This window comes from Lolium rigidum, chromosome 3 (genome assembly GCF_022539505.1).
Source record: "Lolium rigidum isolate FL_2022 chromosome 3, APGP_CSIRO_Lrig_0.1, whole genome shotgun sequence".
Classification (NCBI taxonomy): domain Eukaryota; kingdom Viridiplantae; phylum Streptophyta; class Magnoliopsida; order Poales; family Poaceae; genus Lolium; species Lolium rigidum.
In genome coordinates, this window is record NC_061510.1 from 141,590,375 (window position 1) to 141,722,261 (window position 131,887).

Consider the following 131,887-nt stretch of genomic DNA (forward strand, 5'->3'; position numbering starts at 1 on the left):
AACGGTTGCCGTTGGCTTTCATTTACATGGTAGCTGGTGGATAGAAATGCCTTGGTATCAATCTCGGAACTATGGCCACTGTATTAATCAATCAACAGACGAAGTCCTACACTTTCGGTGTAATCCTGGTATCACCTATTTTACCACCATAAGATCGAGGTGGATACACGGTTCCTAAAAGTGCTAACCTCCATAAAACTTGTAAATTAACTATATATTTACCGGATGATAGGTATCTGTCAACAAATTTAGAATGGAGGAGCCACACCAATATCTACAGGGAAAATCGACTTATCAACCCTGATCATCTTTTGGACTTTGCTCAGTCCCATGTTTATGCTCTTGCAATAGATGAAAATGGCAAAGTTATTCTCTTGCTATGGAGATGTTATGTGAGAGTTACTTTCGATTTTTTTAGAGCACAATGTGCGTAAACGAGAATCAAATGGCTGCAAGAATGCATATTAGTTTCATATTATTAATCTGAAACATTATTCTCCATGTGATTTTTTATTTTTCATATCATTCACTCACTCACTAAGGTCTTATGTTGAATGATACACAAAGTATTCACCTCGAGATAGGGGAATCATAGATATATGTAACAATTGCTTAGTGCCATCCACCCATCACCATTTTCCTTTGTATGTATTTATGTTACGGAGCCTAAGGTTCTAGAGCACATAATGCTGCTACGATATTACAAATGAAGAGAATTTGCCTGGTTGTTCTGGTGTTGTACGAGTTTGTCTAATTTTACCTGCCAAATAATTTGCGGATATTCTGTTGCAACCGGGCCAAAAAATTATCTTTGGGATGTACGGATTCGTATGGAAATCTTTCTTCATGTTGAAGTGACAAGAAGGTGCGAAGAACCAACATTGTGTACTATTGTGAGTAGTAGCAGTTGTGTTACTTTTGCTTAACCTCAATTTTTCTACTTCCGTATCGATAGATCGCCAGCTTCAAAAAGGTTGTTTGGCAATTGCTAGAGAAGGGCACCACAAGGTTTATGGATGATTGTTAAGATCGCTGAGAAATTGGCTAAAACTGTGTTCTAAAAAAATTGCCGGGATGAATGTACGTGCCTTGGATCAGAACCCATGCCTCCATGAGATCATTTGACAAGTATTGGCGGTGTAGTCTTAGCTGAACACAATGACTAGATTTTCCTTCGCTGCCTCGTTTGTGTACGACCATGTTTTGGTTTCAAGTAAATTTCAGTAGAAAAAGAGGGTGGGCACCATCGGTGTTAAGATGAAGAGAAGTTGAATTACAAGGGAAAAAAAAGAAAGTAGTAGGATCTGGTAGGAGGTTTACGAGAGTAGACGAAACAAGTCATGTGTTGGAGGTTGATGATGGAACATCTTTGTAATAGTTTTGTCGATGTTTGCTCGAATTGTTTTGCGAGTTAATGGCACTGGGAGTCACACAACTTGTTCCGCATGTGCAGATAAGTCACTGAAGTTGTGAAACGTACGAACCAGTCATATAACTTTACCGTCGTGTGCACGTGAGGTCACAAAACGGTTTGCCGCCCGGTTCATACCAAAAATCGGACATGTGTGTTGCACGTGAGTTGGAGAGAGACAGAAAATTTGCAACAACCCCCTCGCCAACTCTACTCTGCTCCAAATCGATTCAGGCACAGGTTAAAAAAGAAAACGTGGATTCAGTCTGAACATCTATCCGTGCGTATGCTTGCTCAGTTCAGAGTTCATGGCGACGGAAACGAACGCGGCCTCAGCGGCCGCCGCGAGTTCGTCGCCGGCACCGCCGCCGGCTGCAGAGAAGACGCCGGCCGATGATGCTCCTCATCTCAGGCTCGATTGGCAGGAGACCCCGGTCCACGGTAAGTTCAATTTCATCCCCCATTAGCTAGGGTTTGTGCATCCGCCGATTCTGATTGTGGCCGATTCCCTCGATTCTGCTGTTAGTAGATGTAGGGTATTGTTAAGGGAGTATATGCACGGGATTTTCCTAGTTCAAAGATCTAATTTTTCTCTGATTTGAGCCGAATTTTTGTCAAGTTCATCACGGGAGTAGATGCAGGCCGGGGACTGTTTTGCTGACTGGTGATATTGACTTCCCTGTGATTAGGACTGTGAGTATTCTTCATGTTTTGCCATTTTTATTTATTTATATTATCCTCAAAGCAATACTTGACATATTTCTTATTAAAATGAATAGCACATTCATAAACAAGTAAGGGCAGATCTACATCTGAAAGATTCCATGGTTGACATTCTGTCACGTGAGGTACATTTCACTATCCAAATTCTTTCACATGTGTTAAATAAATATTGATGACATTATATGTGTGTCTAAATAGGGGCCTGCACAAGCAATGCCTGTAATTGTAGAGGAAATGCCAGAAGAAAGTTACTTTGTTGCAGAACATAGAGCCAATATACCTTCAAGAAGAGGTCCACTTGTGAACACATCTGGGAGAGCACTAGGATCAAGAGGAACTAGAGGGGCAAGAGGAGCAAAAGCAGTTTAAGTTATCTATATATGGTAGTTTAATTGTGATGACAATGTCTTAATACTGCTCACTTTTGATGTTATAATAGACCATGAATACAATTATATTATGTACACTGGCTGTGACAAGTATTGATGCCATTTTGCTGTAAAATATGATGTTGATTTTCTTTTAGGGAAAACATGATGTTGAATTTGTGTCAATAGATGCTGTCAAAAATCTGGACGGAAATGCTGTAAAAAATCTGGCCGGAAATGCTGTCAAAAACATGTTATTTTGCTGTCAAAACTAAATATGCTGGATATTCCAGTCCTAAAATAACTGCAGCAGGGGTGAAGTGCAATAAAACAGCCCCTCTCCATCTCACGTGCAACACACGTGTCCGGTTTTTGGCATGAACCGGGCAGCAGACCGTTTTGTGACCTCGCTTGCACACGAGAGTAAAGTTATGTGACTGGTTTGCTCGTTTCGCAACTTCCGTGACTTATCTGCACATGCGGGACAAGTTGTGTGACCTCCAGTGCCATTAACTCTTGTTTTGCTTTCAAGTTGTCGTTAGATTCCTGTAGGGTGTTCCACTCGCTTGAGCCCACGGTGCTATACGGCACAACTAACGGGCCGGTATGGGCCAGCGAACCGAGCTAGAAAATACAAGGCCCAGGAAGGGCCCGGACGAAACCCTAGGCTGCCGAGCTATATAAGCCGCTCGCGCCGCTCCTAGCGCAAACCCTTGCACCCCTGCGCCTCCACCACAGCCACACACCACACAGGTAGGGAGGGGAGGAGAGAAGAAGAAGCCGAGCGGCGGCGGCGGCGGCGGCGATGGTGTCCCTCAAGCTGCAGAAGCGGCTCGCCTCGAGCGTCCTCAAGTGCGGCAAGGGCAAGGTCTGGCTCGACCCCAATGAGGTCAACGAGATCTCAATGGCGAATTCTCGTGAGAACCCCCCATTCCTCCTTTCCTGCCTCGTCTTATTTGTGCCTCGTATCCGGGTGTCCCGTGTGTGGTGCCTTCAGATCTGACGCTCTGTTGCTGATCTGTGCGGTACTGACGTTCCGAACTTGTTCATATGCCGATTCTAGAGATTAGGTTCTTTGTTAGGTTAGCGAGATGGGTTTCTTATCAATTAGTAGGCTGGTGACAGATGATTTAGCTGTGTTTGTGTGCGTTTCGTCGAGCTGTGGAGCCTGTTGAGTTGGCTCGAATTAGTTAGGCTCGAACCTAGGATTCTTTTGCGGTGCGCGATGTCAGACCTGTACTAGTTAGTCTCTGATGGAGATGTTCTGCATGCTATCAATTGCCGTTATTGGAACAATAATTTCTATCAGGGTAATATGACGTGTTGAGCAATCCTGCGCGTGCTGCTGTAGCATTTTGTTGATTAGTTGTTGTATCCCCTGCATGTATTGTTTCTTGTAGTTGATCGGCATGAAGCTGTGTTAGATTTTCGTAGCACTACTGGTGTTTGTGGTCATTTAGATTAGGTGACATCAGTGCTATAGCCCATGCCTAAATGATTATCTGAAGTTGAACTGATGAACTACTCGAAGCTAGTATTCTTATGTTGCATTCGAAGCACTCTTATCTGTACAACCACATTTATATGGCAATTAATCAGTCTTGGCTTACTTCAATGATTTATTTGTTCAACTTAAGATGTATGTTTGGTTGTCTCCATGGAGGTAGTGTAATTTAGTGCTTTCTGATTTTCGTTCTCTTTGTAATCCAAACACAGTTTTTAGTGTGCTGCATTCTGGGGCTATGTATATGTTCCATATCCTTGATAGTATTGTCTGTCTGTGGTCTGCGTGTATCTAGGACAACATGGAAGTTATGTAATGCTTTCCCTTGTGCAGGCCAAAATATCCGCAAGTTGGTCAAGGATGGCTTCATCATCAGGAAGCCCCAGAAGATCCACTCCAGGTCACGTGCACGCAGGGCCCATGAGGCGAAGCAGAAGGGACGTCACTCTGGATATGGTATGCCAGTGCAAACTTGATTCACACTGTATCATTGCATTACTTATGAACTGTATATTTATCTTACCTGTTCCTTTTCAGGTAAGCGTAGGGGTACCAGGGAGGCCAGGCTTCCAACCAAGATTCTGTGGATGAGGAGGATGCGTGTGCTCAGGCGTCTGCTCCGCAAGTACCGCGAGGCAAAGAAGATTGACAAGCACATGTACCATGACATGTACCTCAAGGTCAAGGGTAACATGTTCAAGAACAAGCGTGTGCTTATGGAGAACATTCACAAGTCAAAGGCTGAGAAGGCTAGGGAGAAGACGCTTGCTGACCAGTTCGAGGCTAAGCGTGCCAAGAGCAAGGCAAGCCGTGTAAGGAAGATTGCCAGGAGGGATGAAAGGCTCGCTCAGGTAAGATTATGTGCTTTGGTTTCTAACTATCTATCATGTTTCTACTACTTTGCATCTTGTGTTTGTTTCTCATGAAACATGATTACCAACTCTTCCATGACTAGATCAATATATGCATATTAAGTACTTTGCCTTCTTGATCCTGTATTGTGACCTTATAGTTTATGATAGTAACGTTGTTCGGATGATTTAATGATCTTTCATTTGTTGAAACAGGGCCCAGTTGACCACTCAGCACCCGCACCTGCAGCAGCAGCTCCTGCTCAACCTGCAGCGTAAGCATTCCTTCACACTTTCTTACCCATTTCTTCGCAGATGAAAAATCATTTTTAGCTTGGCTGATGTTCTGCTTGTTCCTAATGTCACAGGGCACCAAAGAAGGCAAAGAAGTGAAGATCTGACGTTTAAAAGTGTTCTGTTTACTGAGTGAAATCTGTTTCGTCTTAGCTAAATTTTGAAGTATGAACCGTTTTGTTCAGTATTTAAGTATCTTTGTCCCAGATACCCTGGATACTATGTTTCATGCTACTGGATGTAGTATTAGATGCTTATGCAAAGTATCGTTCTTGAACCTGCTGTTTAAGTTTCGTGCCTTCCCTTTGTGTTTACTTAATCCTTCCTATATGCGTTAGCTAGATTTATTCATATGTTTTATGAAGTGCAGAATGAGCCTTGGGCACCTTCTATAGGTTGGATCGAATTTGCTGGTTAGCATGTTTGACCAATGGCGTACTGTATTTGTGTAGAGCCTATGTCTTGTCTTCGTTTGTGTTGAGATGAGTATATGCATATTAAGTACTTCGCCTTCATGATCCTATTTGACAGACGTTCTGGAAATTCTTTGTTTTTTTCTATAGTTCAATACATCATGTTGACAAGGTAGTTCACATGTTTTCTTCAAACCTGGATATGCTCTCGGTCAGTACAATGCTAGGAAACTTTTTTGGTCAGTAAATAGCTAGGAAACTTAGTTCAGGATACAGTGCTGTGCGGCTCTATAGGTCCTTGCCAAGAAATAAATTGAAGAGTCGATTCCTCCAATGCCTGCATATCAGATCGAAAAAGGTGCTGATGAAAAAATTTCCAAGCTGGAGTCGATCTGGAATCGGCCCTAATTGTCAAGCCTTCATTCCTAGCGCCTTTCGCCCTCCTCGTAGCGCAATTGTGTCTGCAATTCAGCAATGCTCACCGTGGATTGGGCTTGGCCTGGTGGTGGTTGCACATGGGCTTGGCCTAGCTAGTCAATGCTTTGCAGCAGGAGATATAGGCATGAGAATGAAGAATGAAGAACTGAAACTTTCTCTCGGATGCTTGCTATGCCCTCCTCCTAGCCTTGTCTGCTTCCTCAGGTTTGGGTGTTATCCACAGTTCAGAACTTCAGATCGATGGTCGCAACGGGTTGTGATGTCGAGGCGGGCCTCCAGTGGAATCCTTTGGAGGTGAAAATACATAGTGTTGTCATTGGTCCAGGAATGCATGCAGATGTGTAGTTAACAGAAGAAGCTACGTTTTTTACAATCTTAAGACCTACTCGTATTTTTGTCAGCCTGTAGTTGGAGTTGCTGGTGTGTATACACAAGTGTCAGCATTTCTGTACATTGGCTATTTCAGCGAACATACTGCATTATTGGGATCCTGACTCATCAGTGTGTACCATATTAGTCGAGATCACTGCAGCTGGGTCAAGAGATGCAGGTGATGGTGCTTCTTTCATGCAAAGAGGACATTGCAGAATTGGGAGCTCCATCGCGTTGAGACTGGCGATATGATTGTAAAAACGTAGCTTCTTCTGTTAACTACACATCTTGGGGATAGGCAATGTTTTGCTGGCGCGGTAGTGTAACACACCGTGGATTGAGCTTAGACTGGTGTTGGTTGTACGTGGGCTTGGCTTAGCAAGTCAATGCTTTGCAGCAGGAGATATAGGGCTCGAGAGGACACAGAAGAGGACATGAACAGAATAAGAACTGAAACTTGTAGGCCTACTCATCTTGGTAGCTTGGGGATTTTACACCTTGAGAAATTTGCGTCCTAGTTTGCAGTGGCTATGGTTCCAATGGCGTGACCCCATTTGGGACTCTCCTTGGCTCAACGGTATGATGCCCAAGGATATTGCCCCTCTTTTTTTCCGTAGCATCTACAAGAAAGAAATGGAGTGTCAAACAATCCTTGCACAACAACGCATGGATTTCGAAAGTCAAGATGGACACAAGCTTGACCATTACCCATGTCCAAGAGTACCTCTAGCTTTGGAATGAGCTTCGCAACATCCAACTGCATGAGGAAGTGGAGGATTCTATTTCTTGGAACCTCACCTCAAGTGGGGAGTTCCCCATCTTCGGCCTACAACGCCCAATTTTTTGGGGCAACTCTCACAAGCATGAACAAGATGGTGTAGAAAATATGGACACCTCTAAAAGTCAAGTTCTTTGCTTGGTTGGCCATTCAAAATAGACTATGGACTGCGGACCGTCTTGAGAAGAGGGCTTTGACAAATTGTGGCCTTTGCCCTCTTTGCAAACCAATCCAGGAGACGGCGGGTCACCTCTTCTTGCATTGTCGCTACACAAAAAGAGTTTGGGGGATGACAAAAGAGTGGCTCAGACTCCACAATATCATCACGCAAGAGTGAACGGCGAACCTATCCATCAAGAAGTGGTGGGGCAAAATGTGTGGCGGGCACCCTAAACCTCAAGGCAATGGCCTCCCTCACCATGTTTGTTAGTTGGATGGTATGGAAGGAGAGGAACACAAGGGTCTTTTAAAATAAGTCCGCCCCACCTCCGATCTTTCTTGAGATCAATAAGAGCGAAGTTGAACTTTGGATAGCAGTGGGTGCTAAGCAATTGAGTTTTGTAATGCCGGGATAGTAATCTCTTAAGTACTTTCTTATACTTTGCTTTGTCAAACTATTTCTCCTCAATTAATGAAACGATGCAAACCTTTCGCCGCCGTAAAAAAAAACTATCTCTCTGTTGCTTGTTGTGTCTTCCCCCTAGCCTCGTCTTCTTCCTCAGATTTGGGTGTTCTCCACAAACAACGCTTGTATCCAGTTCAGATCGACGCTCACGTCCTGGCAATCATACCTGTGGCAACGGGTTGTGACACCGTCCAGGCGGGTTGCCAGTTCTCTTGCGGCACCCCATCATTTTCTGTTTTGTACCTAATTTGGATCGTTCTTGGTTGTTTGTAGAGAGAAACTAGAGATTGAGTGAATGATTGATTCTATTGATTGTGACTGTGGGGTATTTATAGGTCCCCAACAGGTGCTTACAATGCCGGTTACAAGGTTTGGCATCCCTTCGAAAGGGTGCAGCGACGGTTCCAAATACACAGCGTTTGGACAACGCTAAAGTTCTAACTGCTAGGTAGTTATCCTAATGGAAATCCTAACTGCCTAATTAGCTTAATTATGACGCTAATTTATTCCTAACACTCCCCCTTGGACAAACGATGTCTTCGAAATCTTCTATGTCCAAAATTCTCCACAATGTTTCTTGAAAACTTTATCTTGATGGACGTTGATCCTGAAAACTTGATCTTGTACAATATACCCACTGGGTTTTAAGGAGTTTTAGCAACATAACATACACACTACTCTCCTCGTATTTTTTCCACAGGGTTTTTAGAGGAGATGATTTCAAAGATGATTCTAGAGATGACCAAGCACAAGGACAAGGAAGGATTAGGGGGAGTGTTAGGATTTAATTAATAAGTTAATTAAAGGGGTAATCCTCCCTCATGTAATTCTCTATGTTGATTGGTTTGTCAACAGACACAACCCTTCCTCACACCTCTTCGAACAGACGTGACCCATATTCGCGTCTCTTCCCCTTGTATATAAGTTGTGAATCATCAATGGAACAGAACAGTTGAATCATTTGTTGTCTCTCTCGTTTTACATCTCGATTATTTCTAACAATCCTTTAGTGCCCGGAGCGGGCCGTTCCTCTTGGATAGTGGCTTTGTCGTGGACGCCGGTTCGAGTACAGGCGTGCTAGCTCGTGGGTCGTGCTGATAACGTAGAGAGAAACTAGAGATTGAGTGAATGATTGATTCTATTGATTGTGACTGTGGGGTATTTATAGGTCCCCAACAGGTGCTTACAATGCCGGTTACAAGGTTTGGCATCCCTTCGAAAGGGTGCAGCGACGGTTCCAAATACACAGCGTTTGGACAACGCTAAAGTTCTAACTGCTAGGTAGTTATCCTAATGGAAATCCTAACTGCCTAATTAGCTTAATTATGACGCTAATTTATTCCTAACAGTTTGATCACGTGGGCTCCTGCCTTTTATTTAGCATTAGTACTCCTTCCGTTTCGTATCTACATGGTGCACACGTTAATGTCTTGCGTATGAAACCTGTTGCGTTAAGCTTACTCTGGGACCAACTAAATATCTGGCCTCTGTTATTGTCTGTAGTACCTCTTGTTGATAATAAATTTCTTTTGAACCATTCTATTTCCCAGTTGCAACTTGAAAGGGGCTTCCGTTGATTTCATCTTGAGTTTTTTTACTTCGCAAGTTGCAACCATGTACGGAGACAAGTTCTGAATAACGTTTTAGGTTGGCTTTAGCTAATAGCCAGGTCCAATTTAAGTATTAGATGACTATGCAAATTATTTTTCAAGAAGGTGTTCGTGTCCTGTGATCCAACTGATCTTTTTAATGCGGTAGCTGGTGTATCTTTTGCCATGGTTGCCTTAAGAATTTGGATGACTCTGAACTTTTGAACAATTATGGCGCTTACATGTCTGCCCAATGTGACTATTTAGGTTGGGTCGTTTGATCGCGTGGGCGAGCTTCTGCACCTTGTTTCTTTTATACTACTGTATTCAGAACTCAATAGAGCATACTCTGGTTGGAACCAAAGTTCTTGCGTATTAGTTGTCTGCAGCTTCATCAGTTGTTGATAATAAATTGCTTTATGACCATTTAGTTTCTACCAGTTGCAACTTGCGAGGCTGTTACGTTAACCTCTCGTTGTTGAATCATGTATGATATGCAAGTTGCAACCTTAGCCCGAGCTCACGTTCTGAATAATGTTCTGGGCTGGCTTTTATTACTGGCCAGGTCAAGAAATATCGTGCAACCACATTATCTGGGGCTCACGTTCTGAATAATGTTTCAAGTCTTGCTAGTCAAGTCAAGTAATATTGTGCCACCATGTCACTGGCCACTGGACGAGTAAAAAATTGATTTTGACTTCTTTTTAGTATTTCTTAGGACGAGGAGACATTTATAATATTTGTCGGTCATTTCTGGCATCTTTTGGCAGCTTGTCCCCGAGTGTTTTGCTGTATTTGGAATGGTGGTTTCATTTGTTCTGTGTGTTCAGGTGCAATGTTCACACAGTTCTATGTGGCTTCATTTGCTCTGTTGGGTGCAGATTTTGTGCAACCCTTCGAGCTGCATGCGGCCTTGGATTGTTTTCAAGGTTACAAAGAGGGAAAATTTTAGAATGAAATTGCTATCTGTTTAGCTTCTTTTAACCGAAAACCGGCCAAACTCCTGTTTGGGAAACAGAAGGAAGGACATCACCATCTCCATAGTGTCCATCTTCGTTCCGGCCTTGTGGGGATCGGAATGTTGTGCTTTTTTTTTTTCATTCAGTTTGTGGGTCCTTCTCTCGATTGATACCATGAAAAACTTCCTGTTTTGGCTCCTGCACATGATAGGACGCACCAGGAATTTTTGTTCAGAAAACAGATTCGAGATTCCCATTTTCATGGCAAAACAATGTTCTGTCCTGTTGGCGTCCGTCCCCGGCCAATTAATCTGTGGTGGTGATCACTATGATCTGTTAACAGACGGATCAAGCTCCTCAGCGCCAATTCGGTGGACCAACATTCTCGGGGAAAAAAAATTCAGTATACCAAGTAGCCAGCTACGACACGAGTGATGAAGCGGCGGCTAGGTCGTACTAATGCACAAGTTGCCGGCTATCCCATGTTAGAATAGCGTAGAATATCGTTGTTTCCTATGGTGATCGCGATGTGGATGCGATTCCATTGTCGTAGGCTCCTTGATTCCTTCCATCCGGGGCTGAATATATAAGCGGCAGCCTAGTAATGACATTCATGCCGTGCCAAACCAGCCGCGATAATTGAGCATCTCCTCATTCCGTGCTTCCAGCACGCAGCGTCTACACTAATAATTGATCAAAGCAATCAATGGCCAGGCGACTGCTAACGCCGAACACCGCGCCGCCGCCCGCGGCAACGGGAACGGCCGCGCATTCGGGGTGGGACGTGAACCGGTCGGCCGTGAAGGTGGCCATCATCGGCAACGTGGTCGTCGTGCTGCTCTTCTTCGTCGCCGTCGTCTGGCGCCTCTTCTTCTCGGGGAAAGGCCAAGAAGGAACCATTGCGCCCGTAGGCGGCGGCGCGGCGGCCGCCGAGGCGGACGCGCTGTCCTCCGCCGAGAGCTCGCCGAGCGCGTCCCCGCGAGGAAAAGGGCTCAGGAAGGAGGACCTCGTTGCGCTGCCCGTGTACGTCCACGGCGCCGGCGCGTCGGCGGAGGAGGGCAGCGGCGGCAAGGTGGAATGCGCGGTGTGCATCTGCGAGCTCGGAGACGGCGACACCGGCCGGCTCCTGCCGAGGTGCGGGCACCGGTTCCACGCCGAGTGCGTCGACAGGTGGTTCCGGTCGCACGCCACATGCCCACTCTGCCGCACCGTCGTGGGAGGTCAACCCCAAGGAGCAGCTGCGGAGTGTTGAACAGAACAGTCAGGCATATGCACAAGTGTGTGGTTGTTCCTGTTAACCTATTGAAACCAATGTCAGTTGCTAGATAGATTTATTCAGGTGAAATGAAGCACAAGTTCAACACTCAGGCCTTGTTTACTTCTAAGGTATTTATGGGGATGGGAGTGAATTATTTTGTATCCCGAAAAATCCCCACTAATCCGGTTACTTCTTCGGTTTTGAACCAAATAATCCCGAGATATCCCCTTCCATCCCCACATTTTTTGCCTAAATTAAAAACTCTCCATCATACTAGTGTATTTTTGGGAAAGGGTATTTGAGGGGATTGGGTGAACACACCAAATCCCCTCCCATCTCATACCTGTTGGGAAAAAAAATACGAGAGAAGTAAACAAAGCCTCAGCGAATTTGCAGAGTTCACGTTAGGAGAATCTGAGGTGCACTTCAACCATGCGCTAACAAGAGAACTTTTTTTTTTCTAAAGCCGCTAACAAGAGAACTTTTGAGTAATAAAACACCCTTTATCGAAAAAACAAGAACATATATATAGATGATGATATTCGAACTAACTCTCTCCTAGGCATGACAACGAACGGCTCCCTACTTACTAAATCGAGGTGGTACAACTAACAACGAAGCTCACAAAGAACACCAGAAAACATCTCAAACCATGGCGCCATGGCCAGTCCGACTACCTTTGCAACAAGGTTTTTTCAAAAGACTGATCCGACGAGTCTTAACATTAACAAAGTTTTCACAGACGTCTCGATATCGATGTGAAAATTGCCTTTCACTGAGAAAAATATTTTCTCTTTACGAAACATCAAATGGTTAAATCTAGGTTTGATCACTGGTGGGATAGAGGTGCCACTGCCTTCGTAACAATCTACCTAGAGGTTACTTCTCACCATTCCTTCTATCTTGTGTCTAGCCTACTGGCTTCGTGGTTTTTAGCTCCTCGAAATAGGCTTTCGCCCCGCTTTATAAATAAAGCAACCACATCCATACAGAATTCAGATACAACACAACGAGCACACACCACACACCAACAGTCTGCTGGGGCAACAACACAACATGCCCACAAGAGCGAGTAAAGCGATACAACCCCCCACAGAAGAGGGCCACTCAGAGGCTGGACGACGTAGAAATGCGACGGGCTGCCGCAAGAAGATCCTCCAACATGCCGTCTAGGCGCTTCCTGTCCCGCTGCCTACATAGCGGGTACCACTGCTGCAACAAAACCAAGAAAGAGTAGATAGAGTCAGAAGCGCGTCGCGGTAAGATTCGCTCAATGACCATCTTATTGCGCACAGTCCAGAGAGTCCAGGTCAAGGCCGCGAACAATAACCAGAAGATGCGCCTCCTCCTACCTGTGTTGTTCGCATGGGCCTCAATGAACTCTCCGAGGGCTGAAGCCTGCCACTCAGGCCCCAGCGCCTCCTGGAGAAAGCTCCAAAGGAAACGGGCCGCGGGGCAAGAGAACATGATGTGCGTCGTCGACTCTTGGACCGCACACAATGGACAAAGCCCGTTGCTCGGCCCGTGCCTCTTCGCAACCTCCACCCCAGAGGGAAGGCGATCCCTAAACAACTGCCATAAGAAAATCTCCGTCTTAAGCGGGATAAGTGCTTTAAAAAGAGGGGCCGTCCAGGGAAGCGGGGGGGCCTAAACATGGCCCTATAGGCTGTCCGCACGGAGAACGAGCCGGAAGGCGTTAAGCGCGAAGAGGGCGAGTCTAATCCTCCCGGCATAGCGTCCGGGAGGAGATTACGCAGCAAGGCCAGACTCAGGGCCTCTCCCTAGGTAAGACCGCGACGGAACATGATATCCCAACCCCCCTGGACGGCGTCGGCAACAAGAATAGGGGGGTCTGCGCAAATGACGAAGAGGTCCGGGAAGTCAAGACAAATGGAGTGGTCACCAAGCCATGGGTCAAGCGAGAACATGGCCCCTCTACCATCGCCTATGGAGAGGGATAGTCCCGCTCTATTCTCATGCTTAATATCCTGGAGGGCTCTCCAAAACTGAGATCCCTCCTGGCGGTCACAAACAAGGAGTGACCGGCCCCGTAGGTATTTGGCGTTAATCAACTTATGCCACAGTCCCCGTTGTCAGATAAGATCCTCCAAACCTATTTCAGCATGAGGGCCACATTCATATGGCGAGAGGAGATAATCCCTATGCTCCCAAGATCGGGTGACTTGATATATTAGGTTCAGGTCACAAATGTTTGGCTCAAACACATAGCTTTCGTTGATTACAATTCAACTTGTACATATATATATATTATTCAATATAAATTCCTGTAAACTTTACCTCGGCGAATATCTCCTTGTCATCTTGAAATCTTCATGCAGGAACATCCGTGTACCAGGTTTGAACCAACTAATCCTGAATTTCGTTGAGATTTCTTTGACTTCACATGATTTTACCGATAATTAAGGTTTCTTTTATAACAATTAATATTACAAAAAATAAGTTTTTCATCCCTCTTATTTTGTTCACCCAACTTTTCAAAATATCTTTTAACGCCATGAAACATCGACCCTGAATACATAATCAACACTCTCACTAAATTTGTCTTCTCTCTTCCGTAGAGAGCTCGCGTCCCCTTGGATAAAAGGGAATGACGGCGGTGGACCTTAACCGTTGTACGTCCATGGCGATGAGGGGGACAATGTAGAGTTCGCAGTGTGCATCCGCGAGCAAGGTGCTGGCGGGGCAATATCTAGTGATACCACACTTCAATTGCTACCGTGATACCACTCTTCAAAACTTAAATTTATAAGTGTCTAAGAAATTCAAAACTATTGTGACAAATTAATACGTGAATAGCTGTCATTTATATTTCTGTCTTCTTGTGACAATATTTTTGTTAGATTTACCTTTTTTTCTCTCTGTCTATTTTAAGTTTGAATATGAATATTTTAGGGATGGTAAACACACATAAGCACTCACATATTTAAAAAATTAGACACTTATAAATTAAATATTTTTAAATTGACATACAGTATCACTAGATATTTTTCGGAAGATTCCGTCAATTTTTTTCCCGGAGATGGCGAAACCGGCCGGCTCCTACCCAGGTGCGTCAGGCGGACGGCGACTGATCCGTTGAGTTACGCCGTTGGAGTGTGACCTGTGACGTGTGACTGTGTGAGACATAGACAGAAGTGCTTTCTTGTACTGTGACATTTTGAAGCCAAAGACGTTTGTTAGAGCATGTCTAACAGCCCCGTATAATCCGCCCACTCCGTAAAATTCCGGCGGGATACGGGGCAGGCGCGATTTAGGCCGTCTAGCAGGCCCCGTATTCGTGCCGGCCCGTTTCGGCGGAATACGGGGCCCAGGAAATCGGCCCCGTCGCCCCCTACTTATGCGGGCGCAGGTGCGAGTGAGGGTTAACCCTCGCTCTCAGCCCTAGCTCCGCCGTGCGCCGCCGCCTCCTCCATCCTTCTCCGGCGAGAAGTACTCGCTCCCCGCGCCGCATTCCACCCCATCTCCGGCATGGACTCCCGCCGCCGCGGTGCGCCTCGCCGGCGAGCGGATCGAAGCGATCCCGCTCGCCGGACACCGTGGAGGAGGCGTGGCGGCTCAAGTGCAAGAGATCCGCCGCCGGGAGCCGCCGTGCGGCGTGCCGGTACACCGACACGCAGTACGTGCCGGATTCGCTCCGGGAGTACGCCGCGGGTGGGCGGTGGTACCGGCAAGACCCGCCGCTCAAGCCAATGAGCGGCGAAGCCTTCGAGAAGTGGCTCGCCGAGTGGCAGCGCGACCGCGCGTCCAAGGCGGCATGGGCGGCGACCATCGGCAGCACCAGTGGCGGAGGAAGCGGAGGCGGCGAGGAGGAAGAGGAGGCGGCAGAGGAGGAGGCGGCCTTCCGGCGTGCGGTGGCCGAATCCGAGGCGGATGCCGCCGAGAAAGCTCGGGCGGAGGCAGAGGAGGAGGCGGCGGCCATCGACGCCGTCCGGGAGTTCGTGGCGCAGGAGGCGCAGGAGGAGGCGGCCTCCATCGCCTTCATCCCCTACGTCATCCTTGACGAGTAGATGTAGTCTAGATGTAGTATGATCCGTAGTATGATCGGAATGTTTGTATGATCCGTAGTATGATCAATGAAGATGAACTTCTCGAGGTTTTTATTTTTGAAAATACGAGGCGAAATACGGGGTCTGCTAGACGAAATGGCTCTTCCGTTAGCAGTTTTTCAATACGGGGCGAAATGCCAGCGTTATACGGGGCAGCGAAATACGGGGCCTGTTAGACATGCTCTTACAAGCACAAGTTCGACATCCAAGATTTCCCGAGTTCAATCCCACGAGACCATGGCCCACACCAACATGTTTTTATTTATTTAGGAAACTGCTACTATATCGTGTTGGATTTATATGAGCGAAAATTCACTTTGAAGCTCCGGTATCATGGAGCCTTCTATTTTTCGAAATTTAAAAACATGGTTTTAACGTTTAAAAAAAAAATCTAGACATAAATGTACTCTACCAATACAGAATATCTTTTACTCGCAAAAAAAAATACAGAATATCTTAACTCAAAATATATCCTAGGCTTAACAAAAAGACAAAATCAGACAGGTTTGGGAGTGTTTGAAAATTTGCACCATTCACTACTTCAGATGTTCGATTTTTTTCATTTTTTTGCAGCACAAAATAGTGGGTATTTCGAGGTGAAGTTTTTTCGTGTTGGTAGATTACATTATTTTTACATCTAGAATTGCTGATCCAATTTTTTGAAACTTCAAATCACCTTTATTGAACCGTTCAACAAAATAAACTTTATGTAGCTTGTGACCTAACAATCTGCACTCCTATATAGGGAGCCGAATTGAGTTTCTGATATACGGGAGTGATACTATGTTAGCTTGGGATAACTTGAAAGACCGAAGTTCAGTCTCATATCCGAGTTGAAATAGAGTTGGACCGTTTATTTGGTAAGCTCTTCTACTCACACAAGTGAGCGAGAAGAGAAGGCAACACATTTTGCTTGTTGCCAACTGAGTAGGGTACTTGTCGACATGTCACGCGTGTATGCATGTTCGAGGTGTGTTCCGGTCTTCCAAGGCGTGGCGATTCGACCGGCTCAGCACCTCCACCTCCCATGCTACATGACGAGAGACTGGACAGATCTAGGTCTCAGCGTCCTCACTATCCCTCTCGTCATAGTTCCTTTTGATGCGCCGCTCTTTAGACTTCCCATCCCAGCAAGCACGAGATCTTCACCTGGAAATGGGCGATATGGTTTTTCTTGAGAGCACCTTGGCGCGAACGCCCGCCTCCATTCGACTGCTTTCTTGTTGAATTATATGGCTTCATCGACCTCGACAACACCATGGCCGACATCGACAATAAAGCTTTGGTGGCGACCTCCCCGACTATGACATATGTGTTTGTCATCTCTTTCCCGCCACTAGTACTTCCTCCATATACAGATTTTCTACATGTGCGTAGTATGATTCATGTAATTAAGTTTGCTAGTGTTTATGTCATGTTGATCTCGAGACTTAAACTCCCTCGAAAACTACTTAATAACCTAACATACATGTGGGAAAACACGTGCATTGCGTCCATCGTATCCAGCATGCGATACACATGCACATTACGTCGAGGGGAAGTAGGGAAAAGGGTCCAGCTCCCAACCTTATCTCTTTGTCCATCCATCTTCTCCACTCGATTCTCCGCCTTCTTCTTCCCGTCCTCTCTCACATGGCTCGGCGCATTATGGTCCCTTGCACCTCCACTCTTTACCTCTGGTGCCCCTTCACCTCCTATTACCCTACCGTCGATGCCCTGCATCTTCTCTCCCCTCACCTCTACTGCCGCTAGTGGCGTCACTGATATTTGGTCACGCACTGCTGCTGCAAAATAGCAAAGCGGATCCTGGAGGACGTCGACGGTCACTCTGCAAGAGATGCGCCAGGTGTTAATGATGGATTTTTTTTTAATAACAGCAGGAGAACTGCTGTGTTCATTGCATTAGAAGAAAAAGGTACGGAGACCCGAACTGCTCAGTTTATTGAAGGAAAACCGGGCGAAAACCTTTACATCAACAAGAGCACTGCTAGACATAAAGAAAGCCGGGAAGGCTAGGAGCGGCACAAACATAGAAGCACACCACCGGGGCAAGCAGCATCACCGAACATCATCCCCCGTGCTTACGGTGGGACGTCTTCGACTTCATTGCAACAGCCCCAAGGTCACTCCAAACATGTTGAATCGATCACCATTGCCACGAGCTTGTTCGCCGTCTTCAACAACATCGGAGAGAGAAGACATAACCGAAGGGAGGCGGCATGTGCCGCTCCGGTCTTGAGAGGGCGGAAAACAGGACTCGTCTGGCGCCGCCTACATGTCAAGAGTGCTCCTGCTACCGCCACCACGAGGCAACCCCACGAGACCCAACACCACAGACTCAAGAACACTCGCCATTGATAGTTCCCGACCAGCCGCTTGACCACAGCCCAGGTGCTCCCATCAGTACCATGTCTCCAAAACGATGCTTCCACCGAAGTAACGACATCGAGGATGCCGCCATCGCCAATCCGACATGCGGATTTAGGTTTTCACCCAAAGACAAGAACCAAGAGCGGGAGAAGTGTTCGATCTCCTCGGTAATGCCTTCAACAAGGCAAACGACACACATAAGTGATGTCATCACCGGCATCGACGGAAGTCGAGCAAGATTTTCATCCGTAGAACTGCACACCTCGCTGGAATCTGAGTTCCCGACACACCTCAGTCACACCCAACCTCTCCACCCGTACCTCGCCGGAGCAACATCAAGGGCGGCTTCATGACTAGCACCCCCGCTGGCCACCAAGAATCTGTGTGCACCCCACCTCCCTCCAGCCTTCAACTAGGCAGCCTCCAAACTGCCCGAGCCGCCGGGTCCCCGGAATTGGAGCAAGGCCGCTTGGCCATCCGCTCGGCTCTGTCCGCTGCCGCAGCCGACAAAGGAAGCGGCGCTGCCACATCAGACTGGAGAGCAGCTGGGGCAGGGCGTCGTGCCACCGCGAAGGACGCGGCCCGCGCAGCCCAGATCCGGCCCAATCGGACCCGCGCAGCAAGGCGCGATGCAGCACGCCAGCGCCGCACCTGTCGGCCTTCGCCGCCCCGCCTAGAACCGCTGCACCTCGGTCCGCCACCGCGCCAACGCCCGCTTGGGCGAGGCCAGCCTCACCCGCGCCGACACCCGCTTGGGAGCGACCAGCAGCGAAGCCCTCCGCGTCCACCGCGAGCTCCCCCCAAGCCGCCTTTGGAGGCCGGGGCCGCCGCCACCGCGGCGAGGCCAGCGGCAGCGGCGGAGAAGGAGGGCCCTAGGGGGAGGGCCTGGCCGGAGACGCTCGAGTTCCCCCGTGCCGCCTAGGCAGAGCGACGCGGGGGTCTTTCTTCTTTTACCCGTATGCTAATTACAAGAAAGAAATGTGGTGGTACACTTGTTAGCTCAACGATGGAATTTTTCTTCGAGGACGGGTGGTGGTGTTGCGAGTGGCTACCGACCGAGCCGCCGGACCATGGCAATGGTGTTGCGACGAGCGGCAACGTTGCTGCGACGCCACAATAATTTAAGCGGTGGCCGGTGGGGGTGCTGCTACGAGTAGTGGGGGGGGGGGGAGGGTGATGCAAGCACTGGGCAGTGGTTCTGTTAATAATAGTAGACGAAGCTACAAGGGATGGTTGGTGGTGCTTACAGCGGCGTGCGGTGATGCTGCCAGCCATGGGCGGGGGTGCTACAAGCCGGAGTTGAGCATATTGCAAGGGTGGTTGCAATGCTACTAGCGGTGGACCGTGGTGCTGCCAATCGTTGGTGACAGTGCTGCCGGCGGTGGTCCGTGAGGTCTCTTGATGGATCTTGGAGCAGCGGGGCAGTGGTCGTCAATACGAGTTATAGACGGGCATTTCCAGTGCATGGGCGGAGCCACGACGCCGTTTTCTCCGGCGACGAAGTCTTCTCCAACAATAACTTCCCCGACGACTGCCGGGGATCACAGTGAAGCGACAGGATGAGTCGCCAGGGATCAGGGTGGCGTGACGGAGATGGGATAGGAGGTTCAGCAAGGGCGGGGCCTAGACCGTCTGTTGCAAAGAGGGATACTCGTTGGTTGGGTCGTTTCTCTATTTGGGTCCAATAGTTCCACGTGCCTGATCGTAGGGTTCGGGAGGTGGGGGATCGATCGTTCGGAAGTCACTCATCACACACTTTTTAGCGATAGTCATGAAGGACAAAGAAGTACACTTTAAAGCCAGATCCAGAAAAAAATATATATGAAAGCAACCTCTGAGAGACTGAGAAGCTACGCTGCCTCCAATTAAGCCATCAAAATGAAAATGCTCTTTGTTAAATCAGCCCTTCGGCCAGATGATACCACGGGAAGAACGACAATTCTCCATAGGCTTCGTAGCTTCGGCGAACCAGCGCGTGTAGTGCTTTGATCGCAGGGGCAACCCCAACACCACGCCCATGAGGGCGCCACGAGCTCCCAATAGTCGACATGATGCCAAAACATGCCACAGCGCTGCGGTACACTTCCCGGTCATTCTCACAGCGAAACACTGGAAACCAATATGAGTGTTTGTATCTAGCCGACTAGAAATCAAATTTCAAGTTTGCCGTTACAAGCGTCTCATCGAGCCTGAATATTGTTCCCCTAAGAAAATCAAACCTGAACACTGTCTCGAGCTTATTTGCATCAAGCTGATTCGCAAGAAGGAGACCTTCTAATACAAGTGTATACTAGATGGACCTAGCGCGCTTTGCTGCGCCGTTTTCTGTTGTTTGTCGTTGTTCAGATGGATTGTTTTATCCAATGTCACATTGCATAGACAACCTTAAAAACATCTGCAAAGCTACATGTTATGTAGAAAATTATAAATGTCAGCGAAACTACTGGCTATTAGGACTGGGATCCTCTAGCAAATAGAGTTTTGGGAGATGTTCCCTTCTGTTCTGTACCACGATCTGCAGATGAAAATAGCTAGAAGCATTAGGCAAATAGTTAGAAGCATAAGGTGAGCATTCAACCTAAAGAAAAATCCAGTGTGAACAAAGAGCAAACCTCATGTTTTGTTTCTGAGTTTTGCCTGCACTTGTTGCACGTGCTATCCTAGATTTATCGACCATATTCTCCAGATCTGTCATGCGCGTGTCCTGATCCTTTAATACATGTATTTATCAACGAAAAATGTCATTGAATGTCCCGTAGATTTGTAGCATAAAAGGAGGAAAAACTATAGTATCTCTATGACATTTCTTCTATGCAGGGGGTAGATTCTTCATCCAAAGGTTCATTTTCTTGAACATATTTGCCAGGAGTATCAGCTGTGGGCTGCCAGTTATAGAAAAATATATGCATATCAACATCTACATGTGCGACCAAATAAGCTGTGAAGACAAAAAAAAAGATTATACACATGTCACAGTGTCACACTCAGCCATTGCACCAATATGGATGTCTGGTACAAATGTGTTTGAGGATGCAGCCGCCGACAAACAGTCTGTGCATATGGTTGCCTTCCGAATATGGCTTATCCAGATGAAGAGAGAGGCATAGAGAATTGCATGAAAATATTTAATCATACAGGAAAAATTGAAAACACTTCCGAAAAAAGTATGAGCAAATTCATCTATCTATGCAGAAAACTGTGAACAAACCTCTTCCTCGATACTTGCAGAATTGCAGAAACGTGAGCACACACATACACAGTGCATAGGACTGAAAGTTTAAACCAAAAGGAATTCTAGATTAGTTTAAAAAAATTGCGAGAAAAACAATCAACCAATCAATGGTTACACAAAGTGATTTTCTAATTCAGCATATATTTTCTTAGAGCAATGGTTACACACATAAATGGAGAACTCGTTAAGACCTTCAGTCATCACACATCATGTAGTGATAGTCCCGCAACAATTAGATATTAGTTTGAATCCTAATTCTAGTACACACAAAAATTCACCACAAAACTGTTAGGTGAATACCATCCGGATCATTTTTAAGCATGGCACTATGTAGTGCTACCCGTACCAAATCTTTTTCTAAAACTACAAAAAAAAACGTAAAATAAATGGCTATCTTTAGGTATACCAAGAAACTGAAGAATGAGCAGTACATTATTCCGAAATATTCTGGCAAAACTGAAGAAATGTGAGCACACATATACACATGCATAGGACTGAATGTTTAAACCAAAAGGAATTCTTGATTAGTTAATTACCGAAAATGATTTTATAATTGCAGCATAGGGGATTTTCATAAGCAATGGTTGCTCAGATAAATGGAGAACTCGTTCAGGCCTTGTCTACCTTTAGTAATCACATCACACCTCCTACAGCGATAGTTCCACGGCAGTTAGACATCACTCTGGATCCCGATTCTAGTCCACACAAAAAGTGCACCACGAAACTATTAGGTGACTAATTTACAATCCAGATCATTTTTTAAATGACACTATGCAGTGTTATCTATAACAAATCTTTCTCTAAAACTACCAAAAATCCGCAAAACAAATTGCTATCTTTAGGTATACCAAGAAACTGAAGAAATCATCTAAAAATAACTAAAGAAATGAGAAATACATTATTCAGAAATAGATCGAGCTAAAATCCTCTCACGACAACTAATCATCTTGAATTATCTTGAATTAGGTCACACCTCCTTGGTGCATCATGATTTTTCAGCCTCAACCCGAAGCACAAACTGGGAACATAAAAGAAAATTGAGAGGGCAGGAGAGAGGAAGAGTGCTCACAAAGATGATCTTGTCCATGCCCACAACGCCAGAAATGAGGCATCAAGGCATATGTCCTGGAGCTTGGGAAGGTCCCTCACCGCTGCCTTCATCAAAAAGGAACTGAGTCTGACACCGCTGCCGTTGTGCTTAGAGAAAACCTCCCTACTTTTCCCTTGGGCACCACCCTCCCTCACTCGACCCCCTCTCCCGATGGACATTTCACCATCCCCGCCTCTTTTTCGCCCATACTCCTACCTTCCTCATCCCAGCCACCATTGGGTGGCGTTGCAATGGTGGTGGCGCAACCTAGGGCAAGCTGGAGTATAAGGTAACCTATGGAACTAAACCATGAAGCCAAAACATGAAAATAAATCAAGAAAAAAAGTCAACGACATGAAATAGAGCATGAACCCAAAAAATACATTATTCGCTGGGAGGTTCTTACATATATAAATGCAAATGAGATTCTGCAATTTCTACATGCCAAAATAGTACATGAGAGATTTGGGAAATTATGTTTGGTTAGCATTTGGAGTAATCTCTGTAGCTTCAGATGAACACTTTTGGGCCTAGAAGATGGCACGGCTTAAAGTTCCAAAGGTTGTTAGTCCACATGTGTGACATGGTGAATTCACTGTACTCAAGCATCAAGACGGAGGCTTTTAGATTGAAAACTCATATAGAGAGATACATTCCCAATGGACTCGACTACTTCCTGAGAACACGAAAAGTGCATGAAGATTAACTCCATTATCAGCAGCGACCAATTTGATCCGCACACCACAGACCGGGACCAGTCCATGTGAAGAAGTGAAACATTCTTAAACTATGCTCTCATTGTAGGAAAGAAAAAGAGGAAGAACTCAAGTATATAATAAAAATTAGAAAAGAAGAATATTTATATTCCATATTTCAGTAGGAAGTATTATTATTGTGTGTGCCGCATAAAGCTATGAATCAACCTAGCTGCATCCTATGACACAACAAACACCGTGCACAAAGAGATCAGCGAATCGTATTCTAAAAGGAAGCTATTAACATACAAATCCAACATATATTGTTCGATGCAAACAAGTAACAATAATTTTATTACCAGAAGTACACCTTTTTTTCCCAAACACATGCCAAAGCATGCGTCATTGTATATTTGAAGAAGACGTCAAGAAGACGGGATCATACAGGGAGATATCAGAGCTACAAAATAAGTTAAGAGAAAAAACAAAAACTATACAAGGCTAACTTTGTCAGGCCTGTAGACTCTAGGGTATTACAGCATCGGGAGGTCTAGCATGTAAGGGTAGCCGGTGTGGAGCCCTAGCACCGGCCATCATCCACAATTTGGCTTCCTCAAGGATCGACACGACCAAGTCATGCCTGTTGGGTCTTATGTTTTTGAAAATTGCATCATTCCGAGCCTTCCAAAGTCATCTTTGTCATACAGTAATTTTAATAATGAGTACGTGAAATAAAAATTAAAAACAACATTTATCTCCTAATTGGCACACCTGTGGTGCAGTGATGGCTCGGGCATGGGACTCGGAGGCTGACCACCTGATTGCAGGTGTGATGGCTCCGTCTTTTGTTGAAACGGTGTCCTGGTCTCGCCCTCCTTTTGCGATGTGCAGGCGGCATCCTATGATCTTCCTTCTAGGCACCTCCTGGTGGCGTCACCTAAAGAATGGCCAGAATAACATTGCACAAACTCCGTAAGCTACAAATATTATAGGAAGAGCCACATTTTCAACTACGGTTTCATATTTCAGATGAGAAGGCATTCGCTAGCTATTATTTATTCGTATGTCCCCTGTTAATTTTAGAGCAAAAAAGGAAATGCATGTGAAGTCTGAATAAACTGGTTTGCTCTCAAGTAAACAAAACCTAAGAAACGAAGAATGACAACCTTTGCCTAGTGGTTTACAAATATTTCTCTTATTTTTATAAGATTTTCTTCTTATCCTGATGACCTACACACATTTATTATGTCACAATTTATCTACAACTTTCCAAACGTGTAAACAGGCTAATAGTAAAATTCAAGCAGATGAACAGAAACTTTTGGGAAGCATATTTATAGTCTAAAAAGGTCGCTACTTGACCCTAAGTCAGGTTAGTCACTTCCTCCATTATAAACCATATTTGTTTGTACTGTAGACCTAGGCCACTCATCATAAAAATCCCTCATTAAATTAAGTTACCAACCAGGAACTTATGCACCTCCACTTTTACTAATTGGCGGTGAATAACTTGCAATTCTCAAATTCGCATCTCCATCTGCTAACTTGCAATCCTTTTTTTCCCGCCTTGATGTAATTCCTTGAACTTTGGACCACGTGTCCTTGGAAAGTCTGGTTGGTATATATATATATATGAAAATGTACACCGTAGTGACTTCGCTACGGTAAAGGCGTCAAAAAAATATGCTACTCCATAGGAAAATATGCCACATAAACAAAGCTCAGTAAATCTAAACTAAGGAAGTACTTGAGAAATTATAATCGATTTGTGTACATAATTAACCAACACACTATTTGGTTCTCTTCTTGATTCCAATTACATGCATTGGTGTTTGGTCTCTTCCTGATTTCCAATTATATGCATCGAACTGAATTTGTCCTGGAGAAAAATAGCTGAAAACTGAATCTAAACAGAACAACATACATGGTCACACAGAATACACGATGGGCAGGGGGCTCGTTGTTGGAGCTGCCACAGGGCGGCGACCGGCTTGGTGAAAGACAATACAGGTGCCTGGTGCAGGCACAGGAAGCGGCGGACTGTGCTCCCCTGTTGAGCGTCCAGCAAGATGAGAGGAGGAGCGCCACTGCAGCTTGAGCTCAGCGATGGAAAAGCAGAAGGCGATGGCGTTGCCGCGGCACCAAGGCCGCTATGATAATCGGAGGCGGCTCACCTCGGATTGAAGCCCGCTCTTCTCTGGTGCAGCCTGATTGAGGCTCGCCCTTTTGCGTGGTACTAAGGTCGCTACGCTCCTGTCGCCGAGCAATCTGGAGGAGGAGGAAATCGGTGGGGAGCCACGCACAGCAGGGCTGCAGGATAGCTCGGTGGTGGATCGGCAGCAGAATGAGCCACCAAGTCGGTGAATCCACAGCAAACACGCCCCGAGCAGACGCAGACCGACTCGATCCCCAAGAGACGGCTCCACTCACTAGCACCACAGATCCAATACAAACAGATAGCACAATCTAAATCTCCACAGAACAAGCTCCAATCTCGTCGGCCACTGACGCGAGAAAAATCATAGAGAAGGAAAGAAGGGAACATACCAGCGGGAAGGAAAAAACCTCCACGGAGAAGGCGTGCGGCCACTGCGGCACCACCCAAATCCGCACGCACAGCCGCAGCCCAGCCACCACCGCAGCTCCAACCCACACCCGGACGCACCGCCGCCGCAGCTCGAACGAGGAAGATGAAGAACTGAGCAAATCCTGCCGCCGTAACGTAAAGAAAAGAAAACGAGGAGAAAGATCGAAGGCCCGGTCAAAGAAATCTGAAACCGACTCCAGACGCCACGCGCAACCGACCCCAGACGCCTAGACGCGTCAATACGCAAGCGCGCGAGCTGGGTCCCGCGAAAGCGACGCCCAGAGCAACCAGGGACGCCCCCGACCCTGGGAGCTTAGTGCTCTTTAAGGATGTATGTTATAAGACGAGAAACAAATAGTACAAAACAATGGTGGAGGAGGTACAGGGAAACACGGTGACCCGTTGCAGCATCAAGGTTCCAGCTTCAGGGAGATGCCTCGGGTCTGCCGATTGCGCTTTGCCGCACTCACAAACACCACCGACAATCTTTTTCCCCTTTCAGGCAGGCGAATGTGGATTGACTTAGCACGAGTCAGACCGAGTTTGGCCTGTTAAGCACAATGTTCATCTTTGAACACGAGTAATATAACTCATCTAGGTACTTGAATCATGTTTAACTGAAGCATGCCGCTGTCTTGCACCAAAATAAGATGCTGAAAAAGAACCCATCTATATATATTAGCATAACATAGCTTGCCGTATTTAATGATGAAGCTAACAGAACAGCAAGCAAACTGTTGCTGCCAAGTTGCGCTGGGCTTTTATAAAGCACGGGGATGCAGGTACCAAATAACTCACTTGTGGTATTTTGCTAGATAGCATTAGCATCACGAGAGAACAAGTGGATTTCATTACGGTTGACTGCATGGGTCATCATACAATCAAATGAAATACTCGCTCCTTTGCCAAAATGTAGTGCATATAAGATTTTTCAAAAGTCAAAAATGTAAAATTACCATGTACAAAACACTATGAACTTATATAATACATAATCACTACCATTAGACTCATCATGATCTTTTAATAAGGTATACATTAGATATTTTAGATGTTGACAATTTTCTCTACATACTTGGTCAAACTTAACACCGTTTGACTTTCAGAAAATCTTACATGCATTACATTTTGGTGAGGAAATACTAAAAAGCAGAACATGAAGAAACAAAATACCAAAACGATTACCGATGATTTTCCGAAGCACTATGGTTCCATGCAACACTACATGAAGAAATCTTTAAGAGCATCTGTGGTCCATCTCACCGAAGTAAAGAACGGGCTAATCCAAGTACTGAATACAACCAAAGCTGGCAATTGTTAAAAATCAGCACAAGGTCATCACAGCAGAACTTACATGTTTTGGAAAATGAGTTGCTCCTACAATCTACAAGTCATTTGATTGTTCATGAGAGCGCAGACAACGAAAACCATTTATGTAATTATCTGACTGCAAGAGAGAAGTATATCTACGATGGACTACCAGTTCACTAAGCACTACTCATAAGTGATTACAGTAAGTATGGTACACACAAGCAAATCTGCAACTCCTTGAAATAAAAATGGAACCACTAACTATCAGCAATTACAAAATATACAGACTGAAAAAAATGAACACGCAAGGCATGTGCAGTTAGGACATGAAACCACCCATCATACAGAGAACTAGATAAGAGAAACAGCTTCAATATGGGATAATAGTAGGTATACCTTACCATCAGGTCAATTTGGGGCATGCCAAATTAATGACATAAACAGAGGAGCTTCAAGAGCATCAACAGTACGATAAGCATACTCTGTGCTTTGATTTCTATGTCAAAGATGGATATTGGTATTCAGGAGTTCTTAATATTTGTTGAGCTTGAGGTCGGATAGAGGAGCATGCAACTACAAAAGGTTAAACCATTGGTTATATGTGATAGTCTATTGTTGCAGAAATGTTCGCATAATTATTCAAACTGGAAGAGGGCACTCGACTCTACACTTGACTCCACCAAGATGACTGGCCCAGAAAAGGATGGCATGCATCAGATTTCCATTTTATTTTGGATTGTATAGCTTTTTTTTAGGTGAACTCAATTACCAAGTAGAACATAAAGCAACACACTCTAATGAATGAGCACATCTTATCACTTCTCAGTAGAGGTATATCAGTATCTTTAGGACTAAACCGGGTGTAGTTCTGCAATTCGGTCTATGGTTTCACAAGATATTCAATTACGTTATCAGCTTTATCATTGAGAACCTGCATACAAGATACAAGATGTAATACCAGATGTAGAAGATATGTAATATACAAGTAAAAACATGTCTCCAATTTTTTTTTGAAATGACATCGTCAAAAACCAAAACCTTTTTCATATTTGGCTTTCGAAATTCAATTTGTGCAACAATGATTAGCTGCAACCAAATCAAGTTGGTCGGCAAATTTACACTTCACATTCCATTTCATTATAATTTTGCTTACAATGGATTTATTTGGTGGCCCGTCTCGTAGCACAACATTATGTGTGGGAACTGCATACCTTGGGGGAAATTTCTTATCAAAACACACCAGATTAATCGTCTGATAAAAAATGTAATAAAAACTGAAAGTGACTAGAAATAACAACAAATAATGCTCGGTAGGGATCCCCACATGAATACATGCACACATTATCTACTTGCTACGGGCTTCTTCAATGCCGTACGTATGCCTGTATTCATGTGGTGCCCCACAAGCATGGTTTGTTGTTATGGTTGACCAATTTCAGTTTTTGTTAGAAATTTATTTTTCTGACGAATTATCTGGTGTATTTAGCTATGAAGGTGCTCCCAAAGTATGCGCTTCCCACCCATAATGTTGTTGTATGAGGCAGGGTTACAAATACATTTGTTGTAAGAAAAAATCCATAATGAGATAGAGATCATAATAAAATCCAATGAGAAGTGTTAATTTGCTGATCGACTTTATTTTGGCTGCAACAAAGCATTGTTCTCTAAAATAAAACTCAAAAACCAACCTTGAAAAAGACTTGGTACTTGATGTTGCCATTTCAGATTTGTCGGAGACATTTTTTACTATATATTCAGTAATGATCAAAGTTGTTGACATAACCGAACATCTTGGGCAACCAAAGATTGAATTTCAAAGCTACATCCGACTTAGTCGTAAAGGTAATGATATAGTTGTACCAATAAGTGATAGTAAAAACATTGTGTTCATTCATTTGCATGTGAAAAGTAAATTCGTTTTGCATTTTACTTTGCATTTCAGCTTATGCTAGTGAGTTCATTGAATAATTTTTCCAATGTTGTAGATATGTTGGACTAGTCATTTGATGATAAAACTAGTCCTAGAGAAGGAAAGCTATTGGATCAACGTCCAATCAAGCTAAACAAAGATGTCATGATCTCATTAAACAAATACCATACAAAGTCATATTACAACTTCGTACAGGATTGATGGTGGCCTGGGCATGTTGCTTCACCGGAGCAGCCACGAGCACTGACACCGCGATGTAGGGTCGTCGATGGGTCTGGGAGAGGTGCACGAATGCTGAACGTTTGGACAAAATCCATGTCAAGCCAAGCGAGCTACTGCTTATGTTACTCCATGTCCATCACGCAAAGCACTGCCGATTGGCGAATCTATGGCCGAGTTCTCCATGCTTCCAGCGTAGCCCTGATCCAGCCCGCCAAAAGTTAATTAGAAGTGCCATGTTTCGAAGCTGAAACCCCCGTATCAGGGCAAAAGACGAGTTGAGGTAGCCCACTATGCCATGGCCTATTTGTTCAATAATGGCAGACTACGAGCCTACTAAAAGCTTAATTTAGCTTCTGGGAAAATCCCTTATTATTGCATCTTCATTACTGTTATGGTTCTAATTTTCCCTAAATGGGGGGCAAATTTTTAAGTTTTGCACATGGCGTTAGAATTTGCTGGCTCGGCCCTGGTTTAAATCTTTGCCAAGTGCCGAAGAATACACTATTTTTTTATTCTTCTTATGAGCAACATTCATGTGCCTTTTTTAATAGAAAACTATATATGGTTACTCCCGTTCTCATTTGTTCATCTCGGTCGCAGGGCCTCCCAGATGTTTCTGCAGAAACATTTTGCACTAAATAATGTTAACATTGAATTGGAAGAGCAGAAAGGGTACATATGTGACACGAAATACATAGCTTACAGGACGGGACTTAGTGGTTTATGGCAAAGATTTGTGAAACAACGTCTTAAGGTCAGCGACTCGATGTCGGTGGTCTTCCAACTTTTAATACCAAAATGATTTAAGGTGAGTGCTAACCTTTGTAAGTTATTGTTTCACGAATCCTTGCGATTGACCACTAAGTCCGGTCTTATAAGCTATGTATTTCGTGTCAAAGATGTGCCATTTCTCGTCTTATAATTCCATGCTAAAATTACTCGGTGGAAGATGGGTTCTGCAGAACATAGCCAAAAGGCCATGCGACCGAGAAGAACAAAAGCAGAGAGAGTAACTATATATTTTAGGCAAAATGAATGTTTCTGGTAAGATGGAAAAGGAAAAAATACGGAATTCTTGGGAACTGAAGAAAAACTCACACACCTTCTAAATAGAGACTTACCAGCACACCTTCTAAATAGAGACTTGCCAGCCAAAAGCCACTAACAACATGCGATTTCTTCATACATTTGACAAAGCGTGTACCTTCGACTGGCAATTTCTCATTAACCTCCACAACTATGTCCCAAGCAGTATGGAGGCAATTTTACACATAATCACATAATAATTTTACTACTCCTTTCGATTCATATCACTTATCATTGATTTGCATATATGTAGAGATATTTTAGTTGTGTTCACTTATTTTAGCGACAAGTAATATGGGTCAGAGCGAGTAATATTTTACTTAATTATTATATAACTTTAACTTTCATATTATTGTTTTTTGAAAAGAGGAAAAAACTAGCCATAACTTCAGTACATACATGGTGTATACCTGACAAACGAACTGGTAATATATAGTAGTATGTCGTAATGCCAAAAACAACTAATACTGAATCAAAATGTCAATGCAAAAACATTAAAATGGCTTTCAGGAAATAGACATGCATGATGTTGATTGAGCAAATTAGATAAACTTACTCCGAGTTTTATGAACCAAAGGATAATGACATGTAATGATCCAAAGAAAATGGAATGATCCAACCTTGAACATGGTTCTTGCAAGCTTGCTGCAACAGATCTTGGGTCTGTCTGGTCGGGTATCATCACAACGGCAGGGCGGCAAGGTGAGTCGGCGCTGGGAAGGTGCGTTAATGCGGCACTGCTGCACCGGCAAGGTCGCCTGCACTGCATGAGTTTAACATGTTACATAAACTGAAGATGAACCTCTCGCGAAAGAGGTATCTCCTTCTTTGTTAGTGAAGACGATGCAAGAAAAAGGGAGGAGCGGGGCGGACCTGACCTGCAGAAGCCGCGGTCGATCTGATCCGATGAGAGCTGGAGAATACGGTTTGTGGCCTTGTTGGTACGTACGGGTGCGGAGGGTAAGGAAAACGTGGTATGGAGGCGATAAAAACCAAAACGGACGGGGCTTGCCATCGATCCGGGCCAAAGGCCTACCGCCTACACAAGTGCATTGCTGTTGGTAAACTGCATTCAGGATTTGCTTTCTATACCTGCTAATAAAAAAGCAGCAAGGTTTTGCAGGAAAGTTCACCCCTAAATAATATATTTATCCTCCCACAAAATCGTCGATATGTACGGTGATGCTCATGGTACTGCCGCTAGGGGGCTACACGAGCTAGGGATGGAAGCTTCAATATAATATTTTTGGCCACACGAGCTAGGGGTGAGCTGCCGGTATTTGGGGTAATTACTGTAGCGTGACGTACGCCATACAGAATTCAGTTCCTAATTAGAGGGACACACCTCCTTTGTGATTTTGTATAACCTATTGTTCCAGTGCCGTCCTAAGTATAGAGATCCTAGAGGCATCTTAATGTCGTTTTGATGTATTATGGACGAAGCTTCCATTACAATGTTGGTTATTACTAGATACTTGATATTGAGTTCCTAATTTTGACTATTTTCAAACTAGAATACTAAATTGCCATATATCATCTCATTACCAATATAGAAACTAATTTAATTTAATTTGATAACTGATAAATTCGATCATATTTTTTCGTGCCATTTGCTCCTTGGACGCCGCCGCCTGAAGCAACCACAAGGGGTTACCCATGTCAATCCAACGATCAAAGTGGAGACGGCTGCGGGTGGCGCAAATAGTAGCTACACGGAGTATAAAGTCATTGTCATGGTGGTGCCCCCCGCGCAAGTTTTCATCTCCGCTCGTATGGCACATCGGTCATCGCTGGTGCAGTTGTGCCCGAGCAACAAGGTATATACACAGTTTTTTTTTCTCACGCTGCAACACGCGGGCATATTTCCTAATATAAACTCAACTACAAAGTAGAACATAAAGCATCTTTACTTTTCACCCACAAATGAATGACCACGCCTTATCACTTATCAGTAGATTTGTATCATTAACTTTAGGACTAAGGCAGACGTAGTTCTAAAATTCGGTCTATGGTTTCACAAGATATTCAATTACGTTATCAGATTTATCATTGCGAACCTACATGTATAATAAGATATGTAATATAGCGGCCAAGTAAAAACATGTCTCCGTTTTTTTTTTTGAAATGACATCATCAAAAAGCAAAACCCTTTTCAAAGTTGGCTTTCGAGAGGAAACAATGATTAGCTGCAACTAAAATCAAGTTGGTCCGCAAATTTACGCTTTTCATTAAGTTTCATTATAATTTTACTTACAATGGATTCATTTGGTGGGCCATCTAGTGCAATAACATTATGAGTGGGTAGTCCATACTCTGGGAGCAATGCAAATCCAAATGCACCAGATTAATCGTCTCATAAATAAATTTGCAACAAAACATATAGGTGACTGAGTAACAACAAAACATGCTCGGTGGGGCTTTACACACGAATACATGCATATATATTGTATGCGTGTATTCATGTGGTGCCTCACAAGCATGCTTTGTTGTTATTGTTGACCAATTTCAGTTTTTGTTACAAATTTATTTTCCAATGATTTATCTAGTGTATTTGGCTATGAAGGTCCTCCCAATATATGCACTTCCCACTCATAATGTTGTTTTACGAGGCAGGACACCAAATACATTTTTTGTAAGAAAAATCATAATGAGATTAAGATCATAATAAAATCCAATGAGAAGTGTAAATTTGCTATCCAGCTTAATTTTGGCTGCAACAATGCATTGTTCTCCAAAATAAAACTCAAAAATCGACATTGAAAAGGGTTATTGGTCCTTGATGATGGCATTTCAGATTTTCCGGTGACATTTTTTACTGCAGCCACTCTTACATCTTGTATGTATGTTGACGATGATCAACCTGATGACATAATTGAGTATCTTGTGAAACCAAAACATTTTTTTGAACTACATCCGTCTTAGCCGTAAAGGTAATGTTATAGCTATATTGATAAGTGGTAAGACACATATGTGCTCATTCATTTGTGTGTGAAAAGTAAATTCGTTTTGCATTTTACTAAGCACTTCAGCTTATATGGTGTTTTACACTGAGTTCATTTGATGATGTTTCCGATGTTGCAGATTTGTTGGAGTAATCAATTGATGATAAAACTGGTCCTAGAGAAGGAAAGATCTTGGATCACAGTCTTTTCAAGCTATACAAAGATGATCATGGGCACATCAAGCAAATACCCTACAAAGTCATGTTACAACTTAGTAAGGATTGGTGGTGGTTTGGGCATGTTGCTTCACCTTAATGTTTGCAATTTGCATCCTCATTGGGTGGTATGAGGCGCGCACGCTGTTGTAAGGGTGTCAGCATAGAGGAAACCCCTGGTGATAAGATCTCTCGCGGTGGACCGCAAGTGTCGCTGCCAGCCGTCTTAAGGAATTGGAGGCCCGGTGCAAAATACATATGGGTCCTAAAGCTTAACAAGATATAGATAATAAAATAATAAGTTTACTAAATTAGTACTGTACTATATAACTGTAACTTGAGTATTAATATTTTCTTGAAAAGAGGGACAAACCCAGCCATAACATCAGTACATGGTATATATCTTACAGACAAACTAGTAATATATCGTTTTGCCAAGAAAATAACTAGTACTATATAGAAATGCCAATGCTAAAAGATTAAACATGACGTTCAGGCAATAAAATGCATGATGGTGATTGACAATGTAATGATCCAAAGAAAACGGAATGATCCAACCTTAAACATGGTTCTTGCGAGCTTGCTGCAACAGATCTTGGGTCCGTCGGTGAGTCGGTGCTGGCAAGGTGTGCTAATGCGGCACTGCTGCGCCGGCAAGCTGCGCACTGGTGCGCCGCCGCAGCGGGCGAAAAAAAGATCGATGAATTGATTTGTACTGTCGATCTAGCGGCGCGAGAGCATGCAAGTGCGAACAGCCTCCCACGCCCTCACGCCTGCGCGCGACATCATCTTGTGCAGCACCTCGTCTGAGAGGGCGCTGAGGAGGCGTCGACTTTAACCATCGCCTCGTGTTTTTTGGTTGTTATCAAACTCAAAACAGAACAGATCGCCTGCATCGCATGCACTGTCGTTTAGCATGTTGGATAAACTGAAAAGGATCCTCTCGCGAAAGCAGTATTTACGTTGTTGGTAAAGGCGATGGAAGAAAAAGGGAGGAGCGGAGCTGACCTAACCTGGCCTGCAGAAGCCGCCGTCGATCTGATCTGAGGAGAGCTGGAGAAAAATAGGGTTTGTGGCCTCGTGGGTACGGGTGACGGAGTCTATGGAAAACGTGGTAGGATGGAGGCGATATATATAAAAACCAAACGGACGGGGCTTGCCTGCTGCTGCGTCCCTTTTGGGTAGGCCCAAACACGACTGAGGCCCAGAATCCTCTCGGCAATTCTTCATGGTCCGTTATGAAAAACAGCGCGCCTCTTCCCTGGTCTGCACTCAAGATTGGCTTCGACACAACACTCCCATCGACATAGCAGAAAACACTGGAGAATTAACCAAACTTGAGCAAGGTAACTCAAGAACATAGATATTGTACTACGTAATGTGTTTGTTTGCTATAATATAGTGTGTCCTGCCATTTCCTTATTTTCAGAATTAATAGCCGAGTATAAGGACGTCAAGGCAAAGGCGAGCAAGTCCAGCACTAAGTCAACTACAAAGCCTACTTTTTAAATGTTGGTGAGCATCCACTTTGCAACCATATCATCTATTGCCATGCCACTGTAGTGTTTTACATGTTTCCGCCATGCCATTCATTAATTTGCAAGTGAGGAGGTAGTAATAGTGTCATTGTTCTTTTGCCCCTTCACCGTCTTCAATCTAGAATATTCATGATATTTTATATGGTTGATACAGTTCTTAAAAGCTGGTTGATGAAGTTTGAAGAATAAGCAATAAAGATTGAAGTCTAGAACAGGGACGGAGCCAGGAATGAAGTATAAGGGGGGCAATCTTAGTATGAGGAGGGCAGAACTAGCTAAAATCACACAAATAAGGAGCTGCCATTGCTTGTGTTCAAAGGAAAATCATGAGCATAGGGGGGGCGCAGCCCCCCCTCGTCCCCCCTGTCTCCGTCCCTGGTCTAGAAGATGGAGCGGATGGCAGCGGTGTGACGCTACTGCTCCTGTGTGCTTCTTGTTGTTGCCTTTTCGTTTTAGCGAACTTAAGTGTGATTTTCAGACTTGTCGTTGTGATTTGTGTGTGCTGAACTATTCTGGTGTGCTTGATGTCAAGTTTCGAGTTGAATTTGCTATGTTAACGTCCGATGTCTGTTTATTATTTTGCTGTTATTATTTGTTAAAAGAGATAAGGAACAGGGGAAGCGCTGTGCAGAAAACTGGAGCGGTTCCATTTTTCTGCTATCTCAGTTTACAGCTAACGCCCAGACCAGTTCGCTGCAGCCCAGTTAGCTAACAGCCTAGCACATGCAAGATGGCCACATGCCAACATCCCAGCCCAACGAGGCAGTTAGCCAGGCCACAGCGCATTTCGGTCAGTTCGGTACGAAACCGAGTACCGAACCGATCGATCGGGGCACCGAAAGCTCGGTTACTAAAATTTCCACAGACCGATCGGTGCATGTTTTTGGAGAACCGATAATTCTAAAATACCGAATAACTGAACCGATCGGTTCAGGGGGAACCGAACGCCCACCCTGGGCCCATACTAGGTAGGACGATGCCTCGGGCAGGGGCGCCATGCTACGTGGCTTATGGTCCACATGCTACTTGGAGCAGCTCAACCAAATATGTCATGCTATGACGTCCTAGACCAGTCCGTTATGCTATCTACCATGGTGCCCGAACCCCGGCGTCTTGAAACAAAGCAATTTTGTAAAATATTTCCTGCTACTTGCCTACACCTTTTGTGTTAAACTGGCCACTATGTTATGCGAAATGATGTACCTACACCATCTCTATTATGGGGTAGATTATTGATAGTATAGCCCAAGCAGTGGCAGATCTAGAAACTTCCAGAAGCTTGGGCAAACGAAGTTAAGCCGTTAAATTTTGGATGAAATTGCTATAAAATCATAAATCGTAACCTTTCTGTCGTTTGGCAAGCCTGGACGGCTGTCCGGGCTTAGGGGTGGCTAGGTCCACCCATGAGGGCATCTTCAATGGAGCGATGCAAACAAACACTGAGCGACAACTGTTTGTATCTGCCGGGCCGAAAAATGTGTCGGATCCCTGCTCCAGCGGGACGACGCAAAGTGATCGAACCGTCCGCGGTGATGCAAACCTGACCCAAACATACAAACGCTCTCGAATAATTAAATGAGTCGTCCCGTTGGAGATGTGGTGAGCCCAAGGACTATGGCGACACAAAGATAACATATGAAAATGTCAATAGTCCGACTATAGGCGTGTATATAATGGAAGCCGTACTGTTTCTGTTCCAAAAGAAAAGAAGTCAGTACAGTTTTCCGCTAGTGACTTGCCACTTGCCAGGTTCATCTCTGTTTTGTTGCAGGCCAGACTGTACAACCTGTCCACTCAAATAATGTACTCCTAAGGTCTTGCGTGAGACTTCAAACATGCCATTAATTAGTCCTGTATAAACTATTTGTCTGAGAGACTTCAAATAAGGCATTTGTGTGAGACTTGAAACGTGGACTATATGCTATTCTAGTGCAGGCTAAAATGAATGGACATCTAATCTACCTAATTAACTCTTGGTGCGAAGGAGCTAATCAACATCAGTGTATTATCATTGCTCAGTGCTAACCGGATCGATGTCCCCTTTTGTCACTTGCTCCAGGCGCGGAATGAATCCGTCGGAAGCACCTATGCCGACGATTTTAGCTTAATTGGGTGGATCAAGCTATGTACTCATAGTGTATGAACGTCTTGCTGTTGTTGGGCGAAGGGAATAAAACAAATAGCAAATGCCGTCTAAATATCGACCAAATTACGATGCTGGCAGTTTCACAAGACCTCTCTGAACTAGCGGTAGAGCGGAGCGAGTTGGGTCGGTTGGGTTGATACGTTCCAAATGTAGGTACATGTGCATTGTGCGTAACCAACGAACTGTGGAAGTCCCATGGACCGAGGAGGGATCAGGCTCCAACGTCGCGGGTAGAGATGATACTCCTTCTATATTAAACTGGTCACTCTGTTAATTATGCAGAATGATGTACCTTCACGATCTCTATTATTGAGTAGATTACCGGTAGTATAGTGTAAGGGCTAAGGCGATACAAAGATATAACATAAATGTTAATAGTCTTACTCTAGGTGTATATAATGAAAGTCATATGGTTTCTGTTCCAAAACAAAAGAAGAAGTCGTGTTGGTTTCCGCTAGTGACTTGCCACTTGCCAGGTTCGTCTCTGTTCTGTTGCATCCTCCTGCAGGCCAACCTATACAACCTGTTCATACCATTATGTCTTATAGTATAAGCCTATACTTGAATAATATATTCCCAAGCTATTTCATTAGTAGGAAAACCCTTATAGATGGAGCTTAGTTCTGTGGCGCACCACCAAAAATGCGCCACAGAATGTAATTTTGTGGCGCACCAGACAAGGTGCGCCACAGAAATAGCTTAATTTTGTGGCGCACCAGCGAACCCTGCGCCACAGAAATTACATGGGGCCCACGTCCTGCCACCACTAATTATTAGTGTAGGTCTTTCTGTGGCGCACGTGCTTCGGTGCGCCACAGAAGTTGTTGATTCTGTGGCGCACTTATTCTGGTGCACCACAGAAATAAGATAACTTATATCAGCGCGCGCCGGCCGTGCCCTCCCCCACGCCTGTTCATGCACCTCTCCCATCTCCCCTCTCCCCTCCGATCCGTACCGCTGCCATGGTCGTCGCCATCGCCGTCGCCGCCGCCTTCCTCCACGAGGGCCGCCTGCCGCACGCTCCTCCCATCCCCGCCACCTGCAGCACAAGCTGCCGCTACGGCGAGGAGGGGCCGCCGCGAGGAGGGGCCGCTGTCGCGTCAAGGTGGAGGAGCCGCCGCGACCTCCACCTTTGCCGTCGTCGTCGGTGAGCTCCTCCACAACTGCCGTTGTCGTCGGTGAGCTCCCTCCCTCTTCCTCCCCCGCGCGAGCACAACGTGCTCGACGAAATGCTCGCTCTGGATGCATTGCTGCTGTTGCTCTGGATGCATTGGCCCTAATCGTTTTGCTTCATATGGTGTTCATATACATTGCTGCTGCTGCTAGTGATGCTTATTGGAGTGTTCTATATGTTGTTCTGAACCTGTACAATGTAATGGAATTGTCTATGCTTATAGAAATTGTCTATATGACATAAGAAGATGCTTATTGTCTATGCTTATAGAAAGATGTGACAATGAAATTGTCTATGCTTATAGAAATTGGAGTGTTCTATATGCTTATAGAAATTGTCTATGCCTCTGCCTCTCTGTACTTGTTCTATAAATCCATGTCTGAACCTGTACAAGGTAATGAAGACTTGCTCACTTGGTATTGCTTGCTAGTTGGACATTTGGTTGGTTTTGATGCTACTGGTTCATTTAAATGCATGAAATGCTACTATGGTATGCTACTGTGGTATCCTTGTGAAGAAAATGATGGATTCTTGTGAGCTTATGGTATGCTACTATGCTACTCGTGGTATCCTTGTGAAGATTTACTTGATGGATTGTTGTGAGCTTATGGTATGCTACTATGCTTATAGAAAGATGTGACAATGAAATTGTCTATGCTTATAGAAAGATGTGACAATGAAATTGTCTATGCTTATAGAAATTGGAGTGCTCTATATGCTTATAAAAATTGTCTATGCCTCTCTACCTCTCTGTACTTGTTCTACAAATCCATGTCTGAACCTGTACAAGATAATGAAGACTTGCTCACTTGGTATTGCTTGCTAGTTGGACATTTGGTTGGTTTTGATGCTACTGGTTCATTTAAATGCATGAAATGCTACTATGGTATGCTACTGTGGTATCCTTGTGAAGAAAATGATGGATTCTTGTGAGCTTATGGTATGCTACTATGCTACTTTGGTATCCTTGTGAAGATTTACTTGATGGATTGTGTGATTTAAATGGAATGCTTATGATGGTATACTAAAATAGAGATATTCACAGTATGAGATCATGTAAATGAATGCCACTGTGGTATCCTTTGAAGAAAAAGGACTGTTTCTGATGGTTTTAAAAGGCTAGGTGGTGCTAGGTGATTAAGTTGGCTACCAAGACTTGTCTCATCTGGTTAGCTGGGATATGCTATGTGTTGTTGCTTGTTTAGGCATATCTATCACTTACTTGGATTTACTGGTTCTTGATTGGCCTCTCTTTTGCCAGCATCACTTGGTCTATATACCAAGTGATGAATAATTCCTTTGGAGCATCTGCTCCATGCATGCTATGTGTGTTTGAGCATCTTGACTTATGTCACCATGGTTGCTGGTTTGGTGGTGTTTTGAACTCAACTGAGTAATGATAAATTTCTATTTCTTGTTGGCTTTGATGAAAATAGAGATATCCACAGTAGGGGATCATGTAAATGAATGCCACTGTGGTATCCTTTGAAGAAAAAAGACTGTTTCTAATGGTTTTAAAAGGCTAGGTGGTGCTAGGTGATTAAGTTGGCTACCAAGACTTGTCTCATCTGGTTAGCTGGGATATGCTATGTGTTGTTGCTTGTTTAGGCATATCTATCACTTACTGGATTTACTGGTTCTTGATTGTCCTCTCTTTTGCCAGCATCACTTGGTCTATATACCAAGTGATGAATAATCCCTTTGGAGTATCTGTTCCATGCATGCTATGTGTGTTTGAGCATCTTGACTTATGTCACCATGGTTGCTGGTTTGGTGGTGTTTTTGTACTTGCCGATGATTAGATGGTTGGTCGATCACTCGTACACTCGGGGGTGGAGCAAGTGAGCCTGGTGTGATGGCACAAATATCAATATCTTGTGCATCCTACCTGGCCTCACTTACTCCATCCCTGGATGTTAATATTTGTTTCGACCAACAAAGTATGAGGCATTCCATTTAGTTCATACTAGCTACTTCTTAATTGCATTGGCCTTTCTTCCATTTTAGTGCCGATGATTAAATTGTTTGGTCACTTGTACACTCTGGGGTGGGGCCACTGAGCCTGGTGCGATGGCACAAATATCAATCTCTTGTGCATCCTACCTGGCCTCGCTGACCCCACCCCTGAATGTTAATATTTCTTTCGACCAACAAAGTATGAGGCATATGATATCTAGTTGAGATACCACTTGGCTCTTTCTTCCATTTTAGTGCCGATGATTAGAATGTTTGGTCACCTATATGCCGCAATATACTTTGTAGACGGGCCCCCTTTCCCCGGCCGCCGTTCCGTGAACGAGTCTTTGACGAGACAACAACGCCGACCTGCCTCTCCGGCGCAGAACCACGCCAGTCCCAGCCGCCTCTCTTGTGGCCGCGTCTCATGTGCCCTGCACTCTTCGCCTTCTTGCCCGGTGAACAATAGACTGATCGTTGGAATAAGGAAGCCGATGACGGCCGATCGCAATCTAATCTTGCGACCGGCCGTCATCGGTTTCCTTATTCCAACGATCGTCTATTGGTTCACCGAGCAAGAAGGCGCAAGCGGCGCGGACACACGGCCACAAGGGAGGCGGCTGGGACTGCCGTGGTTCCGCGCCGAGAGGCAGCGGCGTTGTTGTCTCGTCAAGGACCCGTTCACGGAACGGCGGCCGGGAAAGAGGGCCATTCCGCAAAGTATATCTGCGGCGTATATCGTAACTATGGTTTCTGACCATAGTATTTGTGTTGACCAACAATGTATGAGGCACTTATTCCATTTTGTCATTCCATTTGCTTTGGTATTTCCAAAATGCCAATGATTAAAATGTTTGGTCCACGTACACTCTGGGGTGGCGTAAGTCAGCCTGGTAAGATAGCACAACTATCAATCTCTTGTGCATCAGAGTTGGTCTCACTGACGCCATCCCGGAATGTTAATATTTGTGTTGACCAACAATGTATGAGGCATTTATTCCATTTCTCTTGTGCATCGGACTTGTTGGTCTCACTTTCTTCCATTTTCATCATAGTAGGAACTGGATATGAAGACCCCGATGCAAGCGAGCCTGGTGGGTAGAGAGGAGGGGAGCAAAGGAGGAACCGGATGAAGACTACTTTGTATCTCGAAATTGTGAAATTTGTATGAATTAAGAGTTGTATGCAAAACATTTGTCTATATTATTATATAATGTGATGATGATGTATAATGTTGCTATGTTATATGTGTCCACATTATATCTGTCTATATTATATCTATATATAACCTGTATACTGTGTATAAAATCTGTATAATACACTAGGCATTATAAAATCGAGTATACTGTACAATGTTCTGTGGCGCACCAAAATGTAATTCAGTGGCGCACCTGTTTCTGTGGCGCATGGGGAACCATGTGCGCCACAGAAACCTTAATTCTGTGGCGCACGGGCCCCTGCGCCACAGAAACCTTATTTTTGTGGCGACGTTTCTGTGGCGCACCACCCGTGCGCCACAGAATCACTTTTTCGTGCGCCACTGATGAGGCTTTTCCTACTAGTGTTTGCGCGAGACCTCAAGCGTGACAATAATTAGTTCTGTATAAACTAGACTTCAAACGTGGTATTTAATGTACTCTCTTCATCCATAAAAGGATATTCCAACTTTAGATAAAATTGAATGTATCTAGATACTAAAAATAAGTTTGAAAATATTCAAATATTAATAAAATTGACACATTTTTTATGAACTGAGAGAGTAGTTGTTTGAGACCTGAAACGTGGACTACGCTATTCTAGTGCAGGCCGGCAAAAATGAATGAACATCTATTCTACTTGTAATTAACTGTTGGTGCGAATGAACTGATCAACATCAATGAACTATCACTGGATAAAAATATTATCTATTGTACTGCCACTAGTAGGAGAGCAGATTTGGTGTGCCCGCGTGCCAGTTCTCCTGATTTTGTAATATTTAAAAATTAAATTTATGTGTTTCAGAAAAATGTAAATTTTATTTCATAAATACATACACATGTTCTGAATACTCGTGTAAACTTTTGGTAGGAATTGCATTGTATTTTCAGCTAAGAAAAAATAACAAATTTGTAGGGATGGAAACTTTAGGTTTTTAATTGTCAGAAATTTGTCTTCTTCATATAGCTCAAAATACAACATATTTTCATCCGAAATTTACACTGTACCTTTGAAATGTTTATATGTATGTGCACATTTAATTGTAGACTTTTTGGAATCACAGAAATATGTTTCTCAAATATTAGGAGCACTGGTGCTCTTAAGTTCGTGTGCTCAAATTTTTGAATTTACATTAGGATAATTAAATAAATTTGGATAGACAATATATTCCTTGATTGATTTTGGGGGAAATGATAATTCTTATCAAACTTTTTTATAAAGAGAATTTTTAATAGCTTAAATCTGACATCAAGCTAGAATTTACACCAGGCCACTAGATAATCCTCCCCAAGTATGAAACCTATTTAACTGGTCTCGATGGTTTTGTTCACATTTTCCTGTAAGAGGGTTTAGAGCATCTTCAGTCGCGTCCCTCAAATGAGATTTCGGGGACCGCGGAGAAGAAATGGGGAAAAAACTGTCCAGTCGCGTTCCCCAAAGCTAATTAGCGTCTCATTTTGTGTCCGGCGTCCCCGGTCTCTAATAGAGTCTCTACCGGGGACGCCGGACACAAAAACAGCGTCCACATGCATGCATGCAGCCCCTAGTCCCTACATGCTAGTCTCTTTCCCCACACTTTCTCTCACCTGCTTTTCCCACATGGGGTGGTCCCCTCTATTAAAATGCATGCATCCGGGCGCTGTTTGAGGGACGCGGCTGGGAAGGGTCTCTTTTTTGTACAGATTTTTGGTCTCTTTTTGTCCGGCGCGGTCCCAAACGTGCCCCAAATCATTTGTGCCAGACGCTTTTTGAGGGACGCAACCGGAGATGCTCTTATTCATCCTCTGATGGAAACGCGAGCAATCGTTTAGCGAAATTTTTAGGCAAACCCAACATCACATTTTTAGGTTGTCTTTCTATACTCTGCGCCGGCCTTGTTCAGCGTAATCAAGCCAGTATGATTGGGACCACAATTGCAAGTATGTTAACATGGGATATCATGAAGATCAGAATTACGGCCTCTAAAAGGACCTTGGACCTTATCCTCTCCCGCTACAGTAACGAGAGAGACGATTTGTGAATCGCCGGCCGATCCACCTCGCCGTCGAAGTTCCGTCGGGTCCCTCGCTCTCCGTCGGCTGCTCCGGCGGCGGGAGGGTGGGGGAGCCACGGTTTTCGTCTGTATATAGCGTAGGGTTGTGCAGGTACCAGCCGGCGGCGTCGAGGAGGCGGCGGCGCGGCCGGAGTGGCGTTTTGGGGCGGCGGTCGTCCTCTTCGGTGGTGATGCTCCGGTGGAGTTTCGCCGCAGATCGCCCGCCCTTCTCTCGCCTGCAGGTCCTTGGAGCTGCTGTGCGAGTTGTCCCTCGCCGGAGGCCGAGTAGCGGCGGATCCGGGCCAGCTGTTCTGTTCGAAGGAGCTGGTGATGGTGGCCATGGCGTTCGAGTTGACGGAGCGAGGTGGAGGCTCTTCGGAGTTCGAGGATCGATGACTTCCCGTCCGCAGAGGGACACCTCCGATCCAAGGCTGAAGGGAGGTGCAGCGGCGGCGCGCCGTCGGCACGGCTTGCTTGTCGTTGATGAAGACGGGATCCAGAAGGACCTACTTGTAATTTTGCTCTTTGTGCTGGATCTTTCTGTAAGAACTGTGGCTTAATATTATCAGCTTTTTCTCGCGAAAAAAAAAAAAGAATTACGGCCTCTAATTCCAATACTTGTAGAAACAATTAGTCGTGCCAATGGATTGGAAGAGAAGAATAAATGAAAAACCACAAATTTAAAATTATGTTCTCCGTCAAATCAGGGGAACTTAGACTACAAGAGGAAGTTATCTTCAACATTCAGCCGATATATTTACTACGTATGATAAAACAATATGAGCTTCTTTTCTTCCTTCATATAAACCCACGTCATAGCAGTAGCAGTTACTCCTAATCAGAAGTTCAGTTTGTGAAATGAAACTTGACAAGCTTAATGACCGACATTGGATCTGATAAAACAATCTGAGCGTGTTTCCTTTCTTGATGAACCTACGTCAAGAGGCTAGAGGACTTATACTTCAGTAATGTATTCCTAAGCTACTGCGTGCGACTTAAAGCGTGCCATCAATCAGTCATGTATAAACTATTTGTCTTAGGCATCAAACGGGACATATAAGGTATTTGTTGACACTTTAGACATAATATAGTATATAATACTATTAAATGGAAAATGAACTAACCAACATCAGTGTACTATAATTGTAGAAAATACATGATACGTTATTACTACCGTCCGTAGAAAAACATATAGTGAAGTACATACATGCGATTGGGTTCCTAAATCTTAAATGTACACTATGAGACTTCAATAAATCAAGGATATTTCTGACGTGACCTGTGTCTTTTGCAATGAACTTGAAACTTGTAACCATTTATTTTGTGAATGTGTTGTTGCTTAAAAAATGTGGTCTGAAATCAGGTGGGTTCTGGATAGAAAAACTTGCTGACTAATATGATAGTTAAGGATATTTGGTTAGTCAAAAATGACACGTGTTTCAAGTGAACCCTTTGGGTGGGAATGCAGGTAATTTGGAAAAGAGTATCTTACAATCTTACTCAATGGAGCGTCTTGCTCAAGGTGGAGTAAAAAAGAAAAGCTACTCGCAATAGTGAGCACTTTTGAGGGATTAGCTCGTGCTCCACCCGTGTTATTATGGCTGGAGCCTAGCTAACCCCCGAGAAGAGAGCGAGGACTGAGCTACATGTCTATGTGATTAATCAAATCCGTGAAGATGATGAACCTCTGAAGATCACAACAACTAACGTAGCGAAGACCCTAGAAGTGAATGCGTTGATGCTTGCTGGGGGTGGAGAAGGCTTTAGGGTGCTCCCTAGGCCCTAAATTAATTGATGTTGAAAATGTAAAAGTTCCCTCCTGCTAGTGGTTCTCAGGAATAGTGCGGGTGTTTCTCTTAGGTGTAATGATGTAGCTTGACCGTAGCCATGAGGAATTCATTTTAGTCATTTTTGGTTAGGGTTCTGTGATGACAAAACTTGAATTATGTAATGATCTGGTTTAAGAAATGGAGCCAGGGCTATGCCCTTTTCCTCTAAAAAATCAAGGACAAATAGTAATCATGATTTTTTCGGGAAGACGTGAACATGTTAAGGTGATCTCAACGTTCCATGATTTTCCACCGGCAGACCTTTTTGTATGAACATACCTCAAGAGTAAAGGGGTTCCTCTAATTCTTTTAATTAGTAAAAGAGTTTCGATTAGTCAGGAAAGCCAAACGAAAATTTGTCAAGTCGGTAAGTTAAGAAGGTAAAACTAGTCGTCATGTCCATATTAGCTAGCTAACATGAGATATCATGAAGCGTTGCCGGACGATCCAAAAGGCTAGGAATTAAAGGAAAAAGAGCAAAATAATTTCTCTCACATGACATCTTCTCCGAATCTCCAAGCATCTAATGGCTGTGGAAGCACCCACACCCTGGGTGTACTCTTGGCCATTCATTTGGTGTTGGAGATTCGTGCAAAGGCAGAGTGATTGAATATTTTCCTCAATTCCTCTCATTTTCCTGTTGCGTGGCTACATCCTTTTCTCCGCGCCACACGGGCCGCGGCTGTTCGTGTCGGGTACAGCCCAGACACAGCCGCGCTGACTCTACTGTCCAAAAGTAGTAGGGCGCGGACGGTTCTCCATCCCCAACCTCTCTACTCTGTTTTCTTCGTGCTGTAGCCGCCGCCGTGGACACCGCGCGGCCGACCGCAGGTAGAGCACGCCTTCGCCGTGCGCAGTCGCCAGCGAGCCAGCCACACCGCGCCGCCGACGCGCAGGTAGAGCAGGCCTTCGCCGTGCGCCGTCGCCAGTGAGCCGGCCACTCCGCGCCGCCGACCGCAGGTCGAGCACGCCTTCGCCGTGTGCCATCGCCAGCGAGCCGGCCACACCGCGCCGCCGACGCGCAGGTAGAGCAGGCCTTCACCGTCGCCGTCCGCCGCCGTGCACCGTCGCCAGTGAACCGGCCACTCCGCGCCGCCGACGCGCAGGTACAGTACGCTGTCGCCGTGCCCCTTGGCCGTGCGTCGTCGCTGTCGCCAGCGATCCGGTCGCACCGTCGCTGTAAGAATCCTTCTCGTGTTCTGTTTCACAACTTGCTCTGTATTTCTCCGTCTTCTCAACATGCCCCTTCAAAAATAATTGTACTACCCCAAACAATGCAGACTGCTGTGATTGATGGAGAAGACTGGCTCAGTCCAAGGTTCAGACCATGTGCTTGTGCGAGCGGACCAGTTTTACAAGCTCATGAGGATGCCAGGGAACACTGGTGATCTCCCTACTTTCCTTCACCAGGTTGCAGCATGAGTTAGAGACTACCTGGTGTGCTTGTTATCTTTAGGCTCCGGAAGCTGATTTGCTCCAATTTGGTTTGTAATCAAACAGCTAGTTTCCTAAGATTATTGTGAGCTGGACCATCCTTAGTACGGCTCTTTTGAATGTATTACCAGACCTGCTGGTGTAACTTAGAAGACTCATTACTTTGTTATGTATTTGCTTGGAAAAATGTTGTGAGATAGGGGGTTTTCTCTTGGTTTGAAACATGGGAAGAAATTCTCTACCTCTCTCGTTCTTTACCTAGAGTATTGGCTACAAGATGCAAAAAAAGATAAAATATAGCAGGTGGCCAAACAAAACTGCGGGAGAATGGTAATGTCCATCTCCGTCTGCATCTGGTAACTGAAAAAAATCTGGAACCAGTCGTGTACAGGATTTCAAACAATGTCTACATGATTTGCAATGATAATCTTAACAAAACAAAGCAACTCCACCCATAACCAGCACAGTATGGATCATCTCGGTATGCTGGTTGATAATGGCTTGCGATGTCTAGTCCTCAATAGTGTGGACGAAGATCGATGGTACCTTCCCTTTGTTCTCCTCGATGGACATCATTTCATATAACATGTTTGCTGTGAACTGGTTGATAGCCTCCTGCAGTATTACCGAGTGTCAGTCTCGTTGCATGAGCAATATGAGATTTTATACTGTAGAGTGTACATATAAGTTGGAATGATGCTGGACTGTGTGTACAGAGTTGAACAGTTTGTTGCTTACCGGAGTGGGTTCATCAGTAAACTTCTTTCCGTCAAAGTTGATGATGCTGAACAATGTGTACAGCCCAGATTGCTCTCTGCATTTTTTTTTAAATGTAATGAACTGGTGAATAGGATGCAATATAGAGCAAGAAAAGTATAGCGCGGTAGCAAATTTATGTCCACAAAAAAAAGGATTACGGGGTGGCTGTCAAATTTTCACTTTTAACCACAGAGATACTCCATTTCTGTCATCCGTCGAAAAAAAGCTCTAAGCAGTTGGCGAGGGCAGCATGGAGCCTCTTGATTGTGGGGCGATGTGCCTCAAGTGTTTCATCCTCAGTTGCCATGGCGGAGATGGGGTCCAATATGCTAGTTTTCTGCATTTCACCATGATCTTGGACTACGGACAGGGATCATTATCTGCAAGTTAGTGGTGATCATTAGCATGCCCAAGAATTGTATAGTTCTTCTTCGAGGCTGCAGCCGATGCGTCGCCGCTGCAGCTGCCGCCGCCGCAACCACCGCCGGTGCTGCATCGATGGGCGCAACCGTCGACGCTGCCGCATCCGGCCCCGCCGCCGCGTCCTCCGACGCTGCTGCATCCTCCGGCGGAGCCGCCCACATCGCCGCATCCGCCCACGCCGCCGCATTCTCCGCCGCTGCCGCATCCTCCGACGGAGCCGCATCCGCCGCCGCTCTCAAATCCGGCGCAGCCGCATCCGCCGTCGGTTCCGCTGCGCAGAGGAGACTGGACATTGGTGCTTCTCTGGTGCAGAGTGGAGTGGACGAGATGGTGGTGGAGGAGGGGACGGGATCCTCTAACGTTGGGTACCAAAGTCAGGTAAGCTACAGTATCCTGACTTTTCTTCTTCTAAATCATATGATTAATACCAAAACGACTTAAATTATTTTACATAATACAAATTTATGTTATGAATTTAGAGTAATTACATACAAGCAAAATTATGGTGTAAAAAAACTTAGTTTAAACTTTTATTTGTACAGTAATTATCTACAGTAATTATGTACAGTACATAGTAGGCTATAATTCCCTGACTTTGCTTCCTCATTTTCCCTGACTTGACTTCTCAACGTTAGAGGAGCCAGTTCCGTGGAGGAGAGGGGAATCGGGAGGAGAGGTGCTGCTCGCGGCCGGCCGCTGTCGCGTGAGAGAGGAAAAGCAGCAGCGCTGCAGCGGGATGGTGGAGTCATCCCGTGTCGGGTGGCTTTTTGACCCTGTTCATGGGACCCACAAACTTTACAGAATTAAAGGAAAAAGAGCAAAATAATTTCTCTCACATGACATCTTCTCCGAATCTCCAAGCATCTAATGGCTGTGGAAGCACCCACACCCATGCTTGGGTGTACAAAGATATTTCCGTACAAATACGCCATGTATAGGAGTGCGAAAAAACCTAAAGGAAAATTGATCTAGCCCTCCCCAACCCCGAGGAAGCTGACAAGCAACTATACTCTCTGCAAACTTATCTCCTGTACCAAAGCCTTCATTTTCACTATAGATTATGCAAATTAGATGCATACACGAACCAAGGTGTCACAACTAAACAAACACCTTCAAGAAGGGATAGTCTTTTTTTCTTATGGCTTGCAAGTTGAAACACAAGTTCTAGGTTTGAACCGAAACAACTTATCCATCTTTGATCGAGTTAGAGCAAAGTTGTGTGGAATTTATGTGGTTACATACAAAAAGTATGTAACCACAAGTTGAAACACGAGTTCTAGGTTTGAACCGAAACAACTTATCCATCTTTGATCGAGTTAGAGCTAAGTTGTGTGGAATTTATGTGGTTACATACTTTTTTATCAGATGTTCCCTACCGGAAAACTAATACACCATCTTTTTTCACTAGTTCTATCATGAAGTATAGTTTAAAATTATGAACATCTATAGCTTAGTTGTGTTGAATCATGTGTACGTTGTAATTGTAGTCCCTAATCATCCATGAGTCCTATTCTCAAGCCTCTGTGTGTGAGGCCTCCGTGTGTGCACGATCTCCATCTGTAATTGACCTCGTCTCATTCCCCTTTAGAGATAAATTATTAACATATCACCATCGGTAATGGTTCTCATATTCTTATAGTCGTCATCGGTACTGCCCACCTAACATCATGTCTTTTCCATCTCAACGATGTCTTAGTTTTCCCCAATATTTTCAAAAGTCTCACTAGCAGTCGCAAAATTTCTTGTGATAATTCTTTCTATGTTGAGTTTGGTCCATTTGGCTTCACTATGAAGGATTTGGTCACCATGATACTCCTCATAAGATCCAATAGCTCGGGTGACTTGTAACCTTTTTTGATGACAATGACGACACTACCTCCTTGGATCTCAAGGTCAAATGGGATCTTTGGCACCGATGCCTCGGACATCCAAGCACCGTAGCTCTTTCTCATTTACCTCGATTTCCTTTCCTCGTGTAATAAAGATTCTCCAAAACTTTCCTTTTGTGATGCATGTCAATTAGGAAAACAGGCCCGGCTACCTTTTTCTACCTCTCATTCTCGTGCCATGAATCTTTTGATTCAATTCAGTGCGATTTGTGGACCTCACCCATTATTAGTTTCTCTAGATATAAATATTATCTTGTGGTTCTTGATGATTTCTCACATTTTTCATGGTTGTTTCTCTTGCGCAACAAATTTGACACATGTGCCACACTATAAAGCCTTTCATGTTTATTTACACATAATTAGGTACCACTGATGTCTACGTTCCCCCTCCTTTCCTGTAGACAGTGTTGGGCCTCCAAGTGCAGAGGTTTGTAGAACAGCAGCAAGTTTCCCTTAAGTGGATCACCCAAGGTTTATCGAACTCAGGGAGGAAGAGGTCAAAGATATCCCTCTCATGCAACCCTGCAACCACAAAGCAAGAAGTCTCTTGTGTCCCCAACACACCAAATAGGTGCACTAGTTCGGCGAAGAGATAGTGAAATACAGGTGGTATGAATATATATGAGCGGTAGCAACTGTGCCAGAAAATAGCTTGCTGGCGTGTAGTTGGTGGTGGTAGTATTGCAGCAGTAGTAACACAGTAAAACAGTAAACAAGCGGTAGTAACTCAGCGGTATTTAGGAACAAGGCCTAGGGATTAGACTTTCACTAGTGGACACTCTCAACATTGATCACATAACGAGAATAGATAAATGCATACTCTACACTTTTGTTGGATGATGAACACATTGCGTAGGATTACACGAACCCTCAATGCCGGAGTTAACAAGCTCCACAATAATGCTCATATTTTAGTAACCTTTAGTGTAAGATAGATCAAAACGACTAAACCAAGTACTAGCATAGCATGCACACTTGTCACCTTCATGCATATGTAGGAGGAATAGATCACATCAATATTATCATAGCAATAGTTAACTTCGCAATCTACAAGAGATCATGATCATAGCATAAACCAAGTACTAACACGGTGCACGCACTTGTCACCTTTGCACACATGCGGGAGGAATAAAACTACTTTAATAACACATCACTAGAGTAGCACATAGATAAATTGTGATACGATGCACATTGCAATCATAAAGAGATATAAATAAGCACTTCACTACGCTCTTCAACGGTGAATAAGTACTTCGTGAAATATAGCCTAAGAGACCCACACGGTGCACACACTTGTCACCTTTACACACGTGGGACAAGGAGTCTCCGGAGATCACATAGGTAAAACCCACTTGACTAGCATAATGACATCTAGATTACAAGCATCATCATATGAATCTCAATCATGTAAGGCAGCTCATGAGATTATTGTATTGAACTACATAGGAGAGAGATGAACCACATAGCTACCGGTACAGCCCGAGCCTCGATGGAGAACTACTCCCTCCTCATGGGAGCAGCAGCGGTGATGAAGATGGCGGTGGAGATGGCAGCGGTGTTGATGGAGAAGCCTTCCGGGGGCACTTCCCCGCTCCGGCAGGGTGCCGGAACAGAGACTCCTGTCCCCCAGATCTTGGCTTCGCGATGGCGGCGGCTCTGGAACTTTTCTCGTATCGTGGCTTTCTCCTTAAGGGTTTTCGATGCAGGGGCTTTAAATAGGCGAAGAGGCGGCGCAGGAGGGCTGACGAGGCGGCCAGGGGGTAAGGCGGCGCGGGCCAACCCTAGGCCGCGCCGGCCACCCTCCTGGTGGGCCTGTGGCCCCCTCGCGGTCCTTCCGGGTGTTACGGAAGCTTCGTGGAAAAATAGGAACACGGGCGTTGATTTCGTCCAATTCCGAGAATATTTCGTTACTAGGATTTCTGAAACCAAAAACAGCAGAAAACGAGAGCCGGCACTTCGGCATCTTGTTAATAGGTTAGTTCCGAGAAAATGCATAAATATGACATATAATGTGTATAAAACATGTAGGTATCATCAATAAAGTAGCATGGAACATAAGAAATTATCGATACGTTGGAGACGTATCGGCATCCCCAAGCTTAGTTACGCTCGTCCCGAGCGAGTAAAACGATAACAAAGATAATTTCTTAAGTGACATGCCATCATAACCTTGATCATACTATTGTAAGCATATGTAATGAATGCAGCGATCAAAACAATGGTAATGACATGAGTAAACAACTGAATCATAAAGCAAAGACTTTTCATGAATAGTACTTCAAGACAAGCATCAATAAGTCTTGCATAAGAGTTAACTCATAAAGCAATAATTCAAAGTAGAGGCATTGAAGCAACACAAAGGAAGATGAAGTTTCAGCGGTTGCTTTCAACTTGTAACATGTATATCTCATGGATAATTGTCAACATAGAGTAATATAACAAGTGCAATATGCAAGTATGTAGGAATCAATGCACAATTCACACAAGTGTTTGCTTCTTAAGGTGGAAGGAGATAGGTAAACTGACTCAACAATAAAAGTAAAAGAATGGTCCTTCAAAGAGGAAAGCATCGATTGCTGTATTTGTGCTAGAGCTTTTATTTTGAAAACATGAAACAATTTTGTCAACGGTAGTAATAAAGCATATGAGTTATGAAAATTATATCTTACAAGTTGCAAGCCTCATGCATAGTATACTAATAGTGCCCGCACCTCGTCCTACTTAGCTTGGACTACCGGATCTTTGCATGCCATGTTTCAACCAAGTGTCACAAAGGGGTACCTCCATGCCGCTTGTACAAAGGTCTAAGGAGAATGCTCGCATTTCGGATTTCTCGCTTTTGATTATTCTCAACTTAGACATCCATACGGGACAACATGGACAACGAGATAATGGACTCCTCTTAAATGCATAAGCATGTAGCAAAGTTATTATTCTCATATGAGATTGAGGATATATGTCCAAAACTGAAACTTCCACCATGATTCATGGCTTTAGTTAGCGGCCCAATGTTCTTCTCTAACAATTTTGCATGCTCCAACCACTAAAATGATAGACCTTCGGACAAGACGGACATGCATAGCAACTCACATGATATTCAACAATAGTTGATGGCGTTCCCCGAAGCATGGTTATCGCACAACAAGCAACTTAATAAAATATAAAGTGCATAAGTACATATTCAATACTACGATAGTTTTTAAGGCTATTTTGTCCCATGAGCTATATATTGCAAAGGTGAATGATGGAATTTTAAAGGTAGCACTCAAGCAATTTACTTTGGAATGGCGGAGAAATACCATGTAGTAGGTAGGTATGGTGGACACAAATGGCATAGTAGTTGGCTCAAGGATTTTGGATGCATGAGAAGTATTCCCTCTCGATACAAGGTTTAGGCTAGCAAGGTTATTTGAAGCAAACTCAAGGATGAACAAGTGCAGCAAGACTCACATAAAAGACATATTGTAAACATTATAAGACTCTACACTGTCTTCCTTGTTGTTCAAAACTCAATACTAGAAATTATCTAGACCTTAGAGAGACCAATTATGCAAACCAAATTTTAGCAAGCTCTATGTATTTCTTCATTAATGGGTGCAAAGCATATGATGCAAGAGCTTAAACATGAGCACAACAATTGCCAAGTATCACATTATCCAAGACATTTTACCAATTACTACATGTAGCATTTTCCAATTCCAACCATATAACAATTTAACGAAGAGGAAACTTCGCCATGAATATTATGAGCTAAGAACACATGTGTTCATACGAACCAGCGGAGCGTGTCTCTCTCCCACACAAGGATGAACTTATTCAGAGAACTAAGATAACAAAACAAAAACAAAAATAAAAGCACACGGACGCTCCAAGTAAAGTACATAGGATGTGACCGAATAAAAATATAGTTTCACTAGAAGAAACCTGATAAGTTGTCGATGAAGAAGGGGATGCCTTGGGCATCCCCAAGCTTAGATGCTTGAGTCTTCTTAAAATATGCAGGGATGAACCACCGGGGCATCCCCAAGCTTAGACCTTTCACTCTTCTCGATCACATTATATCACCCTCTTCTATTGACCCTTGAAAACTTCCTTCACACCAAACTTCAAGCAAACTCATTAGAGGGTTAGTGCATAATCAAAAATTCACATGTTCAGAGGTGACACAATCATTCTTAACACTTCTGGACATTGCACAAAACTTCTGAAAGTTAATGGAACAAAGAAACTCATTCAACTTAACAAAAGCGGCAATGCGAAATAAAAGGCAGAATCTGTCAAAAACAGAACAGTCCGTAAAGACGAATTTTAAGATGGCACCAGACTTGCTCAAATGGAAAAACTCAAAACTAATGAAAGTTGCGTACATATCTGAGGATCACGCTCGTAAATTGGCAGATTTTTCGAATTTTCTACAGAGGACTGTGCCCAGATTCGTGACAGACAGCAATGCTGTTTCTGCGCAGCGATCCCAAATATAACATCAACTTTAACATAGAAACTTTACTTGGCACAAAAACTTGATAAGGAGAGGTTGCTACAGTAGTAAACAACTTCCAAGACTCAACAAAACAAAAATTGCTGTAGTAAAATAACACATGGGTTATCTCCCAAGAAGTTCTTTCTTTATAGCCATTAAGATGGGCTCAGCAGTTTTAATGATAATGCTCTCATAAGAAATAGAAGTTGAAGCAAAAGAGAGCATCAAGAGGCAAATTCAAAACACATTTAAGTCTAACATGCTTCCTATGCATAGGAATCTTGTAAATAAACAAGTTCATGAAGAGCAAAGTAACAAGCATAGGAAGATAAAACAAGTGTAGCTTCAAAAATTTCAGCACATAGAGAGGTGTTTTAGTAACATGAAAATTTCTACAACCATATTTTCCTCTCTCATAATAACTTTCAGTAGCATCATGAGCAAACTCAACAATATAACTATCACATAAAGCATTCTTATCATGAGTCTCATGCATAAAATAATTACTACTCCCAACATAAGCATAGTCATTCTTATTAATTGTAGTGGGAGCAAATTCAACAAAGTAGCTATCAAATATAGGAGGTATATTGTAATCATAATCAAATTTATCCTCCATAACAGGTGGTAACAAAAGACTACTATCATTATAATCATCATAAATGGGAGGCAAAGTATCATCAAAGTAAATTTTCTCCTCAATGCTTGGGGGACTAAAAATATCATGCTCATCAAAGCCAGACTTCCCCAAGCTTAGAATTTTCCATAGCATTATCAACAATGGTGTTCAAAGCATTCATAGTAATAACATTCCCATTAGCATGCATATAAAGTTCCATGGGTTTCTTAATTCTTTCTTCAAACACATCATGTCCTAATTCAAGATAAAGTTCATAAAGATCTCTCATATTTTTGTTGTTTTCCATTATGCCTAACTAGTGTAAACAAGAAACCAAATGTCGCAATTGCAGAGTCTAAAGGAAATAGCTTTGAGTACTTACAACGGCGCCGGAAAATAGCTTAGTAGCCGAGGTCCGGAGTGTGAGTACCTTTTACCTTTCCTCCCCGGCAACGGCGCCAGAAAAGTAGCTTGATGTCTACGTTCCCCCTCCTTTCCTGTAGACAGTGTTGGGCCTCCAAGTGCGGAGGTTTGTAGAACAGCGGCAAGTTTTCCCTTAAGTGGATCACCCAAGGTTTATCGAACTCGGGGAGGAAGAGGTCAAAGATATCCCTCTCATGCAACCACTGCAACCACAAAGCAAGAAGTCTCTTGTGTCCCCAACACACCTAATAGGTGCACTAGTTCGGCGAAGAGATAGTGAAATACAGGTGGTATGAATATATATGAGCAGTAGCAACGGTGCGAGAAAATAGCTTGCTGGCGTGTAGTTGATGGTGGTAGTATTGCGGCGGTAGTAACACGAGTAAAACAGTAAACAAGCGGTAGTAACTCAGCGGTATTTAGGAACAAGGCCTAGGGATTAGACTTTCACTAGTGGACACTCTCAACATTGATCACATAACGGAATAGATAAATGCATACTCTACACTTTTGTTGGATGATGAACACATTGCGTAGGATTACACGAACCCTCAATGCCGGAGTTAACAAGCTCCACAATAATGCTCATATTTTAGTAACCTTTAGTGTAAGATAGATCAAAACGACTAAACCAAGTACTAGCATAGCATGCACCTTGTCACCTTCATGCATATGTAGGAGGAATAGATCACATCAATATTATCATAGCAATAGTTAACTTCGCAATCTACAAGAGATCATGATCATAGCATAAACCAAGTACTAACACGGTGCACGCACTTGTCACCTTTGCACACATGCGGGAGGAATAAAACTACTTTAATAACACATCACTAGAGTAGCACATAGATAAATTGTGATACGATGCACATTGCAATCATAAAGAGATATAAATAAGCACTTCACTACGCTCTTCAACGGTGAATAAGTACTTCGTGAAATATAGCCTAAGAGACCCACACGGTGCACACTGCTGTCACCTTTACACACGTGGGACAAGGAGTCTCCGGAGATCACATAGGTAAAACCCACTTGACTAGCATAATGACATCTAGATTACAAGCATCATCATATGAATCTCAATCATGTAAGGCAGCTCATGAGATTATTGTATTGAACTACATAGGAGAGAGATGAACCACATAGCTACCGGTACAGCCCCGAGCCTCGATGGAGAACTACTCCCTCCTCATGGGAGCGGCGAGCGGTGATGAAGATGGCGGTGGAGATGGCAGCGGTGTCGATGGAGAAGCCTTCGGGGGCACTTCCCCGCTCCGGCAGGGTGCCGGAACGGAGACTCCTGTCCCCCGGATCTTGGCTTCGCGATGGCGGCGGCTGCTGGAACTTTTCTCGTATCGTGGCTTTCTCCGTAAGGGTTTTCGATGCGGGGGCTTTAAATAGGCGAAGAGGCGGCGCGGGAGGGTCGACGAGGCGGCCGGGGGATAGGGCGGCGCGGGCCAGGCCCTAGGCCGCGCCGGCCACCTCTCTGGTGGGCCCGTGGCCCCCCTCGCGGTCCTTCCGGGTGTTCCGGAAGCTTCGTGGAAAAATAGGAACACTGGGCGTTGATTTCGTCCAATTCCGAGAATATTTCGTTACTAGGATTTCGAAACCAAAAACAGCGGAAAACGAGAGCGGCACTTCGGCATCTTGTTAATAGGTTAGTTCCAGAAAATGCATAAATATGACATATAATGTGCATAAAACATGTAGGTATCATCAATAAAGTAGCATGGAACATAAGAAATTATCGATACGTTGGAGACGTATCAACCACCATCCATTAAAAACGGTGGTGAGTTTCTCACCACCAACTTCCACAACTTCTTCTCCTCCTACGGCGTCTCTTTTGGTCTCTCTTGCCCGTGCTCATATTAGAATGGCCGTGTTGAATGACTACTTCGCACTACAAATAACATAGTACAAACACTCCTTTTCCAAGCAAATATGCCTCATGAGTTTTGGATAGAGTCCCTCCATACTACGAACCATCTTCTCAATATTTGACCATTTCGCGCTATTCATAATCTCACCCCTTACTACCTACTTTATGGAGCACATCATCATATGCTCATCCTAGAACTTTTGGATGCCTCTGTTTTCCAAACACATCATCCACCGCGAGCCATAAACTCTCACCCCGATCCACATGTTGCATTTTCCTTGGATATCCACGGGAGCGCAAAGGGTGCCAATGCTTAGATTTAATCACAAAAATTTCAAATTTCTTACCACGTTATTTTTGATGAGTCGTATTTTCCTTATGCACCACGTACACACAACGCCACACCGCCCCCCTAGCCATGCAAGATCCCGCGGATCCTGATTCAATCTTCCTTGGGATTCGTTCCCAACCATTGGCGTAAATCCCTCCAACACCACCTACCTTAACGCATCCTAAACCCAACCCCGCGATGCCACCTAACCCCCTACCACCCCGCACGTATCCGCCTCGCCCTGAACGCCCGACGCACACCCACCTATTGGCCCTACTGAATCTCGCCCATGCTCCCCACCTAGACGCGCTTTCCCTTCGTCTGCCACGTCAACCAAGACTTCCCTGTCCACCTAGCTCTCGCCAGCCTAGCCCGCTATCCCACCATGAGGCATTCCCGTACATCCACCCCACTAGAGGTGGCTATTTTATGCCTAAACAACATTTTGATCTCCAAATTTCTACCACTTCACCTTCTCCCATTCCATCCTCGTACTGTGTAGCACTAAAATACCCACATTGGCGTGGCGCTATGACTGATGAATTTAGTGCTCTAATTCGGAATGACACTTGGTCTCTTGTTCCTTGTCCTGCAGGTGTCATTTTGGTGACGGTAAAATGGATCTTTCGGCACAAGCTCCATCCTGATGGTACATTGTCACGGTACAAGGCTCGATGGGTGGTTCGTGGTTTCACGCAGGAGCCTGGTGTCGAATACTGCAAGACATTTAGCCCAGTTGTCAAGCCGACAACTATTCATGTCATCCTTAACATTGTCAATACTAACTCTTGGCACATTCATCAAATGGATGTCAAGAATGCTTTTCTTCATGACCAGATCGCCGAGACAGTTTACTGCCAGCAACCCTCGGGTTTTGTTGACTCCACCTATCCTACACATGTGTGATGTCCCAACAAATTCCTCTATGGTCTCAAACAAGCTCCCCGCACTTTGTTTGTTCATTTCACATCCTATATTCACACTCTTGGTTTTGTCTCCTACAAAAGTGACAATTCTCTCTTTATTTTTCACTGAGGGTCTGAGGTTGCCTACCTTCTCCTCTGTGTAGATGACATCATCTCCACCGCCAACATAACACCTCTCCTCACTTCTATCATTGAGCATTCTCCATGAGTGATTTGGGAGACATCCACCACTTTCTTTGTGTTAATGTGCATCGCACAAACTAGGGGATCTTCCTTAGCGAGCAACAATATGCACTAGAGATTCTTGACCGAGTTGGTATGCTCAATCGCCACCCCATCTCTACACCTGTCGACGCTACCTCCAACCTTTTTCTCCATGCTGGCACGCCATTCGACAACCATTTCCTATACCGGAGTCGTAGGGGCATTGCAATATCTCACCCTTACGCGTCCCGAACTGGCCTATGCAGTTCAACAAGTCTATGTTTTCATGCATGCCTCCACGGATACACACTTTCAATTGATCAAACGGATTGTGCGGTATATACGCAGGACATCATCCTATTGGTTGCAGCTGCACCGTGATTCATCTCATGATCTTGTGGCATGCCCCGACACGGATTGGGCATGTTGCCCTATACGCGCAAATCCACTTCAGGTTTCGGTGAGTTCCTTGGCAGCAATCTTGTGTCATGGTCCTCAAACTGACAACATACTGTCTCGCCATTGAGCGCGGAAGCAGAATACCAAAGCCAGTTAACAAAGTCGATAGTCAACATGTGGATCTCCAAAATGATGTCAACATCTAAAGAAAATATCTACATGTCTGTCAGAACGAATCGAGGTCACCCTCTCTTCTACTTCTGCGGCAGATGAGAACGTGGACGACAAGCCGCCTAGCTACATGGTCGACTCTAGACTTGGTTTCCTGCTGTAACGAGACTTGTTTAACCTGTAATCAACCTGCACACATTTCCCTCTCGTCGCGTAGCTGCAGCATGTCTGCATGTGCCGAATATGCCTGGAGCCGTATGCGCTCTAGCTAGTCACGTAACCGGCTGGCCCCAAAGATAACATATTATATTTTTCTGAAAAAAAAGATAAACATATTCTAGGACACTGGACGACGGGACTACGGTTAGCTAGGCGCAAGAATATCATCTTATATAATCGCACGCAGCGTCGAGCAGACACAAACACCCTCCACTAGCAACCTAGTCTCTTCGCCATTGATCATTCTCGAGCCTCCACATCGTCGAGCAGACACAGAGTCGTCATCAGGTCGGCCAGGGCAAAGAGCATGTCGAGCTCTGAGATGGACTCGTCGTCGCTGGACAGCCAACTCAGGTTCGACGCGTACGCGGTGCTGGTGGCGTTCGGCGTGGCGGCCGTCCTCGTCGTCTGCTTCTGGCAGCTCTACAAGCTCACCGTGTCCGCGCGCCCGCAGGACATGCTGCCCGTCTCGTCCTCCGGCTCCGGCGGCGGCAAGGCTCCGAGGCAGAGCGACATCTCTGCGCTGCCGGTGTTCGTGCACGGCGGCGCGGCGGGGGTGGAGTGCGCGGTGTGCCTGGCGGAGATGGCGGACGGGGAGAAGGGGCGGCTCCTGCCCGGTTGCGGGCACAGGTTCCACGTCGAGTGCGTCGACCGGTGGTTCCGGACCAACTCGACGTGCCCGCTCTGCCGGGTCGCGGTCTTCGGCGAGCCGAGCGCGGTGGAGGCGCACAAGGTTGTCCCCGCGGCTGCTGCCCCTGCCGTGGCTGTGCTGCAAGTTTGAACTCGTGTTGTCGATCTTTTCCTAAACTTGTGTTGTTCATACAAAAAATGCTCAGTTATTGCTAATTCGTAGAGAGAAATGTCAAATCTTTACCCATCACATCAGGGTTGCTCGGTTCCTGTTTGTGTGCCATGTATAAAGAAAGTACGCTTCCGTACTGGTCACATCGAAATCACTCTTTCGTACACTGTTGTATCGATCTGACCACTTGTGGCATCTTTGTACGAAGCCCTATCAAGCGAGGATGAACTCTCTCAGAACTCTTCCCTGCTCTGCTCTCTTAATTCACAAATTTTCCGACACTTGCGAACTATTTTGGACTGTAATTCATTTTCTCCCAACGGTTTTGGTTGAACATGGTGAGGTAATAGGGTAATACTCCATTTGTTGTGAGATTTCTTTGTGGCGGAAGCAAGGCTTTATCCCGCATCAGTTACATGTTTATATAGTTAGCCTAGTAGCCATATTTGGTAGCACCCGACATGGATTAACTTAATTAAAGGGATTGACTAGATATCAGAATATGCTTTATGCTTCTAACATATTTCGTTACATATATGGAAAGTATAATCCTAACATATGTATCATTACCTTTTCAATATTTGGCAATCAACGAAACAATAAAACAATGTACTCCCTCCATCTCATGAAACTTGTATAAGATTTATCAAAATTCTGATGTATCTATAGATACATATGGATTTTGAAAAATCTCAAACATGTTTTGAGGACGCGAATTTTTAGCTCCTCGGTGCGCCAAGACCCGATTTGAGCAATAAAATAGAAAAATACTAAAATTGATTTAAAAAATACGTCGTAAACCATGTGTGTGGATTATGTATGTATGTATGTAGGTAATGTGCATGTCAAGTTTCAACTTAAAATATGAAAGTATGTAAACTATAAAAAATAACAAACTATATTGTTCATAGTATAATGATTAGACGTATACTATTCACAATATAACTAAGTTTCATTTCCACTTTTTGTGTGGGTCACATAAGGCCGTATTTTTTTATTGAAAATTTGTACGGGTAAGTATCAAGATGAGATGTACGTGCGGGAATTATTTTAATTTTTTGAAATATTTAAAATACGTCTTTCGATTTTTTTTGAAATTGGGTGCGCCGATACCAGGTTCTACACCATATTTTCGAATGTACTACCAACTAATAACATGGTAAAACATTTGCATAATACCACCATGGGGGGCATGTCCACACAATGGACCAATATGTTGTACCGCATAGATACAAACCAATCTCAACGGTGACGACGAGTTATAATTAGGTTGTTAGCCTCCCTCATGTGGACGTTATGTGTGTTGTACTCAAATCTATGTTATCGATATTTCATGTTTAATTATGTGCATGACTTTTCATATATCAGATGGTGCCAAATGTACTGCGGACGAGCGTACTGGATAATATATCCTAAATAGATTCTCCGGCAATTACTACAATACATATATTTTCATCTTATTACCAAACTGAACTTGCATGAAGCATTACCGACGGTTCAATTTATACTCTATAAGTTATATAAATTTGCGTACCTAATCATAACCAGAAACCACTATTAAGATATTTCTTAGGTTGTACGTTTTCGATACCTCTACAATTCTATTATGGATATTCAAATAGATACTAACACATGCGCGCGCACACACATACAAATTATGCATATGCTATGTAAGTTATGCAATTATCAAAAATTAATTTGCGGAGAACCTTTTCTTAAAACATAACGGTTTAAATTTGTCACAACACAAATGTTTCATTGATATACATTACAAGTGTATAACATAATGATATAACTAATATTAACAATATCCAAATATGGTTAACTACGGCAACTAATAGATAGAAAATTATACTCGTCAAATTGTAGTAAGTATAACAAAAGTAGGTCATAAATAAGTATATTAGTTTGATATAAAAACTATGTGGCGAGGTTGCAACGGGTCTGGCTGCAGCCACGAACATGGTCAAGGACAATGTCGTTGTTGTATCCTCCCATAACTAGTAAAGAGCAAACCATCATTGGTGGAGGAAGAAGCAAGATGTATAGAGTGCACTTGGTTTATGTTTAATAAAGTAGGTGTATGTTAATGTTTCTACTCCCCACGATCATAGGCGGACGTAGCATCCCTGTTGCCCGGGCACTTGTCCGGGCTTCAGCCGCGCTCGTCTCGGGCGAAAGAAGATGTCCAGCAGTTGATCTGCCGATGGAGAATGGTCAATGCATGGGCTTCCTCCCGCCGCCCCGCGCGTCTCAAGCAGAAGACTTTCCAGCAGCGATCTAGGGATAGCGAATGGGCCAAACTGGCTTTGCTCGCTGTCTCTTTTCTCGTTATATAGAATTAGCCCGTTCAACGGAAGCAGACCATGAGCCCATAGGAATAGCGAATAGTTTAGTGACCCATTGCCAATGAGTTAACTGAGACAATATAAATGGAATCTATGTGTTCCACATCAAAATATAAAACTCAGCAAAGGGTCGACCGTTTCAGAAATGGCTGCTCCTGTTCACGGTCTCCACATATTACACCAAGTCTAGCAAATACACTGAAATAAATTCAACTGCTTTGTTTTTTGGTGCCTAAAAACTAACCAGACGAGATTTTTTTAGGGTTACTAACCAGTCAATATATGCTAAAATGTCCCGAGCTTAAAATAATTAGCGCAAACGGAAAATGTCATCGGTGGTCAATCCTAGCCTTCATCACTGCTTCCGTCGCCCAAGAATAGTCGCATGCCGTTGCATTCAGCTCACCACATACTAATTCAAGCTCCTCGTGCTATCGCGGGATCTAACATGGACGGTGGCGCGAGCTTGGCCTAGGGCCAACCGACGTTACCATGGCCATAGGTGACCGTATGTGAGTGGCCGAGCAACTACCCTTCTCCTAGTACCCCCCCCCCCCCGCGTGTTAACAGTAATCGACATGGGGTGAGCACACGAGGCCTCACGTCGCGGGGTGAAGAAAACCATCGCCACCACTATAGCTTCCCATGCTTCGGCACCACGCTGGTAGACTCGCCCCAACCGCTAGCTTGACTACTTGGAGCCCCCCACCCGTGCTACCCCACCCTGCCCGCCTCTGCCAATCTGTCATCCCCACGCCTTCCTCTAAATCTTCTCAATCGCCGCGAGCCCCTCACACCTGCAACCTCAACCCTAACCCCGTTGGCCACTGGAGATAAGAAGAAGCCCACCATTGCACCCGTACCCACTGCCCTCTAAGTATATGCCTCACCATCGACACCGCGGCTAGCCTCGTTTTCCGCATCTCCAGCGAGGTCCATGTGATGCTTATATTTTTCCAAGAAAAAAATTAGTTGCTTTGTATTGGAGATATGCCCAAGAGGCAATAATAAAATGGTTATTATAATATATCTTTGTGTTTATGATAATGTTTGCATACCATGCTATAATTGTATTAACCGAAACATTGATACATGTGTGTTATGTAAACAACAAGGAGTCCCTAGTAAGCCTCTTGTATAACTAGCTTGTTGATTAATAGATGATCATGGTTTCGTGATCATGAACATTGGATGTTATTAATAACAAGGTTATGTCATTATGTGAATGATGTAATGGACACACCCAATTAAGCGTAGCATAAGATCACGTCATTAAGTTCATTTGCTATAAGCTTTCGATACATAGTTACCAAGTCCTTTCGACCATGAGATCATGTAAATCACTTATGCCGGAAGGGTACTTTGATTACATCAAACGCCACTGCGTAAATGGGTGGTTATAAAGGTGGGATTAGGTATCCGGAAAGTATGAGTTGAGGCATATGGATCAACAGTGGGATTTGTCCATCCCGATGACGGATAGATATACTCTGGGCCCTCTCGGTGGAATGTCGTCTAATTGGATTGCAAGCATATGAATGGTTCATAAGAGATGACATACCACGGTACGAGTAAAGAGTACTTATCAGGAGACGAGGTTGAACGAGGTATAGAGATACCGATGATCAAACCTCGGACAAGTAAAATATCGCGTGACAAAGGGAATCGGTATCGTATGTAAATGGTTCAATCGATCACTAAGTCATCGTTGAATATGTGGGAGCTATTATGGATCTCCAGGTCCCGCTATTAGTTATTGATCGGAGAGGAGTCTCGATCATGTCCGCATAGTTCTCGAACCGTAGGGTGACACACTTAAGGTTTGATGTCGTTTTAAGTAGATATGGAATATGGAATGGAGCTCGAATGTTGTTCGGAGTCTCGGATGGGATCCAAGACATCACGAGGAGGTTCGGAATGGTCCGGAGAATAAGATTCATATATGGGAAGTCATTTTCCGGGGTTCGGAAAAAGTCCGGTGTTTTGACCGGAGCTTCTAGAAGGTTCTAGAAGGACCGGAATAGTCCGGAATATTATGGAAGGTTCCGGAAGTGTCCGGGACGACCCGAGATGTCTAAGGAAGTCCGGAGGGTTCCATAATAGGTGCAACCACGTTGCCTTAAGGGAAAAGGAGTCTTTCCTTAATGCAATTTCGGAATTGGCAAAAGAGTTCGAGTAGGACTAGGTTTTCGGAACCGGAAACCTATCGGAACTCAGTCAAACTTGGGGGCAGGTTTTTGGACGACCCAAGGGGCTTGGCCACCTATTTAAAGAGGCCAAGGGGCACCCCAAGGGCACCACAAGTCGCAGCCCTAGCTCCCCAAGTCGCAGCACCACCCTGCGCCCAAACCCTAGCTATTCCCTCCTCCTTCTTCTCCCGCGGCGCTTGCGGCGAAGCCCTGCCGGAGATCTCCACCACCACCGTCACCACGCCGTCGTGCTGGCGGGATTCCGAGGAGGATCTACTACATCCGCTGCCCGCTGGAACGGGGAGGAGGACGTCGTCTTCATCAACACCGTACGTGTGACCGAGTACGGAGGTGCTGCCCGATTGTGGCACCGTCAAGTTCTTCTACGCGCTTTTGCAAGCGGCAAGTGATCGACTACATCCACCACGAGATCTAATCTCGTTAGGCTTTGGAAATCTTCGAGGGTTAGTCTCATGATCTTCTCGTTGCTACCATCTACTAGATTAGATCTTGGCTTGTGTTTTCGTTCTTGCGGTAGGAAAATTTTTGTTTTCTATGCTACGAATCCCAACAGTGGTATCAGAGCCGTGTCTATGCATAGATTGGTTGCACGAGTAGAACACAATTGTTTTGTGGGCGTTGATGCTTTTGTTGTCTTTAGTTCGTGTACTTTGCATCTTGCGGCATAGTGGGATGAAGCGGCCCGGGCTAACTTTACATGACCGCGTTCATGAGACTTGCTCCACGTTCGACATGCAACTTGTATTGCATAAGTGGCTTTGCGGGTGTCTGTCTCTCCCACTATAGTGAAGATCCAATTTACTCTTTCTATTGACAACACTAGTATCACCGTTGTGGTTCATGTTCGTAGGTAGATTGGATCTTACTCGAAAACCCTAAACCACGTAAAATATGCAAACCAAATTAGAGACGTCTAACTTGTTTTTGCAGGGTTTGGTGATGTGATATGGCCATGATGTGATGATGAATATGTATGAGATGATCATTATTGTATTGTGGCAACCGGCAGGAGCCTTATGGTTGTCTTTAAATTTCATGTTGAGTAGTATTATCAAAGTAGTTGTAATAGTTGCTACATGGAGAACAATCATGAAGACGGCGCCATGGACCTTGACGCTACGCCGACGATGATGGAGATCATGCCCGTTGATGATGGAGATCATGTCCGTGCTTTGGAGATGAAGATCAAAGGCGCAAAGACTAAAGGGTCATATCATATCACATATGAATTGCATGTGATGTTAATCCTTTATGCATCTTATTTTGCTTAGATCGCGACGGTAGCATTATAAGATGATCCCTCACATTAATATCAAGATAATAAAGTGTTCTCCCCTCGTATGCACCGTTGCTACAGTTCGTCGTTTCGAAGCATCTCGTGATGATCGGATGTGATAGACTCTACGTTCACATACAACGGGTGTAAGCCATGTTTGCACACGCGGAATACTTGGGTTTGCTTGACGAGCCTAGCATGTACAGACATGGCCTCGGGACAACGAAACCGAAAGGTTGAACACGAGTCATATGGATGATATGATCAACATGTTGATGTTCACCATTGAAGCTACATCATCTCACGTGATGATCGGTTTTGGTGTAGTGGATGTGGATCGTGTGCCACTTAACAACTATGAGGGATGTTGTATTAAGTGGGAGTTCATTAGTAATTAGATTAAAACTTGAACTAATTATCATGAACATAGTCTGAATAGTATTTTGAATTAAATTTGTAGAATTGGCATCCGTTTTCTACCATGCGTTAGTCTTGTAATTGAGATAGAAATACTGTTAAGTCTGACAAATAACTTTACGGACTGGTACCGTATTGTTAAAGAATCAAGAAATGATTAAGTCCTATTGCAAACTTTTAGTAAACCTCACATTGTTGATTCAAAGAACAAAGGTTTCAATTAGTACCTAAAATCATCTTGTCTCCATGAAACTTGAAGTTCAAATCCGTTTGAAATTAAAGTAAGGAGCTGAAAATTTTGTTTTCAGAAATAAGCGAGGTATGAGATATATGTGATATCTAAGACCTTATTTCAAGGTGATAGAATATAATTTGGTGAGAGTACATAAACTCATAAGTTTTATGGGAATGTACGAAGGTTGAAGACGCCAGGCGTCCCAATCCTCCAACTATTGGGGCACTAACAATATTCGCATGTCCATGAAGTGATCATCCTTAGTATGCACCGTTGCTAAGACTCGTCGTTTCGAAGCATCTCGTGATGATCGGGTGTCATAGATTCCACGAGTGCATACAACGGGTGCAAGCTAGATTTGCACATGTGAATACTAAGGTTAAACTTTACGAGCCTAGTATGTACAGACATGGTCTCGGAAAGTCGTCATGATATGATGGATAAAATTATGAGTGAAATTGTTCATCATATTACAAAGTTACTAATAGTGAAATCAGGAACACTTGTCATATGATGATCAACTTCAAAGTAAGAACCTCAAGGTTATTGGTATTTGACCAACAAATCTAGAAGTCTATGATGTTGAAGTGTTTTTCTGAATAATGAGGAAAGCTAAAAGAGAAACTATAAAAGATATTTTGGCAAAAAGAAAAGAAAAGACTAGAAAGTCTAGCTCAGGTGTATATAAATGATATACATGTTATGGTTGTATTCCTAGTTTGGTCACACAATGAAATTCTTGGGTATTTGTACCATATTGGTTGGTATGAAGTGTCATGCAAAACAACGCAATACAAGAATACAATGGCCGAAGTGACCGACAAGGAATATGATAGGAATACACGTCTGGAACAAAAATAAAGTGTTATTATGTTCGTCGTTGGTATTCTATCTAGCCCTTAGAATTTATAATAAAGAACTTAATAATTGTTATTTTGCTCGGTCAAATGAAAAGAATGAGTTGTTCAAATTATGACATTACTCCATGTACGATGGATAAAGTTATTATAAATATTAATGGTGAAACACACATACATAACACTGACGCTAAAATGCCATAAGGCAAATGATTTGAATTCTACTTATTTGTGGAACCGCCATTTAGGTCATGTTAGAAAGGAACGCATGAAGAAACTCCATGCGAGATGGATTTTTGGAGTCATTTGATTTTTTGAATCGTTTGGCGCTTGCAAATCTTTTCTAAAGAGAATGACTGAAATACCGTTCATAGGCCAAGAGTTGAACGGGCAACTAAATTAGTGGAAACATACATGATGATGTATGTGGTTCACTGGGCATAGTTGTGTGCGGGAGATTCTTCTACTTCATGAAAACTTCCAACAATGAATTGAGTATATGTATGTGGATATATTCGATAAGGAAGAAGTTTGAAACATTTGAATGGATTCAAATAAAATTCAGCATGAAGTGGAAATCATCGTAATAGAAAAGTCAAATATCTATGATTTGATCATGGTGAATATATTTGAATTACGAGTTTTAGCGAACATCTAAGAGAGTTATGAAATTGTTCTACAACTCACATTTCTTGGAGTATCATAATGATGATGGAGTATCCGAGAGACGTATCCAAACCTTGTTGGGTTGAAGATGAGATAAAATAATGCTATTATATTTTTTGTGGATTATGCTTTAGAGACTACCGCTTTTACACTAAATAGAGCATCATCATGATCCGTTGAAATGACACCATACGAGTTATGGCATGGGTATAAACCCTAATAGTTCTTTCTTAAATTTTGATATGCATAGCATATGTAAATAAGTTTACAACCAAAATCGGATGAATGTCTTTGTTGGTTATCCCAGAGAATTGATTGGGAATTCTTTCCACTATGAAGTAAAAAGACAAAAGTGTTTGTTATAGTTACTTTCTTATTTCCAAGAAATTGTTTTCTAGCGAAATATTTGAGTGGGAGGACAATAGAACTTGATAAGGTTTATGAACCTGAGCATAATGATCAGAGTAGCGCAGCATCGGAAATGGTTCCGGAAGCGGCCACGACGATCATGGCTCCCATGACTACAAAGTGTTTTAGCCATGGAGATCGAAGTATCTATTGAACCTTGTAGGTTTGGTTTACTTTGTGATCAAATAAATGATTTGTGGACAAAGGATTGTTTTTTGAACAATGATAAATCAACTACATACAAAGAAGTTATGATGGGCCCTGACTCCGTTAAAATGGCTATGCGCCATGAAATCCAAGATAGGTGAATACTTTTTGAAAGTAAATGAATCTATGAAATTGATGGACTTGGATGAAATATCCTTAAATAAGCACGACTTGTCGAAAAGTTGTTTACGACAAAGTTCAAAGAGTTGACTACGTGAAGATTAGATCTTCCGTAGCAATGCTTATAGTCTATGTGGATTATTCTAGTAATCACTACATATTTCTTTATGAAATATGCTAGTAGGATGGCAAAATATATTACTTAACAGAAGTGTGTATTAAAGGTGTATACAAGATACAACCAAGAGTTTTGCTAGTCCGTAGAATACTAGATAGGAATACGAACTTCAATTGGATGAAGTGAGTATTGCGGAGTTGGAATCTTCACCGGATGAAATAGTCAAAGAGTTTTGATTTCATCAGAAACGATGAAGGTGCTTGCATTTGTAAAAAATTAAGTGGGAGCGTTGAGACATATTTGTAATACTTTATGTAGCTGACATATCGTTGATTATAAATAGTGTAATTATATACTTGATTAAAAGGTTTCATTGAGAATTAACTTCAATGAAAGGATATGGACTAAAACATATTTAGTGTCAAGATCTATGAAGATAGATTGAAACACATAATAAGTTTAAGTCAAAGTACATAGAATGGATATTGAAGTAGTTCAATATAGAAATATTAAGAAGGTGTTCTTTTCATACGAAGGTTTAACAAGACTTGAGTGTATTTGACACTCGATGAGTAAAAACACATGAGTGATTTTAGATCACGAATAATATGTATAAAATCAGATGTCCTGTGCTCTAAAAGGTTAGGAGCATATACCGAATGATTCATGTGATGATCATTGGACAAACAATGAAGAATATCCCTGTGTGCTTTAGAAGAACCAAGGATATATATATATATATATAGTTTTATATGGGGTAATGACAAACAAATCATTGTAAGGTGTTGCACCGATATTTGTTTGGTCACATATAAGAATTAATTTCAAATCTCAATTAGGCTAAGTGTTATTAAAAAGGTAGCATAATGATAGATTTAGAAGAGTTCTAAATATTGTGACGGATTCTACAATAGAAGGCAGAGTATGTCATTGTTTTGACAATGATTGAGGATGTTTAGGTCGAGGAGTTCTTTGAGAACTTGGTGTAGTTCCGATAGTGTCAGAACTTTGAAGCTATATTGTGTGTGACAATATTAGTGACATATTTCAGCACCGCGGAATTAAGGTTCCACCGAAGATCAAACATATTTAATGCCGACTCATTTGGAAAATGAGTGATGCGTTGAGACGCAAAAGAATTGCAAAATACATACGTTTCTGAGCATGTCAGAACCGTAGACTAAAACCTCTCCCGTAAGCAAAACATGATAAAGCACCGGAAGTCCGAGGTGTTATATCTTTACAAATGTAAACTAGATTATTGACTCTAGTGCAAGTGGGAGACTGTTGGAGATATGCCCAAGAGGCAATAATAAAATGGTTATTATAATATATCTTTGTGTTTATGATAATGTTTGCATACCATGCTATAATTGTATTAACCGAAACATTGATACATGTGTGTTATGTAAACAACAAGGAGTCCCTAGTAAGCCTCTTGTATAACTAGCTTGTTGATTAACAGATGATCATGGTTTCGTGATCATGAACATTGGATGTTATTAATAACAAGGTTATGTCATTATGTGAATGATGTAATGGACACACCCAATTAAGCGTAGCATAAGATCACGTCATTAAGTTCATTTGCTATAAGCTTTCGATACATAGTTACCAAGTCCTTTCGACCATGAGATCATGTAAATCACTTATGCCGGAAGGGTACTTTGATTACATCAAACGCCACAGCGTAAATGGGTGGTTATAAAGGTGGGATTAGGTATCCGGAAAGTATGAGTTGAGGCATATGGATCAACAGTGGGATTTGTCCATCCCGATGACGGATAGATATACTCTGGGCCCTCTCGGTGGAATGTCGTCTAATTGGCTTGCAAGCATATGAATGGTTCATAAGAGATGACATACCACGGTACGAGTAAAGAGTACTTGTCAGGAGACGAGGTTGAACGAGGTATAGAGATACCGATGATCAAACCTCGGACAAGTAAAATATCGCGTGACAAAGGGAATCGGTATCGTATGTAAATGGTTCAATCGATCACTAAGTCATCGTTGAATATGTGGGAGCTATTATGGATCTCCAGGTCCCGCTATTAGTTATTGATCGGAGAGGAGTCTCGATCATGTCCGCATAGTTCTCGAACCGTAGGGTGACACACTTAAGGTTTGATGTCGTTTTAAGTAGATATGGAATATGGAATGGAGCTCGAATGTTGTTCGGAGTCTCGGATGGGATCCAAGACATCACGAGGAGGTTCGGAATGGTCCGGAGAATAAGATTCATATATGGGAAGTCATTTTCCGGGGTTCGGAAAAAGTCCGGTGTTTTGACCGGAGCTTCTAGAAGGTTCTAGAAGGACCGGAATAGTCCGGAATATTATGGAAGGTTCCGGAAGTGTCCGGGACGACCCGAGATGTCTAAGGAAGTCCGGAGGGTTCCATAATAGGTGCAACCACGTTGCCTTAAGGGAAAAGGAGTCTTTCCTTAATGCAATTTCGGAATTGGCAAAAGAGTTCGAGTAGGACTAGGTTTTCGGAACCGGAAACCTATCGGAACTCAGTCAAACTTGGGGGCAGGTTTTTGGACGACCCAAGGGCTTGGCCACCTATTTAAAGAGGCCAAGGGGCATCCCAAGGGCACCACAAGTCGCAGCCCTAGCTCCCCAAGTCGCAGCACCACCCTGCGCCCAAACCCTAGCTATTCCCTCCTCCTTCTTCTCCCGCAGCCGCTTGCGGCGAAGCCCTGCCGGAGATCTCCACCACCACCGTCACCACGCCGTCGTGCCGGCGGGATTCCGAGGAGGATCTACTACATCCGCTGCCCGCTGGAACGGGGAGGAGGACGTCGTCTTCATCAACACCGTACGTGTGACCGAGTACGGAGGTGCTGCCCGATTGTGGCACCGTCAAGTTCTTCTACACGCTTTTGCAAGTGGCAAGTGATCGACTACATCCACCACGAGATCTAATCTCGTTAGGCTTTGGAAATCTTCGAGGGTTAGTCTCATGATCTTCTCGTTGCTACCATCTACTAGATTAGATCTTGGCTTGTGTTTTCGTTCTTGCGGTAGGAAATTTTTTGTTTTCTCTGCTACGAATCCCAACACTTTGTAGTGCGCCCAGGCTTCGAAAAATTCCTGGGTCCGCCACTGCCCACGATTGCATGTCTTCAACTCCTCTACGCTAGTCGTTGGTATCCGCTTATTCTCTATGTTCGTATCTTCGAGCTCTTCATTATTTTCTCCATTTCGTCCTATGTTGGTAGGCATTGATCTGCAAGGGCACTACCCATATTTGTGCCCGTTTGGGAGGGTCTCCCAAGGTAAGCCCACATTTGGCCCCCCATTTGGCATTGGAGAGAAGCGAAGCCATCGTATCAAGGCAGGTGTACACATGTAGCACCACGTCCTGCTAACAAAATGTGTTGCCGCATTCTAGAGGAGACAAATAATCTGAGTGTGAAGCAAATGAGAAAAAAAAGGAATGGAGGGTGAGTTTCCCTAGGGTCAGGTGGTTTGTGTCCGGATTGATTTACCCCGGCATGGCTAACAATGTGCTTACCATGCCAACACAAAGATTTTCCATCGCCTCGTCCCTTCAATCAATTATACACTTCGTAACTATGAGACGAACAAAAATATGTATATGGATTTAAGAGATTATGATCCATATTACAACATTCACTTCATGGAATACAAATTATCAACTCCTCAATTTAACCAAGACCAATATCGTGTATGGTGTACCAGGTAGGAACAAACCGATACAAATGGTGACGATGATTTTTAATTTGTATGTTAGTCTCTCTCGTGTGGATGTTCTGCATGTTGTACCAAAATCTATGATATCGAGGTTTCCTTGTTAAATTTTGCTCATGCTTTTGATACATTAGAAGATATGAAGCGCACTACGGATGAGCATACCAAATTATAAAATCGTATGTAAAGTATATTCTTCGGTGATTATTATGATACATTTATTTTCAACTTATTGCCAAATCAAACTTGCATGAAACATTACACACCAGTCATTTTGTACTCTAAAAGTATATATAATATGCTTACTGAATCATACACCATAAACCAATGTTAAGATATTTATTAGACTCTACGCTTTAGAGATTTGTACCACGATATTAAGGATATTAAAATAGACATGAGCACACGCATGCGTGCACACAGTATATAACTATCAGAATTTAATTCAGGGAGAACCTTTTCTGAAAATATACAGTTTAAATTTATCACAACACAAATATCTCATTGATATACATTACTAGTGTGTAAGAAATATCAATATAATTAAGTCAAATGTGGTTAACTATGACAATTAATAGATAGAAAATTATACTCGTAATATTCTAGTATGATAAAAGCAAGTCATAAATAAGCATAAAAGTTAATTCTAAATATATGTATTTCTATACACCCCGAGTCGGCGTGATGCTCATGTCCTCGAAATGGTTTCCATAGCCCATAATCTCGAAAAATAATGTTCACCTCTACTTTTCTGGTCCTGGCACTAGTTTCAAGTTGACGTGGAAGCACATTGATTTTGAATATGTGGCTATATTTTGCATGGCCCAAGGTGAGGAATGAGTTTCTTTTCAATGAAGAACAAAATATACTTACATTAAAAATAGTGATAGTTGCTATCTTTTATGCGGGTCGGTAAATGGTTCTTACAAGAACTCTCTAAAAAAGAAATAATTTTGTCGTTGACATGACTAATTTTTATCACAGTGAAAACTTTTGCTTGTCATACATGTGATCTATCTTGGAGAATAAAATGGTGAAATATGTTGCTACAAATTTACAAAGGGATGAAATAGTTCGAAAAGACTTTCTAGAAAAACCAAAGCTACCATATAGTAGCTGATGTGATTGTTTCTTATTTTTAACACAAATCTTATTTGAATGATACATATTTAAATGATAAGGAAAATGTAATTTTTACTACGAAAACTATCTTTCCGCTTGGTATTTTCCATAATTTTAAAATAAAAATGATACCCTAAGGTGCCTCTAGGAGAAAAATGTGTGTTTTCTTTGCCAATGAATCTCCCATTGTATTCAAAAGTTCATATTTGTAAAAGGATTTATGAGTTCATTTCATGTAAATTAAATCAGTTATATTTTAATTGAATATGTTATCGGCATTTTTTGTTATTTTAATATTTTAAAATAAAATCTAAATGAAACATGCACTTATGTATCGCAAAAATATATTTTGTTCATTTTTAGCTCTCCATGTCTCCCATAAATAGTTTCATATACAAATGTTTAGAAGAGTAACATGCAATTAATTGATCATGCTCGAACACGAAAATCATTTCGTACTCCAAACTGAGCATTGAACCATTTCCTTGCCCCAAGAGTGCTTCACCCCCTCAAATAAAGACTGTGCACATAGGATTGCACAACACATACCAAATGTTTAGCGATGTAGCCAGGTTTTACCCTAGCTAGTTATGTATGGATTGCTTTAGATTGTCTCTATAGTGTTGATTAACCAAAGTTCTCACGTTTTTCGGCAGGAAAAAATCATTAAATAACCCCTTTGCCCAGATTTATGATGACTTAATTAGTCACATTAATTTACTCTTAATACAAGTGGTTATTTCTATTTGATACTAATATATCAACATGTTAAATTAACAACTGAATTTTGTGGGAGGTTGGAGACTTTTCTTTCAGGACTAGTTACATATTTAGTGCAACAACACTTGGTATGAACCTTGAATTGATCGCTACTTCGGGAGTGTACATTAAGCGCTGAGCACACCGTACATTTTCCACGTGCCATATATTTACAAAAATGGTGTGAAATACTTCTTCAAGAACAAATATGTACAACCCCAACTTGGAAAGCATTTTGATTAATTAAGTAGACAAAAATATAATACTTCGGGAGTGTACATTAAGCGCTGAGCACACCGTACATTTTCTTTAGTTTCCACGTGCCATATATTTACAAAAATGGTGTGAAATACTTCTTCAAGAACAAATATGTACAACCCCAACTTGGAATTTTTTTTGATTAATTAAGAAGACAAAAATATAATAACTCATTGGTTTGAACAATGAATGGGTGGATTTGAATTTGAATAAAAACAGTGGAGATAAAACATACTCACAAACATAGAGAACTTTTTCATTTGTGTATATCACCTTTCCTCCTATAATCCGTATGCACATGTTTGCAAAAGTCCTTCAACTATGCAAGGTGTGATCAATTTAGCCAAGATTGACATATTTCCAAAGGTGTGACACCGAGTATGTAGGGAGACTTTGGATCGATAAGCCTCATGCATAGAACGTCGTAAGATATTTTTCAAGGTACTACCCAATCGGTTTTCCGTGGTACTTTAGACACTTGTTTCAGGAAATCAAAGTGATCTCATTCAAAAGTGGTGCATCCATGAAAACTTACTGCACATCCAAAATCCGGTTAAGGAGTTGCACATAAAAACTTACCAAGTCTCTTTTTGAAGTTTGTGATTTAAAAGGCTTTTTATAATTGGATCTAGCTCCTAGAGTTGTGTAAAAGCTTGTTTTTGGACAAAGTATACGTAATTGGATCTGTATTTTGCTTTCTTTTGACTCCTCCATAGTTCTAATTGATGGGATGCCCGGACCTCCTATGCATACGTGAGGGTTGCGCCAGGGAGACCCACTACATAGAATCTTGTGCGTGTGTGATCACGGTGATTTTGCCTATTCACGGAGATCGGTGACACTCGGAATATCTCTTTATGCATATGATGCTGGACTTTTTGCAAACCCGTCAAGGTATATGTTGATTGAAATTTGTCACAGCTTTCTGGAATTTAGGAATGCAAGAGTTCTTCACACAAATTTTTAGAAGAAAAAAAATATTTTTCCTAATTTAATGCAAGGGGAATTATCTGCCAGTATCACCCCCGCATTTTAGGAAAATATTGATATGTTCCCTAGCAAGTACTTGGTGTGATAGCTTCACCTTTGAAGGTTGAGAATGATGTATTTTCATCCCCAAATCGACAAACTGGGGGAGCAGACTCCATGGATGGATGGGGAATATCTCATGAGTACCCAAAAATTCACCCTAACAAAGTCTGTCATAATGGTATTAGCTAAAATATCATATTTCTACCGCCGAGCTACCCAAATGGGTGCAAAACAAGCTGGACATGATGGAGAAGGATTTTTTAGAAAGGACATGATGGAGAAGGATCCCATGTTAACTACAAGGTGATATGCACTCCAAAAAAAAAAACCTTTGTGTCATATGGCTGACTGGTCTAGATCGTTTCTTTTGGGCCTTCCATTAGCCTTGGCCATTATTTTTGGAGACAAAACCGAATTGCATGTGGCCCAATTGGACGAACTTTCTCCAATTAATATAGCCCTTTTCCGCGCCTGAATGGGCATATCTATCTGAGATGGTGCCAAAACCAGTTTTTGAACAAGTGGATTTGGAATCGCGCTCTCTATGATAGAGTGATTGAGATCTTCACAATCATCACCGGAAAATGTCATATCCATGAACTCCAAAATGAATGATGGATCAATATTGTGACCGCTCTCTCCTCCTCTATCGATCTATGCAAGTTAGTTTTCTTATAATTGGGCAACTTCTAGAGATTTCTCTGCTACCTCTGCATATATCACTCAATTCATTGGTTGGTAACCATTCCACCATGCAAAATGTTGGAAATCTATTGCCATGCCTAACTGTGAGTTATTTACATGGTTTGGGAAGATCATCACGACATAAATCTTTGCAGTTAGGGTGGCCTCAAAGTCACATATGCCATTGAAGCCGCTCAAGCGATGTATATGTGTTTGATGTTTGCAAAGACGGTGTATTCCCCAACTGGCGTGGAAGCCCACAAAGCCCACCTCCTGTCGTGCAATGGACCACAAATCCATAATGAATCTTTTTTTTTGACACAAATATAGTAGAAAAGGTCCCCACCGTGTCATTTTTTCATTTATAGAAGATGGCATATGTACAGATGAAAAGGCAGGGAGAGAAACAAATCAACAAAATTACAATGAACCTTTGGTGGGAGGAATTTTGACATCCCTTCGGCCAGCAACAGAATAGTGCCTCATATATATTTTGTACCGCATGAATGGAAAGGAATAGCTAGATGATATTTAGCGGGGAGAAAGAATACACACCCTAAGATTGCGGAGCTACCCTGCAGACATAGTTATGGCCAAACCAGGGATTTGGTTACACGGTGAAATGTCGAGGTTACCAGTCAGTAACTAGAAGTCACAACCCCCAGTGGCGAAGGACGAAATTTTTTTTGAGGTCGGGCGAACTTTAAAACATACAAAATATTGATGCAAAAAAATCAAATTTGTCTCGACACATTAATATTTTATATAATCACAAGCATAATCACTTATTAACATGGTAATAGCAACATATTTAAATAGAAATAGAACCTGCAAACATACCGATACTGAAGTTTTAATGCCGTCTAGAAGTTCCAGGCAACAGCAAAGCTATACCTTACTTTTAAAAATTATTTCTAATTTCACCAAGATCAAGACTTTTGAATATCACTCGCTCAATGTAGCACACCATCAAATCATTAAGCTAATCATTAAGCACATCTTGTTGAGCAACTCTATCTTGATAATCTTCATAGATGAGAAGTCCCTTTCAACTATCCTCGTCGCCACCGGTAAAAGCATTGTCAACTCAATGAGGCGATAAACATTAGGAAACACGATGCGTCTTTCAAGTTCAACCATCTTTTTAGATAGACTTTCAATGTTAAGACAAACTCTGAAATCTTCAAATCTCTTCATATGAACAAGGAATAGCTCAAGGGCATCTTATATATGCTCACACTCATAATCATAGAAATCCTCATGATAAATCTCTGTAAGCCGAGCAAGTTTATTCACATTGAACCTAGCAAATGAGTCTTAAATCAATACATGAGAAGTTTTGAAGAACCTCTGAAGATGCCTCATTAAAGCGATGATCAAACTCACTGTCAATAGAGTCTATAGCAACATAGAAAGTGTCAACACGACAAAAATTGATTAGTGGCGACATGGTGTTTCCCCCTTTTTTATTCTATCCCATTTTATTACCATGGTATCCATACTTAGCATTATGATTTCATTCTCAATGCAAAATGATTTGACATCTTCCAAGAGTTTACCGGAGAAAAAAAAAATCCCAGTCCGTTTAAATTTTGACTGGTTGCTTAGTCCAACCTTAACATCATGCATCAACTCAATTGTTCTAAACTTTCGATTGCTCCATGTCCAAAAATTATATTTGAAATGCTTCGACATTGTTAAGATTGGAATCCAACTTTTGTTTGAGAATGTCGTATGTATTCAACCGGCAATTTCCAGAACCATTCCAACCCATCTGTTCTTTTTTTTCTGACAGTACCCAGATCATAGTTGCACAACACATCTTTTTGTTCTAGCCATGTCGTTGGGGTTGGGGCTTAACCCAGTTTGACAGCTTTACAATGGTAGAGAAGGCATGCCTTCTCTTACTCCGCCACATCAGCTAGAGAAGGAATTATATATAAGTCATACAATGCATTATTTTTTACAGCCATCTCTAGCAATTAATATTAATAATTAAATTTTGGTAGAAAAATTGTTGTTAAGGGAAAACATATGTAATACAATGGAGAAAATAGTCTTTCCTTATTTTCTAAGAGATGATCCCTTAGATAAGGGAAAATAATCTTCTCTCTCTTCATTCTCTCTCCTCCAACAAAGTAAAAATCTAACGTGACATCTCTAAGAAAAGGCTGACATCACCCCATTATACGTGCCCCAAATTGTTGCACGACACATCGCCTTTCTTCTAACCGAAGGAAGTGCAAAGGAGGGATCTTGTATCGATCTAGTTTGGTCGTTCCGAAAGCGTTATCCTGAGCACCCGGGTTGCACTCGCGTAAGATGTGCATCCGGAAACATCTGAATCGCAGAAGTATCCAAATTCCAGAGTTTCAAATTACGACTTCCCCACGTTGCTCTAACTGCCGAATGATTTATGCAATGGCGCGATGCTAGCTGTGCGTTTCATGGGTTGCAGCTGTCCTCCTTGACTTTCAGCTCGCGCAGCGGATAGAATTAAAAAAGAGCTTCACGGAATACACAAGTACAGAGAAAATCTCAAGGTCGCGTCATGGGTATCTTCATCTCAAGTTCTGAAAGACTTTGCTTAAGAAAGTACGGTCAGCCGCCACCTTCAGCCTCACACGCCATGCTAACGCTCCATATATTAGGACTAGTGGACGTACTACACAATTGTTCCGAGAATTAAATAACCTCAGCTACGAAATCCCAACTATACTACTCCACTACTAAGAGTTGTTTAGTGTCGGGTTCCTTTCGAGAATGCATGGAAGGATTATAGGAGTAGACGAAACCTCATGGGCAGGCGGAGATCATATTAATCAGACTACCTTCAGCGAAGAAAACTTCTCCTTAGCTCCCCTCCAATGGAAGCTACGGAAGGATCGGCCAATCAGGATTAGTTGACGTCTTAAACATCAATTATCTAGTTAAACATTAATGGACAAGGATTTTGTGCACATGGAAATCAGGGGGGAGACTTGTATAGGATCTTCCCATTAGGTAGGATCATAGGATCAACTTAGAGAAATCATACTTTTGCTATGCGAAAAAATCTGAAAATAATTAGCAACATGCATATAGGTTGTATCTACAACTCCAAAAAAAATCAGCTCAAAATTTAATCTACACTTGGAGAAACAAAAAAGACAAATTCTGATGTGAATAGTGTCAGATCTGGTTGAATAGTATTTCACACTATTCACATCCAGATTTATCTTTTTTATCTCTCTAAGTGTATGTCGAATTTGAAGTTGCAAATTTTTGGCATTGCATATATAACATAGATGTGTGTTGTCATTTTTTTTCAGAATTTTTGAACATGTTTTGTCTTTGCAAAAAATTAATCTCATAGATCCCATCCAAGATCTGATCCTACGTAAGTCTTCCCCTGGGAATCAGTGCTCCCTTCACTTTTGAATTTTTGAAAATTTCAGATTCTCATATTTCTCTGCTTTCAAAAATTATGACATTAAATACGTAGATAGATGTGTATACGAGGATTAGAATAAAAAAGTCTCGTCAAAAAATACGTTATATTTTTGGAGATGCAAAAAAGACAAATTTCTAACTGTAAACTGACAAAATATACGTACTATTGTACTACTATTTATAGTCAGAAATTTGTCTTTTTTGTATTTTCCAAAATACAAAGTATTTTTTAATGGGACTTTTTTGACTACACTCCTCGTGTCTAAATCTATCTACATATTTAATACCATAATTTTTGAAAACATAAAAGAGCGAGGTTTTGAAAAATTTTAAAATCCAAAAGTCCAAGGAGCACTGGTGCTCAGGTGCACATAGTACTTTCCGAACATTAATCGATTTCTTAGACAAAGTTCCATTTAGTGAACCACGCTAACAAGCAGATGACACCATTCCATTTACTCGTCCTTAAAGGCCGGGTTGCATATCACCGGCTAAGCTATAGTTTGTCCATGCTAGGGAGATCCGGAGATGGGCGGCGGTGGCATTGCTCCTGTCTCCTCTCCGTCGCCAGCCTCGGGCCGCCCGGCCAACAGCCGCGCCACGTCGGCTGTCGCGGCCGTCAGCGTCGCCCTCATCCTGCTCTACCTCTTCTGGCGCTTCGTATGGCAGTCCAAGAAACACGCGTCGACGAACGACAGCCTCGGCGCCGCCGCCTCGTCGACGGCTCCAGCGCCGGAGGCTTGCGGAGGGAGCGTCGATGCGGAGCGCGGCGAGAACGGGAGGCCGCCGCTCCCGGTGTTCGTGCACGTGGCCACGCCGGCTGCTGGGGGCGCGGAGGAGAAGGCGGAGTGCGCGGTGTGTCTGGTGGAGTTCGCGCACGGCGAGGCCGGCCGGCTGGTGCCGGGCTGCGGCCACGGGTTCCACGCCGCGTGCATCGAGCCGTGGCTCCGGGTGAGGTCGACGTGCCCGCTCTGCCGCGCCGCGGTGGTGGAAGAGCGGAGCGCCGGCCTGAGCGCAGCTGATCGTTTTCCGCGTGACGTAGTGCAAGTGCAATAATCGTTGCACACGTCGTTGGAACAGCAGGCTTTGTCCAGTAGGGGGTTCTGTTGTGTTCGTGTAACGGTGCAAGGATGAAACAAGGATATTCATTTTTTTTTTGTATATAAACAGCGAACAAGGATATCTATGGGACATTCGTGGCATTGGGACACACATCGAGTCACGCTTCTGCTAGCACACTGCACACGGTGCACGTTCATCCAAATCGTAACACATGCATCCACTCTACTAGAGATCCCCTTATCTCCGACGGTGAATTCTAATACCCGACGGCCCATCTACGGATATGGTCCAAACCGACCGGACCATTAATGTCCGACAGTAATCAAAAACCTCTCGGGTATGACTACTACTAATCGGTAACTGGAAACCTCTCGGATATGACTATTACTAATCGACGGTACAGACCACTAACCAAACATCTCGGGGATTGCCCCGAGAGTTATAAAACCAACTCAATCAGCATTTATGCCAGGAAGGAATATTTTGGAAGGGGTGATAATACTTCATGAAACAATTCATGAACTGCATACTAAGAAAATGGATGGGTGTTATTTAAAATCGACTTCGAGAAAGCATATGATAAGGTGAAATGGCCTTTTTTACGCCAAACATTACGGATGAAAAGGTTTGCTCCAGAGTGGGGGGGATTAGTGCAACAATTCGTTCAACGAGGTAGTGTTGGAGTGAAGGTAAATGATGATATTGGACATTATTTCCAGACAAAAAAAGGTCTAAGGGAAAGAGATCATCTGTCTCCAATGCTTTTTAATATTGTAGTGGATACGCTTGCCATGTTAATTGAAATAGCAAAAGAGGATGGCCAAGTAGGAGGGCTAATTCCTCATTTAGTTGAGGGAGGTCTCTCTATACTACAATACACTGATGATACTATCCTTTTTTTTGGAACATGACCTCAACAAAGCTGTTAATATGAAATTAATTTTGTGTCTCTTTGAAGAGTTATCGGGACTCAAGATTAATTTTCATAAAAGTGAGATTTTTTGTTTTGGAAAGGCAAAGGAGGAGGAGGATCAGTATAAGCAGATCTTTGGATGTGATGCTGGACAACTTTCCTTTAGATACTTGGGTATTCCAATCCATTACAAAAAAAACTCAAGAATTCAGATTGGTATCCGGTAGAAACACGGTTTAAAAGTAAATTAGTATGCTGAAAAGGGAAGTTACTATCCTATGGTGATAGGTTAGTTCTTATTAATTCAGTGTCAACTAGTTTACCGATGTTTATGTTGTCTTTCCTGCAAATACCTGTTGGGGTAAGGAAACGTTTGGACTTCTATAGATCAAGGTTCTTTTGGCGGTCCGACGAAAACAAAAGAAAATACCGGCTTACAAAATGGTACATTGTTTGTAGACCCAAAGATCAAGGGAGCTTAGGCATTGAGGTTCTCGAAATCAAAAATAGATGTTTATTGAGTAAATGGCTTTTTAAACTTGTTAATGAAGACGGGGTGTGGCAGGAATTGCTACATAATAAATACCTAAGACAGAAGACATTATCGGAGGTTCAAGCGAGACCTACTGATTCCCCTTTCTGGAAAGGTTTAATGGAGGTCAAACAGGAGTTTTTTTCTAGGGGTTTTTTCAAAGTGGGTAATGGGTTGAGTATCCGCTTCTGGGAAGATAATACTTCGTTGGCTCAACAATATCCGTCTCTCTATAATGTAATTCACCATAAGAATGTCACAGTGGCACATGTGTTAGCCCAATCTCCACTGAATATTACATTCCTAAGAGTGTTGACTGGTAATAAATGGACCTCATGGTTGCAATTATGTCGGAGACTTATGATGGTACAATTGAATGACGAGGATGATCGATTTGTCTGGAATTCGACAACAACTGGTTTGTTTATAGTGAAATCAATGTATGAAGATCTTATGTGTGACCATACCCCTTCCTCGTAGAAGTATCTACGGAAGGTTAAAATCCCGCTAAAGATAAAGATTTTCATGTGGTTCTTGAGTAATAAGGTGTTGTTAACTAAGGATAATCTAGCTAAGCGTCATTGGAATGGGTGTACTAAATGTGTTTTCTGTGGGAACAGGAAACCATTCAACACTTTTTTATTGAATGCCCTTTAGCTAAGCTCTTATGGCGTACGGTTAATTTTACATATGATCTTCCACCTCCCACCAATGTTACTAATATGTTTGGTAATTGGTTAAATGGAGTAGATAGACAATCTAATGCTTCTATCCGGATTGAGGTTTCTGCTTTATGTTGGTCTATGATGTCTACTCACGCTTCTTTTCCTGTAGACAGTGTTGGGCCTCCAAGAGCAGAGGTTTGTAGAACAGCAGCAAGTTTTCCCTTAAGTGGATCACCCAAGGTTTATCGAACTCAGGGAGGAAGAGGTCAAAGATATCCCTCTCAAGCAACCCCGCAATCACGATACAAGAAGTCTCTTGTGTCCCCAACACACCTAATACACTTGTCGGATGTATAGGTGCACTAGTTCGGTGAAGAGATAGTGAAATACAAGTAGTATGGATGTATATGAGTGGTAATAGCAATCTGAATAAAATATGGCAGCGAGTAAACATGCAACAGAACAGTAAGTAAGCGGTGATTCGATGTTTAGAAACAAGGCCTAGGGATCATACTTTCACTAGTGGACACTCTCAACATTGATCGCATAATAAATAATAACTTCTCTCATTTGTGCTACATACACTCTTTTGTTGGATGACAAACACCAGTCGTTGTGTAGGGCTACAAGAGCTCCCTCAAGCCGAAGTTAACAAGCGCCACAACATTCGGCATTCATATTTAAGTAACCTTAGAGCATAATAGATCTTTGCAAAATAAACCAAGAACTAACATAGCATACACACTGTCCACATTACGCTATGAAAGGAGGAACAGATCATATCAATACTATCATAATGATAATTAACTCCACAATCTACAAGAGATCATGATCATAGCCTACGACAAGAACCACATGATGCACACACTGGCACCTTTACACCATGCAGGAGGAATAGACTACTTTAATAACATCACATGAGTAGCACATAGATAAATAGTGATACAAAACACATTGCAATCATAAAGGGATATAAATAAGCACTTCACTATGCCATTCATAACAGTGAATAAGTATTCTCGTGAAATATAGCCTAAGAGACCCACACGGTGCACACACTCGTCACCTTTACACACGTGGGACAAGGAGTCTCCGGAGATCACATAAGTAAAACCCACTTGACTAGCATAATGACATCTAGATTACAAGCATCATCATATGAATCTCAATCATGTAAAGCAGCTCATGAGATTATTGTATTGAAGTACATAGGAGAGAGATGAACCACATAGCTACCGGTACAGCCCCGAGCCTCGATGGAGAACTACTCCCTCCTCATGGGAGTAGCAGCGGTGATGAAGATGGCGGTGGAGATGGTAGCGGTGTCGATGGAGAAGCCTTACGGGGGCACTTCCCCATCCCGGCGGCGTGCCGGAACAGAGACTCCTGTCCCCCAGATCTTGGCTTCGCGATGGCGGCGGCTCTGGAACTTTTCTCGTACCGTGGCTTATTCGTCTCGGGGTTTTAGGTCAGGGAGCTTATATAGGCGAAAGGGGAGCCTCGGAGGGTCGACGAGGCGGTGGCACAACAGGGGGGCGTGGCCCACACCCTGGCCGCGCCAGCCTGGTGTCTGGTGGCCCAGTGGCCCCCCTCTGGCGACTCTCGGGTGTTCTGGAAGCTTCCGGTGAAAATAGGGTACTGGGCGTTGATTTCGTCCGATTCCGAGAATATTTCCTTACTAGGATTTCGAAACCAAAAACAGCAGAAAACAGGAACCGGCACTTCGGCATCTCGTCAATAGGTTAGTTCCGGAAAACGCATCAAAACGATATAAAGTGTGAACAAAACATGTAGGTATTGTCATAAAACAAGCATGGAACATCAGAAATTATAGATACGTTGGAGACGTATCAGCATCCCCAAGCTTAGTTCCTACTCGTCCTCGAGTAGGTAAACGATAACAAGAATAATTTCTGAGGTGACATGCTACCATCATAATCTTGATCAACATTATTGTAAAGCATATGACATGAATGGAGTGATTCAAAGCAATATCTATAGTTTGCTAACAAATAGATAACATATAGCAAAACTTTTCATGAATAGTACTTTCAAGACAAGCATCAAAAAGTCTTGCATAAGAGTTAACTCATAAAGCAATAAATTCAAAGTAAAGGCATCGAAGCAACACAAAGGAAGATATAAGTTTCAGCAGTTGCTTTCAACTTTCAACATGCATATCTCATGGATAATTGTCAACACAGAGTAATATGATGAATGCAAATAAGCAAGTATGTAAGAATCAATGCACAGTTGACACAAGTGTTTGCTTCTAAGATGGAAGGAAATGGGTAAATTGACTCAACATAAAGTAAAAGAAAGGCCCTTCGCAGAGGGAAGCAGGGATTAAATCATGTGCTAGAGCTTTTCAAGTTTTGAAATCATATAGAGAGCGTAAAAGTAAAGTTTTGAGAGGTGTTTGTTGTTGTCAACGAATGGTAATGGGTACTCTAACTACCTTATCAACCAGACTTTCAAGAGCGGCTCCCATGAAGGACGTTATCTCTACCAGCAAGGTAGATCATCCCTCTTCTCTTTTGTTTACACATGTACTTTAGTTTTATTTATTAGATGACACTCCCCCCAACCTTTTGCTTACACAAGCCATGGCTAACCGAATCCTCGGGTGCCTTCCAATCATTCACATACCATGGAGGAGTGTCTATTTGCAAATTTAAGTTGCTTACTAATAGATCAGAGCAAAACATGTGAAGAGAATTATTAATGCAAGTTAATGAATTGGGGCTGGGAACCCCGTTGCCAGCTCTTTTTGCAAAATTATTGGATAAGCGGATGAAGCCACTAGTTCATTGTGAAACTCTGTCGGAAGTAAATGACAAGATCGAAAGATAAAACACCACATACTTCCTCATGAGCTATAAAACATTGAAACAAATAAGAGATAATAGTTTTTTGAATTGTTTAAAGGTAGCACATGAAGTACTTACTTGGAATGGCAGGAAATACCACATAGTAGGTAGATATGGTGGACACAAATGGCATGGGTTTTGGCTCAAGGTTTTGGATGCACGAGAAGTATTCCCTCTTAGTACAAGGCTTTGGCTAGCAAGGTTGTTTGAAGCAAACACAAGTATGAACCGGTACAGCAAAACTTACATAAGAACATATTGCAAGCATAATAAAACTCTACACTGTCTTCCTTGTTGCTCAAACACTTTTACCAGAAAATATCTAGACCTTAGAGAGACCAATCATGCAAACCAATTTTCAACAAGCTCTACAGTAGTTCTTCATTAATAGATTAAACTACATGATGCAAGAGCTTAAACATGATTTATAAGAGCTCAAAACAATTGCCAAGTATCAAGTTATTCAAGACCATATGAAGCATTTTCTGATTCCAACAAAATATCAACAAGTGAAGCGATCAACTTTCGCCCTTGAACATTAAAAGCATGAATGAAGAACACTAGTGTTCATATGAAAAAGCGGAGTGTGTCTCTCTCCCACACAAGGATGAACTTATTCAGAGAATGAAAATAACAAAACAAAAATAAAAGCACACAGACGCTCCAAATAAAGTACATAAGATGTGACCGAATAAAAATATAGTTCCAATAGAAGAAACCTGATAAGTTGATGAAGAAGGGGATGCCTTGGGCATCCCCAAGCTTAGACGCTTGAGTCTTCTTGAAATATGCAGGGATGAACCACGGGGGCATCCCCAAGCTTAGGCGTTTCACTCTTCTTGATCATATATCATCCTCCTCTCTTGACCCTTGAAAACTTCTGCCACACCAAACTTCAAGCAAACTCATTAGAGGATTAGTGCATAATCAAAATTCACATGTTCAGAGGTGACACAATCATTCTTAACACTTCTGGACATTGCACAAAGCTTCTGAAAGTTAATGGAACAAAGAAACTTATTCAACTTAACAAAAGCGGCAATGCGAAATAAAAGGCAGAATCTGTCAAAAACAGAACAGTCCGTAAAGATGAATCTGGCAGGGGCACTTAACTTGCTCAAACGGAAAAACTCAAAACTAATGAAAGTTGCGTACATATCTGAGGATCACACACGTAAATTTGCAGATTTTTTTGATTTTTTTACAGAGACTTCTGCTCAAATTCGTGACAGACAGCAAATCTGTTTCTGCGCAGTAATCCAAATCTAGCATCAACTTTAACATAGAGACTTTACTTGGCACAAAAACATGATAAGGAGAGGTTGCTACAGTAGTAAACAACTTCCAAGACTCAACAAAACAAAAATTGCTGTAGTAAAATAAAGACATGGGTTATCTCCCAAGAAGTTTTTTCTTTATAGCCATTAAGATGGGCTCAACAGTTTTAATGATGCACTCGCAAGAAATAGTATTTGAAGCAAAAGAGAGCATCAAGAGGCAAATTCAAAACACATTTAAGTCTAACATGCTTCCTATGCATAGGAATCTTGTAAATAAACAAGTTGATGAAGAGTATAGTGGCAAGCATAGGAAGACAAAACAAGTGTAGCTTCAAAAATTTCAGCACATAGAGAGGTGTTTTAGTAACATGAAAATTTCTACAACCATATTTTCCTCTCTCATAATAACTTTCAAGTAGCATCATGAGCAAACTCAACAATATAACTATCACATAAAACATTCTTATCATGAGTCTCATGCATAAAATTATTACTCTCCACATAAGCATAATCAATTTTATTTGTTGTAGTGGGAGCAAATTCAACAAAGTAGCTATCATTATTATTCTCATCAAGTGTAGGAGGCATAGTATAATCATAATAAAATTTACTCTCCATTGTAGGCGGCACCAAAAGACCACTATCATTATAATCATCATAAATAGGAGGCAAAGTATCATCAAAGAAAATTTTCTCCTCAATGCTTGGGGGACTAAAAATATCATGCTCATCAAAACCAGCTTCCCCAAGCTTAGAATTTTCCATATCATTAACAACAATGGTGTTCAAAGCGTTCATACTAATATCATTGCTACTAGCATGCAAATAAGATTCCATAGGTTTTTTAATTTTCGCAACAAACAATCCATGTCTTAACTCAGGAAATAGAATAAGAAGCTCATTGTTACTTTCCATTATGCCTAACTAGTGTAAACAAGAAACCAAATGTCGCAATTGCAGGATCTAAAGGAAATAGCTTCGAGTACTTACAAAGGCGCCGGAAAATAGCTTAGTAGCCGAGATCCGGAGTGTGAGTACCTTTTACCTTTCCTCCCCGGCAACGGCGCCAGAAAATAGCTTGATGTCTACGGGTGCTTCTATTCTTGTAGACAGTGTTGGGCCTCCAAGAGCGAGAGGTTTGTAGAACAGCAGCAAGTTTTCCCTTAAGTGGATCACCCAAGGTTTATCGAACTCGTGGAGGAAGAGGTCAAAGATATCCCTCTCAAGCAACCCCGCAATCACGATACAAGAAGTCTCTTGTGTCCCCAACACACCTAATACACTTGTCAGATGTATAGGTGCACTAGTTCGGCGAAGAGATAGTGAAATACAAGTAGTATGGATGTATATGAGTGGTAATAGTAACCTGAATAAAATATGGCAGCGAGTAAACATGCAACAGAACAGTAAATAAGCGGTGTTTGCAGTATTGGAAGCAAGGCCTAGGGATCATACTTTCGCTAGTGGACACTCTCAACATTTATCACATAATAAATAAGTTCTCTTTCCTTTGTGCTACATATACTCTTGTTGGATGATGAACACCACTAATTGTGTAGGGCTACAAGAGCTCCCTCAAGCCGGAGTTAACAAGCGCCACAACATTCGATATTCATGTTTAAGTAACATTAGAGTATAATAGATCTTTGCAAAATAGACCAGGTACTAACATAGCATGCACACTGTCACCATCACACTATGAAGGAGGCATAGATCACATCAATACTATCATAGCGATAATCAACTCCATAACCTACAAGAGATTATGATCATAATCTACGACAAGAACTACACGATGCACACACTGTCACCATTACACCATGCAGGAGAAATAGACTACTTTAATAACATCACATGAGTAGCACATAGATAAATAGTGATACAAAACATATTGCAATCATAAAGGGATATAAATAAGCACTTCACTATGCCATTCATAACAGTGAATAAGTATTCTCATGAAATATAGCCTAAGAGACCCACACGGTGCACACACTGTCACCTTTACACACGTGTGACAAGGAGTCTCCGGAGATCACATAAGTAAAACCCACTTGACTAGCATAATGACATCTAGATTACAAGCATCATCATATGAATCTCAATCATGTAAAGCAGCTCATGAGATTATTGTATTGAAGTACATAGGAGAGAGATGAACCACATAGCTACCGGTACAGCCCCGAGCCTCAATGGAGAACTACTGCCTCCTCATGGGAGCAGCAGCGGTGATGAAGATGGCGGTGGAGATGGCAGCGGTGTCGATGGAGAAGCCTTCCGGGGGCACTTCCCCGTCCCGGCGGCGTGCCGGAACAGAGACTCCTGTCCCCTAGATCTTGGCTTCGCGATGGCGGCGGCTCTGGAACTTTTCTCGTGCCGTGGCTTATTCGTCTCGGGGTTTTAGGTCAGGGAGCTTATATAGGCGAAAGGGGAGCCTCGGAGGGTCGACGAGGCGGTGGCACAACAGGGAGGCGCGGCCCACACCCCGGCCGCGCCGACCGGTGTCCGGTGGCCCGATGGCCCCCTCCGGCGACTCTCGGGTGTTCTGGAAGCTTCCGGTGAAAATAGGGTACTGGGCGTTGATTTCGTCCGATTCCGAGAATATTTCCTTAGTAGGATTTCTGAAACCAAAAACAGCAGAAAATAGGAACTGGCACTTCGGCATCTCGTCAATAGGTTAGTTCCGGAAAACGCATCAAAACGATATAAAGTGTGAACAAAACATGTAGGTATTGTCATAAAACAAGCATGGAACATTAGAAATTATAGATACGTTGGAGACGTATCACATAGCATCTCACATGATATCCAACAAAAGTAAAAAAGTTGATGGCGTCCCCAGAAACATGGTTACCGCTCAACAACCAACTTATAAGAACTAAGACACATAACTACATATTCATCACCACAATAGTTTTTAAGCTATTTGTCCCATGAGCTATATATTGCAAAGATAAAGGAATGAAATTTTAAAGGTAGCACTCAAGTAATTTACTTTGGAATGGCAGAAAAATACCACATAGTAGGTAGATATGGTGGACACAAATGGCATGGGTTTTGGCTCAAGGTGTTTGGATGCACGAGAAGCATTTCCTCTCAGTACAAGGTTTGGGCTAGCAAGGTTGTTTGAAGCAAACACAAGTATGAACAAGTACAAAGAAAACTCACACAAGAACATATTGCAAGCATTATAAGGCTCTACACTGTCTTCCTTGTTGTTCAAACAATTTACCCGAAAATATCTAGACTTAGAGAGAACAATCATGCAAACCAAATTTTAACAAGCTCTACGGTAGTTCTCCACTAATAGATTAAACTACATGATGCAAGAGCTTAAACATGATCTATGAGAGCTCAAAACAATTGCCAAGTATCAAGTTATTCCAAACCATATGAAGCATTTTCTGATCCCAACCAAATAATAACAAGTGAAGCGATCAACTTTCGCCCTTGAACATTAAAAGTAAGAATGAAGAACACTAGTGTTCATATGAAAAAGCGGAGCGTGTCTCTCTCCCACATCAGCATGAATTTATTCAGAGAATGAAAATAACAAAACGAAAATAAAAGCACACAGACGCTCCAAGTAAAGTACATAAGATGTGACGGAATAAAAATATAGTTTCACTAGAAGTGACCTGATAAATTTGTCGATGAAGAAGGGGATGCCTTGGGCATCCCCAAGCTTAGATGCTTGAGTCTTCTTAAAATATGCAGGGGTGAACCACTGGGGCATCCCCAAGCTTAGACCTTTCACTCTTCTTGATCATAGTATATCATCCTCTTCTCTTGACCCTTGAAAACTTCCTCCACACCAAACTTCAAGCAAACTCATTAGAGGGTTAGTGCATAATCAAAAATTCACATATTCAGAGGTTACACAATCATTCTTAACACTTCTGGACATTTCACAAAGCTTCTGAAAGTTAATGGAACAAAGAAACTCATTCAACATAGCAAAAGCGGCAATGCGAAATAAAAGGCAGAATCTGTCAAAACAGAACAGTCCGTAAAGACGAATTTTGCAGGGGCACTTAACTTGCTCAAATGGAAAAACTCAAAACTAATGAAAGTTGCGTACATATCTGAGGATCACGCACGTAAATTTGCAGATTTTTCTGAGTTACCTACAGAGAGTTCTGCGCGAATTCGTGACAGACAGCAATTCTGTTTCTGCGCAGCAATCCAAATCTAGCATCAACTTTACCATAGAGACTTTACTTGGCACAAAAACATGATAAGGAGAGGTTGCTACAGTAGTAAACAACTTCCAAGACTCAACAAAACAGTAGCAAAATAAACACATGGGTTATCTCCCAAGAAGTTCTTTCTTTATAGCCATTAAGATGGGCTCAGCAATTTTAATGATGCTCTCGCGAGAATTAAGATTTGAAGCAAAAGAGAACATCAAGAAGCAAATTCAAAACACATTTAAGACTAACCCACTTCCTATGAAAAGAAATCTTATACACAAATAAATTCATGAAGAACAAAGTGGCAAGCATAGAAAAGCAACACAAGCGCAATTTCAAGATTCTCAACATAAAGAGGGGAAACTTAATATTATTAAGATGCATATAACCATGTTTCCCTCTCTCATAATAACTTTCAGTAGCATCATGAACAAACTCAACAATATAACTATCACATAAAGCATTCTTGTCATGAGCCACATGCATAAAATTATTACTCTCCACATAAGCATAATCAATTTTATTAGTTGTAGTGGGAGCAAATTCAACAAAGTAGCTATCATTATTATTCTCATCAAGTGTAGGAGGCATAGTATAATCATAATAAAATTTACTCTCCATAGTAGGCGGCACCAAAAGACCACTATCATTATAATCATCATAAATAGGAGGCAAAGTATCATCAAAGAAAAATTTCTCCTCAATGCTTGGGGGACTAAAAATGTCATGCTCATCAAAATCAGCTTCCCCAAGCTTAGAATTTTCCATATCATTAGCAACAATGGTGTTCAAAGCGTTCATACTAATATCATTGCTACTAGCATGCAAATAAGATTCCATAGGTTTTTTAATTTTCGCAGCAAAGAATCAATGTCTTAACTCAGGAAATAGAATAAGAAGCTCACTGTTGCTTTCCATTATGCCTAACTAGTGTAAACAAGAAACCAAAAGATGCAATTGCAGGATCTAAAGGAAATAGCTTCGAACACTTACAACGGCAACAGAAAATAACTTAGTTACCTGGAACCGGAGTATGAGTGTGTTTTACCTTTCCTCCCCGGCAACGGTGCCAGAAAATAGCTTGATGTCTACTCACGCTTCTTTTCATGTAGACAGTGTTGGGCCTCCAAGAGCAGAGGTTTGTAGAACAGCAGCAAGTTTTCCCTAAGTGGATCACCCAAGGTTTATCGAACTCAGGGAGGAAGAGGTCAAAGATATCCCTCTCAAGCAACCCTGCAATCACGATACAAGAAGTCTCTTGTGTCCCCAACACACCTAATACACTTGTCAGATGTATATGTGCACTAGTTCGGTGAAGAGATAGTGAAATACAAGTAGTATGGATGTATATGAGTGGTAATAGCAATCTGAATAAAATATGGCAGCGAGTAAACATGCAACAGAACAGTAAGTAAGCGGTGATTCGATATTTGGAAACAAGGCATAGGGATCATACTTTCACTAGTGGACACTCTCAACATTGATCGCATAATAAATAATAACTTCTCTCATTTGTGCTACATACACTCTTTTGTTGGATGTCAAACACCAGTCGTTGTGTAGGGCTACAAGAGCTCCCTCAAGCCGGAGTTAACAAGCGCCACAACATTCGGCATTCATATTTAAGTAACCTTAGAGCATAATAGATCTTTGCAAAATAAACCAAGAACTAACATAGCATACACACTGTCCACATTACGCTATGAAAGGAGGAATTGATCACATCAATACTATCATAATGATAATTAACTCCACAATCTACAAGAGATCATGATCATAGCCTACGACAAGAACCACATGATGCACACACTGGCACCTTTACACCATGCAGGAGGAATAGACTACTTTAATAACATCACATGAGTAGCACATAAACTAGTAGCGATACAAAGCTCATCATATGGATCTCAATAATGTAAGGCAGCTCATAAGATCATTGTATTGAAGTACAGAGAGAGAGATTAACCACATAGCTACCGGTACAGCCCTTAGCCTCGAGGGAGAACTACTCCCTCCTCATCATGGGAGCAGCAGCGTTGATGGAGATGGTGGTGGTGTCGATGGAGAAGCCTTCCGGGGGCACTTCCCCGTCCCGGCGGCGTGCCGGAACAGAGACTCCTGTCCCCCAGATCTTGGCTTCGCGATGGCGGCGGCTCTGGAAGGTTTCTCGTACCGTGGCTTTTTCGTATCGAAGATTTAGGTTAGGGGCTTTATATAGGCGGAAGGGCAGCCTCGGAGGGGGCTTGGTGGAGCCAGACCATAGGGGGGCGCGCCCACCCCCTGGCCGCGCCGCCAGGTGGTGTGGGGCCCCTGATACGTCTCCAACGTATCGATAATTTCTTATGTTCCATGCTAGTTTATTGATGATACCTACATGTTTTATGCACATTATATGTCATATTTATGCATTTTCTGGAACTAACCTATTAACAAGATGCCGAAGAGCCGATTCTTGTTTCTCGCTGTTTTTGGTTTCGAAATCCTAGTAAAGAAATATTCTCGGAATTGGACGAAACTTTCGCCCGGGGTCCTATTTTTGCACGAAGCTTCCGGAAGACCGAAGAGATAACGAAGTGGGGCCACGAGGCGGCCAGGAGATAGGGCGGCGCGGCCCAGGCCCTGGCCGCGCCGACCTAGCCCCTGGGCCCCTCGTGTGGCCCCTCGCGTTGACCCTCCGCCTACTTAAAGCCTCCGTCGCGAAACCCCCAGTACCGAGAGCCACGATACGGAAAACCTTCCAGAGACGCCGCCGCCGCGAATCCCATCTCGGGGGATTCTGGAGATCGCCTCCGGCACCCTCGCCGGAGAGGGGATTCATCTCCCGGAGGACTCTTCATCGCCATGATCGCCTCCGGAGTGATGAGTGAGTAGTTCACCCCTGGACCATGGGTCCATAGCGAGTAGCTAGATGGTCGTCTTCTCCTTGTTGTGCTTCATTGTTGGATCTTGTGAGCTGCCTAACATGATCAAGATCATCTATATGTAATACTATATGTTGTGTTTGTCGGGATCCGATGGATAGAGAGTACTATGATTATGGTGATTATCAATCTATTGTTTATGTGTTGTTTATGATCTTGCATGCTCTCCGTTATTAGTAGAGGCTCGGCCAAGTTTTTACTCTTAACTCAAAGAGGGAGTATTTATGCTCGATAGTGGGTTCATGCCTTCATTGACACCGGACGGTGACGAGAAAGTTCTAAGGTTGTGATGTGTCTGTTGCCACTAGGGATAAAACATTGATTCTATGTCTAAGGATGTAGTTGTCGATTACATTACGCACCATACTTAATGCAATTGTCTGTTGCTTAGCAACTTAATACTGAATGGGGTTTGGATGATAACCTGAAGGTGGACTTTTTAGGCATAGATGCAGTTGGATGGCGGTCTATGTACTTTGTCGTAATGCCCAATTAAATCTCACTATATTTATCATATCATGTATATGCACTAGCAGCGGATGGCGCGGCGGCACGCCGCGCCGACCTTGTCATGTGATTGGTGTAATATTTTTAAGACTATAGTTAAATCGATGGTCGACCTTGTGATTAAATTTTGGTGTGTACCCAGCCTACAGTTTCTTTAAAAAAATGATGGTACACCACTGAACAAAATTATATACAATTCATGCTTCAAGAAAATTAAGGTACATCATTGAAGTAAATTTCACAAAGTCCATATTGTATTACTGCGCAAAAACTTCATAGGAGCATTGCTCAAGTGCTATAGCCCATAGCAAAACTACCACAACTCCAAGGTCGTACAAAATTGAACCTTTGGTGCCATGCTGACATGGGCTTGGACAATAGACAACACATGAATCGGCTAACTGGGTTGAGAACAATCATAATAATGCATTGTCCAGGTGCAAAAAAACCTTAGGAGGGATGCCTGATCCGCAGGCAGTTCGCGGCGAGAAAGCTCTCTGATGCTGCAGGTCCCTAGAGCCGACCAGACGTCGGGAACTCAAGCTTGCCACTTGCAGATCGAGGGGAGGCGGCGAGATCAAAGGATAGGTATTGACGCTTGAACCAACCTTCTATAGTTTTCAAGCCGGAGAAATAATCCAGATCTTAATCCAAACATGCACACTACAAAACAAAATAATATCTTATTAACAGCTGGGTCTTAAAAGTGTACTAACTACCCATTTAAATTTCCTTTTTATGTGATCATATAAAGAATGTTTAAATCACACTTGCTAACAGTTTGGTCTTACTAACTACCCATCTACAAAGGATGCAACTTACAAATATTTATCAGACAACCATAGAGCTTCAAGATGAAGAGCCAACATCTGGTGCACACAGAGATGCAACAAAGGTTGAAATACTATCCATGTAGTAAAAGAAGATTACAAATTACGTAAGCACTTGCATCATACCTGAGCCCTACTAAATGTTATAGCTTCAGATTTTCCCTTGATATGTACCTGAATTCCTGGATCGTATAACTGAATAAAGCCTTTCTCAAAAGGCCAGCTTCAGTTTCTACATCTAGCCAAGAATAAGGGCCTCAACTTCATGGTGGACTGGTGGAGTAACTGAAGTTGGAAGCGCACACACAGTTTTATATTTTCGATTCACTTGGCTGAGATATGCACCAGTATAGTTAAGCTAGAAAATGAAAATATATGCAGATTATCTGAATATCAACTGAGCATATAGTACTCTTAAGATTGATTAGTGTAACTTCAGGCTATACCGATTAGTGTGATATTAATCGGAATCAACCATTTGGTATAGAACCTGTAACCTCATAATAAGCAACAGTTTTGTGAACTTGTTTTGAAAAGTTGTAACTATCAGTGTAACTTCAGGATAAACCAATATTTTTGTGAACTTCGTAGGATCTATAGTTCATATGCCTACAAGAAATATGTATGTGAGCCGTAAAACTGAATCTGAGTCTAAATTATTCTCTAACCAATTAGGTAGTTTCTCTTATTCTCTGTGGTGACCTCTCCATGTGTTTGTATCAGTTTTCTGATTGCATGGCTCACTTTGTGCTTCTTCTGTATTCTGTACAATTTGGGAAGTATGAAGTATGAACAAAGAATGTGGTGTTGTTTCATGATTTATAGACCAGTTTATAACCTCAATCTGTCTGCTCTAAATGTAATAAGTGCACATGCAAAGTTTTTCGGTAAATTATAAGCCAATGATCATTGTCATTGTATAACACATAGGAATAAGCATTGGCACAAGACCTGGTCACATATAGAAATTGCCTACTCTGTTAAATTTTTAGAATGTACTGATGGTTCCGGCAATGTGTATTTATTTTGCACCAGTGGTGCATTTCTACATACACTCTATGTAACCGCCCTTTATTCATGACTACCTGTGATTGATTGAGTTCATAGAAATTGCAACTTTAGCAGAAAGCTAATAACAGGAATGCTTACCCAATGACCCAATGACCCAATGATCATAGAATTTTAAAACATATCATGTGTGCGAAGTATCCACTTATGAAACAAAAATTGAATCATATGCCTGAAATGATCAGCATTTTGGACACGTCGAAAAACATGTCTAAGGTGCTATCTAAATAGTTTGTCAAAGGTGTAGTTACTGAAACCCACGCACGTAGAGTGGACCATACCAAAATAGCAAAAGCTCCAAAGAATAGCAGTCATAAAGGCGCAGAAGGGTCCCAAGAATGAAGCTAAAACAAAAATAAGATTTAAGCATTAAACTTCGTACCTTGCAGTATGCCCGTAGAAGGTAGCACCAGTTCCTGGTCTGCCTGGACACACGGATCAAAGAAGAGAAGCAAGAAAAGAGAAGATGATTTCTAACAGTTATTGCAATAAATTTAACATCTGAAACAAAGTAATTCAAGTGAATACTGCAACAATTTACAAATTTACAAATAAACAATGTAATAGTTCCTAGTACATTGATTACAACAACAGGAAGTAAGAAAAAAAAGAAATATCTGGCTGTGCAGCAAGATGAAACCAATCATACACAGTACATACAATCTAACCATAGTGCTACCTAAACTGAAGCGAGTGGCTGTTGAGTGTTGTTTCAACTTGTTCTCTCTGTACTTCTTCTCTTACAGTCTATGATACAATGTTGTCCTTTAATGCTGCAACAAATCATTATATGTAAATTAAGTTCGATACTTTGTTCTCAAGCAGCTAGGCCGTAGTGTATAATCTAGTTTACCCATTGCGCATAGTATCCATTTCAGGAACTGCCATGTTAATCTGCCAAAGGGTAAGAGAGTTACTCTTAAAAGCTAGCATCCCTGCAACATTTTTAGTGATTAGCTTATATGTGAGTAGTAAGCTAAATGTTGTCCTAAACTTCAGATATCAGGCAACAGTCTATCCTACGGACAACACAACTATACTATCTTGAGAAAACAACCTGATGAATGCTTTCTGCATCAAAGTCTCGGCACGCTATCCCCAGAGGCACAGAGTAACAGTAGCCATGGATGGGCAGGCACATGTGTATTCATGGGTGTGTAGCTGAATACCCAAAAAAATGGGGAAATTTTCAAATTATATGAAAGAGACATCAACGCTTGTTTACTCTGTATAAAAGCGATCCTTATAATATCAGAAGCACGTGGAGGTGTATTTCGTTACAGAAAGTGATTGCACAGTATCTCTTATTTTATCTTTGTTTTGAATACCCATTGACGGAGACCTGTGCATGCCTATGACAATATCATTACCACTTGACAAAAATGCACACTATCAATATGCATGCATTCTCATGACATTTTACATAAGTATTGCTATCTATACCAAGAGGCATACCATGCATCTTTTAAGTGAATATGTCTTGGCTGAAAATTTAGCAAACATGAGAAGCTGATAATAAAATACAGATGTGCGGGCTGTATTCATTAACAATGAAGTTTTGCGCTATACGTGAATAGAGAAAAGTGTTCAGGTTCTGGAACACAAAAGATTCAAATCTCTAGATCGAGCCCTGTTTCAGCTGTTCTCTCAACTGGTCTATTTGATTGGCTAGTACTCAGCCTTCCTCCTGTTTCTCTAGAACACCAGTTTAAGCCTAAGTGTACATTTCCCGTGAATGAAAACTAATTTGCTAGCAAGTGGTCAGGCAACAAATTGAAAGCTAGAATTCATTGGCAATAGTATTACAGAAAATAAATCGACATGAATGAAACGACATGTCTTTACACTTGACCTTGAAGAGCATTAGATCTTTACTCAGACTTGCCAATATTTATAATACTTCTCTCAACGGGAAGAGTGCACCACGCCGAGATAAAACAGTGCTATACCTAACAGACCCGAGCCGAATCTGCAAGAGAATTATGAAAAGCATGTAAAGGGAACTGGTAATGCAGAAAATCATTTTTTTGCTAGATCAATATATTTGATAGGTTTTGTCTGATAGAAGAACACAATGAACAGTACATAAGCTGTATTTGAGAGGTAAAATAATTTAAGCAGAAGAAAAGGTAAATATACCTCATGGTCTACAACAATAAAGTTCAGCTCATATATATTTTGTCGTGTCTTGTCCATGTATTCCCAGATATATGCAATGCAAGCTTTCCAGAATTTTCCATTGATAGCTCTAGGATGACACATCCTCGACCAACGAAATGCATCTTTTCTTTCCTAGCCTGCACAAAAGTGGGAATTTTTAGCAGAGGAAGGTATACAGTGTAGCAGGAATCTAAAGGTGAAAAATCCAACTCAGAAGGCCGGGCATGCAATTTCTCTTGAATATAAGAATATCAAGTGTGCTAGGAAAGGAAGAAGAACATAATAAGAAACAGAAGGCCTACCTGAGCAGGCACCAGTGGATGCTCGATTGAAACAGGAAAACGAACACAGGTGACGGACCAAAACACTAACTGCGCACAGAAAGAATCTGAGATCAACACAATGAATCATTATTAACCAAAGTTAAATTAAGACAGCACAATAGGCACTACCGTGAAAAGAAGAAGCAAAGTAGTCTCCCCGCTACAAATTGCATCATCTGAGTTCATCCTAACTCAATCAGGACATCATCCAATAACCATGAAGAATGGCCGGTGACGGGAGATTTCGCATCTCGATCTGGCACGGGAATTTGAAAGATAAGGGAGGAAGGCCACCGGGGTGAGGTAGAGCGGCCAGCCACGCGATTGGGAGGCGAGGTCGCACGGGCTACCTTGACCTGTCCGTCGCGGATCCGAGAGGGGCAAGAGGGAGGAGGCCACTGCGGCAGACGCCGCCGCCGTCTCGACGTAGATCTTGCCGCCCGCCTCGGCGTACGCGAAGAACGACCGCTGTTCTTCACGGCTCAGCGGAGTCGACGGTGGCCTTGTGCAGCCCTCCCCGTGTCGCGCCTCCTCCTCGAGCCCGTCGACGGCGGCGTGGTAGAGTCGACGGCGGCGTGGCGGAGTCCTCACCGTGACGCGCCTCTTCCTCACGACTCATGCTCGCTTGGCGGCGAGGTGGCGGATTCGACGGCTGCGCGCCGCCCTCCCCATGACGGTCCTCGTCGCGCTCGTCGGTGGAGGCCTGGCGGAGTCTCCCATGATGCGACGCGCCTCCTTGGATTTTGCCTGGATGAAACGGCGGCGGCCGGCGCTCGGTGAAGTCGCGGTGAGGACACTTCGTGCGGCTATTTAGACTGCTTCCAAGTTCCACTGGTCTCGTCGGCGGGACGCTGGAGGAGAGGATGAATTGTCCCTATCTGGTCAAAGGTCGACAGGAAATTTCTAGAGGAGCCACGTAGGGAGACCAAAAGAGCAGAACTGAAGCGGTGATATCGGAAATCGGAACCACGTCCGAGCCCAAACCAAGCACCTCGCAGCTACAGGTACATGGAGATGTGCCCCAAAACAGCCAACCATGCAATGACAAAAAGGAAAACAGATAAAAACACATGTGTCAAGACCACCTTAAGTCTTAAGTTTTCTAGAAAACGTTAGGGAGCACCGAAATGACACCCAAAGAATAACCAACGGGAAGTAAAACTCTTAAAACACACACGTGTCCACTCAACATTAATCTAAAAAAAAAATCAAAATTAGGAAAAAAAAGATGTTAGTTGCCAAATAGTATAGTACTTATTGTTATGCCTTTCTCTATTTGTCAATTGCCCGACTGTAATTTGTTCACCCAACATGTTTTTATCTTATGGGAGAGACACCTCTAGTGAACTGTGGACCCCGGTCCTATTCTTTACATAGCATACAATCTACTGCAATACTTGTTTTACTGTTTTCTTTGCAAACATCTTCCACTCGATACGTTTAATCCTTTGTTACGACAAGCCGGTGAGATTGACAACCTCACTGTTTCGTTGGGACAAAGTACTTGGGTTGTGTTGTGCGGATTCCGCGTTGGCGCCGGAATCCCCGGTGTTGCGCCGCATCACATTTCGCGACCATCAACCTTCAACGTGCTTCTTGGCTCCTACTGGTTCGATTAAACCTTGGTTTCTTTCTGAGGGAAAACTTGCTACTGTGCGCATCATACCTTCCTCTTGGGGTTCCCAACGAACGTGTGAGTTACACGCCATCAGCCCCCTGGCTCCCCTCTGGTCCCTTTTCGATGTTCTGGAAGCTCCCGGGAAAAATAAGATGTTGGGCGTTGATTTCGTCCAATTCCGAGAATATTTCCTTACTAGGATTTCGAAACCAAAAACAGCTAGAAAACGGAACCGGCACTTCGGCATCTCGTCAATAGGTTAGTTCCGGAAAATGCATCAAAACGATATAAAGTGTGAACAAAACATGTAGGTATTGTCATAAAACAAGCATGGAACATCAGAAATTCGATACGTTGGAGATGTATCAGTCTATTTGGAGGGTCAGGAATGATATAATCTTTAAAAAAAAACCCTCTTTTCATTTCTTGCAGGTTATCCATATGGTCTCTCACTGGATCCAGCTCTGGGCTCTACTCTCTCCGGAGGGGCAGCGCGATGCCATGGTTTCTGGTTGCACATGGCTCCTGATGGTCGCTCGGGATATCTTGTGCCAGGCTGGTTGGCGACATACTAGAAGGCTATGTTGATGTGTAGTCATAGTATGTGTTTATTTCGATGGTTGATTTTTGTATCAATCTTCGAGGATGCGTGAGTTGTAAACAATACTATTTTAAACCTTCTTTTAAATAAATGGCCGTGTGCATCGTCATGATGCAGAAGCCGGGGAATACCCCCATTTCGAAAAAAGACCACTAACCAATGGAGTAAAACTGACTCTTGGATATTCTGACGAATAATCAGCGGTGTGGATTAATACTCGACGGTCCATCTTTCACGATCATGTATTATTTGTTTCAGCCAACGGTTTAAACATGCCCATCGGCCGAGGGTTGTATTTCTACTGTCTATAAGCATTGATAGCCAACGGAGATTAGTAATAACCAAAGGGTTGACCCTCGGTAATATATTTCGAACGGCAAACTCAGCTAATTAAGCATTAGTGATGACCATAAGTCCATAACAACCAAAATCTAGTTGACATGATGCTACCCATATCAAGGAATTAAGCATGAGCATGACTCGGCCGTGCAAAATTCGAGGATGGAGATTCTCGAGTTGATTGTGTCGGTGAACGTCGTTCTCTAAGTATGTTGATGAGAGGACAATATTGTGTGCTTTATCATTGCTCTAACAGTTCCATATTAGTTCCATATTACTCCGCATACAAGATTTGATCAAAGTCAAATTATGTTATCTTTTACCAACTATCCATGATAACAAATATCAATATATATAATCAATTGTAAACGATATGACAGTACATTGCATTACGATACTAATGATACTTCCTCAAATTCATATTAATTATCGCTAATATGGATGTATCTAGACAAGTTTTAGTTCTAGATATATCCATATTATCGACAAGTAATATGAATCAGAGAAAGTATTATTTTTATTTTCTAAATGATAATATATTTTCACACATAGCTGGTTAAACTTGACAATGTTTGACTTTGACTAAACCTTGTATGCGATAAGAGTAACACAAGTACTCCATAAGGCGTTTGACTATCTTTGTTTGACTTTAACCAAGAATTATTTCAAATATATAAAGATCATTAATACAAAATGAACATTATTAGAAAGTGTATTTTAATATGAATCCAAAGATACTAATTGTGTACAATATAATTAAGATTTTTTGTTCAACTTTTTAGTCAAAGTTCGTCCTAAAAAACATGTGCACCTTACTCATTGAAATGGAGGTAGTATAAGGGTTTCATGACATGTTAAGCAATGAGGTGACATGTGTTTTATTATATCACGAAGTACCGCCCGGAATGAAAAGAGAGTAAAAACCAAAAATTAAGAAACAAGATTATGTGCGAAAGATATTAAGAAACAAAGATAGGATTTTCCTTTTAGAAAAATAGTCCAAATAATACAAGTATATGGTTAAAAATGTGAATTATATTAGTTCAGAGTATTAAAATCAAATAAGAAATCCAATATGTGAGAAATCGTGAGAATAACTCTATCACTTTTGTAGTCTAATATGGTCCGAAAGATGGTGAAAAAAGTATACTTTTACCATTTTGAACACATTAGGTGAAGACTACATTCTATTTGTTTAACCACCAAGACGGTCGAGCTGATTTGATACACCTCTCTACAACATATTTACATGGTCCTCTAAGCATTCTAAGAGTGAACTCCTGATAATAAAACCCACTAAGTTCCTCCTACCCTCCTCCTCAACGATGTCATCAAGAGAAGTGTTTTCGTCTTCGACATGCTCTTCAGAATCCTATTGTTACGCTCGATCCAAATCGACCTAAGCACCAAGAGGAAGAGGGAACACACTTGGGATTTCAGCTTGGCCGGCCAAGTGTCATTCCCCCGTAGCCGCCACTCAAGGAGACCATCCACAAGAGTAGGAGCAAGAAAGGGATGGTGCAACACCCTCAAGACTTCGAACCAAATGCTCCGAGAGAAGGGACAATGGCCGGAGAACAAGATGATCAATTCTCTCGGAGTCTTGCAAGCAGAAAGTGCAAGTATCAACGTTGGTCAAGCCATGGAGAAATCTTCTCTCACCCGTCCAACACCGGTTCTACGCCACTTTCGAGGCAAAGCGTATGAATTTGAGGGACTTTGCATTTTCAAATTGAGGCATGCCATGGGAAAAGCGTGTGCCCATCAAAGAAGGCCATGTAGGCCGATCTGGTCGGAACTTTTTGAAAGAGGTCAAAATTCCCCCAACGGAGTCGACATTATCATCCACCAACTGCACAATGGAGACCGCATTCCAAAGATGCAGGTATTGGACCATAGCCTAAACCAGCAGGTCCGTCGAGAGGTAATGCGCCCATGAGTGAGCAGCCACTTCTTGCACCCCACCGTATTGGTACAAAGCTTCAACGGATATGGTGGGTGGTTTGTGTGTTTTGGCGGCAACACAAAACCCGTCTCCCGCTAGTCATCCATGTCTAGTTTATGGGGTAGGGAAAATTTCCCATCTTTTCTTGAGGAGAAGCAACGGTACTAACCCTCATCGATGGCATAGACTAGTCTCTCATTTACCTATGGCAATGAATCGCAGCCCCTCCTAACAATCAACGACTCACTACTCCTTCCTCTCTAATAATCAGTACGCCTCTTCTTCATCTTCGATAGAATCTTGCATCCCACTTTTCCAACACTCATGGAAGCATGCACCCCATTACCAACATCTCCATTGTTAGGTTAGTTATGTTGATTTCTGGTGGACTAGTGTATTTAACCCATTCCCCGGTTACATTCCATAAGATGAGCGGATGAATCAGTTATACAAGAGTTGCAACCCTCAAAGCTATGAGCAATTCTTCTCCGCTTAAATTGTTTTGCAACCATCTGTTTTAAGTGCATATACAATGGCTCAATACGGATCGTACCTGTTGTGGATATATTTCATAGGTATTACCAATGCCGTAGTCCAATACCGGCAAGCCCGGGTGGCCCACAGATCCTGACACCTTTATAAGCTAGATCTCGGAGCCCTTGAGGCAGAATCAACCCTCTCATTGTAATCGCGCACTTGTTGTCCTTATAGTGAATTATAGCAGCACGTAGGCCACAGTTGCGAGATCCGAAGCTAGGTAACTGGTGTCTCACCGTCCCGGTATCTCCCTGCCTTTCGCCCACCTCTCTCTCTCTCTCCACGTCGTGAGGTACCCTCCATGGCGCACTCATTATTCACACATCAACAATACCTCTTGGTTGATCGCGGGCGCCGAGAGGAGGTATAAGATGTAAGGTAAACACAATATCTTTCTCTCTTAATTCCCTAAAATAATAGGCCCACGCCCAATTGACTTGGGCTTACGAATTCTTCCTCCTCTCGCCTCGGCCTCCAAGGCTACATCCCCTCCCCGAAATCCAAATTCGTTGGCTCGTGTGTGAGAGACGGTGACCAGCAGTGCTCAGAGCAAGGTCTAAGAGAAACTCTAACGCAAGGGTCCAAATCAGACAAAGAGAAGGGCTATTCTCCCCTTGTCCGCTAGTGTACCCAACGCAAGGATCCATTTCACTTTATTTTAAGTTTTGGAATTTAAATAATTATACATACACTTAGCTAGACATAATTAAACTAACTAGACGTAAAGATAAAGATAAACTACAAATAACCTAAATCTAGGGTTTGTCGTGTGCCGCTGGTGGCCTATAAATTGTAGTCGTCAGACTCGCTCTTGGTGACATCCTGGCCCAAGGCTATCCTATTGATAGGATATCATATCAATAAGTTGCAACTTCTTTTCCGAAAGCTCATCTTCAAAGAACTCTGAGGTTAAGCGTGCTTGGCTTGGAGAGATTTGAGGATGGGTGACCGACCGAGAAGTCCTTCCCGTGTGCGCATGAGTGAGGACAAAGTGCGTATGAAAGACATGTGTCGATCTGTGAGGCTAGTCTAGAAATCCTAGAGAGGCCAGGGGTGATAGGCCCCGGCGATGGTTGGGGTGTGTAATCACATTACTAGTGGCATGCGAACATCACGACACTAATAACCACGCCATATCAGTGTTGTGACACTGCTACATACACTCTACTAGTACCAATTTTGTCACGCCTCTACTAAGGCATTCTACGCTAGTGTGGGATGGTGGTACAAGAATTGATAGTGAGCCGAGGAGGGAGGGGGTGTAAATAGGGTTTGCGAGTGGCACTACTAGGAGGGAGGGGGTCGTATGGAACAAGAAATCCCATTTTACCGAAACATGACGCCATTTTACATAATATATCAAAATTAATATTTTTAAATTTTTATTAAAACCAGATGGCATAACACATGGGCATCTCGAAGGATTTAATTTTATGAAATTTCTATCATTTTCTTTATTTTTTTCAAAACTGAAAAAGGCGTTGGGGGGGGGGGGGGTAAGGAGAGCTTACCACCGGCGCACCACCACACTGGCACGCCGGGGGTAAGGGGCTCGATTTGTTGATCAGGCCCGAACCTGTTCAAACGTTATCCTCGACGCACAAAATTTTTGCTACGGGTATTGGGCCATCACCGACGCGCTCAAAACATGGAGCGCCGGTAGTATTTACCACCGGCGAGCTCCTTTTATGGTGCGCCGGCAGTAGCGTTTGCAACTATAGGCAATTTTCTACAATTAGTGTGGGTGGGATGTGACAAAGAGGAGAAGGCAAGCTTTACGCGGCCTTCCCCTATTTGTATGTGTGGACGGTGGTTCTGGAAAAACCACTAGGTTCGGCCTTTCCTCCTAGCACAAGCTCTGAGGTTCTCCATGTGTGGCCACCTAGTGTGGCTTTTGGTGGATGGGTTTTAATCTTTTCTTGAGTTGTAAAACTTCTTTCTCTATTTTAGTGAAATGACACGCAGATTTCCTGCGAGTTCTGGAAAAAAAAATCGATGCCAGCCTACCTAACATGCAGATTTAGCTCCCTAGTGACCGCATGGGCAGATGGGCTCTTTGTCAGGACCTTATTTGCTCGAAGATACTCGCATGGGTTTTCTTCCTTGTGCAATTTGGCCCAATAAAGGTTGTATGGGTGTAAACATTACTTGAACTTGTTTATGCTTTTCGATTGATCGTCAACAAAGTTACATGTAAAACTGTGGGAGACCGGTTATACCCATCATTTGGTCACATATGTACGCTGAGGTTCATCGAGTTTTAAAGCTCTATTTCTTGTTTTCTTTAGAGCTTTTTTAACGAATCTTGTCAAGTTCTTCGCATATGGTTGACTATGTGAAATTTGCTTCGATGAGTAGCTTCATCTCACTGTTTCACACGATTTTGATTTTTATGTTTAAAGTTACCGTTTTTTACATTCATAGACGAGTAGATCCGTTGAGCCCCTTTGCAAGCCAGGGAACAGTAAACTGATTAAGATTAGAAGCATGTGTTGAGCCCCGCGCCACGGGCCAAAATTTTCTCCCCGTAGACTGTTAGCTGAGCCTGTTTAAATGGAACCGGAGTGTTCCGGGTCGGAAAAGAAAAAGACCAGCGTCTGCAGAAACATCTGTATGTTCTGTCACTTGAATGTACAACGTCCACAGAAACATACCAAGGCATTTACTGTTTGGGCAGAAGCTTTAAAACACAAATAACGTGAATATAATTAGCCAGAGTGTACCAACCACTCATATTTACATAACCAAGGGGCATAGCCTCCATTTCGAAAAATATTTACATAACCAAGATATTTGATCCTCGATTACAGACTCCCAGATACTTCTAGCTGGACACACACGTAGACAACTTATATATCGGTCATCAACTGCATTTTACTCCATTTGTCCTCCCCCCGGATGACATGCAGTTATTCTCAGACACAAACACAGAGCAGTTCATCAAGTCATGGGTACTGAGCACAGAACGGCTAGTGTGCCTCATCTACTGCAAGTGGCACGCTCTTCGCCTGCATGAACAACAAAGAGTAGCCGGTCAAAAGCGCATCTCTTTCAAATGAGGAAATATGCTCCTCTGTTCTCTCTCTGTCTCGGAGAGAAAGAGAGAGACTCGTGTGACTTCTGCAATGTGAGTTTATCTAATGATCATATTTCAAACACTGTCATGTTGTAAACTGAAAGTCAGCTCATCCAGTAACTGGGGTATTTCTGGGGGAGATAAAAAAAATGTGCCGAGGCTGATGCTTACCAGCTCACGGAACTTCAGTATATAGAACATCTCAAGGTAACGCCTAGTCTCCCGCCTCTCAAGCTTCGAAACATACTTCCAGAAGCCATAAACCCCAGCCAGTGTCATCAACCTCTCGGAGTAAATCTTCCATGTATACCTGCACAGCACGGGAAAAAACAATTATCACGCAAGAGACCATGAAAAACACCTGGTATGGACCTGCCTAAAACAGGATAGGTTTACTAACTTGTCGTATATACGCTGAAGTCCCCTGTCAGATATCTTAACCCAGTGGCTGGGGTCTTGTTTGCATTGTTCAAAGAAGTCGGCCATCAAAGAGGCGGCCTGATCAGGATGGTAAGGATCAATGTGGAAACCTGAGACTCCATGCTCTATAATCTCGGCAGGTCCTCCATGAAGTGTTGCGAAAGTAGGAAGTCCACAGGTCATGGCCTCCACAACAGTGAGACCGAATGCTTCATACAAAGCTGGCTGCAGTTCACAAGATACGTTTATACAGTCAGCAAAGATAAAAATTTACCCAAAATTTCGATTCTAGAACCATAAGTTACAACTTTGCTTCCATACCTGCACAAAGGCACCGTGAGTATCAGCGATGTAGCGATACAGCTCACCATTCTGGGCCCTGTTCGTCTGGGCAGAGATCCAACGGAACTGCCCAAACAGGTCATATGTCTTAATAAGTTCATGCATCTTTTCTATCTCTTCTATCTCTTCTCTGTCCTTTGAATTCTTGACATCGAAAAAGCCAGCTACTACAACAAGGTTTACGTGCTCCCTTAGCTTAGCGTTTTTACTATATGCTTCGACCAGTCCTGTTATGTTTTTAACCCGGTCAAGTCTTGCCATGGAGAAAAGAATTGGTTTTGATTTGTCATCCAGATGTCCACTGCAAAGAACAGCAATTACGATCAGAAGATCACGTGCAGTACCATACATACTACTAATATCACTATCCCACTATAAGGCTAGCCATAGTGCTAATATCATAGCTAGTATCATGCATATTGGTCCCACAAAAAATGCTGATGTGGTAGCTAATTAAGGAGGAGAGAGGAGATTAGAGTAACATAGGTGGATACTGTATCATAGCGCATGCCACGAGAAAAATTAATGACAAACAAATCTTGTGCACAAATTTGCATTGAGATTCTAAAAAAGCAATAAATATAGCAAGTCTATGATACTACTTCATGATACTAACCACTATAGAGATAGTACCATACACAAGTATCATATGCATGATACTACTACATGATACTTACCACTATGGCCAGCCTAAGTGAAATCTACAAGACATGCAACCAAATAATTACTACAATGAATACTGTAAAGGGCATATAACATATTCTCACATGTGTACATCGTTTTGCTCTGGGTCATAAAGCAGGCTCTCAATTGAACCATGAAAGGCAGTGAGCCGCCGGTCTTTTTCAGTGTATGGAAAATATATGGACATGTCTGCTCCAGGAGAGACTATGTTGAACTTTGGATCAAAAACATCAATCCCGTGCACGACGCGGTACAGACCAGGAAGAGTAAAAGCAGTATGGCTCTCATACTGTCCAACTGTGTTTTTGCTGCATACAAGGGAAACATAAGATTTAAGTATTGGGTGTCTTCTAAATATACCAATGTATGATCAGAACAAATGAAAGATACATGAAGTGCACGAACTCCACACGTTACCCTGTTATTAATCAATTAAGAACTCAACGTCTTAACATCTATATACTAGTATAAAGTTACCCCATGCAGGTAAACCGGTTAACCAATGCTGAAATAACAGATAGAGAATGGTGTTGTCAATAAGCCAGAACAGGAAAAACCTTCCAGCGATTTCTTGGTATGTGCTGGTGATTATGAAATCAGCATTGTTCATCGCAATTATATCAGCAGTAAACTGACAAGAGAAATGATACTTCTCGTCAAACTTCTTCCAGTATATGTCTGAATCTGGATATTTAGTCTTCTCCAGAGCATGAGCAATATTGCACTGCAGAGAAGTTTTTGACATGGTCAGTAGAGAAACAAGTTCAGAACCTCAAGCATAATCTAATTAGTCATACCTGAGTAATTCCCATCTTATAAGATAGCAAAGATGCCACAAGATTTCCATCACTGTAGTTCCCAATTATGAAATCTGGAGTACCCTGTAATTCTGCAGCAATTTCACCAGCTGCATCCTGTATTAAAGAAAAAAAAAATGTATTGACACCTTTTTCTCACTAACATAAGATACACAATTATACTATGTTAGAAAACTTTATAGACTAAACACAAATTCATACCCGTAGAAAGTATTCATATAGGGAACTGTAACAATTATGCTATAATAGAAAACTTTATAGACTAAACACAAATTCATACCCATAGAAAGTATTCATATAGGGAACTGTAACAAGGAAAATTCTCCCTAAATGTTTTGTGTCATTTCTACATAAGCAACTCCTGACCATTCAGAAAAGCATAAGCAGCTCCTACCGTTCAGTAGTTCGGTTGTGTGTAACAAAATATGACATCGTTCCAAACCATGCACATTTTATATTTTATGTCATGCATATGCAGAAGTCCTTCCGTTGGGGCCTTTTCAGAAAATGAGATAACAGTGCAGGGCCATCTCAGGAATTTTTACAAGAAAAGAAGCATCACTGATACGCACCTCTGCAAATTTCTCCAGATAGGGCCACACATCAAATCTTGAAATCCATTTCTTGAGTATCCCGTTTTCATTTTTAAATGGAACGCGCAATATGAAAGTATGCTTTGTTCCAGTTATTCTCTCAAGCCTCTGATTACATGATGTCCCTTTTGAATCTGGTATTAATCGAGTAACCTAAGCCACATAACAGAAACACATTATTAGCAGTAGCTCCACTTCTGCAAAATAGTCACTAGAAAGTACTTGCAAACTATTACCATATATACTGCACATCAGAATAATATAATAGAACAGTACAACAAAGTAACTGGACAATTTACTCAGTGCAAACTAATTTTAACTGACAACAAAACTGAGAAGAGAAGAAAAATGCGCTTACAATGAGAATTTTAGGGGAAACATCAAGCCCTTGTTTCTTTAACCTAAGAACCATCTCATTCTCCAATGCACGAACTTGGTCCAATATGTAGACAATCTGAGTAATAATAAAGGATGGAAAAAAGTGATATAGCAAAGAGATGAGAAAACAGAACAATTAAGGCTATGACAAGCTATGTATGGTTGTCGTTGGGCATATCATCAGTTGTTACCTGCCCTCCAGTATCTGGCATGCCTAACACATTAGCTTGGCCAAAGTATCCATGAGGAGATACTATCACAACATTAAAGATCATCGGGATCCTCCCCAAGAAATTCTCCAGAGTAGATGGATCTGGCGCTTGAAGAACATCCAGAAGGAGATGCATCATCTCCAATACATGCTCAGCTGTATCACCCCAACCTTTCTCCAAGCCCCATTCTTGAAATCTGAAGGTTGCAATTACATCTATGTGTTAAACGATACATTATTCTTGTCAGATATGATTTCTTCAACAAAAGTAACACTCCATAAATTGCTGAATAATCTGAGATATATGGTGGTCTGGAGCATTGCCCAATGACAAATAAATTCGCAGATGCAAAATCTTGGAATTTCAACACGACGATACGTTTCCCCACAAAAAAAAATACGACAATACATTGCAATAGTACAAGAGCTATAAATGCCTCCATATAATGATTTAAGCAGCTGTATTTCGACTTGACAGTATACTTTTCACCCAAAGGACATTTTTAGATGGACTTCTTAGAAATTCTCAAAAACCTCAAACAGTCCAACCCAACTACTGCTTTTCGAAAAAAATATTATAAATGACATGCAAAGCGCAATTGTGTTCAAGCAAAAATTCAAGCAGCAAAATGTGATAGGGCAGACTAACTTGTTAGAAAATTCCGAGTACGGTGTGTCAGCTGGGAGTTTTGACAGGTGCTCCTCAGCTTTGGTCAGGACAGACTGAAGCCTTCCCACGCTCTGTATCCTATCATTTAGCATCATCACCTGCAGAACATACATTCAACGCTATTGGAACCAAACATAAACTTGGACCAGAAGTTGGTCTCAAAATTCCCTGAGCAGTAGCAAAACTCACGTGCCCCTTGTGCCGGTGCTCACGGAGGAAATCAAGCAGGGGCTCCAGGCAATCCCTGTTTCGGAACAAAACCGAAGACAGGTGCCTGTTGAGAAACTGCACGCCATTTCCAATTGACGACGACCGATTTGGGCGCGGGATCAAGGCGGTGAATGGCTCAAAGTCAAGCTCCAGTACGTACGGGTTGTCGTGCCTGCCATTTCAAATCCAGGTTATGGGGTTAAGATTGTGGTGATCAAAACTGGAACAGTGCCACTTCAGACAGTTTAGTTGCTTTTAATATCATCACTCGGAGGTCTCAAATCAAAACCCCACCAGTCTAGCATAGAACCGTACTATAAAATTCATCTTTGGTATTGTATCACTTTGATGCGGTGTTTGAGTTAATAAAGTTCCATTTCTTCGAAAAAGCACAGAACCGTACTGAGCCTGAAAGCCACTAGCCTGTAATTAGGTTCACTGCACACGTTCAATCTAATTAATCTGAGAACAGCAGTTAAAACAGTTTTCAGTTGATTACACAGTTCTCAGATGTATGTTGCTTAAGGGACGAACATTTACCACCACCGAAACTCTCAGTTCCAACTTGCAACTCGCATGACACACGAATCACGATGAAAATATAAGCTCTGAGCTGGTTCGCGACCAAGAACTAGCAAACAGTTAATAGTAACATGACCACGGTTGTGCACAGGTAGTTAAACAAACGTGGACAGGTCATATGACAGTAGTAACATATTTTAACTTTTTCTTTACCATCACTAACATATTTTAACTGTTCCAATCCAAGCTAATTCCCCGATGGCGGCCTCTCAGAGCCCAACATTAACTGTCCAATTAGTCTATCTCTGCCCCTCCTCCTAAAAGTATTATCAGAGCAGAGGCAAAAAAAGAAGCAGAGCACGCAGGAACAGGGGGGCAACACATACTGTCCGTCCACGAGCTCCTCCTTGAAGCGGAGGTACTCCGAGACGCCGAGCTGCTCGACGTTGAGCTCGTTGACGTTGACGCGGACGAACTCCCACACCCCCGGGCGCGGGCGCACCGCGATGGCCACGAACGGCGGGAGCACTATCGCCTCCTGCTCGGCAAACCACAGCTAACTGTTAATATTCAGGGATACACGTATGCGCGCACAGAAGAAGCGAGTGTGACCGGCGGCGCACCTGGGAGGAGCGCAGGATGTCGAGGAAGGGGCCCTCGGCGAAGACGCTGCCGCCGGGGACCTGGACCTCGTCGAGCGTGTCGAGGATGCGGTGCGGCTGCAGGATCCCCTTCCCCTTGCTCACGTACCTGCAGCAACAGAAGCAGAGGCGTCAGCGCGCGAGGCATAGGATCGAGCAATTGGGCGGGCCGGGGTTTCACTCACTTGGAGAGGAGGGCGACGAGCTCGTTGCGGTGGGCGTGGAGGGTGTCCTCGACGCGCTCGCGGATGCTGCGGTTGCGGTCAAGCTTCGGCGCGGCCATGGCTGGCTGCTGACTCGTGTCACTGTGCTCCCGCTACGTGTTCCGAGCTCTGGTGAGGAAGGCGGAGCCGAGTTGCCCAACTTTTTATAACACGACGAGATGCGCCTTGCGGACGCGTGGCCGAGAAACTTGGATGGGTCTTGGCGAAGATGATTGTTACTCATCGTCGTTCATCGTTTTTTATTCTCCCTATCAGCTTAACTTTGGATTCTCTTTTGTTGATTGGTGATATATACGGTGATTCCGTTCATTTCAAGCTCTGAAGTCTAGTTTTAGGCAGGTCGTGATGCCTGAGTCCGTGGTTGTACTTCCCCTATCCGTGCCTACATGTTATTCAAGATCACTTTAAGTCATCTTTTTTTAACCAATGAAATATGAATTATTTGTCACAAAAGTTACATCATTGAATTCATGTTTTATATAATATGAAACAAGTTTTGTCTTATTTTATATGACAATTACTCCCTCCCTACCCATGAGTACTAATTTTTATTACAATTACTCCCTCCGATCTTTTTGATCTTTTTTAATTGACTCAAATTCAGTACATGTATTAAATTTGAGTCAATTAAAAGAGACCGGAGGAAGTTTAGGTGTATGTGAATATTTTTTCCCCTCATCTCAGGTCGACCTACACAAACGGCTTTTGTTCCAGGACGACATATTTTAGAAGGGGTGGTAGTTCTTCATGAGACGCTACATGAAATGCATAGGAAAAAGCTGGATGGGGTAATTTTTAAGATTGATTTCGAAAAAGCATATGATAAGGTTAAGTGGCCATTTCTGCAACAAGTGCTCCGTATGAAGGGTTTTGACCCTGTATGGTGTGATAGAATAAAGCAATTTGTGCAAGGGGGAAGTGTCGGAATCAGGGTTAACGATGTTACTGGTCATAATTTTCAAACGAAGAAAGGACTTCGGCAGGGAGATCCTCTATCTCCGATTCTTTTTAATATAGTCGCGGATATGTTAGCGATTCTTATAGCTCGCGCTAAAGAAGAGGGTAAAGTTGGGAGTTTGCTAACTGATTTGATTGACGGGGGACTATCCATATTACAATATGCAGATGACACAATATTATTTTTGGAACATGATATAGCTAAGGCTGTGAATATGAAACTCATTCTATGTATGTTTGAACAATTATCGGGTTTGAAAATTAATTTCCACAAGAGTGAAATTTTTTGCTTTGGTAAGGCAAAGGATATGGAGGACCAATATAGAAATATTTTTGGGTGCGAGTCTCGGATCCTTACCATTAAAATATTTGGGTATTCCTATTCATTTTAGGACACTTCGAAATGCGGAGTGGAACCCGATTGAGAATCGGTTTGCCTCTAAATTAGGATGTTGGCGGAGTAAAATGTTGTCGTATGGAGATAGACTCACGTTGATTAACTCGGTTCTCACAAGCCTTCCGATGTTTATGTTGTCTTTTTTGGAAATCCCAATTGGAGTGAGAAAGAGGTTGGATTATTATAGGTCAAAGTTCTTTTGGCAATCTGATGAGCAAAAAAAGAAATATAGATTATCCAAGTGGAATATTGTGTGTAGGCCTAAGGATCAAGGGGGTTGGGGATTGAGGTTTTAGAATTGAAAAACAAATGCCTACTTAGCAAATGGTTGTTTAAACTTCTATCGGAGGAGGGTATGTGGCAACAAATGCTTTGTAACAAATATTTGAATAACAAAACTCTAGCACAAGCAGAAGCTAAACCGAACGATTCTCCTTTTTGGAAAGGCCTTATGAATGTTAAGGACGAATTTTTCAAAAGAGGGTATTTTAAAGTGGGTGATGGGACTACTGTTAGATTCTGGGAAGATGTTTGGATGGGAGATTCACCGTTATCCCATCAGTATCCGGCTTTGTATAATATTATTCAACATAAGAATGTGTTAGTATCAACAGTGTTTGCTACTCAACCTATTAATATCTCTTTTAGAAGAGGCTTGAATGATAATAAATGGTTACAATGGATTAATTTATGTCAGCGCCTAATCACTGTGGATTTAACAACTGAATCGGATAAGTTTGTATGGAGACTTACCGACTCGGGTAGTTTTTCTGTTAAGAGTATGTATCTTGATCTCATGAATGGACATACTGTTTATCTTCGGAAATACTTATGGAAATTAAAAATCCCATTGAAAATTAAAATTTTTATGTGGTTCTTGAGTAATAAGGTGCTCTTAACTAAGGACAATTTAGCTAAAAGAAATTGGAAGGGATGTCAAACCTGTTGTTTTTGTGCTTCACGTGAAACGGTCAACCATTTGTTCATTGATTGTCCTTTCGCGAAGATTGTTTGGCGCATGATGTACTTAACTTATAATATTCCTCCACCGGCTAATATTACTAATATGTTTGGTAGATGGCTTAATGGAGTACGAAAGGATGATAAACAGAAAATTCGAATTGGAATATCGGCTCTATGTTGGGCAATCTGGAGAACTAGAAATGACATTATTTTTAACAAGCAAACTGGAACTAATTTTTTGCAGGTTATCCGGCGAGCTGCTTGTTCGATTCAACAATGGGTTTTCCTTCTCCCTTTGGAGCAACGGGAGGATATGGTTACTGGATGCAACCGGATGCTAGTGGTTGCTCAGGACTTCTTTTTCCAGGCTACTGGGTGGCGGCATCTTCATAGAATAGCAAATGCATAGCTTTTCTAGGAGACGTATTTTTGTTTGGCTGATTCATGTATCCACTTTAGCCGATCCATGATTGTAATAAGTGACTTCAAATTCTTGGAGACCTGATACTATGGTTTAATAAAGCAAGCCGTGTGCATCTATTGATGCAGAGGCTGGGGCAATGCTCCTTTATCTAAAAAAAAATCTCAGGTCGACCTAGGTGACTTCAGATGCACCCCGTTGCCTCCCAAAAAAAAACCACCTCTCCACCACCCCCTTCACCCCGCTGCCACGAAGGAGGCCATTTGGAGACAACGGCGGTGGGGTGTCATGTTTTCTGCTTTCTTCTTGACCCAAGTTTTGTCTTTCGTCGTCCCATGAGATCCAAACTCCATGAATTCCGACGTTGGGATCCGTCCCTAGAGGTGGGCGCCACCGTCTTGTTGGTGTCGTCCCACGCAGGGTACGGTCCTGGCCCTAGAAGTCGTGGATACGGCCAACGGGGCGAGCACCCAGCCACCATACTCAGGTGCCCACGGTGTCGTGGGAATTACCACGACAGATACTACAGAAGGTAGCACATGAGAGGTGTGAGGCAGCACGACGTAGGAGAATTCGGGAGTGAGATTGCAAACACAGATTTTACCAAACTACAGGTTCCACTACGGTGGTGGAACCCTGTGTGCAGCTAATTTACTATGAGCATAATGTCGCCAGCGTTAGGCGACTTGCTTTGGTTTACATAGTGGGCCCTGGTTTCGGAGCTTAGGCGGCGAGTGGGGTCAATAAAAAGCGTCCCCTGAGGGTCTTCCTAGGGGGTTTATATAGGCACATCCCGACTAGGGTTTACATGAATATAAGTTCGTTTGGGCCGCTGCACTTCCTTCCTGAACATGTTGGGTGCAGTCGCCATCTTTGAAGGCCGTGAGCAGCAAGTTAAAGAGAAGAATGACGACGAGCTAGGCCATCACGTGTCCTATACCACGAAATATGCTAAGTTTTAGTTTAAATTTAACCGTTTTTCATTCAACTTTGTAATATATAATAAAATTTAATAAAAATGAAATTTCCATCAAAGTAAAATGCTTTCAAATAGATACTTGAAGGACGCGACTGGAAACAGGTAGCGGCATTTCCCAATCAACCAATTCGGTGCTTTCGTGCAATGTCGAATGGGGAATACGATTGGAGATGCTATAATCTGGTTTCTGGGACAGTAGACGGCATCAAAATATGCCTAACGATTAGAAAGGATCTTACAATTCTTCTCTTGATAGAGGGTGGTCCTCAGCGTTGCCGACTGAAGATCCCCTTCATCGAAAGCACACACTTATTATCACCGGCGCTAATGTTCAAGCTCACAGCTGGGCTCCTCGTGTTTGGGCAAGCAAACCACGGGAGCAACCAGAAAGTTCCACGGCTATCTTCTTTACCAGGTCGCTCTCCTTGGCTGCAGAAAGCTGCTTTTATTTTGCAGGGATCTCTGCCTTGCCAAGTTGCCTTCATTGACAGGAACACGCCGTGTAGCCAGCCGACTAGATGGTTCTCCCAACCTCTCGCGACACGTGGGTGCGTAGTCGACGGGACTAGTGGCACCACCGGCTTTGACTTGGACAGTAGCACAGTCGACAGATCACACTGGAGTGCAGCAGCTTGGAAGGACGCGAGCAGCTCACGATTTCATGTCGCCTCGTCGGAAGAGAAAACACAGCAGACTGCTTTAAGTTTCAAATCAAAAGCAGACTGCTCGTCTACCGTTGCTGTGGTTTAGGCACGGCCAGCACGATTTGCATTTGCAAACATTTTTTTACTTTGAGCAAGACGTACCTATAACTTTTCAAACTTGGTTACCGGCTGCCAGAATTTTACTTTTTGTCATTCCGGCTGCCAAATTGAAATCGTCACATTGCTTTTATGGACAGATTAAATGATCTTCAAGCTAATCAGTTCCGTCGTGCAGCGAACGAACTACTCATACAACAAATGTTCGGTATGCCATCTTTTCTTGTTCTTGATGAGGCACGCATTATCACCCCTTTCTTTTCCACCAATTTGAGGGGGGAAGCAAACCTCCTTATCATTTCACCTACTATTGGCGTTCAAATTTCCTGAATCAGCCCAAGTTCCATGTTGCGATTCTTGTCACTGATAAAAGGTTTGGTACTAGCAGCAGTGTATTATCTCTACCTTTCTCCAGCTCCCTAACACCTTTTGCAGATTATCATCCTTATTAAGTTCTTTCCTTTCCCGCTGACAAAGAAAAGCGAAGAGTGGTAGCAAAATTCAGCATGTGGATGTTCCATTCTTTTCGGGAAGGAGAAGGGGAAGAACTCGAACTAGTGTTAGTAGTTACATCAAGGTGTAGCTATAAAAAAAAAGGTTCTATCGAGGTGTCGAGTGGTGAGCAATTAGATGGACGATTAGACTCTGATCCTCAACCTTTCGGTTAGTACCCAGGAGCAAGATAAGAGCAACTATAGCAGATCCGGTAAAACCCCAAAACTACAAAATGATAGCTATTTTACAGTTTTATCGGTCATTTCATCATCACCAGTTGGGGGGTCATTAAGGATAACATAATGGATATCTTTGCCTCTTGTTGGCGTGGCGATTATAGTGGATCTGAGCGACAAATCATAACCTGGATACGCTCCTTTCAAAATATGCAGAGGCGGTGAAGATCAAGTACTTCCACTTGATTAGCCTCGTTCACAGTGTGGCCAAGGTTCGGACCAAGGTGCTAGCGACACGCTTCGCACCCGTCATGCCTTGGCTTGTGGGCATACATCAGAGCGCCTTCATTCGTGGATCTAAAATGGTGCAATAGAGCGTGTGGAGACAAAATACAGCCAAGACTGATGCAATCCTTCTCAAGCTCGAGACATGAAAGCGTTCGACATGGTGGATTGGGTTCTTCTGCTCAAGGTTCTAGGAAAGTTTGGATTTAGAGGGCATTGAATCCTGCAAGTGCACAGTGGAAGTGGCAAGTTTCGAATAGAAGAGTGTCGAATTTGTGAAGAGCTAAAGTGCACAGTGAAAATTGCTACTTTTTCTTGCTTGTACCTGCAAGTTATCTTTGATCCAAAGCAAGAGCGTGTAGAATGATTGGTTGTTTGTTTGAACAAAGTAATAACTAATACGAATGAAGTAGTAATGAAGTAAAAGTTGTTAGAATATATGTACGGCTAAGATAAGATTAGGATTAGATCTTCTTGTAATCCAAGTCTTCTCCCCTCATTGTACCTCTATATATACCCCAAGAGGGTTCAAGAAATAAACACACAATTCTATGGTTCCAATATTTCCAATATGGTATTAGAGCAGTTAGCCTCGCGGCGCCGATCCTAGGTCCTCCCACCACTTCCGCATCGCGTCGCCCCCGGGGAGATCTCTCCTCGGGACGCGGCACCCGATTTCAAGCTTCAGATCAACTAGCAATATACATGTAAATTTCAGGCTGCCTAAGAACTTCATCAACACAAAGATCTACACTGAATCGAGCTGAACTACAAAGACCTGAACAACTACGTCAAGCTATATGACAACACTAAGATCTACGTCGAGTTCTACATCACCAACACATCATCGTCAAGGTCTACATCAACATGGTCTCCGTCGACATCCTCGTCAACACTGCCGTCTCCGCCTACAACCAAAAATACGCTGCCGCCGCAGCGCTACGACAAAGACCCGCCGCCGCTGCAGACCCGTTTCCGCCGCCGCGCTACGACAAAAACTCGTCGTCGCCGCAGACCCACTGCAGTCGCCACACTACGACAAAAACTCACCGCCGCCGCAGACCCGCCGCCGCCGCGCTACGACAAAAACCCGTCGCCGCCGCAGACCCACTGCAGTCGCCACACTACGACAAAAACCCGTCGCCGCTGCACAATGACACAAAACCCCGCCGCCACAGATTCTTGCCGCCGCCGCGCAAAACCTAAAACCCCAAGAACAAAAACGCGCAATCTTTTGCGCCTTCGGCGAATACGGCTACACCACATATGACGACTACGACATCGACCACGGCTACATCATGATCGGCTACCTCGACATCAACATCAAAGAAAATGTCTACGGCAACTCAAGAACTTCAGTCAACAGTGTCTGCATCGTCACTTGCATCCACGACACTCCCGATGTGACTGCGGGAGGGAAGAGAAGGAACCAGAAGGGGACACCAATGATGACAAGGAGGAGAAGCGACGGGAGCGCGAGACTTCTTCAGTCGCAAGCGTTCGCTCCACTCTCGCTACGACTGAGGAGATGTTAGAATACATGTACGGTTGAGATTAGACTAGGATTAGATCTTCTTGTAATCCAAGTCTTCTCTCCTCGCTGTACCTATATATATACCCCCACGAGGATCCAAACAATGAACACACAATTCTAGGGATGGTCATAGAACATGTCGTTAAAGCCCGTGTGATCATCTGTTCGCAATTTTGTGTGGGTAAATGTTTGGAAGGTATTTATTGCCTCCAATAATCTTATTTCTGGCAAAAAAAGATCCTTTTAATTGATTTCTTCATTACTCTTTTTGATTTCCGTGATCCTGGTGAAACAAGCAGAAAAGGTGCGCGCGCGAGGGTAGTATAATGTCAAAATTATGTTACTACTTATGAAAAAGCTTAAATAAAAATATTTTGCAATTTGCACTCATCAAATCCTTATAGTGTGTTCCCTCATCTCAACCGCCTCCACTAGATTTCTGATTGACGGCGTTGTAACACCCCAAAAATTAGTCTTCTTAATCTTCTTGACCTATTTAAGAATTTCCATTTGACTTCCCATATCTTTTAAATTCTCAAACCTTGACCAACTTTGAGAATTATTGCATTTGACTAGTCCCACATTTGGTATGTGTAATCTATACATAATAATAAATAATAATAAAGTATGAAACGTTTCCATGGTTTCGTCTGTCAACTTTGTGCCTTCATCCGTCAGTCGGGACGTCTTCGTACGTCGCGTCACGTCCAGCTTTTGCAGGAATCTTGCCGCAATGCCTTCACAAGAAATCGTCTCACGCTCCAACTCATCCCATCCGTGCCAGGCCAATCCTCATCTTCTCCGATAGGTCCTGACCCTCCCGTCCTTGTCTCCTGCGACTGAGCACCGCTGGTGACTAGGGTTTAGCTATGCAGCAGTACTCTTCACCTCCACCGGCCGCTCGGAGCTCTCCGTCGCCGGTCCTGATCATGTCTCGGCCCTCTTGGCTCTGACATTTCGCTTGTCCCATCTAAAAAAGCTCGCCTATCGTTCTATGATTCTCACCCCTGCGTAGAGGTGAGCATTGCATTTTGTCTTTCTCTCTCGGTGTAACGCACCAGGTGGGCATGCATATTGTTTTGAGTGCCACCTCATCCAGTTCTCATATTTCCTTATGATTTTTTTGGTGTTAAACGCCTTGGCTTCACCTTCCACAAACTTAACCAGTCTGCATCTGCTCCCCTCCTTTTAGATTACCTTTATCCAGTCCAAGTTGGTCCCTTATCATCTTATTTCTTCAAGCTACGACCTATATATAAGCCTATCTTTACTACCAACACACTGCGAACCAGGTCTCGATAGCATTAACGCAAAAAAAAACCTCCCCCTCTTTCATCCTGATGTAAACGACACCTCGAGGACCAAGGTCTGCTCCACTAGATGTGGTCATCGTAGATTGCTACGGCCATAGACCGGCTTGCACTTTGTGTCGCCCGCGTCGAGGTTTGATGTGGTTATCACTAATCACAAATCACAACAGCTAGAGGTCCACCAAGTTCGACACTCCAATGCATTGGATCCCAGTTTCTTTCCAAGGATTCTTTGTCTATTCGAACTGAATCTAATTGTGATTAGAGAAGAAAATTCTTCGGCCTTCTCACGTGATCCAACTCCTATGGTTATTGATCTCCCAATCTTCCGTTGTCTTCTCATGCAATCTTCCTTCTTTCATGTTTTCGTGCTTGGTAAGTGCTTGGTAAAATTCTAACATTAGATCTGTTAACTCAGATTTCGTCCTAGAGTAGACATCCTAGAAACTGGGTTCTTTTACAATGCGTCTGTGAAAGAAAAACATCGCTTGATAGTTGAATCATATGGAGTTTTCCATTGAATTATGCTACTTATTGCATTGCATGTATTGCCTACATGTACAAATGGTGCGGTTCTTTGGAATTAGCAAACGATATTAGTGGAATGACTAATTATCGATTTATTGATAGATATTGGCACCCTTATTTTGCTGCTCATCGGTGGAAGCTAAGCATGCATCAGTTTCGCTTTGTTACTCGCTGGTATAAGCTAATCAAATGGTATGTTGATCTTCTCTGATTACTGAAGTTTTGCCCTTGGCTTACATATAAATCTCTTGCCCACATGTCACTAGTAGAAAAAGAGGCTTCCATACGCACTCTTTAGTCTCCAAAATGTCCTAACCGCGACTAATGGGGTCTTTAGTCGCGGTTCGGGAGACGAACCGCGACCAAAGGTCTGGGCCCAGCGGGCTCGATCGACAGCTAGTTGACGGGAGGGGCTTTAGTCGCGGTTGGCCAGGCCAACCGCGACTAAAGGTCCACCCCTATAAATGCACTTCAGCACACTTCACTTAGCAACTTGGTGTGCCACTTCTATTCACAAGGGGTGGTGGGTTTGGCTTGGATCCTCTTATGCACACAAGGTGTTCGATGAAATGCCCGAGAGCATGAAACAAACATGATATGAAGTGTCCGAGCCACACTTAAGCCTTCTCATTTATTTTTCCTCCTCGATCGTGGTTAGCAACTTGAACCTTTCATGTGTCATTGATAAAATATGCATGTGTGTAGTTCATTGTTTAATTTCTATTATTTCTAGCTAGTTAGTTTAACAAATGCATGATGGTTAATTATATACTTTATATAATAATAATGCAGATGAATCGGCAATGGATGTACGGTAACCGACTCTCGGATGAGTTCATTACGGGTTTGAATGATTTCCTCGTAGTGTCTAATGCGAACAAGCAGAGCGGTTTTGTTATATGTCCATGTGCTGACTGTAAGAATCAGAAGGGTCACTCTACCTCAAGAGTCGTTCACGTGCACCTGCTTCGACACGGTTTCATGCCAAGCTATAATTGTTGGACCAAGCATGGAGAAAGAGGGGTTAGAATGGAAGAAGATGAAGAAGGGGATGATATCGATGACAACTATCATGATCATTTCAGTGATACTTTCATGGAGGATGCTGAAAGAGGGGAAGCAGAAGGGGAAGGTGAAGGGGAAGGTGAAGAAGAGGCACGTGATGAGCCCGCTATGATCTTGGTCGGACCATTGCTGATGCACGGAGATGCTGCGAAACTGAAAAGGAGAGTGAGCATTTGGATCGCATGTTAGAGGATCACAAAAAGTCGATGTACCTAGGATGCGATAATGGTCTGAAAAAACTAGGCTGCACACTGGATTTGCTGAAATGGAAGGCACATGAAGGTGTAGCTGACTTAGGATTTGAAAAGTTGCTGAAAATGTTGAAGAATATGTTTCCAAAGAATAACGAGTTGCCCGCCAGTACGTACGAAGCAAAGAAGGTCGTCTGCCCTCTAGGTTTAGAGGTTCAGAAGATACATGCATGCATTAACGACTGCATCCTCTACCGCGGTGAATACGAGGATTTGAATGAATGCCCGGTATGCACTGCATTGCGTTATACGATCAGAGGCGATGACCCTGGTGACGATGTTGAGGGCGAGAAAACCAGGAAGAGGGTTCCCGCCAAGGTGATGTGGTATGCTCCTATAATACCACAGTTGAAACGTCTGTTCATGAACAAAGAGCATGCCAAGTTGTTGCGATGGCACAAAGAGGACCGTAAGTTGGACGGGGAGTTGAGACACCCCGCTGATGGAACGCAATAGAGAAAGATCGATATAGAGTTCAAAGATTTTGCAGCTGACGCAAGGAACATAAGATTTGGTCTAAGTACAGATGACATGAATCCTTTTGGTGAGCAGAGCTCCAGCCATAGCACCTGGCCCGTGACTCTATGCATCTACAACCTTCCTCCTTGGTTGTGCATGAAGCGAAAGTTTATTATGATGTCAGTGCTCATCCAAGGTCCAAAGCAACCCGGCAACGATATCGATGTGTACCTAAGGCCATTAGTTGATGAACTTTTACAGTTGTGGGGCAGCCCTGGTGACGTGTGTGGGATGAGCACAAAGAAGAGGAATTTGACCTACGAGCGTTGTTTTTCGTAACCATCAATGATTGGCCTGCTCTTAGTAACCTTTCGGGACAGACAAATAAGGGATACAATGCATGCATGCACTGCTTACATGATACTGAAAGTATATATTTGGGTAATTGTAAGAAGAACGTGTACCTGGGGCATCGTCGATTTCTTCCCCGACATCATAACTTAAGAAAGAAAGGCAAGCATTTCAACGGCAAGGCAGATCACCGGCCGAAGCCCGCGGAACGTACTGGTGCTGATGTATTTGATATGGTCAAGGATTTGAAAGTCATCTTTGGAAACGGTCCTGGCGGACAATCGGTTCCGCAGGGAGTTGACGGGCACGCACCCATGTGGAAGAAGAAATCTATTTTTTGGGAGCTAGAATATTGGAATGTCCTAGATGTCAGCTCTGCAATCGACGTGATGCATGGTATGAAGAATATTTGCGTGAACCTGCTAAGCTTCTTGGGCGTGTATGGGAAGACAAATGATACAAAGGAAGCACGGTAGGACCAGGAACTTTTGAAAGACCCAGAAGACCGGCATCCGGAACGGTTTCAAGGTCGTGCCAGCTACGCTCTTACCAAAGAAGAGAAGGTCATCTTTTTTGAATGTCTGAGCAGTATGAAGGTCCCGTCTGGCTTCTCGTTGAATATAAAGGGAATAATAAATATGGCAGACAAAAAGTTCCGAAACCTGAAGTCTCACGACTGCCACGTGATTATGACGCAATTGCTTCCGATTGCTTTGAGGGGGCTCCTACCGGAAAATGTTCGAGTAGCCATTGTGAAGCTATGTGCATTCCTCAATGCAAACTCTCAAAAGGTAATCAATCTAGAAGATCTACCACGGTTACAGAACGATGTGGTCCAATGTCTTGTCAGTTTCGAGTTGGTGTTCCCACCATCCTTCTTCAATATTATGACGCACCTCCTGGTTCACCTAGTCGAAGAGATTTCCATTCTCAGTCCTGTATTTCTACACAATATGTTCCCCTTTGAGAGGTTCATGGGAGTATTAAAGAAATATGTTCGTAACCATGCTAGGCCAGAAGGAAGCATCGCCAAGGGCTATGGAAATGAGGAGGTAATTGAGTTTTGTGTTGACTATGTTCCTGACCTTAAGTTGATTGGTCTTCCTCAGTCGCGGCACGAGGGGAGACTAAGTGGAAAAGGCACGATCGGAAGGAAATCAACGATATGTATGGAAGGCCATTCTATGACCGAAGCACACCATACAGTTCTGCAAAATTCAAGCTTGGTGGCTCCGTACTTCGAGGAACACAAGAATATTTTACGCTCGAACAACCCGGGGAAGCCTGAATCCTAGATTACAAAGGCCCACATGGAGACTTTCGGCGGTTGGTTGCGAAAACATTTAATGAATGACAATGATGTTGGAGCTCAGCTGTACATGTTGTCCAAGACACCATCTTCGACTATAACGACTTTCCAAGGGTACGAGATAAATAGGAATACATTTTACATGATCGCCCAAGATAAAAAGAGAACCAACCAAAACAGTGGTGTCCGCTTTGATGCAGCAACCGAGAATGGGCAAAAGGTCACATATTATGGTTACATTGAGGAGATATGGGAACTTGACTATGGACCCTCCTTTAAGGTCCCTTTGTTCCGGTGCAAATGTTTCATGCTAACAAGAGGTGGGTAAAGGTGGACGAGCAATACGGAATGACAATGGTGGATTTCAACAATCTTGGTTACCTTGAGGAACCATTCGTCCTAGCCAAAGATGTCGCTCAGGTTTTCTATGTGAAGGATATGAGTAGCAAACCGAGGAAAAGGAAAGATAAGAAAACGAGTACATCATGCGATGATCCAAAGCGCCACATTGTTCTTTCAGGGAAAATAAACATCGTGGGAGTGGAGGACAAGACAGACATGTCAGAAGATTATAATATGTTTGGTGAAATTCCGCCCTTCAAAGTGAACACTGATCCAAGCATTAGGTTAAATGATGAGGATGCTCCATGGATACGTGATACGTCTCAAACGTATCTATAATTTCTTATGTTCCATGCTAGTTTTATGACAATACTCACATGTTTTATATGCACTTTATATCATATTATGGCATTTACTGGACTAACCTATTAACAAAAGGCCCAAAAAACCAAAGTGCTCGGAAAAATCCAAAAAAATCATAGAAATTATATTTCGCCGGAAGACTCACGGAGCCAGAAGGGCAAGCCAGGGGGAGGCCCAGGGCCTCCACACCATAGGCCGGCGCGGCCAGAGGGGTGGCCGCCCCACCCTATGGGGTGGGCCCCTCGGGACTCTTCCGACTCCGCCTCTTCGCCTATAAGATCCCTCGTGACCTAAAAACTCGACACCGATTGACGAAACTCCAGAAAGACTCCAGGGACGCCGCCGCCATCGCGAAACTCCAATTCGGGGGACAGAAGTCTCTGTTCCGGCACACTGTCGGGACGAGGAATTGCCCCCGGAATCATCTCCATCGACACCACCGCCATCTTCATCGCCATTGTTGTCTCCTATGATGAGGAGGGAGTAGTTTTCCCCGAGGCTGAGGGATCTACTGGTAGCTATGTGGTTAATCTCTCTCTCGTACTTCAATACAATGATCTCATGAGCTGCCTTACATGATTGAGATCCATATGATGAGCTTTGTAATCTAGATGTAGTTATGTTATTCAAGTGGATTTTACTTATGTGATCTCCGGAGACTCCTTGTCCCACCTGTGTAAAGGTGACAGTGTGTGCACCGTGTGGGTCTCTTAGGCTATATTTCACAGAATACTTGTTCACTTGGTTATGATTTGAGTTGGATGTCTCTATGAATTTGTGGTGTGTTAGTACCTCCTATGAATGCTCAAAGTGACAGCGTGGGGTGTTTATTAGTACTTGGGAATACATGTTTAAGGTTTGCTTTTGCATCCCTACATGGTGAATTAGTGTTCGTTATCCAGCCGTAGAGTAATTCAGAATAGCATAGTGAAGTGCTTATATTTATATTCAATTATGATTGCATTGTTGAGAGTGTCCACTAGTGAAAGTATGATCCCTAGGCCTTGTTTCTAAGCATTGAAACACCGTTTCCAACAAGTTCTGCTACATGTTCGCTTGCTGCAATATTTACTTCATATCGCAATTACTGTTTACTACCATCTATACCACCTGTGTTTTACTATCTCTTCGTCGAACTAGTGCACCTATACATCTGACAAGTGTATTAGGTGTGTTGGGGACACAAGAGACTTCTTGTATCTTAATTTCAGGGTTGCTTGAGAGGACTATCTTTCACCTCTACCTCCCTGTGTTCGATAAACCTTGGGTGATTCACTTAAGGGAAACTTGCTGCTGTTCTACAAACCTCTACTCTTGGAGGCCCAACACCGTCTACAAGAATAGGAGCACACGTAGACATCAAGCTATTTTCTGGCGCCGTTGCCGGGGAGGTAAGGTAAAAGGTATTCACATCCTCCGACTACTAAGCTATTTCCTAGCACTGTTGCCGGTGTGTGAGTGCTCGAAGGTATCTCCTTTAGATTCTGCAATTAAATCTTTTTGTTTCTTGTTTTTATTTTTCACTAGTTAGGCATAATGGAAAACAACAGTGAGCTTTTTAATCTATTTCCTGAGTTAAGACATGAATTGTGTGATGCAAAAATTAAAAAACCTATGGAACCTTATTTGCATGCTAGTAGCAATGTTATTAGTATGAACGCAATTACTGCTAATTCTATGGAGAAGTCTAAGCTTGGGGAAGCTAGTTTTTATGATCTTTTTAGCATCCCATCTTTAGGGGAGAAAATTTGCTCTGATAATGCTTTATCTCCCATACGCGATAACTCTAATGATGCTTATGATATTTTAAATCCACCTACTGAAAGTATTCCTTTCAAGATACCCATGAAAATTATTGAACGTGTTATGGATAAACGCTATGAAGGGGATGGAACTGTCCATCCTGGAGATCATTTACTATTTTTGCAAGAATTATGTGGGTTATTCAAGTGTGCAGGTATCTCTATGGATGAAGTGAGGAAGAAACTATTCTCTATTTCGCTGTCTGGTAAAGTGGCGCATTGGTATAAATTGCTGAAGAATAGTCATTCTCTTGGTTGGGAGGAAATTGTATCTCTCTTTTATTCTAAATTTTATCCTCCTCATGAAGTGCATATTGATAGGAATTACATTTATAACTTTTATCCTCGTGATGGAGAGAGTATTTCCCAAGCATGGGGAGATTGAAGTCACTAATGCTCAAATGTCCCATTCATGAGCTCCCCCGTAATGTTATTATTAATAATTTTTATGCAAGGCTTTCAGGACATCACAAGGACTATCTAGATGCCTGTTTGGAGGGATCTTTCACAAGCAAGGAGGTTGAAGCTAGATGGGATCTTCTTGATCGGATTGAGGAGAACGCTGAAGATTGGGAGAATGACAAAGGTAGAGAGTCAGGTATAAATTATGATTATGAATGCATTGAAACTTTTATGGATACTGATGAATTTCGAAATATGAGTGCTACTTATGGTCTTGACTCTCAAGTTGTTGCAAATCTTTATAAAGCTTTTGCTTCTCATTTTGAATTGCCTAGGAAGAATTTTGATAAGTATCATGAACCTTTTAAAGACACTTGCATGAAGGATGAAACTGTTATTAATGATTGCAATGAACATGTTCAAACTTCTGAAAATTCTATTTCCTATAAGCATGTTAATTTTTGTGGAATACATAGACCTTGTGGAATTAATCAAATCGAAGATGAATATTGTATCCATCATAGGAATGAAAAAACTAGAAAGTGGTCTAGGGCTCTAGATGATCTTGGTGAAAAAGTGTGTGCCCTCAATCCTTTTATTTGTGAACTTTGCCATAGAGTTGGTCATTTTAATTTTCAATGCTCCTCCAATGATAATTCGAACCCCATGAGTGCTGCAAATTTGTATTGTGATGATGAAATTACTCCTAATCAGCATGATGAACTTACCTTATTTTTGAAGTGTGAAGAGTTATCAAGAAAAATTTCTTTGTTAGATATTAACGATCTTGATATTGATGATGTCCTGCATGGGTGTCTTTCTTATTGCATTAATAATTGCCATACAAATACTTACATACAGAATATTTTAGAAGATGACACTTTGCCAAAATATGATAGGACCGTTGTGTGTTTTAAACTTATTAATGAAAAGGAGGAATCCTCCCAAGTTTCTTCTATTGTTTCTGGAAATAAATCAGGTTCTGTGGAGAAGCCTCTCCCTTCAAGCCTCTCCCTCCTAAAGAAAGGAACAAGGAGAATGAGAAGAAGAAGAAGGGAACGAAGAAGAAGAAGAAGAAGAAGAAGAAGAAGAAGAAGGGGAATAAAAAGAAAGAGGTAACAGCATATCCCCGCGTGTATGAGATAACGATAGGTAACCGTAAGTATGTTGCTCCTGATGATTATTATGATAATGAATCTGAGTACAATGATCTTCCTATGCCCTTTACCTACATTAGTGATCATGATTTGAAAGAGCACACTACTTTTGATATTGAAAATCTCTGGGAAACTAATTCTGAAAATGATGATGTTAATAATTGCCATAGTATCAGTACTATCCATGCTTCCTCCCATAATGATATAGAAAGCTCTAAGCTTGGGGATGAGGTGTTTGAAAATCCTTTTGCAACTGATCATTATATGTTTGATACATCTCCTTCTAGTAACAATGATGGTATGGTCACAGATGAACATACCGTGAAAGATAACTATTCTATTTCTTATGATGACACTATGCCTCCAATCTTTGATGATTATTATAAAGAATGCTATGATATAGGTTATAACTATCCTTATGAAACTTGTCATAGTTATGATTGGATTGCCAAAAACAATTCCCTTAGTATGCAACTTGTTTACCATGTTCAAATTCTTGATAATGATCCTGCTCCAATTACTATTAATGAGAAGAATTCTTCTTATGCCAAAATTAATGATACTTTTATGCATATGAACCATGATAAGAATGTTTTAAGTGATGGTTATATTGTGGATTTCATCAATGATGCTACTGAAAGTTATTATGAGAGAGGGAAACATGGTTACATGCATCTTAATAATATTAAGTTTCCCTCTTTATGTTGAGAATTTTGAAGTTACTCGTGTTTTATCTTCCTATGCTTGTCACTTTGTTCTTCATGAATTTATTTGTGTACAAGATTCCTTTTCATAGGAAGTGGGTTAGGCTTAAATGTGTTTTGAATTTGCTTCTTGATGCTCCTTTTGGTTCATTTTCTATTTTCATGAGACCATCATTAAAATTACTGAGCCCATCTTAATGGCTATAAAGAAAGCACTTCTTGGGAGATAACCCATGTGTTTATTTTGCTACTGTTTTGTTGAGTCTTGGAAGTTGTTACTACTGTAGCAACCTCTCCTTATCATGTTTTTGTTCCAAGTAAAGTCTCTATGGTAAAGTTGATACTAGATTTGGATTATCGCGCGTAAACAGATTTGTCAGTTCGTCACGAATTTACGTAGATCTCTCTGTAGAAAAATCAAAAAAATCTGCCAATTTACGTGCGTGATCCTCAGATATGTACGCAACTTTCATTAGTTTTTGTGTTTTTCCATCTGAGCAAGTTAAGTGCCTCTGAAAAATTCGTCTTTAAGGACTGTTCTGTTTTGACAGATTCTGCCTTTTATTTCGCATTGCCTCCTTTGCTATGTTGAATGAATTTCTTTATTCCATTAACTTTCAGTAGCTTTGTGCAATGTCGAGAAGTGTTAAGAATGATTATGTCACCTCTGAATATATGAATTTTTCATTATGCACTAACCCTCTAATGAGTTTGCTTTAAGTTTGGTGTGGAGGAAGTTTTCAAGGATCAAGAGAGGAGGATGATACAATATGATCAAGAAGAGTGAAAGGTCTAAGCTTGGGGATGCCCCGGTGGTTCATCCCTGCATATTTTAAGAAGACTCAAGCATCTAAGCTTGGGGATGCCCAAGGCATCCCCTTCTTCATCGACAACTTATCGAGTCACCTCTAGTGAAACTATATTTTTATTCCGTCACATCTTATGCTTTACTTGGAACGTCTGTGTGCTTTTGCCTGGGCTTTCGTTGTCTTGTTTCTCTTGAATAAATTCATGCTTGGGATGCCCGAGGCAGCCCCTTCTTCATCGACGACTATCGGGTCACTCCTAGGCAAACTATATTTTATTCCGTCACATCTTATGTACTTTACTTGGAGCGTACGTGTTGCTTTTATTTTCGCTTATTTTCATTCTCTTAATAAATCGGATCCTACCATGATTGCGGGAGAGAGACAAGCTCCGCTTTTCAGGTGAACACTTGTGTTTCTTAGTTATGCTTTAATGTTCATGGCGAACAGTGAAATTGCTTCGTTAATTGCTATTTGGTTGGAAACGGTATATAGCTTCATATGGTCTTGAATAATTTGATACTTTGGCAATTGTTTTGAGCTCAAATAGATCATGTTTAAGCTCTTGCATCATGTACTTTGCACCTATTAATGAAGAACTTCATAGAGCTTGTTGAAATTTGGTTTGCATGATTGGTCTCTCTAAAGTCTAGATATTTTTCGGTAAGGTGTTTGAACAACAAGGAAGACAGATGTAAAGTCTTATAATGCTTGCAATGTGTTCTTATGTAAGTTTTGACTCGTACCGGTTCATACTTGTGTTTGGCTTCAAACAACCTTGCTAGCCTAGCCTTGTATTGAGAGGAATTCTTCTCGTGCATCCAAATCCTTGAGCCAAAAACTATGCCATTTGTGTCCACCAACTACCTACTACACGGTATTCTGCATT

At 42.7% G+C, this 131,887-nt stretch overlaps 5 protein-coding genes and 2 long non-coding RNA genes across 7 annotated transcripts; 4 read left to right on the top strand and 3 right to left on the bottom strand.

The window, feature by feature from the left end:
* Positions 1-3,284: 3,284 nt before the first annotated feature.
* LOC124698311 (60S ribosomal protein L19-3-like) lies at positions 3,285-5,428 on the top strand. Its single transcript, XM_047230802.1, has 5 exons — positions 3,285-3,419; positions 4,340-4,462; positions 4,544-4,857; positions 5,074-5,132; positions 5,226-5,428. Exons 1-5 carry the CDS (start codon positions 3,308-3,310, stop codon positions 5,248-5,250), a joined length of 633 nt encoding a protein of 210 aa, XP_047086758.1. The 5' UTR covers positions 3,285-3,307; the 3' UTR covers positions 5,251-5,428.
* A 5,603-nt stretch (positions 5,429-11,031) lies between these two features.
* LOC124695590 (probable E3 ubiquitin-protein ligase ATL44) lies at positions 11,032-11,577 on the top strand. The gene has a single exon (XM_047228418.1). The coding sequence runs from the start codon at positions 11,032-11,034 to the stop codon at positions 11,575-11,577; it is 546 nt and encodes a 181-aa protein (XP_047084374.1).
* Positions 11,578-59,665: 48,088 nt separating this feature from the next.
* On the top strand, positions 59,666-60,139 carry LOC124695591 (E3 ubiquitin-protein ligase EL5-like). Its single transcript, XM_047228419.1, has one exon. The coding sequence runs from the start codon at positions 59,666-59,668 to the stop codon at positions 60,137-60,139; it is 474 nt and encodes a 157-aa protein (XP_047084375.1).
* Positions 60,140-80,556: 20,417 nt separating this feature from the next.
* LOC124695592 (E3 ubiquitin-protein ligase EL5-like) lies at positions 80,557-81,084 on the top strand. The gene has a single exon (XM_047228420.1). The coding sequence runs from the start codon at positions 80,557-80,559 to the stop codon at positions 81,082-81,084; it is 528 nt and encodes a 175-aa protein (XP_047084376.1).
* A 14,342-nt stretch (positions 81,085-95,426) lies between these two features.
* Positions 95,427-97,685, bottom strand: LOC124698313. The gene is made up of 4 exons (XR_007000932.1): positions 97,252-97,685; positions 95,928-96,086; positions 95,794-95,840; positions 95,427-95,634 (listed from the first exon to the last, which is right to left on the bottom strand). It is a non-coding gene; the product is annotated as an uncharacterized LOC124698313 (long non-coding RNA).
* Positions 97,686-98,385: 700 nt separating this feature from the next.
* On the bottom strand, positions 98,386-99,805 carry LOC124698312. Its single transcript, XR_007000931.1, has 4 exons — positions 99,482-99,805; positions 99,332-99,400; positions 99,009-99,166; positions 98,386-98,838 (listed from the first exon to the last, which is right to left on the bottom strand). It is a non-coding gene; the product is annotated as an uncharacterized LOC124698312 (long non-coding RNA).
* Positions 99,806-107,169: 7,364 nt separating this feature from the next.
* Positions 107,170-113,266, bottom strand: LOC124702413 (sucrose synthase 4-like). The gene is made up of 15 exons (XM_047234554.1): positions 113,143-113,266; positions 112,940-113,066; positions 112,703-112,854; positions 111,774-111,966; positions 111,564-111,682; positions 110,895-111,111; positions 110,684-110,779; positions 110,305-110,478; positions 109,712-109,828; positions 109,472-109,638; positions 108,998-109,222; positions 108,210-108,531; positions 107,869-108,113; positions 107,640-107,778; positions 107,170-107,400 (listed from the first exon to the last, which is right to left on the bottom strand). The coding sequence occupies exons 1-15, from the start codon at positions 113,238-113,240 to the stop codon at positions 107,362-107,364; spliced, it is 2,430 nt and encodes an 809-aa protein (XP_047090510.1). The 5' UTR covers positions 113,241-113,266; the 3' UTR covers positions 107,170-107,361.
* Positions 113,267-131,887: the final 18,621 nt, after the last annotated feature.

Bases quoted from the DNA above. Each gene is read 5' to 3' on its own strand.
- LOC124695591 (XM_047228419.1), top strand. From the start codon at position 59,666: ATGTCGAGCTCTGAGATGGACTCGTCGTCGCTGGACAGCCAACTCAGG.
- LOC124702413 (XM_047234554.1), bottom strand. From the start codon at position 113,240: ATGGCCGCGCCGAAGCTTGACCGCAACCGCAGCATCCGCGAGCGCGTC. The intron at 111,967-112,702 runs GTATGTGTTGCC...TTGAAATGGCAG, and splicing joins GAGGAGCTCGTGGACGGACA to GCACGACAACCCGTACGTAC. The intron at 107,401-107,639 runs GTAAGCATCAGC...TTGTTCATGCAG, and splicing joins TACTGAAGTTCCGTGAGCTG to GCGAAGAGCGTGCCACTTGC.
- LOC124698311 (XM_047230802.1), top strand. From the start codon at position 3,308: ATGGTGTCCCTCAAGCTGCAGAAGCGGCTCGCCTCGAGCGTCCTCAAG. The intron at 4,463-4,543 runs GTATGCCAGTGC...GTTCCTTTTCAG, and splicing joins GGGACGTCACTCTGGATATG to GTAAGCGTAGGGGTACCAGG. The intron at 5,133-5,225 runs GTAAGCATTCCT...CTAATGTCACAG, and splicing joins GCTCCTGCTCAACCTGCAGC to GGCACCAAAGAAGGCAAAGA.
- LOC124695590 (XM_047228418.1), top strand. From the start codon at position 11,032: ATGGCCAGGCGACTGCTAACGCCGAACACCGCGCCGCCGCCCGCGGCA.
- LOC124695592 (XM_047228420.1), top strand. From the start codon at position 80,557: ATGGGCGGCGGTGGCATTGCTCCTGTCTCCTCTCCGTCGCCAGCCTCG.